This window comes from Xyrauchen texanus, chromosome 10, assembly GCF_025860055.1.
Source record: "Xyrauchen texanus isolate HMW12.3.18 chromosome 10, RBS_HiC_50CHRs, whole genome shotgun sequence".
NCBI lineage: Eukaryota > Metazoa > Chordata > Actinopteri > Cypriniformes > Catostomidae > Xyrauchen > Xyrauchen texanus.
Window position 1 is genome coordinate 39,035,781 of NC_068285.1, and position 144,179 is coordinate 39,179,959.

General features: G+C 39.2%; 5 protein-coding genes across 10 annotated transcripts; 3 read left to right on the forward strand and 2 right to left on the reverse strand.

Annotated features, from left to right (window-relative positions):
• The first annotated feature begins 226 nt into the window (after positions 1 to 226).
• ptp4a3a (protein tyrosine phosphatase 4A3a) lies at positions 227 to 54,328 on the forward strand. 3 transcript variants are annotated; one of them, XM_052136297.1, is made up of 7 exons: positions 239 to 298; positions 29,047 to 29,207; positions 34,310 to 34,834; positions 35,537 to 35,629; positions 46,719 to 46,849; positions 49,528 to 49,602; positions 53,015 to 54,328. In XM_052136297.1, the coding sequence occupies exons 3-7, from the start codon at positions 34,730 to 34,732 to the stop codon at positions 53,130 to 53,132; spliced, it is 522 nt and encodes a 173-aa protein (XP_051992257.1). In that variant the 5' UTR covers positions 239 to 298; positions 29,047 to 29,207; positions 34,310 to 34,729; the 3' UTR covers positions 53,133 to 54,328. The 3 variants fall into 3 exon arrangements, with proteins under 3 accessions (XP_051992258.1, XP_051992257.1, XP_051992256.1); XM_052136298.1 differs by lacking the exon at positions 29,047 to 29,207 and having other exon boundaries at positions 227 to 298; XM_052136296.1 differs by lacking the exons at positions 239 to 298; positions 29,047 to 29,207 and having other exon boundaries at positions 33,207 to 34,834.
• An 11,322-nt stretch (positions 54,329 to 65,650) lies between these two features.
• On the forward strand, positions 65,651 to 76,938 carry LOC127650117 (XK-related protein 8-like). Its single transcript, XM_052135311.1, has 4 exons — positions 65,651 to 65,662; positions 66,123 to 66,308; positions 76,616 to 76,815; positions 76,899 to 76,938. The coding sequence occupies exons 1-4, from the start codon at positions 65,651 to 65,653 to the stop codon at positions 76,936 to 76,938; spliced, it is 438 nt and encodes a 145-aa protein (XP_051991271.1).
• A 3,162-nt stretch (positions 76,939 to 80,100) lies between these two features.
• On the forward strand, positions 80,101 to 84,254 carry LOC127650697 (XK-related protein 8-like). Its single transcript, XM_052136292.1, has 3 exons — positions 80,101 to 80,478; positions 81,515 to 81,708; positions 82,838 to 84,254. Exons 1-3 carry the CDS (start codon positions 80,171 to 80,173, stop codon positions 83,584 to 83,586), a joined length of 1,251 nt encoding a protein of 416 aa, XP_051992252.1. The 5' UTR covers positions 80,101 to 80,170; the 3' UTR covers positions 83,587 to 84,254.
• Positions 84,255 to 90,405: 6,151 nt separating this feature from the next.
• Positions 90,406 to 114,829, reverse strand: LOC127650694 (eyes absent homolog 3-like). 3 transcript variants are annotated; one of them, XM_052136288.1, is made up of 18 exons: positions 114,725 to 114,829; positions 106,077 to 106,202; positions 105,895 to 105,944; positions 105,526 to 105,623; positions 104,814 to 104,877; positions 104,371 to 104,480; positions 104,021 to 104,140; positions 101,300 to 101,379; positions 96,938 to 97,118; positions 96,504 to 96,673; positions 95,947 to 96,030; positions 95,771 to 95,860; positions 95,615 to 95,673; positions 94,341 to 94,501; positions 93,444 to 93,558; positions 93,131 to 93,246; positions 92,738 to 92,838; positions 90,406 to 90,669 (listed from the first exon to the last, which is right to left on the reverse strand). In XM_052136288.1, exons 2-18 carry the CDS (start codon positions 106,107 to 106,109, stop codon positions 90,589 to 90,591), a joined length of 1,713 nt encoding a protein of 570 aa, XP_051992248.1. In that variant the 5' UTR covers positions 106,110 to 106,202; positions 114,725 to 114,829; the 3' UTR covers positions 90,406 to 90,588. The 3 variants fall into 3 exon arrangements, with proteins under 3 accessions (XP_051992248.1, XP_051992247.1, XP_051992249.1); XM_052136287.1 differs by having other exon boundaries at positions 93,131 to 93,252; XM_052136289.1 differs by lacking the exon at positions 104,021 to 104,140 and having other exon boundaries at positions 93,131 to 93,252.
• A 664-nt stretch (positions 114,830 to 115,493) lies between these two features.
• On the reverse strand, positions 115,494 to 136,774 carry LOC127650495 (serine/threonine-protein kinase Sgk1-like). 2 transcript variants are annotated; one of them, XM_052135941.1, is made up of 12 exons: positions 136,495 to 136,774; positions 121,654 to 121,729; positions 119,714 to 119,821; positions 119,529 to 119,586; positions 119,356 to 119,439; positions 119,143 to 119,274; positions 118,913 to 119,025; positions 118,680 to 118,803; positions 118,478 to 118,573; positions 117,617 to 117,772; positions 117,430 to 117,519; positions 115,494 to 117,330 (listed from the first exon to the last, which is right to left on the reverse strand). In XM_052135941.1, exons 1-12 carry the CDS (start codon positions 136,526 to 136,528, stop codon positions 117,163 to 117,165), a joined length of 1,239 nt encoding a protein of 412 aa, XP_051991901.1. In that variant the 5' UTR covers positions 136,529 to 136,774; the 3' UTR covers positions 115,494 to 117,162. The 2 variants fall into 2 exon arrangements, with proteins under 2 accessions (XP_051991901.1, XP_051991900.1); XM_052135940.1 differs by lacking the exon at positions 136,495 to 136,774 and adding an exon at positions 122,480 to 123,144.
• Between the last annotated feature and the right edge of the window lie 7,405 nt (positions 136,775 to 144,179).

Consider the following 144,179-nt stretch of genomic DNA (forward strand, 5'->3'; position numbering starts at 1 on the left):
AAAAGGCTAATTTTCACTTCAGTGCAGCAACAAATTCATTTATTTTTGTTTGCTCTTTGACCTTTATTAACAGTAATTTTATCGCCCAGTTGTAGTCTGCAAATTCTTGTTAAATGCTTTTTCTGAGTTTTGACTGCTGATTTGATTATTGATCTTCATCTCTTGAATCATTTGGGCATACGAATCGGTTCTTCGAAAAGAATCTTTCGAAAAGAACGACTCGCTTGCGACTCGGACATCACTACGATCGCATGGCGAGCCTTGTGATACGTTGTAGGTTATTTGCTGGAACCTTTCGGTAAGTAGACTGAACGCGCAATCTTTCGCTATCATCATACATTTGTATTAGATTTTCAAAACTGATGAAAATAGACTTGAAGGATGATCAGAGGTTTGTGTGTGATGAGAATTAAAGGGGATTGTGTGACAGAGGGTGTTGCCCAAACCGGCTTTCTGTCGGAAACCGTGGTTGTCTATCTTAAGTGTAGTTATTGCTTATTCTACTCGGTTAAGTGAGGTATGTTTTGCATAAACAGCCGTCTCTGGTGTGAATGTGTTTATAGTGCCGTTTTGTGGGTTATGTTGAGGCTAATAATGGCCGTAGTGAGGGAGCATCATAAACTTAATGTAAGAAAACTAACATTTTTAGTCAGATAACACAGAGAAAACGTGATTTTCAACATAAAATGAGGTTAAACGATGTGGTAATGTGTTTGTGTAGCCCAGTTTCAACGGTTTACTTCGACATTCTGTCATTTATCTGTCCACGTCTGTGATGTCAAGAAATCTCCAGATGTGAAGCTTCTGTGTGAGGTATTTCTGGTGAAAAAAATCAGTCTCATTAGATCTTTCCTCATAATAGTATTTTCACACGACTGTCTCTACAACATTCACTAAGTAGTCATGGAGATTAACCTTGTATTCATGTCTAGTCTGTGTCCAGTGTGTATACCAGCATCTGGCAAGAAACATGTAAGTCTGGGTGTCATCATAGATTCATATTTTTAGTCAGTAGATGACAGTTACATAAGACTTTTTGTTTTCAGAGGTAAGTTTAACAAGCTTATTCCTTCCATTTTTTTAAATGTGTGATGGCCTTTTGATTGCCTGGAATGCCTGAATGGGTGTTTGTGTTGGGTGAACCTGGCATGATTGATAAAGTGAACATCAGTGAGCCACCCACACAACAGGCCATGCACAATTTAGATGACCAGACAGTTAGTTATAAATTGTTATCTAGAATCTTGCAGATCTGACTTCCATTCATATGGAAACACTTTCATTTCAATAAGCAGGGACATAACTACAGGGACAGCAAGGTTGACAGCCCGGGGTGAAAACAGGTGATAAAAAATGAAGAGGTCCCCCTAGGACAGTCACCATGGAAAATTATCAAATTCCATAAAAAAAATAAATGCATGAAAACTCCTCACCTTTCGGAGAAATTCACCATTTTGAAACCATCACTTTTGTGATTGTGAAGAGCAATGATTAATGTGCAAAAGCGAGTGATATTTATACACGTTAACGGTCTTTCACATGACTTGCGTCAGCGCTGCAGAATCTTGAAGTCTATGAAGTGACGTCACATCAAAGTGTTTTTCACACGCACATTTTTCCTTCATCAATAATGTCTTTGAGAGTATGAAGCAACAATAAATATTAAAAAACTGTCCAAATTTGTGAAGTGACATTGAATGTCTCCAAATTTCCTTTTATTAAATGTTACCTTGTCGTTTACGAATATCAGAGACCCCAGTTATTGAACTAATTTAAATTCACCAAGAAAACGCTTCGACCTAAACATAAACAAGTCCTTTTATTACTTTCTGCTATCAAAGCAACTGCAAGCTTTTGTTCTCTCATCCAAATTCATGTTTTCAATGTTTATTGTGCACACCTCCAACTTTTTTATGTGGCAAACTTGTAAAATCGCCCCTCTTTGATGCTTTCTGCAACTCTTGTCACGTGGAGGGCAATGTGGCGCTTGACGTGGGGTTCAGCCTCCAGAACCAAATTAAAACTGCCACGAGAAGTCGGCTGTCTGAGGCAAAGCTGCAAAATCTAATGACAATTGCTTCAGCATCAGTCTCCCTTGATGTGTTTACGCACAGGTGAGTTTAAGTCGATAAGGACCAGGCAGAAGGCCTGAGTTGTCGAGTGAGTTCTGTTCAGTTCATATTTTAATCATATATGTTTATTGTAATGTTGCGTTATTCATATTTTAGTGGCCTCCGTTGTCACTGCTAGGGAAAAAACATTCATCTGCTTTGTGTGGTGTCTCTGTTGTTCATCTGTTCTCTTCATAAATAAGGATCTTTGCACTGAGGCCCAAAAGATCCAAGTTACACCACTATCAATATGGTTTGGAGATTTCAACTTGAGGTGGTGCGGGGACTTCATTATGAAATATAGATCATAATATTGGCAGTTTGATGTTTTGAAGGGCGATTTGTCGGGATCTATGCCTGTGGCTATGTTGTCAACTTTGTTTGCTAAGTTATTAAGAATTTTCTCAATGCTGTAGAGTTTCCTTAGTGTATGATGCTACTATTGCTCATTCTTATGGTTATGGATTTGTAACCTCATATTAAATTTGGATGCATAATTCATCCCACACCGTTTGTGCTGTGAACATTAATGACACCTCAAATTGTGTGACTTGTTGATGAAAGATACTTTTACATTTACATTTACATTTACATTTATTCATTTGGCAGACGCTTTTATCCAAAGCGACTTACAAAAGAGGAAGAACATCAGCGAACCAGTGGAGAGAGACAAATAGTGGTGTAACATGTGCTCTCTTAGGTTCATTAATGACCAGACGTGCTGCTGCATTCTGGATCATTTGGAGAGGTCTAATAGCACATGAAGGAAGGCCTGCAATGAGAGCGTTACAGTAGTCCAGTCTAGTTATGACAAGGGACTGAACGAGCAGTTGTGTGGCATGTACAGATAGGAAGGGTCTTATCTTCCTGATATTGTAGAGTGTAAATCTACAAGATCTTGCAGTTTTTGAAATGTGGTCTCATGAAATTTAGCTCATCATCAATGGTTACCCCTAGATTTCTGACCGCTTTGGAAGGCTGAAACTGTAGTTGGACCCAGCTGCACGGTGATGTTGTGTTCAACAGCAGGGTTGGCTGGAAAGACAAGGAGTTCGGTCTTGGCAGGGTTGAGTTGAAGGTGGTGTTCCTTCATCCAGGCCGAGATGTCTGCCAGACAGGCAGCGATTCGAACGGTCACTGTGGTGTCGTTGGGCTGGAAAGACAAGTAGAGTTAGCGTGTCATCAGCGTAGCAGTGGTAAGAGAAACCATGTGACTGGATGATGGGTCCCAGTGATGTTGTGTATATGGAGAAGAGAAGTGGCCCAAGCACTGATCCCTGAGGTACCCCAGTAAGTAACTTGTGTGGCTTGGATACTTCCCCTCCATGCTACCTCAAAGGACCTTTCTGAGAGATAAGAGTTGAACCAGTCAAGCACAGTTCCAGTGATACCCAGTTTAGAGAGGGTGGAGAGTAGGATCTGATGGTTGACTGTGTCAAAGGCAGCAGAAAGGTCCAGCAAAATCAGAACGGATGATCTTGATTCAGCTCTCGCCTGTCTCAGCGACTCGATGACAGACAGCAGGGCAGTCTCAGTGGAGTGTCCACTTTTGAAGCCCGACTGATTGTCATCCAGCAGCTTGTTCTGTGAGAGATAGGTGGAGATCTGATTGAAAACTGCCCTTTCAAGTGTTTTTGCCATAAATGGGATGAGAGAGAGTGGTCTGTAGTGTTCTATCTGTGTGGGGTTAAGTGCAGGTTTTTTCAGCAGTGGGGTTACTCGAGCCTGCTTAAATGTAGTGGGAAAAGTGCCTGCAAGAAGGGATGTGTTAATTATGTGTGTAAGTGCCGGTAGGATGGACGGAGAGATGGCCTGGAGAAGGTGTGATGGAATGGGGTCAAGGGAACAGGTTGTGGGGTGGTTGGAGAGGAGGAGTTTAGAGACCTCAGTGTCAGTTAAAGGAGAGAACATAGGGAAAGAAGGGTTGCATACAGGAGCCAGGTGTTTGACAGGGTGTGGTGCTGTGAATGTATTGCTGATGGCTGTAACCTTATCAGTAAAAAATGTGGCGAATATATCTGCTGTCAGTGATGTGTCAGGTGGTGGAGGGGAGGGCAGAGAAGTGTGTTAAATGTTCTAAACAAGCTACGAGTGTCTGTGGTGCTGTTGATCTTGGTCTGGTAATATAAAGTTTTTGCAGTTTTAACGTTATTTGAAAAAGTTGCGAGCAGAAGCTGATATTTACCTAGATCAGCTGGATCTTTAGATTTCCGCCATCTCCTCTCAGCTGCCCTGAGATCAGTCCGATGTTCACGAAGGACGCCAGACAGCCAGGGGCTGGGTGGTGTAGTCCGTGCTGGTCTAGAGGAGAGAGGACAGATGTTGTCTAGACAGGTTGTTAAAGTAGAGCTAAGTGTGTCTGTGGCAGTGTTCACATCAAGCATGGAAAATACATTTATTGTGGGAAGAGAGGCAGAGACATCAGTGGAAAGGCGAGAGGGTGAGAGGGAACGGAGGTTACGGCGAAAGGAAACCAAAGGTGGGGTCGGTTTTACAATGGATGGGAGAATCATGTTGAATTGAACAAAGTAGTGATCAGAAACATGTAAAGGTGTAACAAGAATATTAGAGGTGGTACAGTTACGTGTAAAACTGAGGTCCAGCTGGTTGCCCGACCTGTGAGTTGCTGTGGTGTGTAGTCTTTCCAAGTCAAATGAGGCCAGAAGAGTATTCAGTTCAATGGCCTGGGGTTTGTCCTGGTGTATGTTGAAATCACCAAGAACCACAAGTGGCCTGCCATCCTCTGGCAAGGAGGACAGCAGGACATCCAATTCCTCAAGAAAGCTTGTCAGCTGACCTGGGGGCGATAGATGACAACAACATGTAATTTTGTGGGTTGCATTGTAGTAATGGCATGGAATTCAAAAGATGTATTGTTACATAGTGAAGCATGTGGTGAAAAAGTCCAGTTATTATGAATGAGCAAACCTGTTCCCCATCCCTACCAGTATGTCGAGGGGTGTGGGAGAAGGAGAAGTTGTTAGAGAGAGCAGCAGGTGTTGCTGTATCCTCAGGACGTATCCATGTCTCTGTCAGTGCCAGGATACTGAGGGTGGACTGCGTGGCGAAAGCTGGAATGAAGGCAGCTTTGTTCACAGCAGACTGGCAGTTCCAGAGTCCCACTGAGAACGAGAGTGGAGCAGGTGTTGAAGTGCAAAGCGGCCGTAGGTTGTGTGGGTTGCGTTTTGTCTTGCATCTGTATCTTGTGAACGGTCTACAACAGATAACAGGGATGTGCTTGAAGGCATGTGTTATTAGTGAACTAGACATGTTAATATGTATGTATAAGTAAAATAATAAAAGAGATAGAATAGAAAAATACTTAAGTGCTTTGGTGAGTGGCGCCTTGTCAGTGTCCTTGCTCGGTGGACTCGCACAGGTAGACTCGCTGGTCTTTACCCAAGTAGGTCTTCACACGAGGAGGGCTTCACACGAGGGCCACCACTTCGCTGCCGCTTCGGCGTCAGCATTAAGTCCAATAAATAACAACTTTTACAACCGCTCAGTGGAAAAAGCAGCCACGCCTTAATGCTACTTATCACAACAAAGCTAGTCACGTGGTCACCCGAAACCGAAACTCAGGGTTGCGCGGAACAAACGCAACTTCTGTACAGCGCAAATAAATTATGCTGCACTTAGCAATAAATAATACTCTGAAACCAGTGAAGCACTGTTTGCAGACACTAAAACGACGAAAGTTTTACACACACACAGGATAACCAACCCGAAGTCTAAGCAAATCTAGCAACGAATCCTAGGTGACAAGTTTAAACAAGTCTAGCAATTCTATCAGCGAATACTATGGGACAAGTCAACACAAATATAGCGCGCACACACACCAAACACACGTCTAAGCGACCCGCGTTCAAGACAGTAAACAAACAGCACCTGATCTAGCAATGAATTCCACTATAACAACGTTAAAAACAATGAAATAAACACACTTACATACAACTGCAGACTCCTGTAGATAGATCGCTTCTCCTGAATGACTATGATTCTAACAGTTTAAATAGTTTACCTGGCGCTGGCCACGCCTTAATGCTACTTATCACAACAAAGCTAGTCACGTGGTCACCCGAAACCGAAACTCAGGGTTGCGCGGGAACAAACGCAACTTCTGTACAGCGCAAATAAATTATGCTGCACTTAGCAATAAATAATACTCTGAAACCAGTGAAGCACTGTTTGCAGACACTAAAACGACGAAAGTTTTACACACCCGAAGTCTAAGCAAATCTAGCAACGAATCCTACGTGACAAGTTTAAACAAGTCTAGCAATTCTATCAGCGAATACTATGGGACAAGTCAACACAAATATAGCGCGCACACACACCAAACACACGTCTAAGCGACCCGCGTTCAAGACAGTAAACAAACAGCACCTGATCTAGCAATGAATACCACTATAACAACGTTAAAAACAATGAAATAAACACACTTACATCCAACTGCAGACTCCTGTAGATAGATCGCTTCTCCTGAATGACTATGTTTCTAACAGTTTAAATAGTTTACCTGGTGCTGGCCACGCCTTAATGCTACTTATCGCAACAAAGCTAGTCACGTGGTCACCCGAAACCGAAACTCAGGGTTGCGCGGGAACAAACGCAACTTCTGTACAGCGCAAATAAATTATGCTGCACTTAGCAATAAATAATACTCTGAAACCAGTGAAGCACTGTTTGCAGACACTAAAACGACGAAAGTTTTACACACACACAGGATAACCAACCCGAAGTCTAAGCAAATCTAGCAACGAATCCTACGTGACAAGTTTAAACAAGTCTAGCAATTCTATCAGCGAATACTATGGGACAAGTCAACACAAATATAGCGCGCACACACACCAAACACACGTCTAAGCGACCCGCGTTCAAGACAGTAAACAAACAGCACCTGATCTAGCAATGAATACCACTATAACAACATTAAAAACAATGAAATAAACACACTTACATACAACTGCAGACTTTTACATTTCTGAGAAATCAGACTTGCTGTTTTCACCTGGTAGATGATACAATGGGCAAACATGATGAAACAGGAAGTCGATATGCTGTTTCTGAGACATTCAGAACCCTAGGATCACCCACACTATGCAGAGTCACTGACAAGTGGCATCTTCTATCAGGCGTCTGCGTACAGGACGTGTGACACAAATTTAATGACAAGCGCAATCTCCTATCATCTATTTCATCCTCAGCCGAGTGCTCGAACAGAGTGCTTTGCACCTGGAATTATTTCCACTAACTAGTTGGTCCACAAGGTGGCAACACTGTTGAGTCATTGCTCTGACGACAAAGAGCTTGAAGATGTAGTCACTGCTAAACAACGGGAAACAACGATGAATATGCACGTTAAGAGTGCTTGTGTGAGGAGGTCAAGAGATACCTGTGTTTGTATAACTCGGGTCTGATGGAATAGAAGTGATGTTTATGGGTTTAAACTCCTAAAGAGAAATAGTCCAGTACCTCAAAGAAGTCTTGGTTCGCATGCGCTAAATACCTGTGTATGCACAGTCAAATTAATTACCTTGAGAGATTAGTACTTGGATGCTAAACATTCACGTTCACGAGTTCCGCACAGGCAAGCACCACTGACATTTTCTTAAGAAAGTGTAAAAATCAAGTTTTTTTGTATTAGCTTCTCAACTCACACAATGATAAATCATTATCGTAGAGGTTGCTTCATTTTTAGATATCTTATTGTATTCAACTACCATTTGCATGTCTACACTTTCATTTCAAGACTTTGTTTGCCAGTGTTGCAAGTTAAAGTGACTCTTAATTAAATTTTTGGTGTTCGAGAGGTCCTTTTCTTTCGCACCATTCTCATATGCTTTACCTAATGGGTGCTTAAAGGCTGGAGGCATCTTGGTAAATCAGCTGCAAGCTTGTGAGTGCAATACACGTGGTATTTCTTTCAGCTTTGCACATTGTGTTTTTTATCCTCCAAAATGATTCCATCTCTGCAGAGGATCTCTTATGTGGTAAGAGAAAGACCAGCAGATTCTCAGGACCGATAATTCTGCAGAACTTTCCCCAAGAGGGTCCCAAGCCTCAAATAAATACTTCCATATGACCTTCAGTCTGTGTGCCAGAAAGAGCTGTTTCTGCACTCTCAGTGACATTCAGGATTCCTGGAGATGTCAACCGACTGCTTTTTGCAATGTGGTTTTAGCTATATGGGGCTCAAGTAACTTATCTAGACATTTTGTTGATTCTGAGGTGCTACTCAGAGATTTGATGAAAATGTATTGTAGTTTAGATGTGCACAGTTATTTACTCAGCAGAGTGGAAATATTGGATCGCTCCTGTTATAATCAAAGAAGCCGTACAATAAAGCTGTTTGTGTGACCTGCGGACAAGGTAAGGATTTGTTTATTGTTTTTAATTATAAAAATATTTTTCTTGTCTCATGCAGCTTCTATACTGCTCCAGTTACTCTGACAACTTGGCAGTGCAAAACTGCAGATATTGTTGACTTTTGTGTGACAAATTGCTTGTTATATTCCTCATTTGTGAGTCGCTTTGGATAAAAGCATCTGCTAAATGACAATGTAAATCAAAATGACTTGCGCAGCTTCATTCATTATAATGAGAGTGAGCTATAGTCACTTATAGAGCCCTATAAGAAATACTCTGACTTAACTAGCCAGCTGAACTCTACCTATCAAACTTATTATTAGTTGGCAAAAATGTTGTTCACTTACCAGAGATAAGATATGTTATACAATTTTTACTGCACATATCTAGCACACTTAACTGCTGCGGTTCATATGTCCATTTGTGGTTGCTTTTTGTGAGATCTAAACACTTTAATTTCCGTTAGATCCAGTCATCAAAGGAGCATCCAGCCACTGAACAACATGGTCCACATTTCCGTAATGAAATTCTATTACAATCCTATTACTGTAGTAATGTTAATCATGTTAAAGTCTCTATGAATGATGCGCCTCCCACTGTTGTTTTGAATGAGTTTCACAACTAGCCGGATATGTTCAAGGGACAAAGACGTCACTTCCTTAAACCGTCGAATAGTCCTTGAAATTATCTATAATCAATATTTCAGGGGCCTGGGTAGCTCAGAAAGTAAAGACGCTGACTACCACACCTGCAGTCACAAATGACTCCAGTCAGGCTTCCTAAGCAACCAGCTGGCCCAGTTGCTAGGGTGGGTAGAGTCACGTTGGGCTAGCCTCCTCATGGTCGCTATAATGTGGTTCTAGATTGGAGAATAGAGTAAAGCCTCCACACGTGCTATGTCTCTGAGGTAACTTGCTCAACAAGCCACGTGATAAGATGAGAAAAAGAGGTTTATTATACATTATTAAAAAAAAAGATATAATAAATCAGGAAAATGCAACAAACCATAATCTTGATTTACCTGAATGCATTGTTCCAAATATTTGACTTTGCAACCTAGAGGACTATTCTCATAATTACCCAGACTCTCAGATTAAACTCATTTACGATGTCTCAAGAGGTTACTCTGGGTTGTTAGGGTGAGTGACGAGATGGAGAGTTAATTTATTGCTTATTCTGTAAAGATAAATCGTTCTGGACTAGATTGTCAATAGTTGTCAGTACTGCCAGGATTTCAGCTCTCTCTTGTATTCGATAATCATTATATTTTAGTATTAGTGTTAATGGGGGAAGACATGTGCCAAGGGAACAGTTTGCATTTAGAATCAACCTGTAATATGGTGTCAAAGTCAGAACTTGAAATCACTCGCTCTCATTATAAATTCTTCTTTAAGCAAGTATTGTTGCAATATGCTGTATTTTATGTAAACACTGTAGGCAGCATTTTTAACATGGCACAGCAGACACTCAGCACAATATAGATGAAGGAAAAAAACAATGACTTACTGTTTGCTTGAAATTTAGCTTGGTGCAGAACAATCTGGAATCATGTGTAACAGTTTAACAGTCACATGAAGTCTTCTATACAACTTAAACTTCAGAACATTGAATCTTTGTGACACCTGCACTAAAAACAAGCTACATTTGTTTCGCCCAGGTTGGGTTGCATACCTCTGTTTTGGATGGATCACCATGTCTACACACTTTAACTTTATCAGTTGTTTCATTTCTAACGTACTTGCCCTTAAATGTCAAAACATGAAAAAATAACTGTAGCGGACGTGTAACATTCAAGTCAGACAGCCCCTTTTTTTGGTAAATGAGCGGTTTTTAGTGAGAATAAGCTAATTTTATGCCAAAAGTCTGGCTATGTTAGACTACTTGAAATCTGTGTAAGCCTAAACTAAAATGTACAAAAAATTGCTAAAAGTTATATAATGTTATTATTTGAAAACCTTTAATCTTAACAGGATGTTATACAACATTGAATGTAACCATGGGTTATGAAAATGCCTTGCATCCATTAACTTGAAAAGCTGGGGAAAGCAATCACTGTGCCTTAATAGATCTACCTCTGAATGTTGGATTGCTCTTTTGTGGGTTATTGTTCTCATCCCATAAAGTGATTATAATAGAAATGCTTTTAATTAATCCAGTGCAGGGCCATGTGTGTCTGCCTGAGCTCACTGTGACGCAAGTCTGGGGTTTGAACACGAGGAGACCGGGTGGGAAAAGAGGGAAATCTCACTTCCCCATGACAGGCTGTTGAAAGAGGCTGCGCTTTTTCTATTCGGCCAGAGAGCTGTTCGCAAATCATAGTATAAGGTTAAACGTTCTACTTTAGCACAAACTTGACAGCTCAACATAGGCATTATAGAGCTATTATGGAGTCCATACAATAATGTGAAATGGACCCTCTGAGGCCTGTGCTTAAAGTCTGTACTTTTTATGTTAAAATAGCTTCTCCCATCCCAGCTTAATTTGCTAAGACAACTGCAAGTAATCATTAGTAGGTAGATTTTTACGGTCTATGTGGCACTTTAAAATGCAATTATTATTTTGATTTTGTTTTTGAGGCCATCATATCAACATTTGTCTTAACTAATTTTGTGAGTTTGGGGCAGGACTTCCTGTTTTACGAACAATCGCAGACGGGGTGGACCAAATGGTCTTTAGGAAACTTGTTTGGAAATAAGGCAAGCATCACTATTAAGGCTCCAGCATACTCGCAATGTTATTTTTCGCTCAGAGCCAAGAAAGACATTCGAACAGCTGAGCAACGACATACTGTCTTTTAGAGGAGCTTTTAGAGGAGCATTTCAATTTGAGGATGCACAAGACAACATGTAAAACAGCAACTAATATGGCATTAAAATGTGTTATCATTGACTCCATTCCTCATTCTGTGCAGTATATAAAGGGTGGGTCTCAATCAGCTCCCTAGTTCACTGATCAGTGAGTCGGCCATTTGTAGAACTTAGAACTGTCTCATTAAAAAAATAAATCATTCCAGTGCACTGAAACATTCGCTCTCTTAAAAATCCCAAAATGCACCGTAAAAACCAGGGAGCATTGTTGCTCAATATGTTCCCTTACTCGGAAATGTCTTCTGAAGTCTCAAGTCATTAGAAGATGAGCACAAGTGTAAAACTATGAAGTCCAAGCCTTATTTTCTCTTTAAAAGAGATGTTGAATGTCTTTCATTCATAATTACCATGAAAGTAAAACCATCTTTTAAATATTTGAGTTCATGGTATACCATGGTTTAAAAAACTGTTGACATTTAACTGTTGACATTTATATTTCACGGTATTGCATTCATTGTATTATTCGATTTTCTTTCTTCTAAAATACAAATAAAGAAATGGACATTTCCATTGTAAATATCAGTTAAATTAAGAGAGAATCCGCTACATTTACACAACATCAAATAAACTTGATCAAATAAATCTCTAACTTGCAACATCCCTGTTTCTCCCAACCGTCAATTCCTTTTAAATGCCACTCGCGTGAACTGCATGAAAGTTATCAGAAATATCCACAAATAGACAGTCTCTAATGTTCGTGAAAGAATAGAATACAAAAGCCATACTGTTTTACCACAGACTAAAAGCTGTTTATTTGTATACAGCATAGAGTTACAAAGCATAGACATCTGTATTTCCTTAGGTAATTTATTCTTCATAAAGGAGCTTGTCAGACTTTTGAGCAGATGAAGGGAAGTCAGGACTCAGTCCCGGGTCCTAGTGTCTGCCGGATTTAACCTCTGACTTATCTGTGCTGTTTTTTTCTCTGATCAACGTGATTTTGACCAGGTGTGAGTTATATTCAGGTGTGATTTTATTTCTGGAAAATATGGTGTATCATAAATAAATATTAAACTGCTAGTAATTTTAGGCATTTTAATACCGTGATACCGTTATTGTGAAGGTTATCATACCATGAACATTTCATACTGTTACACCCCTAATTTGACTTGTTAAAAGAAGGTTTACACCTTCAAGTTGTTGATTTAATAACAGCTGTGCTTCCATGAGCAAGCTCGTTAACGTGTCACAGGTGATTTAGTCATAAGTGTCCCAATGTTCAGTGGATGAACACACTTGCCAGTGCCCGTATTTGTGTTCACAATATACTGATTCACAACATAGGGAGCTAGGGAACTGATTGAGAGACAGGGAATGTGTTATTTGTCATGTTTACATTCTACATTCATGGTGCTAAAGCACTCTGTTATTTTATTTTATGATGATACTGATACCACAACAAATATGGGTGTATAAAAGTGTGTAAATGGGTAAAATACAGACAAAAAAAAATATGATTAGCATATCTTTCATTGGTCAGATGTGTGAATGGCTTTCGGCTGCAGACGACAGATGAAGTATCATATCGAACAAAACAATCGCATGACATGTTCTTGGGAAAATGTCTCTATGCGAATGATCGTAGAGATGCACAACCCATGGAAAAAAATTATGGAATCACCACACTTAGAGGATGTTCTCCCAGCTTATTTACTTCGTAGCAGATAAACAAATCACAGATATGACACAAAAAAAAATGTTATGGCTGAACATTCTGGCTTCATGCAACATCCCTCAAACTAATTAAATTACATTATTTTAATTAATGGCATGTTTTTTTCCAGATCAAGTAGAGGAAAAAGTGATGGAATCACTCAATGCTGAGAAACAAATGATGGAATCATCAACAAAAAAATTCACAATTAGTACTTTTATTTTCTATATTTTTTTTTATTTTATTTTGGAATTCCCAATGCACTTTAAGTCCTCATGGTGGCGTAGTGACTCGCTTCAATCCGGGTGGCAGAGGACGAATCTCAGTTGCCTCCGCATCTGAGACTGTCAACCCCTGCATCTTATCACGTGGCTTGTTGAGCGCTTTACCATTGAGACATAGCGCTTGTGGAGGCTTCAACCCATCGGCATCCACACACAACTCGCCACGCACCGCACTGAGGGCGAACACTTTGACATCTTCCTTGGTCTACCTGTATGTTTTCCTTTTTTGTAACCTTCCCATTTTGTTTATACTTGCACCAAATTTTAGGCACAGCTGACTGGGTACAACCAACTTCTTTTGCCACACACTTTGTTGGATTTCCTTCTTGAAGGAGTTTTATAATCCTTTCCATTGTTTAAATGTACAACTCTCATGTTGGGGCCATGTTTCCTTTCAATTAGCCAACAGCTCCAACAAAAATCCAACAGCTTGTTAAGGTCTGTAAGCACTCTCTTTTAACTGCAGACTAATTTGCATTTTTAGACTTGTGCCAGTATTTGTTTTAGAAATGCAAATTACAAGGTGATTCCATAATTTTTTCCTCAACATTGAGTGATTCCATTATTTTTATATATGTATATATGTGTATATATATGTATGTATGTATACGTATGTATGTATACGTACACTCACCTAAAGGATTATTAGGAACACCATACTAATACTGTGTTTGACCCCCTTTCGCCTTCAGAACTGCCTTAATTCTACGTGGCATTGATTCAAGAAGGTGCTGAAAGCATTCTTTAGAAATGTTGGCCCATATTGATAGGATAGCATCTTGCAGTTGATGGAGATTTGTGGGATGCACATCCAGGGCACAAAGCTCCCGTTCCACCACATCCCAAAGATGCTCTATTGGGTTGAGATCTGGTGACTGTGGGGGCCATTTTAGTGCAGTGAACTCATTGTCATGTTCAAGAAACCAATTTGAAATGATTCGAGCTTTGTGACATGGTGCATTATTCTGCTGGAAGTAGCCATCAGAGGATGGGTACATGGTGGCCATAAAGGGATGGACATGGTCAGAAACAATGCTCAGGTAGGCCGTGGCATTTAAACTATGCCAAATTGGCACTAAGGGGGCTAAAGTGTGCCAAGAAAACATCCCCCACACCATTACACCACCACCACCAGCCTGCACAGTGGTAACAAGGCATGATGGATCCATGTTCTCATTCTGTTTACGCCAAATTCTGACTCTACCATCTGAATGTCTCAACAGAAATCGAGACTCATCAGACCAGGCAACATTTTTCCAGTCTTCAACTGTCCAATTTTGGTGAGCTCTTGCAAATTGTAGCCTCTTTTTCCTATTTGTAGTGGAGATGAGTATTACCCGGTGGGGTCTTCTATGTTGTAGCCCATCCGCCTCAAGGTTGTGCGTGTTGTGGCTTCACAAATGCTTTGCTGCATACCTCGGTTGTAACGAGTGGTTATCTCAGGCAAAATTGCTCTTCTGTCAGCTTGAATCAGTCGGCCCATTCTCCTCTGACCTCTAGCATCAACAAGGCATTTTCGCCCACAGGACTGCCGCATACTGGATGTTTTTCCCTTTTCACACCATTCTTTGTAAACCCTAGAAATGGTTGTGCGTGAAAATCCCAGTAACTGAGCAGATTGTGAAATACTCAGACCAGACCGTTTGGCACCAACAACCATGCCACACTCAAAATTGCTTAAATCACCTTTCTTTCCCATTCTGACATTCAGCTTGGAGTTCAGGAGATTGTCTTGACCAGGACCACACCCCTAAATGCATTGAAGCAACTGCCATGTGATTGGTTGATTAGATAATTGCATTAATGAGAAATTTAACAGGTGTTCCTAATAATCCTTTAGGTGAGTGTATGTGTGTGTGTATATATATATATATATATATATATACACACAGGTGCTTGTCATATAATTAGAATATCATCAAAAAGTTGATTTATTTCAGTAATTCCATTCAAAAAGTGAAACTTGGAAAATGTATACATTCATTCCACACAGACTGATATATTTCAAGTGTTCATTCCTTTTAATTTTGATGATTATAACTGACAACTAATGAAAAACCCCAAAATCAGTATCTCAGAAAATTAGAATATTGTGAAAAGGTTCAATATTGAAGACACCGGGTGCCACCAAATCATGTCCAATCAACTGAATTTACCACAGGTAGACTCCAATCAAGTTGTAGAAACAGCTCAAGGATGATCAGTGGAAACAGGATGCATCTGAGCTCAATTTTTAGTGCATGGCAAAGGCTGTGAATATTTATGTACATGTGATTTATTTCGTTTTTTTTTTAGGACAATAATAAATTTAATCCATTTTGGAATAAGGCTGTAACATAACGAAACGTTTTTTTTTTTTCCCCAGAATAATATGTACTGATGAATTGTGCAAAATACCACCACAGGCATTTATTTGGGAAATAAATGGGAATAATGTTGTTTTAGGATTCTGAATACTGAGGTCAGGCTTAGATGAGTTTAGGGAGAGCTCATCAGTGTTTTTGCCCAACTTGGTGATTCCTTAAATCATTTATTCACAAGACTGAGATTCCAGCTGCTGTTCTCAGACAGGAAACCCTCTGACATCAGAATCATGTCTGTGTTGTTTGAAAACTCACTGCTGGAATATAATATATATTTAAATTTTCATAGCTATTTGTATTTACAGTGCATTGTTTATTCAGACCATTAATTTTTTTCAGATTTTGTTTTGTTGCAGCCTTATGCTAAATTATATGTATTTTTCACATCAATCTACACTCCATACCCTATAATGGCTAAGCAATTTTTAATAACTTTGCAAATTTATTAAAAAGGAAAAACTGAATTATTACATTGACATAAGTATTCAGACCCTTTGCTATGATTTCTTGAAGTTAGGTGCAGGTGAATCCCATTTCTCTGGATCATCTTTCATGTGTCTCTACACATTGATTGGAGTCCACCTGTGGCAAATTAAATTGATTGGACATGATTTGGAAAGGCACACACCTGTCTATATAAGGTCTCACAGCTGAAAATGTATATCAGAGCATTAACCAAGTCATGAGGTCAAAGGAACTTCCTGCAGAGCTCAGAGATAGGATTGTGTCAAGGCAATGATCTGGAGAAGGCTACAAAAAATGTTGGTTGCATTGAAAGTTCCCAAGATCACATTGGCCTCCATAATTCTTAAATGAAAGAAGTTTGGAACAACCAGGACTCTTCCTAGAGCTGGCCACCTGGCCAAACTGAGCAATCGGGGGAGAAAGGCCTTGGTAAGAGAGGTGACCAAGAACCAGATAGTCACACTGATTGAGCTCCAGAGATCATGTATGGAGATGAGAGAAATGTGCAGTAGGACAACCATCACAGCAACACTCCACCAATCTGGATTTTATGGCAGAGTAGCCAGACAGAAGCCTCTCCTCAGTGCAAGACACATGAAAGCCTGCTTGGAATTTGCAAAAAAGCACTCCTTTCAGACTGTCATAACTAGACTGGACTACTGTAACGCTCTCATTGTAGGCCTCCCTGCATTCACAATTATACACCTGCAAATGATCCATAATGCACCAGCACGTCTGGTCTTCAATGAACCAAATGTTACTGACTCCTTGTCTGTCTTCACTGGCTGCCGGATGATGCACTTATCAAATTCAAGGCTCTGATGCTGGCATACAGAACAGTCACTGGGTCTGCTTCAGCATTCCTAAAATAATTTCTGCAGACCTACATGCCCACTAGAAGCCTGTGGTCTGCTAAGGAATGGCACCTTGTACCAACACAAAGAGGCACCAAAACACTTTCCCGGATTTCTGTTTCATCATACCACATTGGTGGAATGACCTTCCCAACACCATCCGTGAAGCTGACTCACTTTGTCTTCAAAAAATGACTAAAATCATATCTTTTCCTTGAGCACTTAACCAGTCACTAAATAAAAAAACAAACAAAAACTTTCATTTGTCTTGAATACTACTATTCTGAAGCTTTTGTATCACTGTCTCCTTAAGACGATTTGCTTATAATGTAATCCTGTTTTGTAAGTCGCTTTGGATAAAAGCGTCTGCCAAATGAATAAATGTAAATGAGAAACAAGATTCTCTGGTCTGATGAAATGTAAATTGAACTGTTTGGCCTCAATTCCAAGCGTAATGTCTGGGGGAAACCAGGCACCGCTCATCACCAGCGCAAAACCATCCCAATGTACAGCGATATCCTTAATAAAAATCTGATCAAGATTGCTCAGGAACTCCGACTGGGCTGAAGGTTCACCTTCCAACAGGTCATTGACCCTAAGCACTCAGCCAAGACAACGCAAGAGTAGATTAGGTGAATGTGAATGTCCTTGAATGGCCCAGCTAGAGCCTGGACTTGAATTTCTGGAGAGACTTGTAAATGGCTGTCTACCGATGGTCCCCATCCCACCTGACAGCTTGTGAGGATCTGCAGAGAAGAATGACAGAAAATCCCCAAATCCAGGTGTGCAAAGCTTGTCGCATCATATCCAATAAGACTTTAGGCTGTAATCGCTGATATCAATGTGGTATTTCAGTTTTTTCTTTTTAATACATTTATAGTTATAAAAAATCTGGGTTTTGCTTTGTTATTATGGGGAATGGAGTGTAGATTGTAGGGCTGGGCGATAAAACAATATTAATATTTATCACGATAAAAAAACTCAACGATATCAATGGTAAGCTTTTGAGTAATTTTCGATATTTAGCCTGTGTTCTAAATCTAGACATCTGTGTTGATAAAAACACTAGCAGTTTGGCTTTCTTATCGTATGTTTCCACTGGCGTGTGGTGAGCGAATGTGAAGGAGCGCTTTCAATTCCTTCCTATGGAAGCTGAGCGTCAAGCTCGCGAGGTGGATTGTAAAATTGTAAAATGTGCAGATTTCTTCCGCTTCAGTGGAAACGCAGCGTCGGACTGAATGAAGTTGCTATTGCCCCCGCTACGGATTCAGACCCCAGATTGATTCCATCTTGACTGCAAGATATCATGACTATGGTTACGCCCTCTCGTCTCTAGTGAGCAGCGTGTGCCGGTTACATCATATCTGATCTTTCTGCACTGTATTCCTGAATATTTTTCTCTAGCATTGAAACACGCTTCACTGATGCCCTATCCCGGGCCGCACCCGCTTCCTTTTTTCCCCACATGTGCGGAAACACAGGCGTGTTTCCAGAGCGCCTTTAGACCATAACGTTTTTTCTTTCTAAATTTAGTTTTATTAATCAGCATGTTCCAAGCCTTTAATAATGAACAAATAGATTTCTGTTCTAATTTTGTGAAATTATTCAGATTTTTTCATCTCTGACAAGGATGAAAGACAAAACAATTAATAGTTTGTAGCCTAGTCTTTCTCACTTTAATGGAAATAGAAAAATTTCTCCATTCAGACTTTTACATTTTCAAAGGTTTCTCTCTGGAGATACCCCTGAACCCCCATACAGTATCATTCCTCAGTCACAAGGGCACATATATATATATATATATATACTGTCATTATGGTCCAAAATGAACAAATCATCTTTTAACATTCATATCCAACTGCACTCAATTGATAAGCTCTATAAAATATTGTAATTTCTTCATAGAAGATCCCTCAGACACCACTGCATTGGCTGTGTCTGGGCCCCCAATGCAGTTTTGTAAAGACTATTTAGGATTTTGTTTTCTCTTCTTTTTTTGGAAATTAAAAAAATGTGCAATGTGCAAATGTGATTCAATATCGCGATAAATATCGATATCAAATTATATGAAAAAGACTATCGTCATTATTTATTTTGCCATATCGCCCAGCCCTAGTAGATTGATGTGAAATAAATAAATAACTGAAAGCATTTTAGCATAAGGCTGCAACATGGCAAAATGTGAAAAAATTAAGGATTCTGAATACTTTCTGAATGCAGTGTATTATTATTATTATTATTATTATTATTAATTTATAAAGGAGATGAGTAGTTCATAAAGCATTTGTGTTTTTTTTATCAAAAAGACCCAGCCTGCTCGCAGCAGGTGTTTGCTTCTTGTATATTCAGTAGAAAACAATCTCTACCTTGTTTTGTATAGCCTTAGTGTTAAAAGAGTGTAAACAAAATGATTGCTAATGTCTAGGTTGGGCATGTGGGTAATGAATGAGATGATAACAGTTGTTTTGTTGATGGCTATTTATCTTATGGAAAACCCATCTTATACACATTTTGTTATGCTCAAAGGCACCTGGAAATCAGAAGTATCTTAAAGGAATATTCCGGGTTAAATACAATTCAAGTTTAACCAATAATATTTATTTTTTTATTTTTAATTGATTGCTTGTAGAGGGACTGATAATTGGTTTGACAAATATTTTTTACTGATATTCTAAATTTTTCACTTAATCAGTCATTGGTTCTTTTATATCAATTTAACTGATAAATACCAGCTGGTGGGTCTCTATAGAATACCACCCAACAATGGTATTGTACAACTGAAAGTCTGTGTACAGCGGCGTGAAATAGGTATTGAACACGTCAATTTTTTTCTGTGAATATATTTCCAAAGGTAACATGAAATTTTCACCAGATGTTGTAACAACCCAAGTAATCCATACATACAAAGAAACCAAAACAAATGAGCTCAGCAAATTAAGTTGCATGTAATAATGTGAAATGACAGGGAAAAAGTATTGAACATGCTTACTGATATTTATTTAATACTTTGTACAAAAGCCTTTGTTGGTAATGACAGCTTCAAGACGCCTCCTGTATGGAGAAACTAGTCGCATGCATTGCTCTGGTTTGATTTTGGCCCTTCTTCCACACAAACAGTCTTCAAATCTTGAAGGTTCCGTGGGCCTCTTCTATGAATCTTGATCTTCAGTTCTTTCCATAGATTTTCAATGGGATTTAAGTCAGGTGATTGGCTGGGCCATTCTAGCAGCTTTATTTTCTTTCTTTGAAACCAATTGATAGTTTCCTTGGCTGTGTGTTTGGGATCATTGTCTTGCTGAAATGTCCACCCTTGTTTCATCTTCTTCATCCTAGTAGATGGCAGCAGATTTTTGTCAAGAATGTCTTGGTAAATTTGCCCATTCATCCTTCCATCAATTATGTGAAGTTTGCCAATACCATTTGCTAAAAAGCAGCCCCACACCATGATGTTCCCACCTCCAAACTTCACTGTTGGTATGGTGTTTATAGGGTGATGTGCAGTGCCATTTCTCCTCCAAACATGGTGTGTATTATGGCATCCAAACAGTTGAATTTTGCTCTCATCTGACCACACTATATTCTCCCAGTATTTCACTGGCTTTTCCAAATGTTGTGCAGCAAACTTTAAATGACCTTCAACATGCTTTTCTTTCAGCAATGGAGTCTTGCGTGTTGAGCATGCATACAGGCCATGGCGGTGGAGTGTATTACTTACTGTTTTCTTTGAGACAACAGTACCTGCTAATTGCAGGTCTTTTTGAAGCTCTCCACAAGTGGTCCTTGGCTCTTGAACAACTCTTCTGATTATTCTTTTCACTCCTCTGTCAGAAATCTTGCAAGGAGCACCTGGTCAAGGCAAATTTATGGTGAAATTATTGTCTTTCCACTTCCGTATTATGGCCCCAACAGTGCTCATTGGTACATTCAGAAGCTTAGAAATGCTCATATAACCAATGCCATCGTTATGTTTTGCAACAATTGGGTTGTGAAGGTCTTGAGACAGCTCTTTGCTTTTACCCATCACGAGATGTGTCTTGTGTGACACCTTGGCAATGAGACCTTTTTATAGGCCATCATTTGTGACTGAACCAGCTGATATTAATATACACTGACAAGAGGCTGGATTGCTTTTTATTTACTGATAGGTTTCAGCTGTTGTCTTGTCTTTCCATGCCTTTTTGCACCTCCCTTTCTTCATGTGTTCAATACTTTTCCCTGTGTCATTTCACATTATTACACGTAACTTAATTCTCTGAGCTCATTTGTTTTGGTTTCTTTGTATGTATGGATTACTTGGATTGTTACCAACATCTGGTGAAAATTTCATGTCTATAGCACCTTTGGAAATATATTTACAGAAAACAATGTTGACGTGTTCAATACTTATTTCACCTGCTGTATATTACCGTAATTTCCGGACTATTGAGCGCACCTGAATATAAGCTGCACCCACTGATTTTTAAATAAAATATTATTTTGAACATAAATAAGCCGCACCTGTCTATAAGCCGCAGGTGCCTACCGGTACATTTGAAACAAATTAACTTTACTCAGGCTTTAACGAAACACGGCTTGTAACAAAAATAAATAGGCTTTAACGAAACACGGTGTGGCAGCGGGCGTGGTCAAGCGCCCGTCCGGAGAGAAAGCGGTAAGAGCTTACACCTGAGCTAAATTATGTCTAACACCGGTGTCTAATTTCAGTAAGCATGGGGAGAGCGGCATAAAAAGGCAGCAGCCACAGAGCTGAGAGAGTGACACACGTCAGTCTAGTGTTGGCGCATAGAAGAATTGAGAAACTTTATAAAATTGATTGTAAACATTGCTGTGGCCTTAAGCCTTACCTGGAACATCATGTGTCCTGCTGAAAACTGTCACACTGGTGCCCGTGTGACAGTTTTCCCAAGAAGGACACGTGAAGCAGGGCACTTGAAATTAGACACCGGTGTTAGACATAATTTAGCGCAGGTGTAAGCGCCCTTACAGCTTTTCTCTCCTGGACAGGCGCTTGACCACGCCCCCGCTGCCACACACGGCTTGTAATAAAACATTTGCAGTAAACAGTAGCCTACCAAGAAAGTCATTGGTCACTATCTTCCTCGTCCTGTGCACTGAAACCACTGAAGTCATCTCCTTCGGTGTCGGAGTTGAATAGCCTCAGATTTAGTTGTCTTTTTGCACTGAGTCAATTCCTCACGCTGCTGTTTCCAACGTCTTATCATCGACTCATTAAGACCAAGCTCCCGTGCAGCAGCTCTATTTACTTTTCCAACAGACAGATCAATCGCCTTCAACTTGAAAGCAGCATCATATGCGTTTCTCCATGTCTTTGCCATGGTGAGGGTGACAAAATTACTACCGTAATCAGAATGATGGGAAGTTTGAGCGCGCGATTTAATCTAAACAGTATACAAAAAAAGTTGTTTTGACCTTAACCCGTTCGGCAATTTCAATTGGTCTAATGAAAGCTTCACGCCGCCAAAAAACTGAGCACGTCACAGAATGTTTTTTTAATTTTTTTTTATATATATATATAAAATTTGAAAGCGGGAAAAATCCATATATTAGCCGCGTCATTGTATAAGCCGCGAGGTTCAAAGCGTGGGAAAAAAGTTGCGGCTTATAGTCCGGAAATTACGGTATATATTAACTTGATATATTGTGATGTTTGCAATAGTTATTTGATGTTTTAAGTTACAGCTGTTCAGGTCAAGTGAGAGATGTGTTACAACAAGGGTTGATTGAGCATTTAAAGATTTATAATTATTTTTAATATTATTACAATAATTAAGTTATCTTTGTGTCTAAAAAAGAAATTAAGACAATTAAAAATGTGTCCTGTATATTTGCTATTGGGCACTTAAATATACTTAGAAGTTATCCTCATCGTATCCTGTCATAAAAAACAATCATCCAATTTGAAATTGCTAGTGAATTATGTAAATATGATTAATGCAAATAAATCAATTTATTAATACATTAAAAAATTATGCCATTACAATTTGGAATTGAATTGAATTTTTTTTAATTATACAACTGAATTTTACTAGAATCTCAAGATTATATCAACAAAAAAATTTAAAATAATATTGTCAATTTATTATCTTAATATATCAATATAAAATATTTTGCCTTTATATATTTTGGCAAATCTACAACTTAGAATTAAGCTAAATATTTTTGAATTAATTTATAGAATAATTGTACTAGCAGAATCACAAAATTCTATCGACCGAGAATATAATATAATATAATGATTTATTAAAATATAACAAAAAGTGTCACTTTATAATATTACAACAACACCAAGTGTAAAATATTTTGCCTTTATAATTTGGACTTGATACCAAATAAATCACAATTCGAAGTCTATTATGTTAAATGACCATTTATCAATAATATACTTTCTGAAATGTATACGTTCAGAAACCTATTTATGAAAGAGTGAAAGGTACTGAAAGGAACTACGTGCTCTTTGAAGTCATTATGAAAATCCCACATCACTTAATGCATGTGTTAAATGAAGATGCCTGCTGCTTTGCGGGTCAGGTTTGGGGTTAAAGGCTAATTTACCTAAAGTTTCATCTAGTAGTGGAATCTGATCTTAAAGCTGACATGACAAAATGCAAGCTAATATTCCCAAGTGATATACATCACTGTATAATGGCTTTAAGTGAAGGGGCCTCCTGCTTTCATGGCACCAGTCATGACAACTCGCACGTAGCTGGACAAATTCCTGCCATGGTGAACCATGCTTTTGAGATTATTGGAGGCCAATTGCATTATCCCCATGGGAAGTACATGGTTGTGTTTGGGCATAAAGGTGCAGATTTGCCCCTATGGACCATCAGCTGCTGGGACACAAGCACACAATGCCAACTCCAAATGTCATTTGTTTATCACATGTATGGGATTCTTACCATGCAACCATGGAGCTCCATGGATATGCTATGACTTCATGACTGTTATAAACTCCAGTGCTGTAAATTTGTGGATGCAAAAATGGGGTTTTCAATGGCTGACAGTGATGAACATATATGCTGTGATATATACTGCATCTTATATATGCTGATATACAGTATACATAATATTTAGGGGTGCACTGATCGTGCCTAGATTTAGTGGCAATCTTTTTTGCAGCATGCATACACTGCTACTCTAATAAATTAGCGCTTGCTCAGCCCTTGATGCATACAGTGTGGCCACTGGAGGGTGAGTTGGTTACAATTCTAAGCATTCACAAATTTAAACCTTCAGATATGCTGTAGCTTCGATAAATATTCTGGTTTGTTTTAAAATGTGTCCGAATATAAAATTTTCTATAGTCAATACGGTAGTTATTCTGATTTGCTGCACAGAGAGGATAAAGAGCAGGGGTGGAAAGATTACTGAAAAATAATACTCAATTAAAAGTACTGTTACTTCTTAAAATATGTAGTTTGAGTAGAGTAAAAATACCTGTCCTAAAAACTGCTCAAGTAAGAGTAAAAGAGTAGCGTAAAGAAAGAGTAAATTTAAAAGTACTCATGAGTAGTATGTGTATGTATGTGTATATGTGTGTGTGTGTATGTGTATATATATATATGTATATATATATACACACACACACACACACACACACTAGGGCTGCACAATTAATCGAAATAAAATTGAAACCACGATAATTGTTCTCTGTACGGAAATATACATATAAATGGAGAGAGAGAGAGAGTGACATTTTTTGGATGGACTAGATTGACAAATGCTTATCAATAATACTCTTATGGCAAAGAAAAAAAAATTACAGTGTTCAGTGACTAAATGTTACTAAAATGTCAAAAGTTTTCATTGACTAAAACTACATTAAAATGCCCAGACTTTGTCTACTTTGTCCAAAAGTGTGGTTTGTGAACAAACGATTTAAGGAAACACAAAGTTGAAACACTCAAACAAATCAGAAAAACACTGACGAGCTCTCCCTAAACTCATCTAAGCCTGACCTCAGTATTCAGAATCCTAAAGCAACATTAATCCAATTTTCCTAAATAAATGCCTGTGATGGTATTGTGCATGATTCATCAGTACACCAATGTGCAGCTTTAGGACGCTCTGATCACTGTCTGGCTCATCTTCTGACTTACGAGCAGAAACTAAAATCAGCCAAGCCTGCAGTAAGGACTGTAAAGAGATGAACTAATGAGGCGAAGCTGGAACTACAAGCCTGCTTTGACTGCACTAATTGGAGTGTTTTTGAAGCTGCAGCCACAGACCTGGACGAACTCACTGATAATGTGACATCATATATTAGTTTCTGTAAGGAATTGTGCATCCCTAGTAAAACATTTTTATCATTCAATAAAGATAAACCATGGTTTACAGGAAAACTCAAGACAGCTTTGTCATGCCAAAAAGGATGCTTACAGAAGTGGGGATAAAATCTTGTACAACCAGGCCAGAAACACACTGACTAAGGAAATCAGAGTGGATAAAAGAAGCTACACTGAAAAGCTGAAAAAACTGTTTTTAGCCAACAATCCTGAATCTGTGTAGAAAGGCCTGAAAAGCATTACTAAGTATAAGACACTTCCCCCTCGCTCTGTAAAGAATCAACAAATGTATGATTAACTGAATGTGTTTTACTGCAGGTTTGAAAAGCCCAGTCTCACACCCCTCCCCCACTCTGATCTTTACTTCACACAAACTAACACCTTCTGGAACCCCCTTCCTCCCCCTCCTGCTACTCAACTTGCGCTTATGGTCTGTGAGGTGGATGTGTGCCGGGTCTTCTGGAAACTAGAAGACCCGGCACTAGGAAAAGCTTCAGGCCCAGACAGTGTCTCACCTGCCTGTCTGAATATCTGTGCTGACCAACTGGCCCCCATCTTTTCACAGATCACTGGAGAAATGTGAAGTTCCCTGTTTTGCTTCAAACGCTCCACCATCATTCTGGTCCCGAAAAACCCAAAATCAAACGACTTAATGACTACAGACATGTGGCCCTTACATCTGTGGTCATGCAGTTATTTGAGAGACTGGCTTTGGCCTACCTGAAGGACATCACTGGATCCCTTGCTAGACCGCCTTGAGTTTGCTTATTGAGCAAACAGGTCTGTGGATGATGCTGTCAACATGGGACTGCATTATATCTTGCAACACCTCAACAGACCTGGGACTATGCAAGAATCCTATTTGTGGAATTCAGTTCAGCCTTCAATACCATCATGCATGATCTTCTCTCAACCAAACTGACCCAGCTCACTGCAAAGAACACCCCTCTTGAAAAGCACTGTTGCAGCAGTGGAGTCATTCAGGTTCCTGGGCTCTACCATCACTCAGAACCTGAAGTGGGACACCAACATAGACTCCATTGTGAAGAAGGCTCAGCAGAGATTATATTTCCTTCGCCAGCAGAGAGCGTTCAACATGCCACTGGAGCTGCTGACTCAGTTCTACTCAGCCATCATTGAGTCTGACCTGTGTACATCAATAAATGTCAGGTTTGGTTCAGCCACCAAATCAGACAGAAGGAACCTACAACGGACAATCAGGACCGCTGAGAGGATTACTGGTGTCCCCCCTGCCCACGCTCCAAGACCGGTACATCTCCAGAGTGAGGGAAAGTGCTGGTAGAATCATTCTGGACCACACACAACCTAACCCACACCCGTTGCCCTCTGGCTTGCGCTACAGAGCACTCAGCACCAGGACATCCAGGCAAAAGAACAGTATTTACCCTCAGGCCATTTACCACATGAACAATTAAACTGCCTTCAGGAATCCCATAGTGCAATAATGTATAAATATGTCATGTACATATATAAATTAACTCCTATTTAATTAAAAAACTGTGCACACCCCTACCTTGCACTTATAGTACCACTTGCACATGTACATATGCCATTCTACGTCCTATGTTTTTGCATGTCTATTTACACTCTATCCTTGTTTTATATTCTGTCTCACTGTAATATTCAGTGTGCACTTGCTTGTTTCTCCTATCACCAAAAACAAAACAAAAATCCTGTACGTTAGCACACTTGGCATTAAAGCTCATTCTGATTCTGTTTCAAAAGTGTGCCTTAATAATAATATTATAAATAATTTTATTTTGAGTGCACTAAATTGTTAAAAGTCACAAAACTCCAGTTTTTATATTATTGAGGACTTCAATTTAAATGTGCATTAAATCGCTTAAATGAAGACTAAATATTTTACTTAATATTTACTCAAAGTTCTAGAATTAACAACAGAAAATAAAGCTATCAGAGATTTTATAACTGACACACGGGAGAACTACCACTCCGGCTAATCTGCCAAGTCAACACGTTTATCTAATGATGTTGATAAAATGGACACTTATCGGCAAGTGAATTGGTCTGGCTATTGGCCTATCATTTCTGTATATCTTATAAAATCAATATGAGCTGGAGACATTCCAAAACATGTTATGGATTAAATATATGTTGTGCTGTTTGCCAGTTCTAGATGACTAGAGCCACGAAGTGCTCAACCTTTAGTTTAGTTTGCAATGTTTGACACAATCTCTAAAGCCAGCTTGTCAACATTCAGTACTGATCTCACACTTCCTGGTTAACTTAATCTTGTTCTTTCCACCACAACAACTTTATGATGCCCTTTTTTCCAGATCAACAGCACAATAAATAAATTTTTTATGACAGATTTTCCATCTCTCAGGATGACAGTTGGTCTCTCATACAAACCTCACAAATCCAGACTGTTGAAAATAAACACCCACCCGCTGTTATCTCATATCCACTGCCACAGTCCAGCCAGGGCTAAATCAGAAAGCAGCATCAGAAAGCAGCTGCCGGGCCTATTTTTAACATGCAGGTGACACGTAGCACATGGGCCAGTCACATCATCACTCTTTGCTGTTTGTCAGATACAGTTCAGTTAGCATGGCTTGCATGTCTGGAGGTTAAAATCTTAGGGTTGACTCTTTGACACATTTCTGGCAGTGGCAGTCACGTGCTGCTTTGAAAAAGTAAATGTTTTTTTTGTTTTCTAAAGTGGTAATATCATAAGGGATTTTTTATTTTATATATTTACATTAAAAAGCTTACATTAAAACATAGTATAACTTTTAAAACCCAAAACCCATCCCAATAACACCATTCATTGAAACTAAGCTGCAAAAACTGCATATTACAAAACCTTGGGATTTCTGATGTGATGTTCCCAAATTCATTAACTTTTAACTGCCCACATTTCATGTCCAAGATGCCTATTTGGTATTCAGAAACTTGGCCTGCCCAATCACGATGAGAAGTTGTTTTATAGATACTATTATTCCTAAACACCAGAGGAACTAATGAAAATAATGTGCTATAGTTCTTGTGCTGTTTCTTGCTGTGTATAGCACCAGCCAATCTGCATCTTTCTGATGGATCCCAGAATAAGGACAATGCCTCTGGTAATTTCAGTCTGTTACAGCAGTTTCAGTGGCACATTACAGTGCAGATTTGTGACCCATCAAAGTGTAATGCAGGCTTTCCAAAGAGGATGTTATTGAAGGATGAAACAGTGCAAACTACTTAAGACTCAGCAGTCTAATGAGAGCACCATTTCTGATTTCAAAGGTGAAGAGGCAGAATTAAAGACCGTTAGAACTTTTAAGGGTCAGAGAAAAGGTGGAAAATGGTGTTGAAAACTAAACTATGAGTGTTGAAAATATAAACTTATATAAAATATAATAATAAAAAAAATGTATGCCTTGTCCAATGATATCAGCCCCATTTTCACTAATATTTGCTTTATAATGCATCAACTTTTGGTGTTTCCACCAGGTCAATTAAAGTTATCCTCCAGATAGTCCCCATCTTCAAAATGTGTCGTTCATATAAGACTATTTCTTGATGCTGCCCAAAGACTTGGGGATTGAAAATAGTAACGTGACCTATTGAAGTTCAAGAAGCTTCTGAGCTGCCAAGGTTTAGGTGACAGATGCAGAGCACCATGGTGCTTGTTTATTGGCAGAAATTAATATCAAGGTAGTTGTTGTGTTCTTCTAATGGGTCCCCAATGTAACCAGGGACCACATGTAAAGGGTGCGTGTGTGTGTGTGTCTGTGTGTTTGCAGGTAAACCCAGTGGGCCTCTGTTCCATTTCCATCCCATATCACCTTGTTTTGGTGCCAGCACACAGAAGCTCACACAATGTCATGGAACATTGCAAAACCATTGATTTCAATTGGTATGGTGTGTCACACATCGTAACTACATAGAGGAAAAATGCGTGTTTGTGAGTATGCTGTTCCATCATGTGACCAAAGGTTGAGGAAAGTAAGAAATGTGAATTCTCAGAACCTTTGCTGTAGTGTACTTTGACGTAGTCATACGTTGACCAAGGACAATTTCAGGGAGGTGGGTCCAGTTGGGCTTTTATTAACTCTGCGAGATAAGAGTACTGTGCAAAAGTCTTTGGCACATAAGATGTTTCACAAAAGCATTTGTCTGAAGATGGTTATTTATATCTTCAGCTTTAGTGTGTCAATAGGAAATATAAATGTTAGACTCCCAAACATTACTTTTGCCAATAGAAAAGTTTACAGGGAACTCTGCAACTGATATCATGTCCCCCTCTGAACATCGTGTCTGTCTGAGATTGCATATAGAGACAGAAGCAATTGAGACTAAATATATAGAAGAACTGGTGAGCTTGGAACATCCTATCTGCCAACAACCACTGTGTCCAGATGTATCTAGGAGAATTGGGGCTGTTTTAAAGGCAAAGGTGGTCACACCGAATATTGATTTAGCTTTTTTAAGTTTATTGGACTTTGCATGACATTAAGTCATAAATGAAAACTATTTCTGTCATTATTTTGAAGACATCCTCACTTTGCAAAATTTGTCATAAATGCCTTTCCTATTCGTCAAATGCTCTGTCAGAGCTTACCCATGCACACGCTTGGAAGAGATCTGCTCAGTAATGCTCAAAATGCCAGAGATCTGCAGCTTTGTGGATGTGTTTATAAAATGTGTAGTGTCACTGCATTTACTTCACAGTGATTCGCTGCGGCTCCACGTTTTTTGTCCACTCATGTGCTTAAAGTTAAATGTTTCTCAAAATTTTTGACGTTCTCACGGCTTGCTCCACTGTCAATCCCTCAACCATGCAACCCTGTTGCACAGCTCCCATAGACAATAAATTGAAAACACAAACACAGTCACATTACAGCTCATAATAATCTGTCTGAGATGGCAAAATCATCAGAAATGGTATGACTTGGCTTGTACAAAAAGGTATAACTTATTCCATAGAGACCAACAATCAACAAACATTGAGCCGGGTTACATGCATACCAATACACTGACTACTACCAATAATCAGCTTATTTACAAAGTAAGAAATTCGTGTTGACATGCCCTTTGATATAATTGCATTATTTTCTGCTTTTGTCATGAAACTGTGAAGAGGCATGCACACAACATGTGCGCACATTGGATATGCCGGTAAAAACACTGCTTATGTATTTATATGCAATGCGAAATCAGTGTAGTGGGCAAAAATCTAACCATGTCGATCGGTTTATGCTTCGTGTTTATGATCTTACACCGATAAAGGTGTAATATTGAATGTGTTTACATGACCACACACATAGTCAGTTTATTAAGCATAATCAGTCTAGCATGTAAACCTGCTCATTATTTAAAATCGATACAATGTAGGCATCAAGTTTTAGGTAGCCTCCTTTCCAACACTTTTATTTTAAGAAAGGATTCTGTGGAGAACAAATGGTTACTTATTCCATATTTATGCATTACAAATGACTGACGTATTTCAATAATCTATAATACGCTTCCCTCTTCTCATTCTAAACCCCCAAGTTGTCTATCTTACATGGTACACAATTTATTTTCCTATTAAAGTCATGGTTTGGTTTAGGTTTGGGTCAGGGCTTAAACTTTGTAAAATCGCAATAACATCGTTCATTGGCTTATTCATTTTTTCTATGGAGTTAAAGTATGTTTTTGTTTGAGCCAACTCATGGGTTGCTTTGGTAATGACATAGGTGTACCCACGTGACAATGCTTTTCCAAACAGATGCTGGAAAATTAAGCACCCTGTCCATGTATTTTTTTGCTAACCAAACTATCAAAAACTCATCTGGATGCAATCAGTATATGCAAAAGAAATCTGATTTTTAGAGGCAGTCTGAACAAGGCCTTAGTGGTCTTATAGGACTAAGGGATAAGGGGCAAGGCTTGGTAATTGGTCTGTGGATACAAGTGCAACAACACTGTCATGGTTACCCTCAGCACTGAAGTTCATGGTAATGCTGTAAGTTTACTAGTAATCTCATGCTGGTGGTGTTGTTGCCTCAACAGAGATTGTTTACAGATATTCGCAGTACTCTGTGTGTATCTGTGAATGTGTGTGACCCCTGTGTCATGTTGACATAGCACAGAATCACTCAATTAACCTTACTCTGCATGAAATAAGCAAGTACAGTACCTCTGGGTCGAACCCCTGTGGATCTGTATTCCTCTTGTTGCTTGTTTCACATGTTGATTTTGTGTCCAACAACTGAAGTTTATAGATAAGTACTATACAATGATTTTATATATACCCAGGTCGGCATATTTTGTGCTGATTATTCAAAAGTATTTGACCACAGAATGCCACGATTGACCATCCAGAATCAAGTAATCCAGAAAGCCATGTAGCATGACTAAAAATAATATATATATTTACATAATATACAGTATAGGGATGCACTGAATATATTTTTTGGCCGAAAGAGAAAATATGAGCCGAAAATATATACCTCCTCGCCCCGCACCTCAGTGCTCAGATTTCACTCTGGATCGATCTAGCCCTTATCACGGCGCTACCAAACAAAGGCCGATCATGTCAGCGGTGTGGAAATTCTTCAAAGTTTCTGATAAGGAGATCACATTTGCGATCTGCAGTGTTTGTTCAGCAGAACTTTCAAGAGAGGTTTTTATCTGCCCAAGCACCAGCACAGAGAGTGAGAGTCTGTTCAGTGCAGCATCTCATGTTTTTGATGAGCTTTCTGACAGGAGAGACTGTCAGAAAGTTTAGCAACTTTTGTTCTTGAAGAGAAACCTGTCACTTGTAGTTAAATAGAAAGCGGTCCAATATGATGTGTATAGCAATTACATTACACTTGTTCTTCACTTGAGGATACATCTGTCGTTTACAGTTGAGGTTGGATTTAGTTCAATTACTGCTGTTTTGCACAATCATTTTCACTTAAAGTGTACATACGTTTACATAAACAGAATAGAGCACTGATCTATATATATAATTATATATTATAGTTTTATATAGATCAGTGGAATAGAGGCCCTCTGCCATTCTGTGTTCTGCCTGTTGTTTTAATAAAAATTACTGTTGCATATTTAAACTATATATTGTTTTGCATATAATAGTTTTCTAAAACTTTACATTATTTGGATAATTGTTAATAAAATCTGTAAAATTAGATTTTTACAGAACTGAATGAAGAATAATATTTAATATATGTTTTAATATATTTTTTGTCCAATTTTGGTGTGCTACTTTCAATAAAAGTGTGATTTATTTTATTGGTTTGTAGTTTTTCAATTCAGATTCATTAAATTCATGAAATTAATGAAAAAGTATAATATTAATACAATTATACACAAAAACAAAATGGGTAAAAAAAAAAAAAAGTATGTTTCAGTTTTCGGCCAAGTGCATCCTGGATTTTCGGTTTCGGTTTCAGCCCAGAATTATAATTTCGGTGCATCCCTAATACGGTACTGTGCAAAAGTTTTAGGCACTTGTGAAAAATGTTGCATATTGAGGATGTCTTCAAAAAATGATTACATAAATTGTTTTCATTTATCACTTAATGTCATACAAAGTCCAGTAATCATAAAAAAGCTGAATCAACATTCGGTGTGACCACCTTTGCCTTTAAAACAGCCCCAATTCTCCTAGATACACCTGGACATAGTTCTTCAATCTGTTTAGGCTGTCTCAATTGCTTCTGTCTCTTTATGTAATCTCAGACTGACTCAATGTTCAGTGGGGGCTCTGTGGGGGCCATGACATCTGTTGCAGAGCACCCCTTTCTTCTACTCTGATCATTTCTATTTGCAAAAGTAAGTTTAGGCATCTAACATTTATATATTCAGTTGACACACTAAAGCTTAAGATATAAATAGCCATCTTAAGACAAATGCTTTTTTGAAACATTTTATGTGCCGAAGACTTTTGCACAGTACTGTATAAAATATTATTATTATTAGTTGTTTGGGCAGCGACTTGCGATTATTTTGATAATGAATTAGTCTTTCCATTTTTTTCTTTGATAATGTACTGTAGATTAAAGCATAAAAAAAGAATAGTGTGGGATTAGTAGTGCTTGAATATTTTGGCACCCATTCATTTGTATTATATGGACCAATAGATACATTCTTCTAAAAAACTAAAAAAGTCATATACATCTTGGATGACATGAGGGTGAGTAAATGATAAGATAATTCTCATTTTTGGTTGAACTATCCCTTTAAGTCAAATTATGCATTTATTGTGTTGTCTTGATCGATCATTGCTGTCACTTCAAAGTATTCAAGTACTCGTTCCCATTCTTTGTTCAGTGAGTCTCTGCATCTTTAAGTTCTGTGCCATAGACAACACTGCTGAAGCCACCTGCATTGGTCCCTGCAGTTACAGATCTGCGGGGAATGCACAGACTAGAACACATGGGAGCGGCATTCATACTTAAGAATCTCCTGCTGTTTGTGCATGTCTCTCAATGCATCTGTGCCAGTTCACATTGTACTCTACTGTAATCCTGAACTCTATAAATATTGCTTAAATATACACTGTTAAACCAGCATTGGTTAATAAGACCTTTTGATCTGAAATATTCTAATGCTGTGTTGGATGATGATTTAAATAAAGAGTGAGGCTATTTCTTTAACATTTTAAAGATTACAGAGCCTGTGAATGTAGAAACCCACGTGTAACCATATTTATAATATATTTTATTAATAGTTCATCCAAAAATTTTAATTCTGCCTTTATTGTTGTCTGAATTAGTTTTGACACTGAAATTATCTTGAAAAAGCCCTGAGAAAAAAGGGCCTAGTTAATGTCAAGCCTAGGAGGTTGTATTTACTTTCTTGTTTTCTGCTTTCTGCTGTTATGTTGCGCAATATTTTGAGTTTGTGTGAACAGTGGCATTGTGTGGGTGGGTTCAGGGACACTGTAATCTGCCCTCTCTCACTCATAGTTACTATGCGCTGTCACTGTCTGCGTCATGTTTGTCTTAAATGGACTGTCCCTGTTCTGCTTGTTGGTCTTTAATTTTACAATCATAAACTCACTTGTGTCTTTTTCAGATCACTTTTTGACAGCTCAACACTTCGGTAGCAGCTTTATCTATGGCATTCTTGCAGAGAACTGGAGACTACTGCCATGCTCAACATCCAAGCATTTAAACAAGGGGAGAATTCTTGACATGCTACCCGCTGACCTGCACTGATCTGTGGATGCACTGAGAAGCTGTTACCTCTGCTGCCTGTGGTTCCACCACCCAAAACTCCTCACAAATCTAATGGGTTGATCTTGCCTCTCTGGCTACAGTAAGCCATTAAAGGGAGTTTACAAGACTTTGGGACTTTGAACATTAAGGAGTCATACAGTGTTTTATTCACATAGAAATATCTGAGACTGAACACGACAGTGAAGAAGACCCTTTGGGTGATTTTGGTTGTAAACGGTTTCTTTCAAAGTTTGGACACTGAGTTGGAGGTTGCACAATGGCTCGAATGAACCGGCCGGCTCCAGTGGAGGTATGTTACAAGAACATGCGGTTCTTGATAACACACAACCCGACAAACTCCACTCTGAATAGCTTCAAAGAGGTAAGAACTTTTTAGAGATGGACCGGTAATGATTTTTACCAGTACTCTCACTTACTGTGTTAGCCATTCTATCAAATCAGATCTACTGATAAAAACCTACTGATGGGTCTCTAAAGGAAAAACTGAGGAACTGAGGAAAGTCAAACGTTTAATGGTTATATGACACATAAACATAGAAATTATCGGTAATTGGTATTGCATTGGCTTTTAAATAAAACAATATCGGTTGATCTCTTCACGCTACTCTGTATGTCCCATTTTCTCTGTGTCTATTTGTGTTATCTATTCCCTCCCATCCTCCGCTTCTGTATTCATACCTCGCTTTAATGCACACACATTTTAATGGCACATCCCGTTTTGGCTCACATGGTCTATCGTAAGACAATTCCACTGTCACATGGCCCACTCACTGTTATCTTGCTGGGAAAGTGTGCATGAACCATAGAAGCTCTAATGATAACAGCACATCCACAAAGCCTCCGTTGCCATGGAAACCCATCCCAGTGCTCCCATCACATGGCAGGGATGAGGGACAGAGCATGTTCACGGGTGGCTTACCTTACCTCTTTTCCATTAACATAATTGTGTTTGTGTTTTAATATATTTTTAAAAAGTTATGTAAGAGCAAATGATGATTGCTGCCCTTGTTTCATAAAGTCGGTTGTGCCGTGTTGAAATTGCCTGTCTTTCATCATGCTTTAGGATCTTAAGAAGTATGGTGCCACAACGGTGGTCAGAGTTTGTGAGGTAACCTATGACAAAACCCCACTGGAGAAAGATGGAATCACAGTTGTGGTGAGTGCAAGATGTCTTGATGACTATGTTTGAGATAATATACAGTCACCAGGGTAGTGATAGACTGATTTGTTAATCAGCCGATATTTGTAAATTTATCAAAAGATTATCGTCAATAAATATGCCCTTTTGGCCGATTAACAGAAATTGTCATTGCCACACCTAGTGTTGTCTAAAGGACCGACTTCGGTACCAAGTCCATACTGAAATTTAAAAAATGTGACGCTTTGAGTGCTGTTGAGCGGAATCATAAACACCTCTGATTGGCCATTGTGTTCACGCGCTCATCGGATATGTCTGTGATTTGCTAAAATGATCAGCGCTTCAAAAACATGTTGTAAATATACATCAATGACGCTCTTCACCGAGCGCTTGCACAGATACACACGGGAGCATTTGAAAGCAGGACCGCTCTGCTGATAGACGGCTGCTTTGCTTTCAAAACTCCCATTTTTAAAAAAACTTTCAAACACTTCCGTGTACTCTCAAACGCTCCCGTGCGTTGATCATTGTAGCAAATCACAGACATATCGGATGAGCACATGAACACAATGGCCAATCAGAGGTGTTTACGATTCCGCTCAACAGCGCTCAAAGCGTCACATTTTTTAAATTTCAGTACCGACTTGATAACGAAGTCGGTACTTTTGACAACACTAGCCACACCTGACGTCCTTGTAAATGGATAACAAGCATTTTGCATTTTAAAAACTGCCAAATAAATAAATGCGCATGAAATATGAATTTGATTTTAAATTGTTTTATTATGTGAGAAGTGAGAGGTTGCAGAGTGTTATGAAAGACATGGAACTATGTAAGAAATCAGTTTGCTGGGACAATGGTCAATTCTAAAGTTAGGTGGTCATTATACAAAAATATTTAGTATTTTTGAGTGTGTCATTTCTGTACTACTAGTAGCACCAAACAGAATTACAAAAATAAAATATGTTTTCAAACAACCTTTGCCAAAACCCTTTAGACTCATCACACCCTTTCGCACTCTCTGATTTCCTATGGAATACGGAAACAAATAGGCCATACTAAATCAAATGTAATAAATGTTTAACGTCATAATAAACAAGACCACTATAACAAACACACCGGACAGAAAGTGTTCCAGTGGAATCGGCTCGTCCGATTACATCGATAGATTGAACAGCAGCTGGTGTGCAGGGGATCCAGAAGTAGGATGGGTTTTGGGAACTAGTAAGCATAACAATACATATTCCGAGTATCTTACGAATTTATCTGAAACTTGACAGTAATGAGCTAACTTTTGTGGCACAACCAGAGTGTAGCGTAGCTGTTCAGAAGCAAACAGCAAGACCGAACCCCAAAAAGTAATCCACCTTGTAAACGTCCACTCTGGTTTTACTACTTCTGTCTTCATGTCTTTTAGCAAGTCTTCAACTTTTGGCAAAGCTAAGTTTGTTTCCTCTCTAACACGTCTGCCATGGACGTTCATATTCTCCCTGTTGAACAGTTTGCTACAAGTAGCCATGCCCCAAACTCACGCTATAGGTTTAGATGGACAGGGATGTGTAGAGCTGAGTGGGCCACTCAAAATATAGGCATCATTGTTTTGGGGGAAGTAAACCCATGAATGGCTTACTTATAATTGTCAATGAATAATAAACTGGGATATTAGAACCTTTAACTGCAGAATGCTGCAATTAAGTAATCAGCATCAGGTATTCCAGTGAGCAGTATCCAAAATCATGCTTATTTCACATTTAAAGACTGGAATGGTGAAAAGAAGGTGAAAAGTTTCACAAAGACAGTATTTGAAAGTCTTCTGCAAAAAGTATGACAGATCCCCACAGTCCCCCTTGACCCTATATACTCTCTCTCACACACACACACACACACACACACACACACACACACACACACACACACACACACACACACACACACACACACACACACACACTATCTTTATTATAGAGAACGTTCTCTTCCAAGCAGCCACACATGTTTCTTATTACCAACGTCAACGTTTCACTGTTGCTATGGTAGCTGCAGAGCCTGGTCTCTCCGTGTGGCCTCCGTTTCAGTCCCCGCCCACCTTCCCCCACCACCCAACCTTTCTTTTATACTTTTTCCTCTTGACTTTCTCACAGCAAGTCTGTGAAGAAGAAAGACAGCGCAAGCTGTTGCATAAGTCTCAACTTCACTGACTGCTGTGAATTTGTAGGACACACTCAGCAAACCTCTCCAGTCTCACAGCCAAGTTCTCCTATGTTCTGCTATTTGCCATAACCAAACCATCATCTTTTTTTTTTTTGTCCTTCAGACAAGTTGGTTGCCTCTAACCCACAGTGAATAGGATGTCTGTATTAAGATACAAGGGCAAAACAAAGTCTGCAACATGTATGATGTATTGGATAACATTTTCTTGCATACATGTATTACGCCAAGGCTAATTCGAACCAGTCCTGGAGGGCTACCATCCTGCAGAGTTTAGCTCTAACCCAAATCAAATGCACCCGAACAAGCTAATAGGGTCTTCAGGAATTCAGTATTTTCAGAAATATTAGTCAAATTTCTTTTCATATCCTGAAAAGACCTGTGACTTATTTACATAATTTAGCCATAATTGATGTCGGCCGGTCAAACACGCGTACTAAAACACATATTGTATGTTTACACTCAAACATATGAAAACATCAGTCAGAGATGGTAGTAGCGTTTTTTATGTTCCCTATTCAGAGTATTTTGTGTTTACAAAGTACTTTATGCAACCAGATTAAATATTCTGTCCATCATAACATTATTGTCCTAACAAACACTACACTGCTGTCAAACGCAACTCTCCACATGCCCACAAAATGAAGTTTCATCACACTGGTAGTAAAAACATTCAGTCAGTGAACCGGATAGTTAGTGCTGAGCAAAGAGGGTTGCAAATATCAGAAATATCAACAGATAGAAAGTCACTAACATTAATGAATGGATAGAATACAACCGGCATACTGGTTTACTCACGGACTAAAAGCTGTTTGCTAGTATACAACATAGAGTTGCATATGTTTTAACATAATTCTGTGGCTGCTGTCAAATAGTTTTTTTTCATGAAATAAACAGAATATGAAACACTTTAACACACTATTACATAAAGCAAATTGTCCCGATTAAAACAAGGCCTAATATTGCATGATACAACCGAGATGGAAACTCGAGACTTCGACTGTGACTTTTCGCACTTAAGTTGCAAAAAAAAATGACTCGGGACTCGTCTCGGACTTGTAAACAATTGACAAAAAAATGTTTTATATCCCTTGAACAGGAAAAATGTCTGTGAGTTAAGAGACACGACTTACTCTCCCTGTAAGAGCTGTCTGACTTATTCCCGCAAGAATGTGGTCATTATAATTTGATTTTTGGCGCACACTCTATTTTTTCCTAATATGTCAAAATGTCATATGTTAATGTGAGGTGATATCATGACGCATATCAACGTCAGTTACTTGCGTTGTGTTTTACGAATAGTTTTTTTCATGACTCATTGAACATCAGTTACTTTAATACATGTTTTTTGCCATGTTTTTTTTTTTTTGTTTTATGGTTTGTTTTATAGATTGTCTTCTGTTGTGTAATTCTTTCTCACAAAATTTGCACCGGACTTGAGCAATTTGATGGCAAAGTTGTCTCTGGGGCTCTCATAGGCATACATGGACTGTTTGAGTTTAGAGGGATAGACGCAGTTGGCACTGTTGTGTGCGGGGTTAATGCGCACGTTTTTCAGTTTTTGGTTTTTGTTTGGGGTTTGATTGCTGCACTAATGTTGGAATGTGGTCGGTATAATTTTATTTTTGGCAATCTATTTTTTCTAATATGTCAAAATGTAAAATGTTTATATGAGCGGATTGTCTCTCCACGTGGAATCTGAATGGGTTGGGGCACCCTATAAAAAGAAGGAAGGTTATTTATTTTCTTAAATGTAAGAAATATGATATAGTGTTTCTTCAAGAAATGCATCTTTCCCCACTGGAAATGAAAAATGTGGGAAGAAATGGGTAGACATGTTTTCTTTAGTGCTGGCTCAAGTAAGAGCAGGGGAGTCATTACATTGATAAGTAAGCATCTACAATACAAATGTCACAAACAGATTAAAGTTAAATTAGGAAGAGTCATTATTGTTTTGGCTAATATTTATGCACCTAACGCTGATGATCAGGACTTTTTTTATAGATCTTGAAGGGATGTTGCAAGCCACTGGTACCCCTCATGATATAATATTGGGAGGAGACTTTAATTTGTTGATTGACTCAGTCCTTGATCATAGTGTAGCTAAATGTGCAACAGTGACACTTCCCAGGATGTGTAAAAATGTTGGTCTTACAGATATTTGGAGACTTTTGAACCCATATGGGTTCATCAGTCCATAAGATTTAATCTAGAATAGTTTTTTTATATATATATATATATATATATATATATATATATATATATATATATATCTAAGTCCCTCATTTCATATGTTATTGATTGCTCAATTGGAAACATCTTAGTCTCAGATCACCCCCTGGTGAGTTTAGAGGTGTTGCCACATACAGAGAAAAAGAAATCATATTGTTGGCGCTTTAATTTATTCCTTTAGAAAAATCCTGAATTTCAATAACACTATTTTGTCATGGAAGGTGTAGTTTTGGCTATTCAGGGCAAGACAGTTATACGTTGAGGGAGAACTTCTGACTAGACAGGGTTTTTCCTGGCTCAAAATGAGGCGGAGGTGAATATATCGGATTTAGGGTGGGGTTTGTGTTTGGTAGTTCGTTGAACAGACTCTTTGTGTTATCTAGGTGATGCAGTCTCTATGTTGTTCATGTGACCTGTGTGAAGTCTTGAGGCAGCTAGAAGATGTTTGGATTAGCCAGTTTGTCTGCTTCCTGACCTGGGCCCCAGTCAGTCAAATACTATCACTATTAAGACTTTGAGCCAAATTACTAGAGAGGAGAGTGACACCTTTCCTGGAGCGATAGAGTCAGTCTCTCTTTAGCAAGCCAGGTCTTCCTCAAAAACTCTTCCAAATTGTCTATATATTGTCTATGCTATTCTCCGGACACCACTCAGACATCCAGCCATTCAGTAACACTTCTCTACTATAAACCTCATAACCACAACGAGCAGGGAGGGGGCCAGAGCATATTACAGTGTCTGACATTGTTTTTGCAAGTCCATGAATAACAATTTTAGAAAATCTATGTTTAGCATTAGCCAGCACTTGTACATTTTATCTGATGTCAGATGCTCTGGTATGGAGTGCTGGAGTCTCTATTTCCACATTCCTTACAATAGAATCTCCTAAAACCAAGTCTCTTTCAAGATAATTCTCAGTGGGTGCATTACTGAGTGGGGAGAATCGATTGGAAACCCTAACAGGAACAGGAGAGTGGTGTCGCTTTGCTGAGTGAGTATGCCAACGAGACATCAACCAAACGCCCTGCTGTGGGGGCGCTACAGCCGGAACCAAATTGTGTGTGTTGATCATTGTCTGCCCGCATCCAAAAGTATCTATCTGCTTCTCTTTCTCACTGACCTCCACTAGCATTTTGGATGTGTGTCTCTATCTCATTAACCTTCTTCATCACCCTGACTAATTCTTTACATTTATCACATGTAAACCCCTCACTGCTGACAGAAGAAGCTATAGTAAACATGTGGCATGCAATGCAGGAAGCAATAATATGAGTGGATGCCATGACTTATCGCAATTGTTTGTTGTTGTTATAGTTGTTCTTGAGCGACAATGGTTTGAGATCGATGTGAATCCCTCAAGCAATTGTTTGCTGTTGTTGTGTTTGTTCCTGATCAGCAAATGTTTCAGATTGATGCAATAATCCATGTAAAACACAGAGGAGAAAAATAATGTACACAGTCGAAATGTGAGATGTAGACAAGCGTAAAAAATTTAATAAATAAAATGGTTGTGCACGGTAATATACACGCAGTTAAAAAACTAAAAAACCTAATAACGCTGTAAAATAAAAAGACGAGCATAGAGGAATAAGCAATGCTAAGCAGGCTAGCAAGCTAGCAAGCTGCAAAAAAACAGACTCCTGCAGTGTGCCGGCAGCAACCAGAATAGGAAATGGCATGTCTAGAATATTGATCACCGCTTTCAAAGGCCAACATTTAATCCAAAAAACCCTATACACCTAAGGTGCTTTCCACGCCATTTAGGGCTCAAGCAGTTCACCTACAAGCTTTCTCTCCCCCACCATTTAAGTTGGGTGAGGAGCAGGTAATGCATTCATTATGCCCTTTGCGGGCATTACACTTATGTGGAGCGCACCCACAAATTTGGGCTGTTAGATCAGCTCTTTGTTTGTTATGGACACAAAAGGCATGTCCATATCTAAGCAAAGGCTCTCACACTGTATCGTTAACGCGATCGCCCTAGCCTATAATTCACAGGGTGTGAAATGCCCAATTGGTGTGAAATTGCATTCAACTAGATGCATGGCCTCTTCATGGGCATGGACAAACGGTGTGACCCTGCAGGACATACAGTTGAACTTAGAAGTTTACATACACTTAGGTTGAAATCACTAAAACTAATTTTTTAACCACTCCACAGATTTAATATTTGCAAGCTATAGTTTTGGCAAGTTGTTTAGGACATCTACTTTGTGCATAACACAAGTCATTTTTCCAACAACTGTTTACAGACAAATTATTTCACTTTTAATTGACTACATCACAATTCCAGTGGGTCAGAAGTTTACATACACTAAGTTAACTGTGCCTTTAAGCAGCTTGAAAAATTCCAGAAAATGATGTCAATCCTTTAGGCAATTAGCTTATTAGCTTCAGATAGTTGGTGTACTGAATTGGAGGTGTACCTGTGCATGTATTTTAAGGCCTACCTTCAAACTCTTTTCTTGACATTATGGGAAAATCAAAAGAAATCAGCCAAGACCTCAGAAAAGAAATTGTGGAACTCCACAAGCCTTGTTCATCCTTGTAAACACCATGGGACCACGGAGCCATCATACCGCTCAGGAAGGAGTCCTAGAGATGAATGTAGTTTGGTGCGATAAGTGCAAATCAATCCCAGAACAACAGCAAAGGACTTTGTGAAGATGCTCGAGGAATCTGGTAGACAAGTATCTGTAGCCATTGTAAAACGAGTCCTATATCGACATAGGTCACAAAGGTTTCGAAGAAGCCAGACTACTGTTTGCAAGTGCACAGGGGGATAAAGATCGTACTTTTTGGAGAAATTTCCTCTTGTCTGATGAAACAAAAATTGAACTTTTTGGCCATAATGACCATTATTATGTTTGGAGGGAAAAGGGTGAGGCTTTCAAGGTGAAGAACACTATCCCAACCTTAAAGCATGGGGTGGCGGCATGTTGTGTGGGTGCTTTGCTGCAGGAGGGACTGGTGCACTTCACGAAATAGATGCCATCATGAGGAAGGACAATTATGTGGATATATTGAAGCAACATCTCAAGACATCAGCCAGGAAGTTAAAGCTTGGTCTCAAATGGACGTTTCAAATGGACAATGACCCCAAGTATACCTCCAAAGTCGTGGCAAAATGGCTTAAGGACAACAAAGTCAAGGTATTGGAGTGGCCATCACAAAGCCCTGACCTCAATCTGATAGAACATTTGTGGGAAGAACTGAAACAGTGTGTGTGAGAAAGGAGTCCTACAAACCTGACTTAGTTACACCAGTTCTGTCTGGAGAAATGGGACAAAATTCCAACAACGTATTGTGAAAATCTTATTGCTACCCAAAACGTTTGTCCCAAGTTAAACTATATAAATGCAATGCTACCAAATACTAACAAATTGTTTGTAAACTTTGGACCCACTGGAAATGTGATGAAAGAAATAAAAGCTGAAATAAATCGTTCTCTCTACTATTATTCGAACATTTCACATTCTTAAAATAAAGTAGTGATCCTAGCTGACCTAAGACAGGTAATGTTTTCAATGATTAAATGTCAGGAATTGTGAAAAACTGAGTTTAAATGTATTTGGCTAAGGTGTATGTAAACTTCTGACTTCAACTGTATGCCTTGTAGCAGGATGGTCTTCGCAAAACAAGTTCTTCAAGGTTTTATAATCTAGATGTGGCATCCATCTCTTCCCAAGTCCTCTCTGTCTAGTGATCTTACTATCCTAAGACCCAGCGGATGAGCCCAAGCTCCTTTATTATGGGCAGGTTACCTGTTATAATTTTAATATAACCACCCATATAAGCTGTAATCCAAATTACTCTTTCTAAAGTCACAAGCACTTCCAATAAGAATAAAACCTCCCTCCCAACCTCTGGTTATGAAAGGGTAAAATTTGGTGTGTATTATATGACTCATATATCCCCAGCATAAGATTAACTTCATGTCTTGTTGTCACCATGTGGGGTTAGTCATTATTCTATACGTTTGAAATATATTGTAATAATTCACAGAATAGTGGGCATGTGACACCATATATATATATATATATATATATATATATATATATATATATATATATATATATATATATATCCATCCTTTTACAAGTGTTTATACCCTGGTGTATCTCTCGGGGTATAACGTCATGTTGTGCAGTGTGTGATGGGATTTCCCCAAAAGTGTTTACGACAATGTCGAGTGAACCGTAATCGAAAGGGAACGTCTCCGGTTACACATGTAACCTCGGTTCCCTGAGATGAAGGGAACAAGACATTGCAAAAGCTGGCCGCACTACTGCTTCAGCGTTTCGAGTGATGATCTCTTCTCCTTAAGTCAGAAAATTCTGAAGAAATAGTGATTGAGCGCCCGTTTAAATATATGTCATGTGTTTTACGCCATGGTTTTATGAAGATGCATTCGCCGTCAGTTACTTTTGTTTGTGTTTTACGCCATGGTTTTATCATGACGCATTTGGCGTCAGTTACTTGTGTTCGTGTTTTACCTAATAGTTTTTTCATGACACATTCAACATCAATTACTTGCATTCGTCTTTTTCCGCATGGTTTTATCATGACGCATTTGGCATCAGTTAATTCCATTAATCTTTTACACAATTTATTTAACTATAATACATGTTTGTTGTTTTTGTTCAGCACCATGGTGAGCTCAGGAAATGTCAGTGTTTTGCCTGACTTCTAGGTTACAACAAACTTTAGATGTATGTTGCATTGGAGTTACTATTAATTTCCTTGCATTCAACTTTTACGCCATTGTTTTATCTAAAACCCATGTTTGTTGTTTTTCTCCGCATCTCCATGGTGAGCTCATGAAATATCAGTCATCTGGCACATGAGTTGCTGTGAAACTTTGCGAGGCAAAAATCCCCACTAGGAACAATCAGCAGTGTTATGCGTGTTGTTTGGTGTGCGTATTTGTGCCAGCAAAAAGAGAGTAAAAGTTGTGCACGTGACATGCAGCATCCTTCCAGATCAGACCATCTGTACAGAGATCCATGCAAGCTTGTGTGTTTGAGCAAGTGACCCCTCTGCCTAATGCTGGAGTCCCAATGTAGGCCAGGTCTGTTTACCCAACCTACGTTACATCAGCGGCCCTCCATCCGCTCTAATGCAAAAGGTTTCTTGATGAGCTTTGTTTGCACAGGAAATCAATAGGATGGACTGGAGGGAAGTAGAGGAAGCATTTGTGGCATGTCATTCGTGCTTCAAAGGCTTCTCTCCAAAGCCAAACTCTTGAAGGCTTTGCCTTTTCGACTTGTTTACTTGAAGCAACTCACACCTACAGATGTTGAGTGTCCTGTCCCTGGGGCTGTTGTGTGACTGTGCATCACTTATCAGTCCCATTTTATAGAAATCTTGTTATAATTAAAGCTTGCTCGCCAAGCTTCTCTGGATTACATGAGTGCGTGTTTATGTGGGCATCCATGCCTGTGAAGACATGCCAGTTAGTGTGCTGGTCTACACAGCAGCTGAGCCACATCTAAGTACATCAGTGGTGGTTTGGACAGGCAACAGGACAGGAAGGGTGGAATTTTCTGTACCCCCTGTTAAGAGGGGCTGTGATTCACCCTTTACCTTTAGATCATGGGAGCACAGGATAGAAACACATGCAAAAATGAATGCTGTTCCACCTGCCTCCCAGGCCTCACTCTTCACCCTACTAACAAAGAAGCATGTTGGATCGTAGAGGAGATGGATGTGTTATGCTCTCTTTCCCATTGAAACTTTTGTGGTATTGCTCAGTTTTTGGCAATACCCCAGGGGTAAAACAGAAATTGTAACTTTAAAATATTAGGGCTGTCAAAGATTAAAACTGGAACAAATGGGGGCCTGGGTAGATCAGTAATTAAAGACACTGACTACCACCCCTGGAGTCACAATTTCGAATCCAGGGCATGCTGAGTGACTCCAGCCAGGTCTGCTAAGCAACCAAATTGGCCTGGTTGCTAGGGAAGGTAGAGTCACATGGAGTAACCTCCTTGTGGTCGCTATAATGTGGTTCTCGCTTTCGGTGGGGCACGTGGTGAGTTGTGTGAGGATACCGCGGAGAATAGCGTGAAGCCTCCACACGTGCTATGACACAAGCCACATGATAAGATGCATGGATTGATGGTTTCAGATGTGGAGGCAACTGAGATTTGTCCTCCACCACCTGAATTGAGTCACTGCGACACCACGAGGACTTAGAGCGCATTGGGAATTGGGCATTCCAAATTGGGGAGAAAAAGGGGAGAGAGAAAAGAAAACTGGGACAACTTATTTAACTACTTCCAAAACTATTAATGCTTACAATGACAACAAGATTTGGAAAGAAACCAAAATGTGTGCAAGTTTAATAAATTAGTTTTGATGATACTTGCAGAATTTGTTCATTGTTGAGTCTGTTTTTCACCCACAGTATCAATTGGGAATTAAAAATAGTGTAAAATAGCATGAATGTATTGTTGTATAATGAAAATAATGGTGTTTTTTTTAATTGGTAAAAATGCCTATTGAGCGAGCAAATAAAATCAATTTGAAAACCGAGCAAATTTTCACACCCCAGCTTGAAGAAGTCTGTAAGAAATGTATTGTTTCGATTTAAAGACTTGTCATTCATTGTAAATAAGCCTTTATGTTGCAGATTGGAAGGATTAACGCATTGTTCTCTTTCCAGGACTGGCCGTTTGATGATGGCGCTCCCCCACCGTCTAAAATCGTAGAGGACTGGCTCAGTCTACTGAAGAGACGCTTTATGGAAGAGCCCGGCTGCTGCGTGGCTGTGCACTGTGTGGCTGGTCTTGGAAGGTCAGTTAATGTGCTTGCAGAAACAGAATCCCATGTCCTGAAAATGTCAACATGCCTGTTACCTGGTTTATACCAACATTGAGAACTCAGAGGGAAATGGGTTCATTTCTCATCTGGTGACCCATAAGTAAGCCCACCTCTGGTGCCCTGTTCAAGACGTTAATCTAGAGAAGAATGTGGGCTGTGTGCGATATAGCACATTATGCACCTCTGGTTTCTCAGGAGACTCGTCTGCTCTATTAACCATGGATAAAGTTGATAGTCCTCTATGGACTAAAATTGTGCTTTTGCCTTCATAGCAAGCAAGAGTTGCTGTCCAGAGCCTTTAAAGGGGACAGATTGCTCTGCCAAATTCAACAGTCTCAGTGCACTTACTCAGCTGCAAATCCCGCTATGTTTTTAGGGCCATCGGGGTGAGGGCCAAAGATAAAACAGGAAGTTTTTTTACGAGCATTTGTTTTTACTGTCCTTCTCAAACGTGTGTTCTTTCCATGACCTTTATGTCAGACTGTCTGTCCCACATGACAAAGATTCTTTAACCATAAAGAATGCTCATGGTTATAAAAAAAGCTCATGGTTACCTCAGGGTCTTATTTTATTCAGTAACATTATTTAGCAAATGGCAACTCATTTAGATTGGTATACAGAGTTATTATAGCTTTAACACATAAATGCCAAAACTGACAGGCAAAAAATAAGTGATTTTCTCAAAACCAACATAGAGTATAATACACTTTAACAGTTGAATATTTAGTATGAAAGCAGTTCACTTTTGTTGCTGCCAATGTTGATAAAAAAGCTAAAACTAAAATTATATTTAACAATCTCCTTTATTTAAAAGTTTTATATATATATATATATATATATATATATATATATGATAGATAGATAGATAGATAGATAGATAGATAGATAGATAGATAGATAGATAGATAGATAGATAGATAGATAGATAGATAGATATATCTCAATGTATTAAATTCAAACAATGGCTTGTAGCCTTTTTGGGCTGAGATTTTTCACACTCAATACAATTCACAAAATATTTTTACCTTTTTTTCCCTTCCATCACAATATGCAGATCTGAAATGTAGGTGGTGCTCCAATGCATCTCAGCCCTCAAAGATGCACTCGTCCACAATCATTCAGTCTAATTTTCAGTTCATCCACCATCCCTACTGTTGCATCGAATGTATCAACCTCTGAGTGGACTAGAAGCTCAGTCTAGTTGGTCCTCCCCTTTGCGATGAAATAAATATATATAATGTTATCATCATTAATCAATAACATATTTTTCTGATGATTTGTTTAGCACAAATTTCCTGCTGGACTGCATATTTTGTCCTGGACATCTGAGATGTAATATTGGATTATTAGCACAAGCAAGTTCACAGAAAAGTACAGAATGGTATGAGAAGATGTAATGTTTGTAGCTTTGGGGCTTACAACAGCAGTGGATGTTGCATAAAAGAGACGTTTGTATTTGAAATCATATTTCACCTAGAGATTCTTTTGAAAATCTTACGAACTGTGGTATTAGGGTAACAAATAAACTTAAAAATACGTGTATATTTAAGTGCTATGCGAAAGACTTTTAAATTCATATTAGTATTTTTACACATAACCTCCAGGTGGTGCTTATTTGTGACACTGATGTTTTCAGGCCTGATTTTGTTATTTTATGTAACTTGAATGTAAAAGTTGTGTTCTGTTAAAAGTTCAGATTTTAAGCTTTCAAATGATACCACATATTCTTGACTTATTTATCCAGGTACTTTAACGTTTTAAGCATATTATTATTTCGCATCATAGAGCCCAGTCCACAGAGTTTAAGAGGTTTAAAGTAAAAGTATTTTACTCACCCTCATATCATTCCCATAAATTAGGACACATCCACACTAATCTGTATTTGTAAATGACAGAACTTTCATTTTTGGGTGAATTATTCTTTAAGTATTTATCAATTAAATAAACATTACGTATAGTTTTTCCAAGTAATTATTTATAAATAAGCAGTCAGTAATAATGAACAAATTAAACAGGTTTGGTTTCTCCCATGGATTCCTTTCAGCACCACCACAGAACTGACAAAGAAAAATTAAGTCTTGTTCACAAAACCACTACTCCACAACATAGCACACTAATGCAGTTATAAATATGGATAGTATGTGTCTTATAAGGAGCTCCAGTACATGATGTATTTATGCTTTTTATTGGCGCACGTACAGGCGAAACAAAATACCACATACGACAGCTATAAAACAGCGAGTGACGTTGGGAGGAGGAGGTAGTCTGGCCTTGCTGCTCTTGTCTTTTGGGCAGTAAAACTCTGTCTCTGACGCACTTCATCCACTTCCAAAGGGAATCGGCTTCAACTCTTGAAAGAGTGCCAGAGTTTTTTTGGCCTGAGTTGTTTATTTTCATCCAATTCAGATGGTAAATACTGTTCAGAACTGGGGTTACACCATATGATTGAGCATTCTTGCCAGTAAAGTGTCTTAAAGTAAAGGTTTTATAATTAGTGGTGTGTGCTAAGGCAAGCCTCACTATCACTATTGCTTATACGGTGGGTTATGGATTTTAACAAACTCCTAAGTATTAAACTTTTGCTTCTAATTCATCTGTGCAGACTTTGTGTTGTAGTGTCTAAAGTGTTTTTATATATATGTTTTATGCAGAGCTCCAGTACTTGTGGCCGTGGCACTGATTGAGAGTGGGATGAAGTATGAAGATGCCATCCAGTTCATCAGACAGTACGTTTAGCTCTCTCTTGACTTCATTCAAGGATGACAAACCTTGAGCTCTTGACGTCAACTCTTTCATTTATACAATTGTATTTATAACAATAGTTCTCAGTCTGCAGAAATTTACACAAGCTTTACAAAATGTCTGATAGGAATGAATCCGAGATTTCCACAGCGTAAAAGTTTTAAATAAAATGCATTCGTACGTAGTCTGAAATGAAAAGAGACATTGTAAAGCACATTTGTCTGCTGTTTTTCTTAAAAGAAATCCTTTAATTACATAGTAAATCTCAGAATCAAAACAAACTCATCAAAACAATCATAATCAAAACATGCAGCTAAGAAGAAAAAAGTTATATTAAATAATAAAAAATTTGGGAAATGATACATGATTTATTCACTGGTTACTCTTCTCAAGGAAAAAGTATGATGTGTATAGCCACTCTATTTACTATTTTAAGTGACACAGCAACAAGAGCTAGGTGAAATATATCAATCATTCACAATATGTTTGTGAAGATTACGCTTTTGCTTTGATATAAATTTAAGCAATGTTGTGATAAGATAAGCAATGGGTGTGAGTGCGACGGGACGGTAGTCGTTGAGGCAGGACACTGAAGACTTCTTTGGCATGAGGACGATGGTGGTGGCCTTGAAGGACGTTGGAACGATGGCGCTGAACGATGGAGTCGTCATGTTGAAGATGTTGGGAAGAACATCTGCCAGCTGGTCTGTACATCCTCTGAGCACTCTGCCAGGAATGTTGTCTGGTTCAGCAGCCTTCCGTGGGTTGACTCTACGTAGAGTTTTCCTCACATCAGCCATGGTAAGACAGAGCACCTGGTCGTTGGGAGGAGGGGTGGTCTTCTTCGCCACCACGTAGTTCTGTGCTTCAAACCGAGCGTAGAAGTTGTTCAGTGCATCTGGAAGGGAGGCATCTTTGTCACAGGCAACTGATGTTGTCCTGTAGTTGGTGATGGCCTGGATGCCCTGCCACATGTGCCGCGTGTCGCCGCTGTCCTGGAAGTGACTGTGGATTCTCTGGCCGTGTGCGCGCTTCCTCGCTGTTCTTTGGGCAGCCTTGTCGCCTGCTTTGAAGGTGGAGTCTTGGGTCCTCAGCAGCGCACACACCTCTGCAGTCATCCACGGCTTCTGGTTGGAGCGTGTGGTGATGGTCTTGGAGAAGGTGACATCATCAATGCACTTGCTGGTGTAGCTGGTCACTGATGCTGTGTATTCCTCCAAGTTGGTAGAGTCGCCATATGTTGCAGCCTCCCTGAACATGTGCCAGTCAGTACACTCAAAACAGTCCTGAAGAGCAGAGATGCTACTGCTGGCCAGGTTTTCACCTGCTTCTGGAGCGGTTTTGTGCGTCTGACGAGCGGTCTGTATGCTGGAATTAGCATAACAGAGATGTGGTCTGAGAAGCCGAGGTTGGGGCGGGGCCCCGGTACGCGCCTGGGATGTTTGTGTAAACAAGATCAAGCGTGTTCGCCCCTCTCGTTGCAAAATCCACATACTGATGGAATTTAGGGAGCACTGTCTTGAGATTCACATGGTTGAAATCTCCGGCGACAATAAATAGTCTGTCAGGTTGAGCGTTCTGCAGTTCGCTCATAGCCCCATGCAGTTCACAGAGCATTTCCTTAGCGTTAGCGCTGGGGGTAATGTAAACTCTGGTTATAATAACAGTGTGTGGTGGTGGTGTAGCGGTCTAAGCACATAACTGGTAATCTGGTAATCAGAAGGATGCTGGTTCGAGCCCCACAGCCACCACCATTGTGTAAGAGCAAGGCACTTAACTCCAGGTTGCTCCGGGGGGATTGTCCCTGTAATAAGGGCTCTGTAAGTTGCTTTGGATAAAAGCGTCTGCCAAATGCATAAATGTAAATGTAAATAACAGTGGTGAATTCCCATGGTAAATCAAAGTTGGCATCTAACAGTCACAAGGTCCACCACCGATGAGCAGTAACTAGAGATTAGCATAGAGTTATTGCACCATTCCGTGTTGATGTAAACACACAAGCCACCACCGCAAGTCCTACTGCACAGAGCGTCTAGCTGAATGGCGGCATCCAGGACTTTGTCGCTGAGCCACATCTCCGTGAAAACAAAGATGCAGCAGTCTTTAAGCTCACACTCCGTACGTAGTCTGCTGGAGTTGGATGTAGTCCGGTTTATTTTCCATGGAACAAATATTTGAGAGCAGGATAGACGGGTGAGCCGGCCGGCTAGGGTTTGTTTTTAGCCTAGCATGGACCCCCGCCCTCTTGCCACGCTTTCGCTTCCTCGCACACCGCTTACGACGTCCCCTCCCCCGGGCACCGGCATCAGGTGACGCCGTGGACTGGAGGCCTGGTCTTCGCAGCAAGCTGAGTTTGCGTAGCGCCTCTAAGGACCCTGATGATCATGTTGTGCTTCCCTAATGCTGCATTCACACCGGACGCGAATAGCTCGTCAAATTTGCGCCTACCGCATCTAGTTATACGCTTGACCACTTCGGAGGCGAAATCCGATGAAACTCCGGAGGCCAAACCCGTTGACGGCCATCTTTTTACAAGATGGCTGATGTTGATCGAGCATTCGTGAAGAGAGTCACTGCTCTGTATTTGCTCTGGAGAGCAGAACAGCGGCGTATGGGTCGTCGTCGCCGTACTTGGGTCCACCAGCGAGGGGCGCGGGACATGCTGGAGAGGAGCCACTGCCAGGTCTGGGTCGGGTTGCGGCCAACAACTCCTCCAGAGAGGCACTCCGTGTGAGGGATGTCTTCATGGCACACTTCTCGGCGGAGGGAGCAGTACCATGGCAGCAGGCAGCTAGGCTCCTGATTGGTTAACGCGGTGCGAATTGACGCCAAAGTTCAGATTTTTCAACTCGGGCGGCAGACGCGAATTCGCGTCAAACGCGTGAATGCACAAAATGCACCATTCGCGCGTAACGCGGCAGATGCTCAATTCGCGCCATTCGCGCGAACTTGACGCGCGAATGAGGCGTATTCGCGTCTACCGCGCCGCGCTCTACGCCTCATTCGCGCCGCAGGAATTTTTTACGCGCGTAACGCATCTTTGCATTGACTTACCATTGAAATCACTCGCGCCTGACGCGCTATTCGCGTCCGGTGTGAATGCAGCATAAGGACTTACCGTGCACTACATCATGGTGAGTCGATATAGCGGCTACATACACCTTCAAGGTGGAGAGGGACAGCCGCCCCTCCAGCCTCTCCTGCAGGAATAAGCGCACTAACCTGACTGCACACCTCTGTGGGTCTTTGCATTAGAAAATAGGGTAACACTTTACAATAAGGTTCAATTTATTAACATTAGTTATTAGTTAACATAATGAACCTTATTGTAAACCATGTAACCATGATATACACGACTATAATTATTATGCTAATGGCTGTTTTTTGCTTTCATAGGAAGCGCAGGGGTGCAATAAACAGCAAGCAGCTTACCTACCTAGAGAAATATCGTCCCAAACAGAGACTGCGCTACAAGCACCCGCACATTTTCAAGAGCAAGTGCTGCATCATGTGACTGCATCCTCACCCCAATCGAGATGAACCGAATGGATTGGGCCACCACTGATGCACTTTGCTGATTTGCTATTCAAATACAAACTGATTCGGTCTGGTTGAAGTTGAAATCCCCACTGGTGCCTAAATCCTCACTCTGTGGAGTGGATACTGCCATGACCTTTTTAAGACGCACCACTTCGTTGGTCACTAGAAGGCTGTGTATCTCCAAGGTCAATGAGATAGGCCAAAGGCAGCCTATGGCCTTTGACCCTGCATCTGGACTGACATGACACCCTAATCATGCCTCAAATGATTTTGATTTGTCTAAAGGAGCCAGCTGGTGTGAAAACAATGTGAATCGTGTAAAAATGTGTGCTTTCTCTCTCTCTTGTTTTTGTTTCTACCACTATTCCCGCTCTCCCCCGCCAGGAGTCAGAGTTTTAGATGACTATGGTCCTTAATACTTTCAGTTTTAAGCACAAATATTTCCACTGCTGACCTTTTTCTTTGATACTTTGATGCTGTGTGAGCAAACAATGGTAGAAGTGGACAGATGAAGGGCTCGTGAACAATATTTCTCTTTCATAAACCAGCACTCTGCTGTTTCCAGTAGAGTTGAGTACCAGACACTAAATGGTTTCTGAAAGCTAGATGAAGGCCTGTCTATGAAGGCTCATGAATGAAATATCAAAAATGCTTTTTATGCGTGTTTTTATGCTTAACTTGTTCTTTCCGAATCAAACTTTTGGTTTATTGGGGTAATTTTAATGTGATAGGACAATTGCAGGTCTGAATTGAAGGGATTGTTAAAAATGTGGTTTCAAGTCTTTATGATTTAAGTACTTCCATGGAACACAAAGAGAGAAACTTTGAAGAAGGTTCAAGGTTCTGTTTTCCATACAATGAAAGTGGAAGGGACACAGGGGCTGTCAAGCCTCAAAAAGAAGAAAAAAGCACCATAAATGTAGTCCATGTGTCTCTTGAACTTTATTCTAGGTCTTCTGAAGCCATATGATAACTTTGTGCGAGGAACCGACTGAAATTTAAGTTATTATTCACTGATAATCTTGCTTCACAGATGTTGTCACCATTCACTTTCATTGTTTGGACAAGAATCTCATGGACATTCTTCCATAAATAAATATTTTTTTGTTCCACAGAAGACAGAAAGTCCACCAGTTGCATAATACAAATAAAGGCTATTGCAATGATGAATCTTCTTGTGTTTTTTCATGAGATGACTACACAATGTGTAAGGAGTTTACAGAACTTCAGAATATTCCCATACTGCCATCTGCAGGATGAGGACTCAAAATGTCCTTACTAAAACAGCAGTCACTAACTGATTGGTGGAGAAAAGTCATCCCAGAGTGAATGTTCTCTCTCATTTCCTCATCCATTTTTGCATTGTCTTTGCATATAGCTTACATATAATAGTATGCATCTAAACTGGAAAGGGGAAAGATTCAGAGCACTTCCTTTGCATAATTTGTATATGCTGTGCACTTACACTCACCTAAAGGATTATTAGGAACACCTGTTCAATTTCTCATTAATGCAATTATCTAATCAACCAATCACATGGCAGTTGCTTCAATGCATTTAGGGGTGTGGTCCTGGTCAAGACAATCTCCTGAACTCCAAACTGAATGTCAGAATGGGAAAGAAAGGTGATTTAAGCAATTTTGAGCGTGGCATGGTTGTTGGTGCCAGACGGGCCGGTCTGAGTATTTCACAAGCTGCTCAGTTACTGGGATTTTCACGCACAACCATTTCTAGGGTTTACAAAGAATGGTGTGAAAAGGAAAAACATCCAGTATCGCGGCAGTCCTGTGGGCAAAAATGCCTTGTTGATGCTAGAGGTCAGAGGAGAATGGGCCGACTGATTCAAGCTGATAGAAGAGCAACTTTGCCTGAAATAACCACTCGTTACTGACCGAGGTATGCAGCAAAGCATTTGTGAAGCCACAACACGCACAACCTTGAGGCGGATGGGCTACAACAGCAGAAGACCCCACCGGTACCACTCATCTCCACTACAAATAGGAAAAAGAGGTTACAATTTGCAAGAGCTCAGCAAAATTGGACAGTTGAAGACTGGAAAAATGTTGCCTGGTCTGATGAGTCTCGATTTCTGTTGAGACATTCAGATGGTAGAGTCAGAATTTGGCGTAAACAGAATGAGAACATGGATCCATCATGCCTTGTTACCACTGTGCAGGCTGGTGGTGGTGGTGGTGTAATGGTGTGGGGGATGTTTTCTTGGCACACTTTAGGCCCCTTAGGCCTACCTGAGCATTGTTTCTGACCATGTCCATCCCTTTATGGCCACCATGTACCCATCCTCTGATGGCTACTTCCAGCAGGATAATGCACCATGTCACAAAGCTCAAATCATTTCAAATTGGTTTCTTGAACATGGCAATGAGTTCACTGAACTAAAATGGCCCCCACAGTCACCAGATCTCAACCCAATAGAGCATCTTTGGGATGTGGTGGAACGGGAGCTTCGTGCCCTGGATGTGCATCCCACAAATCTCCATCAACTGCAAGATGCTATCCTATCAATATGGGCCAACATTTCTAAAGAATGCTTTCAGCACCTTGTTGAATCAATGCCACGTAGAATTAAGGCAGTTCTGAAGGCGAAAGGGGGTCAAACACAGTATTATTATGGTGTTCCTAATAATCCTTTAGGTGAGTGTATATTTCACATGCAAAAAATATGACTGGTTAAATATAGTTTCTTATTGCCTTTAGAGTTTTCTAGGAATGAAATCAAGTAGAAAAAATATATGTAATTAAATAAAAAATTATTTGGAATTAAATTTATTTATTTATTTTTTTTACATTCAACCCTGTTACATTAAAAGTGGTTGAAGGTGAGTTAAAAATGGCCAGTAACACTTATACATTATCATCACAGCACATTTAACAGTCAACAATTTTGTACTTCGTGTCATTGATTGATTGATTATTTGGTGCCAAACAGGAAATAAATTCATAATACATCATGAATATATACTTCTGTCATGACAACTCTCTGAAAGATTTAGCATGTTAATGTTGGTATGTAATTTTGATAGAATTTTAGACTTGGTGGACTAGATCTGCTAATGCTGATGCTGCTAAGACTTGCTAATGCTAGGACATACACATACATATGCTCTGTTTGCATATGGACGTTGCACAATTTGACATTACAAATCTAGACAGATGGAGCTGGGATGGAGGAGGGTTTCAGAGAAACATTCTCGCAGCATGCTGCAGTGAAACTGGCTTACCTGCAAAACTGATCAATTTAAATGTCAAACGAAAAGAAAGTACACAAGTTAATTGGCTACCCAATTACACGGCAAAGAACCAGTCAGCTTACACAATGCAAGCCAGTTTGTTTAACATGTCACGTGTGAGCGAGCCAATTGGCTAACAGATGACAAGTTCAAAGAACCTATCAGCTCATGTCATGTAGAGTTTCATGCCTGAATTTCAGCCATTTATAACTCTGAATATAGTGTATTTATAAATCCTGAATAAATAATTGTAAATCCTAATATGTTTATAAATCTGATTCTGATTATATACTTGTAAATCCGAAATTCCGAATATATAGTTATAATTTCTGAATGGCACTGCTGCGAAACACCCTTTTTGGTTCTTTGTGGCCTTTGTTTTTAAGTAGTCTTAATTCATTTATATCTATTTTTGTATATTATTTTATTATTCATACATATATCATTTTATATAATATTTTTTTTACTCATTTTTCATATTGTTATTTTTCAAATTCCTTAATTTTATGATGTGTGCTATATTGTCTCTCAAGTTAGCGATAAATAGTTTCAATTTCAAGGTCTTCAATGTCATGGGACAGACATCAATGTGCTGGTCAGACTCAGCATTGAGAAAGACACTCATGTTTTCATATTCTAAGCATATTGAATACTGTACATGGCATCACATCTCTGTCTATGGGCTATATACATATGTGGTGGGTGAAAAAATTGCAGGGCAATGGTACATTTAAATAAATAAATAACATTTAAAATACAAATAAAGTTTCCCCATCTGAATCCATACATTAGATTCAAGATTTTCAAATAGCATGTTCTGCCTACTATGCAATGTTCACACTCCATAAAAAACACTCCAAATGAATAAATTGTTGATTATTGTTGCACAGACACAGACAGTTGCACAGACAGTTTTCATATTGATAATTATACATCTCAAATTGATGCCTATTAATCCATTATTCTTTATATATTAAGTCTCTTTAGGGTTGATATGATACCTATCACCATACATACTGTATGTCACAAATCGACTCAGTTACTAACGTAACCTCGGTTCCCTGAGAGGAGGGAACGAGTATTGCGTAAGTAGCTTACGCTATGGGAAAACTCTGTTTCTCGAGAAATATTGAAGTCTTTATGTAAAACGCATTGCAGCTGCACAGCAGACAGCAATGAGCGAAGGCAGCTCGGTCATTGGCTGTGCTGCAGCAACTTGCTCGAACCATGACGGGGCGACTCTGAACGCGCAACCAATGGCGCGCTACGGCCAGGCTCAGAGCCCGCCAAGATGAGCGTGGCTTAGGGCTATATATTAGGCGCCCGTCATGAGAGTTCTTTAAGTTCAATTGACTGAAGCGAAACTGACCAAGCACTAGCACGGCAGCTTACGCTAATACTCGCTCCCTCCTCTCAGGGAACCGAGGTTAGCGTTAGTAACCGAAGTCGCTCCCTATCGAGAGGTCTCTCCTATTGCGTAAGTAGCTTACGCTATGGGAACACCATGTAAAACGCCAGTGCGTGCTGACTTCAGCTCTATAAAGCCAGAGGCAGATGCCTGAGCCTTAAAGCAAAGTGATTATTCCACGAGCCGCCAACGGCGAGCTACATAATGGGATAGTATAGAGCGCCCTTCCAAGGTGGTCCATGGTGGGGCGCTCATAGTACAAACACAAGCACATATCTTATGTACTGAGTTTTCTATGTACTGATATGCATAAAAAATCCTCGGGTAAGTCAGTCAGAGACGGACCTTGTAAGGGAGGAGATAATGCTCAGCATATACATTCTCCAGTCCATTCTACAGTCAGGCTGATAGAATGTTGGAATGCATTTTTCTATGTACTGATATGCATAAAAAATCCTCGGGTAAGTCGGTCAGAGACGGACCTTATAAGGGAGGAGATAATGCTCAGCATATACATACTCAAGTCCATTCTACAGTCAGGCTGATAGAATGTTGGAATGCAATGAGGGGACCTGTAGGTTATAAAACCTGATAAATGTCGAAGGCGAGGCCCAGACCGCCGCCGCACAAATATCTTCAATGGGTATCCCACTGGACCACGCCCACGAGGAGGCCATGCTCCTCGTAGAGTGAGCTCTGATGCCTAAGGGGCATTGAAGGCACTTGGCTTCATAAGCTAGTGCTATAGCATCCACTATCCAACGCGATATTCTTTGCTTTGAGACTGCGAGACCATTAGTGCGGCCGCCAAAGCATACGAATAATTGTTCCGTCTGTCTGAACAGGGCAGAACGTTCCAAATATACTCTGAGCGCCCTGACCGGGCAGAGTAAATTAGCCGCTTCGCCTGCTGGGGACGATAGCACTGCCAGAGATATCACCTGTACTCTGAAGGGTGTGGAGAGCACTTTAGGAATATACCCGTGCTTTGGCCTAAGGACAACTCTGCAGTCGTTAGGTCCAAATTCCAGGCAAGCAGCGCTTGATGACAGCGCTGCAGGTCGCCCACTCTCTTGACTGAGGCGACGCCAGCAAGAGCGCAGTTTTGAGCGAGAGCTGTTTAAGGTGCACGGTTCGGAGAGGTTCGAACGGGCACTCTTGAGTGCGCCCAGGACCGTGGCCAGGTCCCAGATCGGCACCGAGAGGGGCGAGGAGGGTTCATCCTCCTAGCCTCTTAGGAAACGTAATGATTAGGTCGCTTTTCCCTAATGAACTTCCTTTATCAGGATTGTGTGACGCGCTATGGCAGCCACATAGACTTTGAGCGTGGAGGGTGTACGGCCCGCCTCCAGCAGCTCTTGCAAAAAGGCGAGTACACTTGGTATCTCGCGACGATTTGGGGTTCAAGCTCTTGGTATCACACCAGTCACTGAACACTTTCCACTTTTGGGCATATAAGCGCTCGAGAGGGCGCTTACGCCTCAGTGATGGTTCTCAAAACTCCACTGGGGAGGTTCTCGGAACCCGCTGAGGGGCCATGCATGGAGGGCCCACAGATCGGGCGGGATGAAGAATCATCCCGCTGGCCTGCCTGAGGAGGTCTAGCCTCAACGGAATCGACCATGGGGCAGATTGCATCATCTGCATCAGTTCTGGAAACCACGCCTGGTTGTTCCAGAGTGGGGCTACCAGGAGCACTGCACATTTCACTTCCCTGATCCGACTGATGACCTGAGGTAGCATCGCGATCGGGGAAAAGCATACAAGGGGCTGCTCGGCCAGACTTGGGAGAGCGCGTCCGTGCTCTTTGAGAAGAAAAGGGGCAGTGCGTGTTTCTCTGGAGGCTAAGAGGTCGACCTCTGCCTCGCCAAAGGTTTGCCATAACCACTGAACCGCCAGGGGGACCATTCTCCTGGGAGAACCTTGTCTCTGGACAGCATGTCCGCTCCCTGGTTCAGGGCGCCTGGCACATGCGCTGCTCTCAGCGAAGCGCAGGTGGTGTTGTGACCATAAGATGAGCTCCCTGGCCATAGAGTGCAGGAGCTCGACCTGAGTCCACCCTGGCGATTTATATACCGAAACTACCATCATGTTGTCCGCTCGACCAGGACGCGTTCGCTTTTTCAGGTACGGAAGCAGGGCTCTGAGAGCCAAGGCGACCGCTCATTTCCAGACAGTTTATATGTAGGCGCTTTTCCGGTTTGACCAAAAGCCAGAGACAGGCCTGCCCTCGTAAAGGGCCCCCCATCCTATTTTGGAGGCATCTGTCGTGATCATTTTTCTCCGCATATTTACGCCCAGACTCACGCTGGTTTGATACCAGTTGATGGCTTTCCAGGGCGTCAGGGCTTTTATACAGCCGTGATTCGCTCTGATCAAAAAGTGGCCCGAGCGCCACGCGTGAGTGGGGACACGGCTCTTGAGCCAGTGCTGGAGAGGACGCATGTGCAACAATCCTAGCTGGAGTACCGCCGATGCCGAGGCCATGAGACCGAGCATTGAAATCGTTTGACGGGGGCGTGTGCACCCATTTTGAATGATGTTGCAAGGCGTCGAATAGAGAGCGCGCGCTCTGCACTATTCCCAGAAAAGAGATATTCTGGCTGGGGGATAGCACGCTCTTTGCAAAATTGATTCTCAGACCCAGGCATTCTAGATGGCTGATAATCCAAGATCTGTGCGTCGTTAACTGACCCTCTGATTGTGCTATGATTAGCCAATCGTCGAGGTAATTCAGTATTCGCGACTCCCGCTGTCTCAGGGGGAAAGTGCCGCGTCCATACAGTTCGTGGAATGTACGGGGCCAATGATAGGTCGAATGGTAGTACTGTGTACTGGTATGACTGTCCCTCGAAAGCGAATCTCAGAAAAGGCCTGTGATGAGGCGCTATCGGAATGTGAAAGTAAGCATCTTTCAAATCCACTGATAGAAACCAATCCCCAGGGCGAACTTGCGTGAAGATATGTTTGGTTGTTAACATTCTGAACGAGTGAATCATTAAAGCTTTGTTCAGATGTCTGAGATCTAGGATGGGGCGGAGGCCACCGTCCTTTTTCGGGACGAGAAAATAGCGGCTGTAAAAACCTGCCTCGCTCATAGAGGGAGGAACAGTTTCTATAGCACCCTTCTCTATCAGTTTGAGCACCTCGGTGCGTAGAACATGTGACACATTTTTCCTCACTTTCGTCTCGACCACCGCTGAAAAGCGGGGTGGTCTGCGAGCGAATTGAAGTGAGTAACCGTGTTTTATTATGTTCAAAACCCATTTCGGCATGTCGGGGATTTTTTCCCAGGCTTTTGCTCGCACAGATGTGGGCTGAATGCTGGCTGGGGGCATGTCGCAGTGACGTATGGGCCCCACCGCAAATTGCCTTGTGCTAACACTGAGTTTACAGCTCTCAGAGGCGCAGGTGCACGCTGAGCAGCCGTGTTGAGTGCCGAGTGCAGGGGTGCATGTGAGAGTACAGGCACGCTGCTATCTCCTAAATGCTTGCAGCATGAGTCGGAGAAATGCTTGAAACTGTATGGACAGAGTTTTCGGTGGGGGTGCATACATCGTAATAGGCACGCCGCCACATTCATGAAGCTTCCCGCTTTTAGCGGGAGTCTCTTGGCTCGCGCGATCGCATCTGTGATGTTTGCGGCATGAGACAGAGAACTGTTTGAAACTGTATGGGCAGCACTTATGGGTGGGGGTGCATATACTGTAGTAGGCACGCCGCACCACTTTCATAAAGTCTTCCGCCAGGGCGGGGTTTTTGGCTATGCATACAGTGTTTGTGTGTAGGGGTGCATGCAGGACAGCAGGCACGCGAGCTACATTTATAGTATTTCCCGCTTTTACTGGGGAAGTGTTTATAACTGTGGGAACAGTGCTTGTGTGTAGTGGTGCATACATGACAATAGGCACACGATCTACATTTATTGGACGTCCAGCCTGAGCTGGGGAAGTATTTGGCACTGTTTGGACAGTATTGGTATGTGGGAATGCACACTTTAGTGTGGACATGTGAACCCTTAGTGACACAGGCAGAAAATGACTCTTTTCGTGATGTCTGTGTGTCGCCGTTAAAACGGCGCTTGATTGCAGGTGAGCGAAGTTCTGTGACTGGCCCATTGACTGCTGTACAGACATTTCCAACCGCCTGTAAGGGGACTGGGTAATGTTTTACATGTTTTAGAAAGAGTGGTCCGCCTTTGCGAGACACGCATTCTCTCTTTTCTTCCTATTGCTAGGAAGACTTACGAGGCTCCGGTTCAGCACGATCTTGGGCCGAGGACCTCGCTGCTCAGGCGGCTTTCTCGCCAGCGGAACGCGAGCGGCGCCGAAGCGCCCTTTTCAGGTCTGCTCTTTGGCTTTTGGGAGACGGGAGGGGCCGCCCTGGCTCACTGCTGCTGCTGAGGCGGTCTCTGGTGAGACGAGCTGGAGCGCTTGGGCAGGAAGGAACGATAGGCGCATCAAGGAATGGCGCCTTATCCGCGTCCTTCATCTCCGTTAGCGTCAGCCACAGATGGCGCTCAAGGACAGTCAATTTAGCTATGGCCCGGCCAATGGATTGGGCGGTGGCCTTCGTGGCTCGCAGGGCTACGTCAGTGGCGCTGCGCAGGTCCTTGAAAGCCTCAGGTTCAGGTCCAGACTCGTCCATGGTGCGGAGAAGTTTGGCCTGGTAAACTTGTAAAACCGCCATTGAATGAAGCGCTGACGCAGCTTGGCCGGCGGCGGCGTATGCGCGACCGGCGAGAGCTGAGGTGGATCTGCAGGGCTTCGAGGGATGAGAAGCTTTGGCTTTCCATCCGGCGGTGGAGGGTGGGCACAGATGGTTGGCCACAGCCTCCTCGAGGGGCGGAGTTCCCTCGTAGCCTCTTTCTCTTGCGCCGTCCACTGAGGAGAGTGAGGAAGAAAAAGAAGGCTTCAAGTGAGCAGAGTGCGGGGCTTTCCACGACTTTGTGAGTTCGTCGTGCACTTCGGGGAAGAAAGGAGAGGGTCTCTGTCGAGGGGCCTGCCGGCGCCCCTGCAGGAACCACTCGTCCAGCTGGCTGCGGGCGGGTTCTTCCGGAGAAGACCAGTCGAGCCCGAGGTCTTCCACGGCTTTGGACAGGATGCGGACAATCTCAGAGTCCATGCTGGTGCCCGTGCTCGTGTCCGCTGATGTGGATGGCGCGGGGTCGAAACTCGAGCCCGGCCAGTCGTCGGATGCAGCGTCAATAGAGAGGCTGTCATCCTTTTCATCGTCGACCCTGACGTGCCGAACGAGAGGAGACCCACCGCTCTGCTGGAGGGGGTGCTGGTCCGCCTTCATAAAATGGACTGGCGGCGGGGAGATCTCAGGTAGCGGTGAAGCACGCGGGGACTGGGCCGGGCGTGACGCCACCGAGTCTACGTGCTCTGGCAGCCTCTGTGAGCGGGCGCTTTTCTTGCGCTGCTGGAACGGAGGGGCGGCAACACGGTGGAAGCAGGCTTGTTTGGCGGCGAAAGCGGCAAAGCGAAGCGCAGCTCGGCGAGGCCCAGGGAGTCACATTCGGGCATCCGCCCTGAATGAGAGCAGCTTCTGCGTGGTCCGGTCCCAGGCAGCGAAGTGCAAATGATGTGACGATCCCCGTCAGGAAGAGGGCCTCTGCACGAGGCGCAGGCTGAAGGCATTTGCAACAACGCCTTGAAAATTACTCTTTACTAAAAAAGCGCCGCAGAGGCAAGCGCTTGCAGTAAAGGATATAGCGCTAGCGCCGGATGGCGTAGCAGAAGGCTTCGAAGGCAGCTGAAGGCGCCGGCGTCCTCTTTAGCGGTCCTACTTTAGGCTTTTCGACGGTGGGCTAAAGACTCCAACAATCCGGAGGATCCAGCGAAGAACAGGTCTTTGCTGAAGGAGATTAAATCTAAAGAACTCTCATGACGGGCACCTAATATATAGCCCTAAGCCACGCCATCTTGGCGGCTCTGAGCTGCAGTGGCGCTGCGCCATTGGTCGCTGCGCTCAGAGTCGCCCGTCATTGGTTCGAGCAAGTTGCTGCAGCACAGCCAATGACCGAAGCTGCCTCGGCCATTGCTGTCTGCCGTGCAGCTGCAATGCGCTTAAATAAATAAAATAAAGACTTCAATATTTCTCGAGAAACTGAGTTTTCCCATAGCGTAAGCTACTTACGCAATAGGAGAGACCTCTCGATAGGGAACTATATATATATCACGATACATCACAATATCAAGATTAAATTCAGTTATGACTCACAAGCTCTTGATTAAATTCCAATTAATTTGGTTATATTTCAATTATAATGTCCATATTTGGTCAAATGCCACCCTTATTTAGACAATCTGCTTCATCTTTATATAACTGTTAGACATGATGTAAAGACACAAAAAAGTAATTCAAATATTGATACTGGGATCGATACAATAGCAGGAGAAAAAGTATCACGATATATTGATATTTGAGTGTATTGGCACAGCCCTACTCTTTACCCGTCTTTCCAGGAAATCTAGAGAATCTCCAGATGTTGTCGTGTGCAGCTTTAAGAGAACCTTTAGAGCCCTCTTTCACGGTTTATTGGCCAGACAACCTTTCCTTCTCCTGGATCTCTTTCTTCTGATCCTCCAAAGTTTTGCCTGTAAAACGTATTCATACATTCCCCCATTGTCTGTTGTTTATTCATGTTTACTACAAGTTTCCATCATTGGTTACATTTATGTTAAACTTTTCTGTTCTAAGTATATATTTTATATTCTAAAACAGGTATATAAAAAACAGTTTAAAGCATCCCAAACACTGTTTACTGTTTTATCTTTTGGGTTTACACAACAAATGCTGAATGTGGATATACATTGTTTCACCAACAATGTCTCACTTTTCAAGGTTAACAAATTGATGCCATCTTCTGGACACTCAAAGGTACTCCATTATAATAATTTCAAATTAGGTAAACTACTACATTAAATTTGTAAGTCATAAATGGTATAATATTTAGATAAATTACAAGATAAAATATTATAAACTTGTCAGTATATATTTATACATAAGTATATATTTATAAAATGTGTGTGTGTTATATATATATATATATATATATATATATATATATATATATATATATATATATATATATATAATTTACCAAACATATATAAGTACCAAACAACATATAAATGCATATCAAATACATAACTACAAACTAATAAAAAGGTAATAAATCTTAGCATGATCTTTTATTTAATGAGAAATATCGACGCGGAATGAATCTTAATAAAATTTCTAAATGGCATCTTTCACAAATGAACCCAATGAATGCCAAAGTGATAAGGTTTATTAAAAACAACCATTTCTAAGCGTTCCAATGTTACATTTAGGCCTACAATCAGCTGAATCTGATTTCTTTACCTAGAAGAGTGCGCACAGACAGGCTAAACTTTGTAATTCATTAAGATTGCAGTTGTTTTAAAATTTCACATGCTTTAAAAACTCTAAAAGTAAATGTAGAAAAAAATATCCTTAATATTATAAAATATCTTAAATCCTAAATTATGTTAGTCAATTTTCATGTCGGCGACGTACAAGCAATGAATAATTGTTTTTATTTTTTATTGTCAAGGCAAAAAATTGACAGATGTACATTTATAAATTGCATATACAAAAAGGCAATAACAATATAAGAAAAATAAATAAATAAAAAAAAACAGACAAAAACAAAAAAATTAATAATATAATATTTATCCTAGTTCACGGCTCATACAAAAATATTCTCATTGTATCTTAAAAAAGAAGAACATTTCTTATTCGTGAGCAATGAGTAATTATATGCAGGGCACTTTCCTACATGTGATTACGTGTTACTAACATGTGCTTATGACGTGTGATGTGAGGTGTGAGTGACCGATCGACTTCCCAACGTGTTGTCTACGTGTAAATATACATAGTTTTTGTTTGTGTTTTTCTTACCTTCATTTAACTTCGTATGCTTGAATTGTATCCTCCAACTAGTCCACGATTGATAGTGGCTGATTTAACAATTTATGTGTAGTATTATTAAAGATAAAGTGTAATACTGCAGCCGCTTCTTTATTAACAAACATGGGACTGTTTTGACGGCTGATTTGCTCATAAATTAAGTCCTGGCTGGACATTTTTATATATTAAATAACCATATTGTAATGCCTAGTTTTTTGAAAATCCATTCAGTGAATTAAATACTTTCTAAATGAAAACTACATGTATCATTGACATTGAAACATGACAAACAGTCAAAGTAAAAACAAAAACAAATAATTTTTAATTAACCATACTATAATGCTCAATTTCACAATATGCCTCATTTCAGTCTAGATTTACATTTAGCCATTTAGCAATCTGGCAGGGGTTTTGTGTGTGGTGGCAAGGGGGATGTGGGTCTGAGTATGCAGTTTATCTGACCCATGTCCTCAGCATGCTGCATCTCATTGAGACCTTCTGTGAGAGCGCACCCCAGCTCACACACATGATGTACATCATGCTGCACTGCAACCAGGCAAGGATTGCCCAATGTGGGTAATTACTTCAGTTCAAAGCCTATGACTGCACATCACCTCAGGGGATGACGGTCCACATGAGATGCATTCATTCTTAGCTATTACTGTAATTTACACTGAAAACCAGAAACAGTGTAATCCCCAACTTCTGATTTAGTTGATTTCCTCATGTCAGTTTATGGTTCCTCTTAGTTGAAGCCAACATTGTCATGAAGTCTGTTCTAAGAAACTGATCGGCAGTGACACAGGAAATGCAGAAACATGTGGTTATCTGACCTTCTCACATAATATAAAGCAGTAGTTCTCAACTGGTTTAGCTTGAAGACCTAGTGACATGACATTTGACATAATTTACATGAAAGCATTTTACAAGTGCAAACCAAACGCAGTATCAAAATTGCTTGTACAAAAGTAAACAACCATGTCAATCATTTATATTTATTAATATTACCATTAGCTGCACAGGCCCAACAATATGCACAATTTTAGAGGTTGTCACTATTGATTATTTTTGTAATTGAGTAATCTTACAATTAATTTGTCAAACAATCTGGAAAAATAATTTCATAATTGACCATGCATAGTGTCACGTCTGTGGGGCGTGAACTGCACTGCTGGGTGGCTTTAACAGTAGGCTCACATTTAGCTTTGACTGACAACATAACAGAGCTGCGACTCCTGTCATAACTGTCATTAAGTGCTGTTGATTTGCAGAATTGCTGTAATGGTATTTCAGGATATTTTTCAGTTTGGACAGACTACTACATTGATTTTCAAATCTGAAGTGAAGTGCACTTACACTTTTGCCACAACACACTCTGGCATAAGCATCAGTTGATCAATGGCCATGTTTACATGCACTTAAGAAAAGTGTTTGTTTCTGGGCTTTTGCAGAAAGCAGTATTCTGAAACGACATGTAAACACGAACATCGTTTTCCTAGAGAAAAGAGAAAGTGATTTAACACTCCTAGGTTTCTCCCAGAGAACGGCACTTATATGGCCGTGTAAACAGATAAGACATATCGGTCTGCACATGTGGGTGGAAAAGACTGAATAACTAAACTGACATCATAGGATGTAGTGGTACATCACATCAACAAGTCAACATGATGAGGATTCAACATTGCTGGGGAGTACAGTGAGAAAGGAAAAATCACACGCACATATACACACACAATCAACTAAAACACACAATTTAGAATCTCGACTATGTTGCATCAGTATACTGTACGTGCTTAAGTGCCTTGGGCGAATCCCAGATTATGACGTAAGAGGGAAACCCCACTATTGCAGTGAAACTGCTGGTGTGATGGAATGTTAAGGAAACAAGCATAGGAACAACAGAATAATTCTTTTTTTAACAAAGTATTCACAGCGCTTCACTTTTTCTACATTTTGTTATGTTACAGCCTTATTCCAAAATTGATTATATTCATTATTTTCCTCAAAATTCTACAAACAACACCCCATAATGACACCGTGAAAGAAGTTTGTTTGAAATCTTTGCAAATTTATTTAAAAAAAATCACATGTACATAAGTATTCACAGCCTTTGCCATGACACTCAAAATTGAGCTCAGGTGCATCCTGTTTCCACTGATCATCCTTGAGATGTTTCTACAACTTGATTGGAGTCCACCTGTGGTAAATTCAGTTGATTGGACATGATTTTGAAAGGCACACACCTGTCTATATAAGGTCCCACAGTTAACAGTGCATGTCAGAGGCGCTCGGTTGACAGAGAAAGGGGTTTTAACCTGATCGGAGGCGTGTTTGATGGCAAAATATAGGAAAAATCGTAATTGAAATGGACCAGAGACACTAGTTAGTATTGATGAATCAGATGAGGAGGATGATGTTGGTAGGATAGAGGGAAACAGAGATATGAAAGAAGATGCAGGATCAAAGAAAAGAAAGAAAAATCAACAGGAAAGTTAGTTATTGTATGATGAATTATTTAAGTGAAGTTTCAATAAAGGTGATTTTAGCATTGTATAACAGAATATGGAAAGAAGGTATACTTCCTTAAAGTTGGAAGGAAGCATTAATAATACCCATTAAAAAGCCAGGGAAAGACCCAAGTAATCCCATAAATTATCATCCAATAGCTCTTACCTCTTATTTATGCAAGGTTATGGAGAGAATGATAACTGATAGAAAAAGGGAGCTCCTTATCAAAGTGGATTTAGGTGTGGAAGAGGGACTTTGGATCCAATAGTATATTTAGAAGCTGATATAAGGAAGGCATTTATAAATAAGGAAAGTGCCATCGTTGTTTTCTTTGATATAGAAAAGCATATGATATGCTGTGGAAGGTGGGATTATTAATAAAGCTGGGAAAGATGAATATAACAGGAAGAATGTATAATTGGGTTAAAGAATTTTTAATCGGGAGGAGAATTAGGGTGAAGGTTGGCGGGTTTATATCCTCTAGTGATATGGTTGATAATGGAATGCCCCAGGACAGTGTAATAAGTCCACTTTTATTTATCATCATGATTAATGTTTTCTCAAGAATACATACAAGTATGGGGAAATCATTGTTTGCTGATGATGGGGCACTCCGGTTTAAAGGAAAGAATATAGAATATAATATAAAGAAAATGAAATGTGTGTTAAATGAAGTAGAAAAGTGGTCAGGGGATAATGGATTCAAGTTTTCAGTGGAAAAGACAAAAATAATATTTTTTACAAATATGAAGAGGAAGGTTGATGTTAAAATACATTATATAAACAAGAACCGGAACGTGTTAATATAATAAGATTTCTAGGAGTATGGTTTGATGGTAGATTAACCTGGAGAGAACATATAGGAAAGATGGTGGGAAGATGTAAGCAAGTAGTGAATGTAATGAGGTGTATTTCAGGACAGGAATGGGGTGCAGATAGGTTGGCTTTAAAAACTATCTATACATCTATGATAAGATCTATATTGGATTATGGTTGCATAGTGTATGGTTCTGCAACTAAATCTCATTGAATTAAATTGGATAGAATTCAGTCTCAAGCCCTAAGAATTTGTTGTGGAGCATGTTTGACTTCTCCAGTCTCAGCTCTTCAAGTAGAGATGGGTGAAATGCCTCTGCATATAAGAAGACAACAATTAATGGCTTTTTATTATGTAAATCTATAAGAGGTCAGAGTAGGAATCGCCCTACAAAAAAGGTACTGATGCCTAGTTGGGAATATGAGAAGAAAGAGTGTAATAGTTTTGTGTAGAATAGAATACAATGGGGGGAAATTAGTAAATGTTATGAGACTGGAAGAATTCAGATATGCTCCAATAATTCCTTTATCTCCAGTGCCACTGTGGGTTTTGCCTCAACATGAAGTTGATTTTAAATTATTAGAAATAAGGCAAGAGGAAGGTCCATATGATGCTGAGGTATATGATGTAAGGGAGTATGTGGGGTCAAGATATGGGGATTATTTGCACATTTATACAGATGTTTCGAAAGACCCCAAAACAGGTCATGTGGGTGCTTCATTCATAATACCAAAGTTTAAGTGTATAAAAACAACAGGATATCAGATTACCTATCAGTGTATACTGGAGAGATGTTTGCAATAATTATGGCAATAAGGCAGATTAGTGAAGTTAAAATATCTAGAGCAATACTATGTTCAGATTCTAGTTGAGCTCTAATAAGTCTGAATGAGCAGAAGTCAGAAACTAGACAAGATATGATAATAGAGATTTCTCAAGAATTATATTCTCTTCACCAAAATAGTATAAAGGTACAGTTTTTGTTGGTACTGATTGTATGTAGAGTGTCAATGGTCCATTTGGGTTATAGTTGGTGGTAATGCACTTATATGTCTGCGATCCGCTGTAAAACAAGTGCATGTCAGAGCACAAACCAAGCCATGAAGTCCAAGGAATTGTCTGTAGACCTACTAGACAGGATTGTATCGAGTTACAGATCTGGGCAAGGGTACAGAAAAATGTCTGCATCATTTAAGGTTCCAAATGAGCACAGTGACCTCCATCACCCATAAATGGAAGAAGTTTGTAACAACCAGAACTCTTCCTAGAGCTGGCCGCCAGCCAAACTGAGCGATTGGGGGAGAAGGGCCTTAGTCAGGAGGTGACCAAGAACCCGATGGTCACTCTGACAGAGCTCCAGTGTTTCTGTGTGGAGAGAGGAGAAACTTCCAGAAGAACAACCATCTCAGTAGCACTCCACAAATAGGCCTGTATGGTAGAGTGGCCAGACGGAAGCCCCTCATCAGTAAAAGGCACATAACAGCCCACCTGGAGTTTGCTAAAAGGCACCTAAAGGACTCTCAGACCATGAGATACAAAATTCTCTGGTCTGATGAAACAAAGATTGAACTCTTTGGCCTGAATGGCAAGTGTCATGTCTGGAGGGAACCAGGCACTGCTGATCACCTGGCCAATACCATCCCTACAGTGAAGCATGGTGGTGGCAGCATCATGCTGTGGGGATGTTTTTCAGCGGCAGGAACTGGGAGACTAGTCAGGATCAAGGCAAAGATGAAAGCAGCAATGTACAGAGACATCCTTGATGAAAACCTGCTCTAGAGCGCTCTGCACCTCAGACTGGGGCGAAGGTTCATCTTCCAACAGAACAACGACACTAAACACACAGCCAAGATAACAAAGGAGTGGCTACGGGACAACTCTGTGAATGTCCTTGAGTGGCCCAGACTTGAACCCGATTGAACATATCTGGAGAGATCTGAAAAATGGCTGTGCACTGACGCTCCCCATCCAACCTGATGTAGCTTGAGAGGTTCTGCACAGAAGAATGGGACAAACTGCCCAAAAATAGGTGTGCCAAGCTTGTAGCATCATACTCAAAAAGACTTGAGGCTGTAATTGGTGCCAAAGGTGCTTCAACAAAGTATTGAGCAAAGGCTGTGAATATTTATGTACATGTGATTTTTTTTATTTTTTTTATTTCTAATACATTTTTAAGATTTCAAACAAACTTCTTTCATGTTGTCATTATAGGGTATTTGTAGAATTGAGGAAAATAATGAATTTAATCCATTTTGGAATAAGGCTGTAACATAACACAATGTGGAAAAAGTGAAGCACTTGTGAATACTTTCCGGATGCACTGTATATATATATGTGTGTATATATATGGAAATAATTAGCAAAGTCTTCCTTTGATATCATGTTTGTTATATATGTCAGCGTCGCAGGGAAATTATGTTGAATTTAGGGCTGTCAATAGATAATTTTTAAATCAAATTAATTACATGATGTGTTGACAATTTAATTGCATATCAGTATTTACAGAGAAAGGCCCACAAATAAAGATAATTTAGTACGTTATAATTAAAAGAAATTGAAATATATAATAAATATTATAATTCAGATTTAATACATATATTGTGGCAACAGACATGCATTTAGACAATACAAAAAGTGGCTTTAAATGTCAAAATATTGAGTGCATTTACATGCACTTTAAAAGTATGATTTCAGACGGATTAAAGCAATAATTCGTCTTTTAGTATGGTAAATGGTCTGCACTTATATAGCGCCTTTTTTTACCTTAGCGGTTACCAAAGCACTATACACTGTGTCCCAATCACCCTTTCACACTCACACTCCACTCATACACCAATGAGAGCAGAGCTGCCATGCAAGGTGCTAGCCTGCCATTGGAAGCAACTTGGGGTTCAGTGTCTTGCCCAAGGATACTTCGGCATGTGGAGTCATGTGGGTAAACCCTGCGATTAGTGGCCGACCCGCTCTACCACCTGAGCCACAACCGCCCTTTTAAAACTTAAACTTTTAAAAATGTTATGTTAACACGTTAGTTATCGAACTAACAGACCTAGATAATGCGAATGTAGATCAGTTCCATCTAGCATTTAAACACATCTGTCGGTCCACAATAGGCCTCTGCATCATGTGTAGGACTATTCTCTGAAAAACAGAGGTGCATCGCAACATGTGTTTAACCAGGAAGTCAAACACAACACAAAGGAGAGAAAAAGAGCAACAACAACACTGGGTGCATTTCATTCAGAAGTGATCATCCCCATGTCCTATTCCTTTCGAAGACTTTTCCATCCACTGGGCTCAAACATTATTTTTATTCAGAACTCAAGTCATTTTATTGTCATTTGTTTCATTTAATATTTAATCCTTTCAGATGGAAAACATTTATACATATAAATGATGCAATCCAAAGTGCATTTGAACAGCAGTGAAAGACTTTCTTATGATGTGTTACATTCATACGAGCAGACAGAGAAGTAAGTTTGAAGTAAGTTTGGAGCAGAAGAAATAGAAATAAACCTTGTGTAAATTGTTAGCTTTATGCTAAGCTAAAATGCTATTTATAACCATTTTACATGCACATGTTACCAGACACCATCATATTTTTATCAAGAAAATTCATGTTGGAACAGAATTTCTTTTTTTTTAGTAAGACCTTTGATATTAGGGCAAAAATCATATTCTTGATAATAATTTTTGTATTGCTTTCCTGCAAAAGTATGATCAAGGTTAGCATACTTTGTCAGAGAGATTAAAACTGTAGCTCGACAACTTAAAAAACCTACGGTAGTTTGATTAAAACTGCCTATGTAAATGAACTCATTGCTTGCTATATTTTCCATATCATCACCATACCATGAACATCAAGCATCAGACAGACACTTTTGTGTAACGCAACCAAAGCGATGAGTCTTACTAGTTTCAGCTTCGCTTGTCATAAGCACTGTGTTTTTAGGATGCTGTCAAGTTAAATGTAGTCTGAAACACATCTTGAGAGCCCTGCTTTGTTTTGCTCAATCCAGCTGTTTAAGCATGAAAGCGTGTCAGTGGAAGGCTGTGTTGCCTGTTTGATGGTTTAATGAGGTGTGTTGCCTGTCCAGCTGGAGTTGCGCTGACTGTTTTTTGACTTTGTTTCTGTTTTTGAGAGTGAGGGTGTGTCAAGTGACTAATTAATTTGCGTGATTGAGCATGCATCATGCGGCCTTTGACATCAACAACAAAATAAATTGAAAGCAGTTTCTTCTCCATTTAAAAGTCAATATTCCCATGGATTTTGCTATCCGAACTATGCATGATTATATTGTTAATTGCAGTCACACAATATTGCCCACAATCCACTCAAAACAGACCTGGGCCCATATTCACAAAACATCTTTAGGCTAAAAGTACTCTAGCTCCTAACTCAAAATGTATTAGCAACCTTTAAAAATTAGGGGAGCGTCACAGCTTATTTTTCATCTTTTTTCATCTTCTAAGAACATTTAAAAGCATTTAAAGCCACGACATCTTAGAAGTTGTCCTAAAGATTCCTAAATGGCTGTAACAGTGGATCACACATGATCCAAAGCATGGCTACTGTCGTCAGTCCACATTGATCAAATCAATGCACTCAATATATACACTAACCTAAAGGATTATTAGGAACACCTGTTCAATTTCTCATTAATGCAATTATCTAATCAACCAATCACATGGCAGTTGCTTCAATGCATTTAGGGGTGTGGTCCTGGTCAAGACAATCTACCTACCTGAGCATTGTTTCTGACCATGTCCATCCCTTTATGGCCACCATGTACCCATCCTGTGATGGCTACTTCCAGCAGGATAATGCACCATGTCACAAAGCTCGAATCATTTGAAATTGGTTTCTTGAACATGACAATGAGTTCACTGAACTAAAATGCCCCCACAGTCACCAGATCTCAACCCAATAGAGCATCTTTGGGATGTGGTGGAACGGGAGCTTCGTGCCCTGGATGTGCATCCCACAAATCTCCGTCAACTGCAAGATGCTATCCTATCAATATGGGCCAACATTTCTAAAGAATGCTTTCAGCACCTTGTTGAATCAATGCCACGTAGAATTAAGGCAGTTCTGAAGGCGAAAGGGGGTCAAACACAGTATTAGTATGGTGTTCCTAATAATCCTTTAGGTGAGTGTATATATATAAGTCTATTTTGAAGATTTAGATGTATTTAAATTTCATGACAAAATTATTAAAACTACATTTTATTCATGTAATTTTGTTAAAGGCAACTCAATTCAATTTGAGGGAATTTTGTTATGAAATTGAAATCCATAATTTTTAGAAATAAGATGAAAGATTTTTGTGTGTGTACTAGGATATTATTATGACATTTACCATTTGAAAAGGTATCGCCTGATTCTTAAGGATGTTTCGTATTTGTGAACTTATGCAATTACCTTTCAAACGAACCGAAACATTTACGGTCCAGTTACACCGGAGATAAAGGCTTTGACAACTCCCTGGCCACAGGCAAAATGCAACTGAGTAGCACAGGTGAATTGGGAGTTTCTCACCAGAATCATCCATCAAACTATTAAAGCGACATACTGTAAAGGCATTGGCATGTGGAAGGGCAAACACTGGCACGCCAGCAATGGTGAGAGAGGAGCAGGCTATTTTATTCATAAAGCATTCATTCTGTACCTGCATTCCAATCTAGATCTTGATGTAATCCTTCCTCATGATCATGCAGTGTGTTATCATGAGCTGAATGGGAGACTAAACAACAAGTTAAAATGTGAGGAGACTGCAGTATACCCAACAGACTTGTGCAGCGCGTGCAAGCTATTCGCACATCACGAGCCAGCAGCGCATCAATTTGGGTAAACGCACGAGTAAATGTGCCAGCTTTGCTTTGGTCAGGCTGCGATTCACCGAAAAGGGCTAAATAGTTGATCAGCTTGTGATGAGCGAATGGCTTGCTGTTTTAATACATTTTAATCAAATTAGTTATATGGTGTCCCAATTAATTAATCAAATTAATCACATATATAAATATTTGCTGAGAAAGCCTCTCAAATAACAATAATTCTATATATAATGATGAGATAATTCTAAATAGTTATCTTTAAATATTTACAAATAATGTATATATATGTGTATGTATATGTGTGTGTATATATATATATTTATTTAAGTAATATCACATGAGCAAGAGTGCTATATGGCCCTACATCAGCACTGCTGTGATTCGGCCGCAGGCCGAGTGCCGTAGGTAATTACAGCAGTGTGTGTGTGTGTGAGTGTGAGAGAGACACGGAGCGTGTGTGATAACCTGTGTGAGCATTCTGAAGGTCAGCTTTCTCAGTGGAAAAATAGTGTCCAAGCGGGGGTATTTCTCCCAATTTTAGCCGCACAAGAGTCGATCATTATAGAAACAGCGATGTCCTCCGCCATTTTTAAACAGTGTGTATCCAATATGGAAACTAGGTAAGCACCTCAAGTTCTGTAATCAAACAGTCCTTTATGTCTCTCAGATGCAATGAGCCTTAATCCTCAAATTGTTCATTTAAAGCTGTTTAAAACAATGTCCTAGCTTAAGTAATGTAGTGGTAATACGAGCGATCACTGAGCGCTGTTCTATGTAAACAATGACTAACGGATTCACTTCAGGTCACCAACTGGCTCATATTACACACAAAAAATCTTTTGCCACCACCTGCTGGCTAACATATGTAATTTCAAAAATAAAGACAGTAACTCCTAACAGATATGCACTGCTCTTACGCCTTAGTTTAGAATGGCAGGAACACAAGCGGCGTGATACACACAGTGAAGCGTTTGAGTGCCGATGCTGTCACACCATCAGTGCTCATGGAATGTTTCTCGTCCAATCAGATTTGAGGACCGGAACTAACTGTTATATATATATTAGGGCTGTCAATCGATTAAAATTTTTAATTGAATTAATTACATGGTGTCCCGATTAATTAATTGTGATTAATCGCATATACAAATATTTGCTGAGAAAGCCCCTCATATAACAATAATTCAATATATAAAGATTATACATATTTATATCAATATATATTTTTACATAGTTATCTAAATATTAAAAATTATCTAAAATATTATTTAAAAATGTGTGTGTGTGTATATACATATACTGTATATAAAGTGTGTGTTGCTCATACAGTTGAAATTTCACTTACTGCCCTCAGTAAACAGGTGGTACTACAAGCTTGCATTTCTCTGGAATCTTCCTCATTATGGTGCGATTAATTGCGTGAACTTTTTTAAGGCGTTATTTTTTGTCAAATTAATCGCACTGAATTAACACGTTAAATCGACAGCCCTAATATATATTATTTTTTAAAATGATATAATTCAAATGCATTAAATTATTGTGGCAGAGGGGTTAAACATTAATAAGACAATTCAAAAAGTGTCTTTAGAATCCAATATATTGTTTATTTGCATATTTCTGAACAAAAGCCAGTCATTGCCATACAGTACACAGCAATCCATTTTGCAAGTTAATTTGTGAAGTTTGTCTTCTGGGCCTGGAGGCAGGGCATTGATATCATGGACAGCACTGTGGGGGAGTGGCTCTACCGGGCCACCATGGGCCCTATCTGGTACTTCAACTGGTTTAACATTGCAGAAGGGCACATCAGGAGCAGAAGTGTCATCTACCATGCATTTATGATCACCAACAGTGGAATCCTATTGGTCACATGGTGGTTTTCCCAAGATGTAGTGATGGCTCAATTGTCTACTTTTATTCTAATAATTTCCATCCCTCTTGTGTATGTATGTATGTATGTATGTATGTATGTATGTATTGGGCCTGCAGATTCCTGTTCCGACAGACAGCGCTGCTTTTCAAGTCTTGAATAAGAGGATGGGCAAACATGCTGCTATAACTTTTACACAACCAAGACCTCCTCTGGTGTGAAATCAATTGAAATGTAATCAAATGTAAAGAACATAATGTATCAGTTTGTAAGTCATATGAATTAGATTAATGGTGCTTTTATGGTGGTTTGGAGCTGGACAGCACCTTGTGTCTCTATGCTTTTGTTGAATGATTCCTTTAAGTCTAATGGAATTGGTAAAGAGGAAACAGGTATATAGTACGCACTTGAGGCACAACTTGAGGCACAAATGTGAAACTGAATCCAAAGTCATACTTTAGTGAATGACTCAACTCTATAAATTAGGATAGTATGTGAGCATTTATTATGTAAAAGATAGCAACTTAGTCACGGTGCCAAAACTGTTTACATTGTTGCACAGTGTGTTAGTTATGTGTGTGTGAGCGTGCGTATGGTTCTGACAAGTGTGTGTCATCAGCTTTTCCGATCTATTCTGTCCCTTACTGAAAAGTAACTTAGGCTATGGTATGCTAAAGGAGTTTTCATCATTTAGAACCAATTCTAGTGAGATCAAACAAGAATAAATCTTACTGAAATTCTAAAAAAATTTAATCAACAAGAAGGAATTTCATTCTTAACAGGATTGTTTGATCTCATTTGGAATAATGATTGAAATCAGCAAAATACTTTATGATACTATATCTAAGCAAACTCATTTACCTCTTCTGTAAACACTCAGAATAATTATATTATATCAGTAATATAATATTGTGAAATTATTTCAGAATAAAAGACACTTGAAGAGATTTTAAATTGTGCAAACAGTGTTCACTTTCATGTTATTGAGCTTTTCACTACATTATATGACTCATTATTGTCAGTACAATATGTCTGACACCTATTTTTAAATGTTATCTTAATATTTTGTGGTTATTATTTGTGTTTCTTGAAAGCAACCATTGCGTTTATTTCTTTCAAATTATTTTATATTTATTAATTTCTTTATTTTCTTTTTAAATGCTTGTATGTTGTTTCTTGCTATGCTTTTATGCTGATGTGGTTTAATATTATGTGTGTGCTGTATTGTCTTCCCAAGTTATAGATAAGGATTGCCTCCTTTTCAATAAACTGATCATTTGTTTTACCATCACACCATCTCCAGCTTTTCCCATTCTCTGCATCTGCTTATTGGCTGGTAGAAGAGTTAACATGACATAATGTTGACTGAATGATATTTCCTGAGAGATCTAGTCACAAATAACCTGGATCTCAACATTTGTTTCCAATGGTGAACAGGGAGGGTTAGTTCCTTGTATGTGGTGTTTGTGGCCGTAGCTTCATGAGAACATGACATCTAATTAATGTTTATGGCTTGTCTCATGATCCGGGTGGAAGAGATATTTGCTAGGCCTCTCAAACGTGTTGTCTTGTCATGCTGTATGGAATACATGCCAGCGCATCATGAGGGGCATGACATCTTATGTCACTGTTATAATGCAATTTTTGTAAGTGTATTAAAGTCACTGCTGTCAGATTTTCATGAACGTTATGTGGAAGCATCCATCCATCCATCCATCCATCCATCCGTTAATAAACCAAACAATACAGTATATTGACTTCTAAAGCCACTTTTTGAATAATCAAATCTTTTTGATGCCAAGGACCCCAGACATATAATAAAAAAAGTAAACAAATAAAGACATGTTGTTTGCTAAATTAAATAACTGGGTTTTATTAGTGTCACTGCGCTAAAGCAAAATGAATTATTACAATTTTAAATGGAAAACATTTACTGTAAAGTAATGTAAGATGTTTAAACTCAAAGAGAATCATTTTCAATGAAATGTAAATGTATTTGCATAGTGCTTTTCGCATTAAATATTGTTTCAAAGCAACTTTTCAGAGAAGTTTGAAGTACATTTCTAAAGAAAAGGAAATTATATTACAATATATTTATTTCTAAATGTTTAGAACTATGACTGTCAATAGAATAATTGTATTTATTTTGATTAATATAGGGTTTATTGAATTATATTTATTTGGGTGCCTTAATATTATTAATAGTGTTATTATTATAGTTTGCAATATTAATTCTACTGTTTTCCTTTATATGTAACCATCATGCACTGGGCTGAATAAGCCTTCAGTACAAATATTAGAGCATGTGAAGTTGTTCTTGTTTTTCTTTTCTCCATTTATTGTTTAATTTTCTCATTACCTTGAATGCAAAAGTGATATTCTCAAGGCCAATCCATATGCAATCCCCTTGAGTATTGCAATTGAAACTCTAGTCTTACAGGAATATTCCGGGTTCAATACAAATTAACCTCAATCGACAGCATTTGTGGCATAATGTTGAGCACAACAAAAATTATTGTCCCTCATTTTCTTAAAAAACAAAAAAACAAAATGTGAGGCACTCACAATGGAAGTAAATGTGGCCAATTTTTGGAGGGTTTAAATGCAGAAATTTGAAGCCTATACATTTTCTTTTATTATTAATCTTCTGTTAAAACACATTTTTTATTTCAGCTGTAAATTTGATCAAATTGCATTTACAGTCATTTTAGTGTTTGTTGGCCCTATATTGTCATGGCAACTGAGTTGTAAAATTGGCTATAGCTTACACAGAAAAGGTTAGTAAGTGATTTTATCACACTAAAACCATGTTAACGCGCATATCCTTTATGTCTTGTGGATACATTTTTAATACAATGACTTTTGGATCGGCCCCCATTCACTTCCATTGTAAATGCCTCACTGTAATCTTGTTTTTTTGCTTTTTTTTTTAAAGAAAAGGAGGGATGAGTCAAAATTAATTAATAGCTTGACTCAAAATTAATTATCAGTATTATTTCAAAAATGCTGTCAAATAATCTTAACTTGAATTGAACCATAATATTCCTTTAATTAGCCTTCCCTTAAACTATATGCTTAATTCTATTTATTCTGGTTAACTTAAAAAAAAATAATAAAAAAAAAGAAACAGCACATATTTGTCATTTCCTACAGGGTTTGATCACATGATCAAGTGTCATTCACTGAATTCTCATGGAGATTAGTCACTTATCTCACACATATAGCTTGCCACAGTTTAATAATATTTGGGAGGAGTTTACTTGTGGGTGGAACGTTTTGGTACTTTCTGTTTCAATAGATATCTACAATATATAACCAGCAGAGTACAAAGATCAGCAGTAAGAAAGAGGATCCTGTTGTAAAGTGATCTCTGAATTTTTCGAACTGAGTCATGGAGGAGAGTTTTCCTTTCCACAGTACTTTCACTGATTTCTTATTACATTTGTTGGGGTTGTTATTTTTCCTGCTGGATGTGGGGCTGGATGTTTGGACTGTTGTATCGTTCTATCAAGATGGGGCCTATGGGTATATGGCAGTGATGATCTTTCTACTGCTGGGCTCTTCAATGTTGTTACAGGTGTTCAGCTGGCTCTGGTACTCTGGTAACTTGGATCATCTGGAGTCTCGTGTGGAAAAATTTGTAAACAGGCATAAATTAATCAAACCATTCCATTTCATGCAGCTCGGAGTCTACCTCAGGTCTGTAACTAAAATTTGCTTCATAATTTTCCCTAAATATTGCTGATAATGCTCAAATAAAATTGTGAACGCTTAAGAGTCAACATGAAATCAAAACTGTTACTTTCTAATACACATTTCTGGTCTTATTGTAAATGTTTAAAGGGTAACTAAACACCTGCTCAGAGTCTGACTCCAGCCACTAGAAATATTTTAAAATGCAGGAAAAGTGGGCAGACCCCGGCGGGGATAGAGGGATTGAACCGAGTGCGGGGCTGAGCGGGGGGGGGGGGCACCTGAGACTCGTAGTGACGGATTAATTGACAGCTGCTGTCAGACTCTATGTTATTATTATTCCTCACACGGTCGTAAGACGACATGTACATGAATCTGGCGTGGTGAGCTGGAACCTGCTTACGTCAGCTGTCACCGCTTACGTCACGAAGTACCGCAACAGCCAATAGGAAAATTCAACTGCAGTAGCCACCGTTCAACCTGAAGATGGCAGCACTCAGACGTTTTTACACCATATATTGTAGAATTAAAACACTTTATACACAAATGTCAAAAAAATTACTTGAATCAATGACCAGTACTAATAAAGCCCCATGCTTACAGATCATTAACTAAAAAAAGTTGGTTTAGGGTTTAGTTACCCTTTAAGGAGAAAATCTGTTCATCAAAATGTTGCTCCATTTTTAAAACCATTTTGTTTTTCATCTGATGTCGCTAAGCTCCCTTATTTTTCAACCACTTGTTTCAAACTATCTGTCATATCAACATTTAAATACCTTTTTACAATCCAATAAATTCTAATGGATAAATTCAAGTCTTGCCCTAAATTTTCAACATTGGATATCCTGTTGCACTTTAAAATATGTCACATTATGGAAGTATAATGGGATATAAATATTTTGTGTTGACTTTAGCAAACTATCAAGTGTGCATGTTTATCTAGTATGAAAACAAGTATCAAAATAGTGGCATCACTATTGGCTATTATAGTTTTGTTTTCGATAAGTGTTCATTAATATGCAAAGTGTTGTTGTTGTCACAGGTATGCAGGGGTGGTGGATATATCAACATACCGCTTTTCTCAACAAACGGATTCTTTCTATGAGGGTGTGGCTGTATACCTAAGCCATGATCTTCAGATGCTTCGATTAATAGAGACGTTTTCCGAAAGTGCCCCACAGCTCACTCTTATGATCTCTATAATAGCACACAGTGGAGAGCTGACACCCATTACAGGTCAGTCTCAAATCCACTTAAACATTCATGTATGTTTCAGAATATGATCACTTTATGTTTCTAAATCTTTTAAAGTGAAGGGTTCACCCCCAAAATAGTCACCATTTACTCACCCTTATATCTGCTGATTTAGTTTTTCAATGGCAAACAAAGATGTTTAATAGAATCTTCATGTTTTTCATTTCAATACAATGAAAGATGATCATAACTGGTGCTAAGCTTGAAAAAGGACAATAATGCAACATAAAAATTTGTCCATATGCCTTACCGGTGAAAAGCTTTTAGTTCTCATATATACCAAGAACACACCATGATTGATGTTTAGCAAATAATTACATCAATTTCAGTCTGTTACACATATAGTCTATTGTAGGTTAAGAAGACTTGAAATATTGTGCACAAGTTGTTTGGACTACTTTTATGTTAATTTTAGGAGCCTTACTTTTCCCTATTATTATATGGAAAAGAGCAACATAGATGTTTTGCTAGATACTGTAACTCTGTGACACTTTACAATAAACTTCTATTCATTCAAATTTTTACAGCCTTATGAAAATACAATTGTTCTTTGTTAATGTTAGTTCATAATGCTTTAACTTATGTTAACTTGTTCAACTTTTAATGTTAAAAAACTGTAGACCTATAAGCATATTGAACGTTGATATTAACATTAACCAAGATGAATTAGTGCTGTAAATGTTTCATTGTTAGTTCAAGTTAACTAATGTAGTAAACTACAGTTAAAAAAAGTATTGTTGATAACTCTTATATTGCTTGGAGAAAAAATATGCGGGAGACCTAAAGGTCAATAAATATTGACATTTTTAGGTGAACTGTTCCTTGATCAAAGATGTTTTAATCAAGAAATTTTGATCTGATATTCAGATTGCTTCTTGTAATGCAAATAATGCTCTGCGCATGGAGCCTGAAAGTGAACTCAATTCCTTTGCCGAAACGTTCTTGAATTTTACCTTTTTTTTTAATTTAAAACAAAGATTGTGTATTCCTCAAAAGGTAGTTAATACTTTACCAGGACCTTACAGATAAAGTATAACCTACCATATGTATAGAGCAAGTTTTCTGTTATCTATTATTAGATTGTATTATATAATGATTATTTCCATTTCAGGAATCAAATCCCTGGGATCAGCAGTTGCAATTGCCTATAGTGTTGTCATGTACCACCGCTCCATGCGTGCATTTCTTCCTGACAAACGCCTGATGGGCTTAACCTCCTCTTTTGTCTACTTCCTGTGGAACTTGGTGCTGATCATCACACGTGTAACTGCTCTTGCACTCTTCTCCTCTGTACTGCCCTGCTACATAGTCACCCACTTCATCTCTGTGTGGATGCTGCTGGTTTTGGGGGTTTGGAGCCAAAAAACAAACTATATGGAAAATCGGTATTGGGAATGGCTGTACAGAGCTACAGTTGGACTCATCTGGTACTTCAGCTGGTTTAATGTAGCTGAAGGAAGTACCAAAATAAAGAATATTGTCTATTATGTCATCATGGGGCTGGACACAATGATGCTGCTTGGCTTATGGTGCTGGAAGACAGTGGACCAAGCAGGCTGTTTGAACCACTTTGATCCATATATAGTGATCCCTGTACTGCTAGGTTTGTACGTTTTTGGAATTGGACTGAAAATGACATACCACAGATACCTCCATCCAAACTGTGTTGAATTGGTAATTGCTGAACCACATGAACGACTGGAGATGGGCCGAGAACCAGCATGTTATGAGGAGACGGACTCAGCGAGTTCCGGATTTCAAGTGATTTCCCCTGAAGCTCCACCTCCAGCATCTCCAGCACAACCAATCACTGGAGTTAACAAGAGAATGAGGACTATGGCTGCTAATTTCTACTCATAGTTCCTGGTTTAACTTTTTTTGTGACATTATTTAACACAAGTTTTATTTATTAAACATTATTTATAATTGTAGACTTTTGTACATCTTTTTTGTTTTACAGGATAATATGGCTCATTTCTTTGCATTGTTTCATGCAAAATATGAATCTTTTGCTAAATTGTGTCTTAAATGACCATTATGATATTAATAGACGCAGGTTTTCTTTTGAAGTTTAATATCTGCATGCAATAGATATGCTGTTGCTTTTCAGACATGCTAATATGTGTGGTCGTGATCCAATAATTTGCATTTAAAGGGGCTTCCTCATGACTTGTGTCAGCGTTGCCCAATACATTGACCTCAAGCAGTATTCAATGTCTCATCTGATATTCATAAATATTTATAACATCCAGAGACCTCAGTTCCAGAACTTTGATTCACTGCAGAAAGTAACAAGACTCTTTTATGTTACGGTCTTGGGATGTTCTTGGTGAATTTAGTGTATTAAAGCAAAGGCCAGGACTTTTTTTCTAATTGATGACCAACTGATTCTGTATGGAACAATTTGTAATATTTTGTCAAACAAAAGATTTTGCTAAATTATTCGATATTGTTTTCAGAAATGTTCATTTGTATATTTCAAATCCATTGGGATGCGTTGTGCAGTTCCATTCACACTCATTTTACAGGCATTTTTTGCATTTGTGTAGCAAAGCGCAGACAAGGCACAGCTTAAAAAAGACTTAAGTAACAATTACTTAAAATAATACAATTAAGCCCATTTAAACTCAGTGCAGGCAGCAGATTTACTCTTGCAAATATTAGTGTGGATATACCCAAATTACACCATCCTTAGAAAGGAACCCCCAAGGAATAATAATATGAAATAGTGATATGACAGATTGCAATATTTAATATAAGCATTGACTTTCATGCATAGCAATAAGCTGAAATCATGCACAAGCACTGGAAATTCCATGTTAACATGAAAGCATTAGCAATCAAACATAATAAGACCACACCCAATACTGGTCATAGCACTGATGTCATCATTGAAGGATTGTAAGATCCAGACCACAAAGCGAAAGCAAGACAAAATAATGCAAAAATCCTACTTAGTCACCCGCATATGTCAGGAACATATCTGGAATATATTTTGCTCCAAAATCAGATGAAAAGAAGTTATATTTTGCTTAAAGATAAAAAGCCAATTTTAGGACCATTAAGATTTTTTTTATTGTGACATTTTCATTAGCCCATTCTCATTACCATAATACACATGGAGATAAAATGTTTTTCATTTCGGTTCTGAGCAAAAACAGCATATTTCATTTCGGTTTAGAAGTTTTACAGTCTTCTTTCCGAAAGGTTACCAGTTATAACAAAATAAAAGAATGCTTAATGTTCTTTTTAAAATGACAGTACTCTGTACTAAGGGGTGGGTGATATAACAGTTCCAATGTTGCCAGAAACCTGGTCTGGAAAAACAAGTCCAAAATAAGCAAAAATTAGCAATTAGTTTTTTCCTGTGTGCTGGATTTATCAGCACAGAAATCATAAGCATGCAGTTAATTAACAGTTAAGTATAAGTATTTTAATTACAGATCTGCTTCTAAGTTAAAACCCGGCAGATTCAAATTTGTATTAATGCATCAAATCTAACAATAATATATTGAAGTGAAATTTACATTTTATCTATGTTTTTACTTCTATATTTTCCTTGTATTTGGATTAGCAGTGCATGTGTATGTAGTAATTACTGTATACATCATTTAAAGTCTTCATTCACAGAATACAACATTCACAACAGACAATTAGGTAAAGAAATAGTGATGCAGCAGTTTCCGTTAGAATCAAAGCCCGTTTAATTTTTTCAGGCAACACGAAGTGGTGTAGTTCAAAAAATACACTGCGATGACCCCCCCCACCCCCCTGTGATCTTTCATTAAAAAATAATCAGAACTAAATTCACCAGTTATAACCAGTTACCAGCATTTAAAAATATTGTGTTCACTCCGGAACAATTGAAAATCACTTTATTCTGGTTTTTAGTTACGTTCTGCAAAACCTTTAATACGATTTTTCATTCCTTGAACCATTTTTAGTCCCTGGTAATGCATTTGGATGTTGCAGGCATTTTAATCCAAAATCAAAAGAAATAAAACTAGATTTGGCATACAACATTTTTGAATGAAGCCTATTTTAGGGCGTAAACAAGCCAGTTATGCCCTCCGTAACACTATCAGTACAGCCAAACGCCAGTACAGGCACAAGCTTGAAGGTCAGTTCAACACCACTGACTCTAGAAGTATGTGGCAGGGAATTAACACAATCACGGACTACAAACGAAATAAAGTTTCCGCCATGAACACCGCTGCATCTCTCCCGGACGAACTTAATACATTTTATGCTCGTTTTGAGGACAATAACACCGCCCTCGCGGAGAGAGTATTCGCGGCTGACGCTACAGAGGTTGGTTCACTCTCCGTCTCTGTTGTGGATGTAACCCGATCCTTCCGACGGGTGAACATCCGTAAAGCCGCGGGTCCAGACGGCATTCCGGGCCGCGTCATCAGAGCGTGCGCGAATCAACTGGCTGGTGTTTTTACGGACATTTTCAGTCTGTCCCTCTCCCTGTCTGTAGTCCCCACATGCTTCAAAACATCAACCATTGTGCCTGTTCCGAAGCAAGCCACAATCACTTGCTTAAATGACTGGCGTCCTGTTGCTCTGACCCCCATCATCAGCAAATGCTTCGAGAGGTTAATCAGAGATTACATCTGCTCTGTTCTGCCCCCTCTTTGGACCCATTGCAGTTTGCCTACCGCAACAACCGCTCCACTGATGATGCCATTGCATCTACAATACACACTGCTCTCTCCCATCTGGAAAAAAGGAACACATATGTGAGAATGCTGTTTGTAGACTACAGCTCAGCATTCAACACCATAGTGCCCTCCAAGCTTGATGAGAAACTCCGGGCTCTGGGCTTAAACAGCTAGCTGTGCAGCTGGATCCTGGATTTCCTGTCAGGCAGACGTCAGGTGGTTAGAATGGGCAGCAACACCTCCTCATCACTGACCCTCAACACTGGAGCCCCGCAGGGCTGTGTTCTCAGCCCACTCCTGTATTCCCTGTACACACGACTGTGTGGAAACATATAGCTCCAATGCCATCATTAAGTTTGCTGACGATACGACAGTGGTAGGTCTGATCACTGACAATGATGAAGGAACCTACAGAGAGGAGGTGCACACTCTGACACGCTGGTGTCAGGAGCACAACCTCTCCCTCAACGTCAGTAAAACCAAGGAGCTTGTTGTGGACTTTAGGAAGAAAGACGGAGAACACAGCCCCATCACCATTAATGGAGCACCGGTAGAGAGAGTCAGCAGCTTCAAGTTCCTCTGTGTCCACATCACTGAGGAACTCACATGGTCCGTCCACACTGAGGCCGTTGTGAATAAGGCTCACCAGCGCCTCTTCTTCCTGAGACGGCTGAGGAAGTTTGGAATGAACCACCACATCCTCACACAGTTCTACACCAGCACTGTAGAGAGCATCCTGACTGGCTGCATCACCGCCTGGTACGGCAATAGCACACGCACAACTGCAAAGCCCTGCAAAGGGTGGTGCGAACTGCCAGGAACATCATCGGAGGTGAGCTTCTCTCCCTCCAGGACATATACACTAGGCGGTGTGTGAAAAAAGCTCGGAGGATCATCAGAGACTCCAGCCACCCGAGTCATGGTCTGTTCTCACTGCTACCATCAGGCAGGCGGTATCGCAGCATCAGGACCCGCACCAGCCGACTACATGATAGCTTCTTTCCCCAAGCAATCAGACTGTTGAACACTTGATCTATCAGGATCAATAATTAGCACTGCACTTTATTAATCTATAATCTCACACTGGACTGTCAACATATTCTCCTCAATACTTATATATATTTCATATCCTCTTACTTATTGTATATTGTGTATTCTATATTGTGTGTATTGTTTACTGTACATTGTATATAATTATTGTGTTGTGTAAGTATGTGTACATTTGATTTGTAAATTGTTTTGTGTAAGTATGTTGTTTACTGTAATTGGTATATGTCTAGTCACTGTCATGACTGCTATGTTGCTCGGACCTGCACACAAGAATTTCACCTACTGTTGCACTTGTGTACATGGTAGTGTGACAATAAAGTGATTTGATTTGATTTCAAGATTTTTTACATTGTGACATTACAATTCTCATTAAACAATGTGAAAAACATTAGTAACTCTGATGTTCTCATTACCGGAAAGTGGGGCTAAATTGAATTGTATTATGATGGCAAATATTTTGCAATTTAATAGTAGCATTTCCTTTAATTTTAGTTGTTTTTAATTAAAATATTTAATTTCTTTATGTAAGTAACGGTGAAAAAAAAAAAGACTGTTCCTGTAATGAGAATCATCACTGAAAACAATGGGAATGGCGCACGAGCGCGTTAGTGCTTCATTGTCCTGAAAATAATGTCACAATGCAATCTTAACTATCCTAAAAGTAGGAATAATTTTATTTATGTAAAATATGAATTTTATTATTATTTTAGGATTAAATATACAAAATAAATAATAGTTGTTTTCCCCCCTCATTATGGATTATTTATTTATTTATTTACATTACATTCCTGGGAAGGGGAAAATGTGCTTCGATTTACCCATTATTAGCCAGAGAGAAACAAGTAAATCAGTTGTGCCAGCCTCAAAGTATATTTAATGAAGTTACGCAAAACCAAAAACAAACATTGTAGGTACAAGCATTTGTAGAAATCAACCAGTTTCAGTTTCAATATGCTCCTACTGTTTTAAAAGCTTCACCAAACACGTTCGCTGGCTACAAGAGCTGGTAGATCACCTGATTGTCTATGCATTAGTAATAAATCCCCATGTCTCATGATGATGCAATCATGTGGTAAATAACTGTAGTTAGACAGTATACAGAGACAGGGTCATTGTTCCTGAAAAATGCAGGAAACAAATGATGAAGTAGGACATAGAAAAAAGCACCAGAAGAGTAGAGCCATTTTCATTACTCAAGTGAAAGAATAACTGCATTTGATTGGCAGAAAATGAAAGAGTCTGTGAGGTCACAAGTCATTTATGAAGACACAAGAGAGCCTCAGACGTCAGCATACATGAAAAGCACCAAACTAGAAGTACATATAACAGCACAGGCTATGACTCAGTTAACACTTCACCAGAAAACAAATAAGATGAACACAAGTTTGTATTTTTGTTTGAGTAATTCCCTTTAAGATAATACATTTACTGAATGCTGATTATAGTTAAAAAGGCACAATATAAATATGTACAGGAATGAAATGCACACACACGGACACATACACACTTATGAAAACAAATGAAGAGTATTTGTCAAAGCTGCTTGCGTAAAAATGCTATTTCTTCAGGCTCAGTATTGTTCAGTCAAAATCTCACAGTGGCCAGGAATATTACCCATAATGCTCGCAAATATATCCAAACTCAAGAGACTCATCACTGACCAGAAATGTATTGCACACTATCAAACGGTTTTCTCCCAAATATGTACAAATTAAAGAAAATATCACAGGCTGGGGCCCGTAGCTTCAATTTCACAGCTAATTTTAGTGAAAGCCTCAAAATCCTACTCCGTCATCTATCATTTAACTCAGGGGGGGAAGGGGGAAATGGATGTGGTTAATTCATATGGCTCATATTAGCATTAGAGATAAAATAGATGGAATTCTCATGGGCTGAGGCTTGTTAAACAGCACATGCACAGATACCCAAATGCTTTAAACATTTAAAGTAATAACTAAATGAAAATAATGTCATCTACTCACACTCAAGTCATTTCAAACCTGTTACGACATTTTTTTATTCTGTAAAATAACACAGAGATACTTGGAAGAATGGTCATGCTCATTTGAGCTCCAAAAAGGACAAAAGCACCCAAGGTCTTTTTTCGTAGAATGTTCCTCTCCGCTGTAGCTTTTAAATCTCATTTTCCCATGTGCACATTCAAATATGAAATGTGAAGGCACGTTGTGCAAAGTCAGATCTCACCGGTTCTCACGTCTCGTAACTGACTGCAACACTACATATTTTAATAAGCGGGTGAATGAATGAGATTTGAGCGCTACAGCCGAAGGGACGACTAACAGTGAATAATGAATTTCAGTCTGTTCCTCGCAGAAAGCTATCGTATGGCTTCAGAAGAAGAAAGTTGTACAGGTTTGAAATGACATGAAGGTGAAGGAATTTTGATTTAATTTTTATTTCTGGGCAAACTTTTTTATTATTTATTTTTTTCCAAAGAACTAAAGGGATATAACAAGTAATATGGTTATATCATTGGACACTTTCAGTCTGTAAATTATAACTTTCCCCAATTAAAAAAAAAAAAGTGGTTCATTATGCAGGGAACAAAATTATGTAGTTTAGAAGAATCTATTTATTACAACACTAAAAATGAAGTGGGATTTGCTAAACCCTGCAATACCATTTGAAATCAGGCCACATTTGTGATCCATTTTAATAACAAGTCTCATATCAACTGACCCTTACCTTTGGAATGAGTGCAAATAAATATTTGTCCAACTTGCATTTCAGCCCTTGAAACCAAACATGAAGCGACCATTAACTAAAATTAGAGAATAAAAGTCCAGAATCACTGCCAGGTTTGTTTGCCAGTGCGGACCTTTGGTCATGGGTTGCTCAATTGGTGAATCCAGTTGTTTTGAAGATGGTAAAGCTCCATTGTGAGAGATGCAGTGTGGGAGTGTTCTCCCCATGCCCTGTTGTGTTAATAATGAATGGGGGGGTAGCTGCCATTGAGAGAATGGTGGGCTTGCGAGATCAAAGTTACAATAATTTTCTAGAGTTTTGTCAAGGACCGCAAATGTTCCAGTCCACCTCAGCTGCTGTGGCTGGTAAGAGTTATGGTGCAGCTGAAGTCTTCTCCGCAGGGTTGTTGACCAACTCAAAGTCTTTTCTCCTGCTTCATCTATAAGAAGTCCAGTTCCAGAGCTTGGTGAAGGGAAATCAGGTCTCCGTGAGCAGAGATTCGCCAAAACGGCATGTTGTGCTAAAGAATCAAGTATATACCGATTAGATCATGCTGAGGTAGCTAAAAACAAAAGTAGATTTACAGAATTCATACTTGCAAACTCCGGTGAAAACGTGACATGCCGTACAGGCCGGTGTGCTGGATTATAAATCATTGCATCCTTTTTATTATTTTTATGTCATTATATTTATTATTATCCGTTATAAGTATTTTTTTTATACCATCAGAGCAATTCAAGTTTAAAGTACCACCGATGTTTTTGCGAATCCGCAGTCAACACATCGTTTTCACAGATGATGGTAGGGATGGCACCGGTCCGATACCTGGATCGGTATCGGGTCCGATACTGATGTTTTACCCGGATCAGGTATCAGTCCGCCGAGCCCGATCCAAATCAATTATTGCATGTTGGTTTTTGTTTCTTTACACCCAGTACTCCCAATCAGTTCCACATAGTAAATTATAGATGTTCTAAACTCATTAAAAAAAACACACGGAATTGGACGAAACGGATAGTTCAGGTATCAGATGAGAAAAAATTATATCGTTCCATCCCTACTGGACGGCACACGGTGTACATAGACCAACAATTAAAAATAGCTCAGAAACAGTCCTGTGAAACAAGGGTTTTTAAACTAGGGTCCATGACCACAAGGGGGTGCTAGAGGGTCTGCAAAACATATTAGTGAAAAAGTGTTAAAAAAAAAGCAAAAAGCTAACATTAATAAATTTTAACCTCATTAGGGTTTAATTCATGAGATGAACTGTGATTATTCCATTGACAGTCCTAAACATATCTGCACAAAGTTTTATTAAAAACACATCTTATATTATTTCAATAGTGCAGAAAATACATGTCAACCAAATACAAGTAAATATTTTCCAGATAATATTTTAATAACTTTTCAGTTGTATTACAATAACAATAAAAACAATTATTTAACTTAACATGTCTTTATGAAGTCATGCTTACTATTTTACTCACACATTACAAATAATAATACAGCTCTGGAAATAATTGAGACCACTCCAAATGTTCAGTTTCTCAGGATTTACTATTTAGAGTTTGTGTTTGAGAAAAATGAAAATTTTGGTTTTATTCTATAAAGTTCTGACAATTTTTCCCAAATTCCAAGTAAAAATATTGTCATTTAGAGCATTTATTTGCAGAAAGTAACAACTGGTCATAATAACCAAAAAGATGCAGTGTTTTCAGACCTCAAATAATGCAAAGAAAACAAGTTCATGTTCATTTGTAAACACCACAATATTAATGCTTTAACTTAGGAAGAGTTCAGAAATCAATATTTGGTGGAATATCCCTGATTTTCAATCCCAGCTTTCATGCATCTTGGCATGATCTCTACCAGTCTTTCACATTGCTGTTGGGTGACTTTATGCCACTCCTGGTGTGAAACTTCATGCAGGGATTCAACAGACACTGGAATGTCTTCCATATATGTCGAGATGCAGATTTAAGAAACATTTGGAATGGTCACTTAATTCTTTCCAGAGCTGTACCTCGTGAGATCATAATTTTTAGGGTGGTCCTTGTTAACAAAGTTTGAAAGCCTGGCTGTGAGAGACGGACAAACTCAATTGCAGGCTTATGATCGATTATACGGAAATAAAACAACCAGTATTTTAACTTCTAAAGGCACTTTTTGTATCGTCTTATCAATGCTTTTCTGGTCTTCCATAATAATGTAATGTATTGGATTTATCTGAATTACTATTTTAGTTATACCATTAACTATACTTGTAACTGACATCATTAATCATTATTTTTTTTATTATATTTGTTGTTTTAACAACCCCTCAAAATACAAACCGGCTCAACACAAATAACCTAAATGACAATTTGGATTTAAATTGCCGAATGGCAAGGAGTCTGCAGCTCTGCGAATTGCCTATTAAAACATGTTTTCGATCATTGATGTGGCCAAATACAAATATAAAAAAATGTAATCAGTGGGTTAAAGAATGGAGGTATCGTGAAAAATCTTTTGCCACGAGAGAATAAAAGGGGGTTATGTGAACTTTGGTAGAAGAGTTAAATGTACAAACACTTGCGTTGATGCAGTACCTGCTTTGCAGCAAATTCTTCATCACGGCCATCTCCAATGACAACATAGGTCACTTTCTTCCCAAAGCGAGAGACAATACGCTCAAAGCAGCTCTCTTTTCCTACAAATATAAGGGTCAGTTAGCATTACTCAAATTAATGTCACCCATAGTATGTGTAAATTCACCCCTGTAGCCAAAATGTAATGCAATAATTGTCAAATTGTAAGTTCCAGCTGTGCATTTATTCCTCACATCCAGCACTAATTTTCCTTTTTATCAAATTAAAAATGGTGCCTGTGCACTTCCTAAACCCATGTAAGTTGAAAAATGTGTACTTGCATTTTTACTCATTTAAACTACATATAACAAGGGGAAAAAAAAAATTTCCCCTATAACTTTGTTAGACTGTTACCTATTTTAGTTGCACTGTAGATGTTCTCGATAGGAAAGACATCACCCAGGCCATAAAGAAGAACTTTAGCTAAAGCAGGAACCAGTTGAGTGGTGGTGACCAGAACATTCACACATCTGCCCCTTTGAACAAACACCCAAACAATTAACCCATTGTTAATGTGCATGCTACATTGATTCAGAAGGAACCACATTGAGAAACCTGCTAATTGTGCTGTTCTATTGCATTGTTAAACCCACAAAGGTGGATCTGCTCATTTCTTCATCAGGAATGCTTTGAGATCAGAGTCAAATGCAGGAGGAGTGAATCTCACCTGGACTGAATGAGCAGGAGAGATTTGAGGGCCGTGCTAAGCCAGGCATCAGTGACAGTCTCAATCTCTGAGCGTTGTCTGAGCAGCAGGTCTCTCTTTATTGGACTCAACAGACCTGCAAGATCAAGAGAGTTTTGCAATTGACACGCACACATACAGAAATGTAGTCTCTCTTCCACACTGCATTCTACTGGAGTATATGCATCAATGTTTCTGCATTTTGTAAATAAGTGTACGTTGGTTTCTATACAAACTACAGTATAACGTGCTGGAACATTGCACCAGTATCCCACATATACAGCTCTGGAAAAAATTAAGAGACCACTCTAAATGTTCATTTACTATTTATAGGTATGTGTTTGAGCAAAATTAATATTTCTGTTTATTCTATAAAGTACTGACACCATTTCTCCCAATTTCCAAGTAAAAATATTGTCATTTAGAGCATTTATTTGTAGAAAAATGACAACTGGTCAAAATGACCAAAATGTCTGTTTTCAGACCTCGAATAATGCAAAGAAAACAAGTTCATATTCATTTGTAAACACCACAATACTAATGTTTTAACTTAGGAAGAGTTAATAAATCAATATTTGGTGGAATATTCCTGATTTTCAATCCCAGCTTTCATGCATCTTGGCATGATCTCTACCAGTCTTTCACATTGCTGTTGGGTGACTTTATGCAACTCCTGGAGTGAAACTTCATGCAGTGATTCAACAGGCACTGGAATGTCTGCCATACATGTCGAGATGCTGGTTTAAGAAACACTTGGAGTGATCACTTAATTTTTTTCCAGAGCTGTACATGTTCCTTTGTTGGTTTAATCTGGCAGCACACAAGTATGAAGCGGTCATGAGCTTCATACAGGACAACAGCACCACCCTGTGGACTTACCTCCCACATTCCCTTTGAATCCGTTGTAGATCTCTTTGAGACGCCGATACCTGAAGGCCAGTTTGCGCATCCACTCCACACCACCCTGTACAGCTGCGGTGGATCCTGGACCTCCACCCACACTGGGCCCACTGAAGCCATCGCTAGAGAAGTTGTAGTTACTAAGCCAGAACGATCAGTGTTAGATGATAGTATAGTGAGATCAGGTTGTCTCGCATTATTACACCCAAGACTAACCAAAAGCACATACAAAAAGGGCTTTAGCAGATTTAACAGCAAGTTTTGCATTTAGATATAATGTGTGAATAGGACCTGTTGTCGAAAAGGAGTGAACAAAGACATTGTCGGTTCGAAGACGTACAATGTCATTGTGATACCAAGGCCGTTGTCAAAAAAACTTCTGAAGGAGTTACTCCATGCCGTTTACTTGCTTTAGGTCGCTAGCACCTACACTGTGCATTCAGAACCACTTTTTCTAATAAGCCTTTTAACAGCAGAGATGGTTGATGGTAATATGTGGCAAATTACAAAGTTTTGACAGCATTTTGGAATGGTAACCAAGTATATAATGGGTGAATCCCACAAAAACTGTTGAGAAAATCCAGGTCATATTTAGCCCAAAATCAATAGAGACAGAGTTATGAAGTGATATTCTGCATTAAGAAAATTAAAGGTCTGGAGATACTTTTTTTTTTATTCGAATTGGCTTTTCAAAGAACACTCTTTTCACCATGAGAGAATACAAACCTGTTTGATGCATTGGCACAACGATACTCTTCAAGCACAGTCATCTTACTATAATGTATAAATCATTTATAATTTAAATATTATACAATTACTTCGCATTGCAATAATGAGAACTTCATATTTTGCATTCCTGTAATTAAAATTTGGGAAGTAAAATGCGCAGAACTGTGACACTATTGTCATGGCAATTTAAAATTTATCTTTATGGCTTTAAAAAGAGGCTTCATTTTCTTTATGCATATTAGAACAAATTCTTTGCTTTTTTATGTTGAGCTAAAACAGGATCAGGACATTTTATGGACAGGTTTTGTGAGAATCAGCCATAAAGCATGGGATGTTACTGCTTAAGTGAATAACATTGTTGAAAAACTTGATTTGACTTTAGGAGAATATAAAAGTTTTTATTTGTGACAAGGGCCATTGACTGCAAATGCATCCCCTAACCATAAATGTGCTTATAGGCAAGATACACTACTAATAAGATAAAGTATCTCAATGCTGACATGGATAACACTTTGTTTCATTACCTCAAATCCTGCCCATTGTCATCTGAGGCGACATCATCAACATGGACTTGATCACATTCCTGTGTTCACATGAAAGACAAATGCCATACACATGAACCAAACAGACCGCACTATGGTTCAAAGTCAGAGAATGAGTTTTGCTACACTCCTGTTTACCTCCAGATCATTGAAGAAGAGATGAGTGTCTGCAAGCTCAAAGATCAGCTCTTCCATCTGCAGACCCAGATTAAGAACCGTTGATGGGTCCTGTGTTAAAAACAAAATCAGCCCACAAAACAGTGAGGACATTTTTTTATTGTCATCTATGAGTCTGTGAAAGGAATTTGCCGTACCTTGCCAAACTTCTGTGCAAACGAGCCAGTAAGAAGAGAGTGGAAAATAATGATGGTTTCATCCAGATCCCACAAGAAGACACGCTACAAAAAGAAAACTGAAGTTCAGAAGTGTACTTGAAAGTACTTGTACTTTTGTCATTTCTGTTGTCCAGTCCATTATGTTCCTCTCTGGACTAATTTCTCTACTCTCAACTTGGAACAAAGCAAAAGTATGAAATAATTGTGCAGCTATCAAACAACAAAAGTGATGCTTGAAGTCAAGTCTGTAGTCAGCACTCAAGAGCGTGAACACAAATGCTTCCATCTACAAAAACTTCATGGTCCGAAATTTTACAGTTGCAACCGTTTAGTAAATATAATAGCGCATATTCCTCAACTGTCAATTGGTTAAAACTGTAGCTACCATTTACAGTTTGAAGATCACAGACATTTGAACGTAACTGTACAAACCTTGTGAGTACTGAGGTTTCTTACCATCACCGTAATGCAAGAAAGCACCTTGAAGAAATATGTAAGTGTATTTCAGGTCTAAGGCTGTGCAACTGCTGCATTACCTCAAGATCATTGTCTGTAGATTGTGAGCCTTCTGATTTTTTGGCTTTGCCTTTAGCTTTGCCAGGAGGGTTTTTGCGGTTGGGCTCATCCTGGTCTTGTGCTCCAGTTGGGAGGGCCATCCCAGCGGGCAGAGCCACACCTGTGGGGAGTGTCACTCCTGGAGAAGCATCTGATTGAAAGAGAATGACTGTATGAACTGTACAGAGTTCACATTGACAACAATGGAAATAATCCAGGACTGTTCTGCTTGCAGTTGCGAACTCATTGAGACACATAATAATTTTCTTTGCTAGTACTGGACAAGGCCAGGTCTAAGGTGGAGCTAGGAGGCTTTGCTAAGAACAGTTTCAATCTGATTGGCTGACTACTACACAGCTTATGAGAGTCATGGTAAAGCAACAACCTGAGATGTTAGAGAGGAAAGACAACACACCTGTTGTGTTGGGCAGGTCTGCTGAGGCACTGCCTTCTGTTTTAATGGCTGGATATCCAGGTGCCACCACACCTGCTCCATCTCTATCACTACTGGGCAACCCAGCAGGCAGGTAACTGGGAGGCGGAACATAGTACTGAGAGAACTGACTCTGGCTAAGAGAGTTGTAACTTGAAAACTCCTAAAGTGAGAGTAGAAAAAGGAGGCGGCCATTAGAAATGAGACCATGTTCATGAATTGTTAATTTAATGTTTCATATCACACAACGGTTAGTTTCACAGATTCAAGCATCATGTTGACGTATGATTTTGTGCAATTTATACTGTAGAACAAAATGTGAAAGTCTTGTTGACCACAGACGTTATTTTTCTCAAAATAATAATAATAAAATAAATAAATAAAAAAAAAGAACTCCAGTGGGAATCCAGGGCATATCAGCCCTACTGGTTGGCCTACAAATTGACATGAACAGAAAAGCTCTATTCAGTCCAAATATATTGCTATGTGGCAAGATTATGACCAATGAAGTTATCATAAAGAGAAACCACACTGGTTCAAGCAAAGGCAGCAGCCTCACACTAGAGGTCAATTGATATCTCAGTTTTACAGATTAATACAGCCGTGGTCAAAAGTATTGGCAGTGAAATAAACCGTTTTGCAAAGTTTTCTCCAAACAAAGGTAAAGTTGTTGTAGTGTTGATTCAAACTGTTTCTAGGATATTGTGCAGAATGATCAGATTCATTTTAAATAATTGCAAAAAGCTTCATTGGGCAAACAAAGGAACTTTATCACTGTGGCAGCGGGGAAGTGGTCAAGCGCCCGTCTGGGTAGAGAAAGCGGTAAGGGCACTTGCACCTGAGCTAAATACACGTCTAACACATGTTTCTAATTTCAGTGAGCATGGGGAGGGCGGCATGAACACAGCCACAGAACCTCCAGACGGGGAGAGAGTCAGAGACTGGGAGGGCCCGGCTGTTATGAAGCAGAGTATAATTGTGAAGCTGTAAAGTGCTAAGTTGACGAATTAAAGAGTGTTACCTTTGTTTGGAGCAACCTGCCTCCCGTGTCCTCACTACGTAATTCTCTACAATCACAAAAACCAAAATTTCAATGTTTTTGGCCCTGACACAAAATGACCAGCTAAAATAATTTCACTATTCATATCAGCAGCACCTGGGAAAGTGTGAACGAGTACTAGTGAAATGCACTTGCAGGTGAAATCACTATCATTCTGTTTGGATTATAAGAGCAGACAGATTGCTATAAAAGGAGGGAAGAAGTGCTTCCAATCATTGTGTTCTTGTAAACAATGGTTACCTCTAAACAAAGACATGCAGCCATCATCGCTTTGCATCAAAATGGCCTCACATGCAAGGAAATTGCTGCAAAGAATATTGCACCAGAAAGAACCATTTACCGGATCATCAAGAACTTCAAGCAGAGAGGTTCAACTGCAGTGAAGAAGGCTTCAGGAAGTTACAGAGTGTCCAGCAAGTGCCAGGACCGTCTCCTGGCAGCAGGTTGGTGAGAGTGCATCTGCAAGCACAGTGAGGCGAAGACTTTTGGACAATGACCTGGTGTCAAGAAGGGCAGCAAAGAAGCCACTTCTCTCCAAGAAAAACATCAAGGACAGACTGAAATTCTGCAGGAAGTACAAGGATTGGACAGTAGAAGATTGGTGCAAAGATATTTTCTCTGATGAAGCCCCCTTTAGACTGTTTGGGACATCTGGAAAATCAATAGTCTGGAGAAGAAAAGGTGAACGCTACCATGAGTCCTGTGTCGTGCCAACAGTGAATTCATCCATGTGTGGGGTTGCTTTTTATCCAAGGGAGTGGGCTCTCACAAAATTCTGCCCAAAAACACTGCCATGAATAAAGAATGGTATCAAAACGTCCTGCAAGAACAACTTCTCTCAATGACCCAGGAGCAATTTGGTGATGATCTGTGCATTTTCAGCATGATGGAGCACCATGTCACAAGGCAAGAGTGATAATGAAGTGGTTCAGAGATCATTACATAAAATTTTTTGATCTGTTGCCAGGCAACTCCCCGGATCTTAATCCCATAGAAAACCTGTGGTCAATCCTCAAAAGGCGAGTGGACAAGCAGAAGCCCACAAACTGTGATCAACTCCGAGAATGGATCGCCATCAGTCAGGATTTGGCCCAGAAGTTGATATCCAGCATGCCAGAGTGAATTGCAGAGGTTATGAAGAACAAGGGTCAACACTGTAAATATTGACTCGTTGCATATATTGAGTGTTTTTGCCAATAAAAGCCATTAAAACTTATGAAACACTTATCATTGTTTTCCAGTATACCATAGAAACATGTGAAAAAAATAACCTACAAATACTGAAGCAGCACACTTTGCAAAACACAATTTATGTCACTGCCAATACATTTTTGGAGGATTTCAATTCTTGACAAACAGATGTTGATGTACACAAAACTACTAAAATTGAGTGCAGAAGTAATGAAATTGAGAACTTTTAAGTCTATTTAGCCTTTAAGCTTCATTTAAGATTTCTCACACATGTTCTGTTATTCTGCCATTTATTGAAACAATTGAATGAACAGTGCAGGACCAATAAGAACAAACCTAATAACATATTCTAAACAAAATTTACCCAGTAAACGTAACCTAACACATTATTGGCAAACAGTCAAGACTGAAAATAATTAACATAAGTCTATAAATAAAATGGGCAGATACCTCGCGCATGTTTTGCATTAGATATACTACAAAATATTACAGCTGTTCATCACTCAAGAAAGTTGGCCAATAACAGTTATGATTAAAAAACAATAGCTAGGATAGAGGCCTTTGATAAACGTAAACCTAATATATTGTCCTAAAACATGACATCCACTCACAGAATCAGCACTTAAACATTTGGCATTTCTCTGAAAAAGAGCCTACTTGAACAGGAAGTGTAAAAGATTTATGTTAAAAACAATTGGCATACAAAACTCAAGTAGTGAGTAACTCGTTACTTTCACAATTGACAATAGATTTACTCCCCTATATTCCATTACATAATACACATTTAACATGTATTACAGAATTATTTTTATTTTATTAATGGAAATTCGGTCATCATTCACCATCATGTTGTTCCAAACCCATATGACCTTTTTCTTCCAAGCAACACAATAAGGAGATAGGGAGTCACTATTTACTTTCAGCAAATGTTTTTTTTCCTCCATATTTTGAAAGTGAATGGTGACTGACACTGCCAGTCCCTAACATTCTGTCCAGCATCTTTTGGGTTCCAGAGAATACAGAAAGTCACAACATGAGGGTAGGGAAATTATGACAGAAATTTAGAGCTGTCACTTTAAAGGTAGAGTTCACCCAAAAATGTAAATTCTCTCATTATTTACTCCCCCTCATGCCATCCCAGATGTGCATGACTTCTTTTCTTCTGCAGAACACAAATTAATATTTTTAGAAGAATATATCTGCACTGTAGGTCAGTGCAATGCAAGTGAATGGGTGCCAAAATGTTTATGCTCCAAAATGCACAAAGGAGTCATAAAAGTAATCCTTACGATTCCAGTGGTCTAATTAAGGTCTTCTGAAGCACAACACTAGGTGTCAGAAATAAACCAATATTTGAAGAGGAACACTTGAAGAGGGTGGAGTTCAAACTGCCTCAAGCACGTAAGCCTCCTCTGCATAGATATTCATATCTTATTATGATATGGACTGCAATAATGTTACCTTTAAAAAGCCGTTTATGCTGCGGTCAGAGCAAAGAGCTAGGCCTGATCTCCTGTATTCAAACAGCTCTCTTTGTTCATCGTTTCAAGATGGCGCTGCAGTTGATGTATCCAAACCAGCCGAATGAGGCATCCATGTATGAATATATATGCTCCTCTATTGTAAACACTGCACTTCCATATTTATTCAGAATTTACACGTCAGTTCTCGAGTGAACTAGCTACATCACGCAAGATGCAGCATGTATTTGACCCATTTGAATTTTTTATAAAAGAATTTTATATATTGATCCATTTCTTACATTTAGCGTTTCGCTTCAGAACACATGAATTAATCCACTGGAGTCATAAGGACTACTTCTATTTCCTTTATGTGCTTTTTGGAGCTTCGGAGTTCTGGTCACCATTCACTTGCATTATATGTACCAACAGAGCTGAAATATTCTTCATAAAAACCTTTGTGTTCTGCAGATGAATAAGTCATACACACCTAGGATGAAATGAGGGTGAGTAAATGATGGGAGAATTAAAATTTGTGGGTGAACTAATCCTATAATAGTCAAGCAAATACTTAGTTCCTTCATAAAACACCCTGTTCCACTGCTGGTAGATTATTGTTCTATAAACGCTCACCTGATGTGCGGTGGTGGCTGTAGTCACTGCAGTTGCTGAGGGGATGTTGGTGTACACACTGGATGTAGTGAAACATGAACCTGAATGTAGACAATCAACCATTTAACAGGACATCAAACACCCAAAATAATGTGTAGTGAACAGCTTTGAGTTACAAATTCTTAGTGATCATGACTAATATTATTAAATTAAATGATGTATGATTGTTAATGAAAGTGGTGTTGGTGGATAGTTTTGGATGTCTTTCTTCACAATGGTCTAATATTAATAGAGCCCCATTCACACAGACAGTATGTTTTATCAATGGAGGTCACCAGGTCGCTGTACTGTTGGTTGCTAGTAGAACCACCGAATTTCCGAATAATATTCGTGGTTTTGTAAGTAGTGCTGCATAATGCACCATATCAAGAACAAGACTGACTAACCTGTAACACTGATCATTTCTGGGAGCATTAATTTGTTATTTTATTTTGAGATGAAACAATTAATAAAAAAAGTTATATGGTTGACAGTAATATTTACCTACATCTTACATGCACATGATTACAGTATGTCACTGGAGACTGATCAAGTGAGCTACACTGTCTTCACTCCTATTAGTAGTTGCCACATCATGTTGCTGCTCATTTTCATAATATAACACTTTTCTAAACTTTGAGTCCCTGGACCACACCCGATGTCACTGGAAATCTAAATCTAAAATAAATTAATTTTGGTTGCTTTGTCTCTGCAAGTGGTATTATTAGTAACAAAAATGAAAGTTGAATTAAATCATTATCATTAGCCAAGATAAAAAAATCCAAACAATTGGAAAACAATTAAAATTAATGACTCCAAAACAGAGGTTTTGTTTTTTAAACTAAACATTTTGGGGACTGGCCAGTTTTGACACTAACTACCACCCCTCGGGTGTCTCGAGTTTGAATCCAGGGTGTGCTGATTGACTCCAGCAACCAATTTGGCCCAGTTGCTAGGGAGGATAGAGTCACATGTGGTAAGTTGTACGTGGAGAGTAGCACAAGCCTCCATGTGCTGTGAGTCTCCGTGGTGTCATGCACAACGAGCCACGTGATAAGAGGCGCGGATTGACTGTCTCAGAAGCGGAGGCAGCTGAGACTTGTCCTCCACCACCCAGATTGAGGTGAGTAACCGCTTCACCACGAGTACCTAGTAAGTAGTGGGAATTGGGCATTCCAAATTGGAAGAAAAAAAAATATAAAAATAAAAACACAATTTTTAATATTGATAGCATATTATAAATTGAGATACTTTTACAACCCGGCTTCATTAATAAATTAAAGTGCCACCTGATAGCGATAGCAATAGGTGGGCATGAGAAGTTTATGGCTATAATAATACGTTTATTTACAAAATAATAAAACTAACTATAAATCAACTAAATAAAAAGTATAATGTAAAACAAACTAAAAAGACACTAGAAAACATTGAGAACTCCCCCATGAAACCTAACAAAGATTAAAGTAATTTGAAAGGACAAATACATTTTTTTAAATTTAAACCATAATAACCCTGGATGAAAGTCGCTGTCAGTGTGAACAGGGCTTAAAGGGGTCATATAATGCCATTTTTGTACAAGTTAATATGAATCTTTAGGGTCTAAATGAAAACTTTGTAATATACTTTTATTAAAAATTCTCATTAGTATTTTAAGAAAACACAAATTTTACCTGCTCAAAAACAGCTCTGTTTTCAGCACGCCGTTTCAGTGCATATGACTTTAAATGATAATGAGCTTTGGTCACCCCGCCCCTCCGTTCTGGAGTTATTCTCCGTATAACTGTTTTTTGACATTACGTCTTAATCAGTAACATACAAGTAAACCATGTGTAACTTAGTGTTACCATGTTAACTGTATAACCATAACGCGTTGTTCATTATAAACGTGGGATTATGAATTATATTGAGAACGTCGTAACGTTATGGAAAACATGCCGTAATGTACCCTGAGTGTAAACATTAGCCACATTCATTGTGAAGCGTGCAAGCGATTTGCAAAGATTAATATAAAGGTTAATAAAACGTTACACTTACTTCTTCTGGAGGTGCAGAGGGAATATAAATAGTTGGTACCGAATCTTTTTTCAGCAGCAGCTTCTTAGCAAAACCAGCTTTATACTGACCCTCGTTTATAAAGCAGTCTGGTGAAAAATGATTCGCGCAAACATCAACGCATTGACGTTGCTCGTGGGGAATATTCCCATTGTAAACAAAACTCAGCCACTGCGTCTTCAGCGGTTCAGATTTAGGAACATCAAAATGACTGCTGTGTTCATTATTACACCGAAGAACAGAACACCACAATCGCTTAGGCGCCATTCTGCTCCAGTGTATCAACAATGATGACAGACTATGATTGACAGCTCGCTCACGAGCGAGGGCAGGTCTGTGTTGAAACACTGCTGTCAATCAACAATCCTGGGAGGGGCGTCCGACCTTGTGACGTCACACGGTCGAACGGCTCGATTTGAGGCAGGGGAAAATATATAAGGAGATTAAAACAAAAACACTGGATGGATTTTTATCATAATAGGATGGTTGTGTACAGGCACAGCCAAAACACATTTCAGTACAATCAACTTGAAAAAGTGCATGTACCATTATATGACCCCTTTAAGGTTTGACAGAAAGAGCATATGTGGAGCTGTTGGTGGGAAACACAGAGAGAGAGAGAGAGAGAGAGAGCAGCAGCAGCAGGCTTGCCTTGGCTGGGGTAGGAGTAGTGGATCTGGTTGGCTTGGGTGGAGGTATAGGCTGAGCTGAAGCTGAGAAACCCTGTATGGCCAACAGAGGGCGCTTCGGACTCTGCCGGCCACATAGAACCTGAGGCCGTGCATGGATCGATGGAGCGTGAGATGGCAAAGATAGAAGAGAAGTGATGCAGAGAAGAATGAGGTGATTAGAAGGAGGTTACGAACAGGATGTAACTTTGAAATGTGGATTGGTCTGACTGCCAGCATAGAGTGTAAATGAGGGTTTAAGTAGAATGGGTTTGGGTGAAGTGTTCAGATGAAAACAAAAAAGTGCAGACGGCAACTGGGTTAGTCACAGACCAAATGGTGGCAGTCCGTACGTCTGGCCGGACTGAGGAAAGCTGCTGTACACAGTCGACTGGCCCAGGGATGGGAAAGCCACTTGACTGGCATATGCAGTGACAGCAGTGCTGAGGAATATTGGAAGAGTTACTAGCTAAACACTTAACAGTATACTGTAATCCACTTACAATAGAAGTCTATGGGGCAAGGCAATGCAGAGAGTTTTAAAGCAGATTTGTGGAGCTTATATTGTTTGTTAAAGCACTTACATTTAGCCATACAAAAATGTGTGTTAAAGTTGTTGTCTAAATCATGGTTTTAAAAAGTTTCAAAGTTTATCTTGGTACAATGCCTTGCCCCCCAGACTTCCACTGCAAGTGCAACTAAGGGACAACATTATTGTTATGGGTAATCAACATTACAAACCAGATGCGGTCTTCACACCAATATTCAATGCTTACTTGTTTCCTTGATAGATTTGTGAGGTATATTCAGTGGCTGTGGTGAGGTCTTTGCATGCCGCTGCTGTTTAAAACATAACAAAGAAGTTTTGCTTACGGTTTCATACAATTTCAACATTTGTATTTATTTCATTATCATATCAGAGGATCCATTATTTTCACCAAACAGCCAATGTTTCAAAGTAGATTAAAAAACATTTCAATCTAGAAGTACAATACAATTGTAAATAATTATATTTCTTAAATAATTTTTATTTCTATGCACCAAAATATTAAAACATGGTAATAATCAAAACTAACAAATCAACATTTACCAGCATATTTTAATTCAACATTTAAAGCATGTAAAATGCGTTTCCATGTAGAAGTTTTGAACCAATTCACTGAATCAGCCGGTTTAAAACAACTAATTCGGGAAAAGAAACGAACTTCTCAACTCTATCTGCATATTTCAATCAGTGACATTTATAACAAAATACTTCAGTCTTCCCTCATACTCGTAAGTCGTGACACAAGGGTGCAAAAGTAGCTTTTTCTGGCATGATCTTTGGAAAACTTAATGTTAAAATCCTTGCAGTATTCACAACAATATACATTTATATTGTCAACAAAAATATCAACTAAACACCGGCATTATAGCCCTACATACACATTATTGTACGGCCCTAAAATGCATTTCTGAGGCTAAGAATGAAAACAGAATGCTACTTACGTGTGTGTAAATGAGCAACAGACGATGGTGAATAAGAATTGACCTCTGACTGAACTGTTGATTCGCCTCGGTCAGGAGAGTCCTTAGCAACCATCGGCCTGCAAAAAAACTACTTTACAACATCCTGTTTTCCCTCTTATAAATCATAATACAACAGGTTCATGTTGTTCTTTTGATCAACAAATCAAGTAAAGAAAACACGACTTTAACAATATCATAAGAGGACCCTCTAAGACGGAAATCCCTGAAGTTTCCAAATTTCTTTAGATTTTGATGCCAACTATTTTTTATTTTATATGAAAAACAGCCTACATGAAAATATAGGCTAAATGTACCACAACCTTGTAATTAATATGCACATGAACTTACCTTGAATCACTCTCTTGACCAACTTCTGGATCATGCCGAGCTTTCTTCGTCTATTAAATCAAACCAAAATTTTGTATAATCATCATACATGGCGTTTTAATAACCATGTAAATTTCAATTTCATCTATCAACACATGAACGTTTCTTCATTCCTGACTGGTCAGTATTTGCAGTGTACTCACGGGTAGCTCAGGCACCTCTTGTGATTTGTCCATGGCTGTGAGAGAGAGGACTTCTTCACAGTAAGCACAGGTAAACCCCCACTCTCAGTTTCTGCAGTTGCCGCTGCTGTTTCTTTGGCCAAGGCCCTGTGTAAAACACGCAAGCCACCAGACTGAGACATCTTTATATTTGCTCTTCCAGCCCCTACCTCTCCACCTCACAGGGCTTGATCCTTGTCAGGAGTGTGTACAATCAATGAGCACTGAGCTGGGAAATTCAGGGGAGAAAGTGACTGTATTAATCCCACTCTCACCCCACTGACAGGTGAGCTCAGGCCCGGCAGGTGAGGCACGTGAGGCTCCCCCACAAAAGCACCAGATGTTCCCCTGTACCCACCCACTCTACAGCGCACATGTCTGGATTATGGCCACGTCTCCTTACACGTACACTAACCTACATTTAGTGAAAAATAAGGAAGCCTGTATTCTTTCCTGATTATATCAATGACATTAGGCGTTTCTGCGCAAGCTGTCACGTCCAAAGGGTGAGCCAGGATAAGATCTAAACAAATGTTATTCACCCTATGCCTTCTATTACTAAATTTATTTATAATTGGAATATGAAGGAAACCGAGAAAGCAGGACAGATGCTCTCTTACACTTGATAATTTAGCAGATATTCATGTAAATGTGAGGTTTTGTAAATCACGTGCGGCCCTGAACGATGCTTATGCAATGCCCAGCTCAATGTCCTACAAACGTGATCTGAAATATAAAAAAAAAAAACCGACATGAAATACAACAGATTAAACCTAACTGATTTTTTTTTTTTAAAGCCCATAGTAAAGAACTTACAGTGCATCCGGAAAGTATTCACAGCGCTTCACTTTTTCCTCATTTTGTTGTTACAGCCTTATTCCAAAATTTATTAAATTCATTATTTTCCTAAAAATTCTACAAACAATACCCCATAATGACAACATGAAAGAAGTTTGTTTGAAATCTTTGCAAATTTATAAAAAATAAAAAAATAAAATAAATCACATGTACACTGAGCTCAGGTGCTTCCTGTTTCCACTGATCATCCTTGAGCTGTTTCTACAACTTGATTGGAGTCCACCTGTGGTAAATTCAGTTGATTGGACATGATTTGGAAAGGCACACACCTGTCTATATAAGGTCCCACAGTTAACAGTGCATGTTAGAGCACAAACTAAGCCATGAAGTAAAAGGAATTGTCTGTGGACCTCCGAGACAGGATTGTATCGAGGCACAGAAAACTTTCTGCAGCATTGAAGTTCCCAATGAGCACAGTGACCTCCATCATCCGTAAATGGAAGTTTGGAACCACCAGGACACTTACTAGAGCTGGCCGCCTGGCCAAACTGAGCGATCGGCAGAGAAGGGCCTTAGTCAGGGAGGTGACCAAGAACCCGATGGTCACTCTGACAGATCTCCAGCATTTCTCTGTGGAGAGAGGAGAACCTTCCAGAAGAACAACCATCTCTGCAGCACTCCACCAATCAGGTCTGTATGGTAGAGTGGCCAGATGGAAGCCACTCAGTAAAAGGCACATGACAGCCCACCTGGAGTTTCTTAAAAGGCACCAGAAGGACTCTCAGACCATGAGAAACAATTTCTGAATTCTTTGGCCTGAATGGCAAGCGTCATGTCTGGAGGAAACCAGGCACCGCTGATCACCTGGCCAATACCATCCCTACAGTGAAGCATGGTGGTAGCAGCATTATGCTGTGGGGATGTTTTTCAGCGGCAGGAACAGGGAGACTAGTCAGGATCAGGGCAAAGATGAAAGCAGCAATGTACAGAGACATCCTTGATGAAAACCTGCTCCAGAGCGCCCTGGATCTCAGACTGGGGTGAAGGTTCATCTTCCAACAGAACAATGACACTTAAGCACATAGCCAAGATAACAAAGGAGTGGCTACGGGACAACTCTGTTAATGTCCTTGAGTGGCCCAGCCAGAGCCCAGACTTGAACCCGATTGAACATATCTGGAGAGATCTGAAAAATGGCTGTGCACTGACGCTCCCCATCCAACCTGATGTAGCTTGAGAGGTTCTGCACAGAAGAATGGGAGAAACTGCCCAAAAATAGGTGTGCCAAGCTTGTAGCATCATACACAAAAAGACTTGAGGCTGTAATTGATGCCAAAGGTGCTTCAACAAAGTATTGAGCAAAGGCTGTGAATATTTATGTACATGTGATTTTTTTCGAGGACAATAATGAATTTTATCCATTTTGGAATAAGGCTGTAACATAACAAAATGTGGAAAAAGTAAAGCGCTGTGACTACTTGCCTGATGCACTGTATGTTCATATTCTGAAGTAATTAAATTCTCAAATTCAAACATTGCCCCCATTGGCCAAAGCAGTAACTGTTGTTTGGATTATGGGCATGTGTGAGCGACATTTTCCGGGTGTAAAGTCCAAAGAGGGGTGCCAAAAGCAAGTTGTGAAGTGAGATTTTAATACTTTAATTATTCAGACAATAATACAGAGAAGAGAAGTGGTAGCACTTTATTTTACAGTGCAGTTCTACATTTACTTACTACACTGTAACTGATTTTTGTAATTTGAACGGTATTTTACTGTAATGCGTACAGCAAGATACTGTAAAATGTGTATACAGTACATTACTGTAAATAGCAAAGGATTATGGGAAAATATATGGTCATTATTGTAATTCTTCTGTACTGTAAATCCATTTACAGTGGTGAACCTGCCCGAAAAAACTGACCAATGGCAAGGGAGATTTCTTCTCAAATATTTTATTTCCATACTGTTTGGTGAAAGTGAGAAAGGACAACTGGGAATGAAATTTTACAGTGGTGATTCATCGTAAAGGTTAGTATATTGTTTGTATTATATTTTATTAAATTAAACAGAGATATTTTCAAATGTTTTAACTTGTAATGTTAACATTACAACTAACGTATGTCACCTGATTAAAGAGTTTTATTAACAGTATTTTTTTTTCTTTTGGTTTTCAAGGTTGTGGTCTGGATCGTGTTTGAGTCCCAGACTGGAGGTGTCTTGTCTTTTCTGGTGTTTCCATCGTAACGGTAAGTTAAGCAGGCAAACAAAAGATAAAGAAACTGCCGCTTAAACCAATGTTATTTGACTTTAATGTTAAAACGTTGCAATTAAATCAGCAGCCTCTCATAACATTATGCTTCATGGTTGACATTTATCGAGCAACTGATTAGTGATTACTGTAAAAATGGCCGTGTGATTTGTGTGAAAACAATGTAATTTATCGGTGTGAACGCTTTCCAGGTTTTACCACCATATCAAAATAGGAAACTAGATAATTCTAGATTTGCCAACTTGACCTTGCAGTTTTCATCTATGATTAACACAATGACGTACTTCAGAAAGAAGGAGTATTCATTCACTCTTTCTTCTGGCTGATGCAAGTATTAATGTTAATTTGAACAGCTGTTTCTAGAGAATATTGATTGTAAATTAGGATCATAGTTTGGCATTTCAAATACTATTCCTGTTTTGTATACATGTGTCATGCATTTGAGGGTCCATTTTATTTGCATCATTCAAAAATCAATTAGTTACTACAATTAGATTCTTACAGGTAGAACATTTTAATACACATAAATTCAAATGAAATCTTAACTAAATAAATTATAAATGAAAATACAGTAATATTACTGTAAATGTAGATACAATAATCATACTGTAAATAATTTTACAGTAACTTACTGGCATACAGTGGCCATTAGGTTACTGTAAAACTTACAGCAAACTTTTTACAGTGTATATAATTACAACAACTACAGTAACTACTAGGTACTAACCCTAAACCGAACCCCAACCCATATTGAGTACATGTAGTTACCCAATATTACGGAGTAATTTCTTGGGTAAGTACACAGGAAGTATACTGAAAGTACACATACTCTAAAATAAAGTGCAACCATGTTTACTATACTACACCCCCAAACCTGAACCTAGCCATCAGTGGATTAAAAATGTAATGTTAAGGCCCCTGCACATTTCCTAGGAAATAAAGAATGAACTAGTGTGATTTCATTTAGAACAAAATCTGTCCCAAACAGAAGGTGTTTTGAGTTTGTTTCGGTGGTTCTTAACAGCTTGCCCAGGCAAACTTTCAGGAAAACATCTTACCGGCTGCTTAACACATTGCAACCTCCGAATCGTGCGCATCACTGATTATGTGAATGCGATTACTTCCTGGTTTTGACGAGGAATCTGAATCCCGGGTCTCCCACACTACTGATGCACCAATATTCTGGTCACACCACAAGGAAAGGTAAACAAGTTGTATCCGATGCAAACAAGTCTGATGGGAGATGCTGGTTGTCAGTGAGTCAGCATAATGTGGCCAATCCAAAGGCACAGGAAGTATCGGAAACAACATGCCGACCTCCCGTGTGATCATGTTGGAATTTGACAGTGTTCTACGAGCATCTTCGGAAAGTAAGTTGGCCTTCCAGAACCGTTAAATGAACTGAACATCATATCACTGTTTCGATATGTTTCTAAAAAAATGTATTGTTCTGAATAGGAACCTGATCTCCCTTCCCAATTGTGCTGAAAGCCCTAAACTGATCAAATTACGTTTTTAATTCATAGTGCAAAATAAATAAATACTACCCTGGGTCATATACAGGTGAAACTCGAAAAATTAGAATATCGTGCAAAAGTTCATTAATTTCAGTAATTCTAATCATAGGTGAAACTAATATATTATATAGACTCATTACAAGCAAAATAAGATATTTCAAGCCTTTATTTGATATAATTTTGATGATTATGGCTTACAGCTTATGAAAACCCCAAATTCAGAATCTCAGAAAATTAGAATATTGTGAAAAGGTTCAGTATTGTAGGCTCAAAGTGTCACACTCTAATCAGCTAAACACCTGCAAAGGGTTCCTGAGCCTTTAAATGGTCTCTCAGTCTGGTTCAGTTGAATTCACAATCATGGGGAAGACTGCTGACCTGACAGTTGTGCAGAAAACCATCATTGACACCCTCCACAAGGAGGGAAAGCCTCAAAAGGTAATTGCAAAAGAAGTTGGATGTTCTCAAAGTGCTGTATCAAAGCACATTAATAGAAAGTTAAGTGGAAGGGAAAAGTGTGGAAGAAAAAGGTGCACAAGCAGCAGGGATGACCGTAGCCTGGAGAGGATTGTCAGGAAAAGGCCATTCAAATGTGTGGGGAGCTTCACAAGGAGTGGACTGAGGCTGGAGTTACTGCATCAAGAGCCACCACACACAGACGGGTCCTGGACATGGGCTTCAAATGTCAGAAGCGCCTTACCTGGGCTAAAGAAAAGAAGAACTGGTCTGTTGCTCAGTGGTCCAAAGTCCTCTTTTCTGATGAGAGCAAATTTTGCATCTCATTTGGAAACCAAGGTCCCAGAGTCTGGAGGAAGAATGGAGAGGCACACAATCCAAGATGCTTGAAGTCCAGTGTGAAGTTTCCACAGTCTGTGTTGGTTTGGGGAGCCATGTCATCGGCTGGTGTTGGTCCACTGTGCTTTATTAAGTCCAGAGTCAACGCAGCCGTCTACCGGGACATTTTAGAGCACTTCATGCTTCCTTCAGCAAGCTTTATGGAGATTCTGACTTCATTTTCCAGCAGGAATTGGCACCTGCCCACACTGCCAAAAGTACCAAAACCTGGTTCAATGACCATGGTATTACTGTGCTTGATTGGCCAGCAAACTCGCCTGACCTGAACCCCATAGAGAATCTATGGGGCATTGCCAAGAGAAAGATGAGAGACATGAGACCAAACAATGCAGAAGAGCTGAAGGCCGCTATTGAAGCATCTTGGTCTTCCATAACACCTCAGCAGTGCCACAGGCTGATAGCATCCATGCCACGCGCATTGAGGCAGTAATTAATGCAAAAGGGGCCCAAACCAAGTACTGAGTACATATGCATGATTATACTTTTCAGAGGGCCGACATTTCTGTATTTAAAATCCTTTTTTTTTATTGATTTCATGTAATATTCTAATTTTCTGAGATTCTGAATTTGGGGTTTTCATAAGCTGTAAGCCATAATCATCAAAATTATATCAAATAAAGGCTTGAAATATCTTATTTTGCTTGTAATGAGTCTATATAATATATTAGTTTCACCTTTTAAGTTGAATTACTGAAATTAATGAACTTTTGCACAATATTCTAATTTTTTGAGTTTCACCTGTATTATATTATAAATAGTGTTCAATCCAGGATTACATGATACAGGTTTTTAATTCAATGCAATTCTATAATGCAGTTATTTATTTGTGAAACCAGTGCTTTCTCAGCCAATGTTATGTTGGGTTTACACCAAATGAACTGTGTTTGAACCCAGACAAACTAGAGGTCATGAACAAACTCCTCCCATGCTTCCATAGTTAGACAGCTGGTGTGGGGTTAGGTTTTCTGAGTGCCTTCAGAATAACTATGGCACATACTTATCTTAATCAACTGCATTTTCATAAACCTATATAATAAATTATCAATGTGCTATAAAGTTAAATATTCCAGGTTCAATACAAGTTAAGGTCAATTGACAGCATTGGAGCATAATGTTGATTAACACACAAAAAAAATTATATCCTTTTCTTTCAACAAAAGAAGCAAAAATGAAGGTCACTTACAATGGAAGAGAAAGGGGGCAATTTTTGGATGTTTAAAGGCAGAAATGTAAAACTTATAATTTTATAAAAGCACTTGCATTAATTCTTCTGTTAACATTTAATTAAAACTGCTTAAATTGTTGTATTTACAGTCATTTTAGGGTTTAACTGTTGCGTCATCTTGGTAAAATTGGCTATAATTTTACACAGTAAAGGTTAGTAAGTGATTTTATCACACTAAAATCATGTTTGCATGCATATTGTTAGTTTTCTGTATATACTTTTGAAACATTGAGTATTTTTTTACAGATTGGCCCCGTTTACTTTAAGTGTCTCACTGTAAAGGCACGGTCACACATACCTTCTCACGGCAAAATTCTGAGGGCGAATGTTGAGTGCACGTGAAACCAGCAAAAATATAACTGTCAAACAGCCTTTTCTAATGCTGCACTTTATACTTGGTGAGACTTAAGCTGAAAACAGTACAGTTAAAACTCACCACTAAAATGATATCCTCACCCACACAGGGGTCACCGCTAAACCAAACAACTTCCTATTGGTCAACACGGATATTTCGCCAGTCAAAGTTCACCAAACTTGAACTCTAGGCGAAATCATTGTGAGGCGTAGTGACTTGCCTCAATCCGGGTGGATCTCAGTTGCCTCCGCACATGAGTCAATCCACACGTTTTATGACATGGCTTGAGCGCATTACCGTGGAGACCTAGCACGCGTGGAGGCTTCACGCTATTCTCCGCTAACTGACCACGCACCCCACCGAGAACCACATTATAGCAACCACGAGGAGGTTACCCCATGTGACTCTACCCTCACTAGCAACCAGGCTAATTTGGTAGTTTAGGAGGCCTGACTGGAGTCACTCAGCGAGCCCTGGATTCAAACTCGCAACTCCAGGTGTGGTAGTCAGCGTCTTTACTTGCGGAGCGATGCAGGCCGCTTTTTCTTTTAAGAAAAGGAGGGACAAGTCCAAATTAATTTCAGTTCAAGTTATTGATCTTATAATTTACTGTACCAGTCAAAAGTTTTTTGGTCAAGGCATAATTACCAAACGTCAATGTGTTATTTAACAGTTTTGATGACTTTAATAGTAATTTTAAAATGAAAGCAATAACAAAGAACTAGTGTGTGTCCAAACATTTCACTGGCACTACAGCATAATCAAATGCACCAGGTATGACAGCAATGTCCAGATCCACTTTAACTATGACCTCAAAGTTAATTGACTTTAACATATGACTAGGAGGATGAATGCAATAAGATTGAAACAAGAAAGCAATTGCGAATTCTTTTAAAAAGGAGAAAACAGCGTCTGTCCCGAGATAACAGTTTAAACTAATGTGACGGAAAATGAAGCTCTCAGTATGCTTGAACAATACATTACGTTTAAAGTGATAATCATGTCAGAAATAGATTTATAAGTCAACTCAGCTAAAATCTTTATGCATCTCAAGTGTGTGTGTGCGCGCGCGCAGAGCAACACAAACATTATGATGATCATAAGGGCAGAAGCTAAAGTCACGCAAGTGTTAAGACACGCTCAACATGTTTGATTAAAGGGCTGGTAGAAGTGACTCAAGGACGGGTGACCAGTGGAGATGAAGACAAACAGACATCCTCTCTCTCCTTTCCTAAATACGTTTTTGCGCCGCCGATGATGCCTAAAAATACTGTCTAGGTAGGCAACCCACTTGGATTGGAGACACAGCCAGTGCTTTTGTCCAACACTGTGGCTAGTTAACCTGAGATATTCACGCTTTCATACAAGTTAAATGTAAAAATATACGCAGAATATAGCACTCGCATTTCGCTGTTGGTGTACTGGATACATAAAGAGTAGAACACAATGTGTTTTCTAGTGCACACTGTTGAAGTGTTATTGTAGCAGTTAGCACAGCGTGCGTGTGTATGTAGCTCGTAGTTCACTGACCTTACTATTGCACACGAAAGCACTCATTAAAGCGTTTAAATATTCAATGTACTGCACAAAAAGGGAAAAGAGAATCTTACCATGTCACCAAGTGCTACTTTTGTGGAAACTTTGTTTCCTTGGGCTGAAATTCCCTCGGTGGGGCGCCGTGTGTTATTAGGGCAGTAGGGACTACTATTTGGCAGGAAGTCGCTTTAGTTCACAAAGCGCATGCGCGCAAAACAAGTTGTACGTTGACTATGTTAGATACTTTTTTCTTATTCAGTAAAAAAAAAATGCGTGGGTTTTTTTTTCTCCTTATTTTTACCTTCCCTTGGCTCTTTTTTTTCTCCCTGCTGTGTAATGTTTACTATTTGTAATGACACAAATCGTGCGATATTGCATATACACTTTTTAATATTTTTCTAATGGAAAAAGTGGTAAAAAAAAAAAAATGTATTTATTCAAAGGATACAGTCTTTTTGCTTTGTATTGTGTTCTCCAATAAACAAACAAAAAAACTGTAGAATGCCTGGAAACGCGTTCAGTTTACAATACGTTTCATTAACATCAGTTCATGCATTACAGCATTAGGTGCCATGAACTAATAATGAACTGTCATTTTTACGGCATTTAACATAAACGTACTAAAGTTGAAGTGTGTATTGCATTAATGTTATTGTAGACAACTTTTGATGTTGAATATTTATTTATAAATGTACAAGTACTTGATTAGATATGTAATAAAGTACATACAGCATATAATACAGTACATAAATAAATGTTTAACATTATTTAATATTGGCAAACTAATTTAATATGACAACAAATATAAGGAATAAATACACTGAAACACATATGGATTCATTTTAACATATTTATTAAGCATTCACATAGATCATTCTCCAACATTTCATCATTCTAAGAATTGAATACTCTGATCATTAGAGGTAAAATATGTGACATGGAAATAAATATTCATGGAAAAATATAAAACTATACATGAGTAGCTTCCAAAAATGGAAGAAAAAAAACTTTATCTTTATTGCCTTCTTTGTAGTTATCTAAAGAACAATGTAAAGAACATTATTGGTCCTAAGATATGAAATATATTACAATTATAATAGGGATGACTTTCATGAGGGCAATCCCTCTTCTTCACTAAGTCGTTCCCACTCAATTGTCCCAACAATGTCTTGCATGACAATTTGTTCACATAGGTTAAGTCACCACGTCTATTGCACAGCATTCCATATCCCTGTCCAGCCCAGAACATGCAGACAGGAATGATAGATACGCATGGAAATGTATCGCAACGTACATAAAATAGCTGAACAGGCACAATTTGAACAAAAACGACACTGTTCTTTCTGGGCTAGTACATGTAACTTCTATACATGATGCTTGTAATTTTAATAAAATCTAATAGACATGTTGTGTTTTCAATGGACTGCAATCACAGAGAACTGTGATAAAATAATTACAATCTGTTTGATAACTGTTATCTGTGGCACAAAACATAAATCAATCTTGCTAAATGTGATACAATGTACCTTGTGTTTAATGTACCTAGTTTACTACTAAAATTGTCTAGAAACACAGTCTGGCATATCGTGTTAAAGTGCTGGCATTGGAGAAAACAAGGAAAGAAAGCATGCTTAAGACACAACATTCCTTTATGGAAGAACACAGGAAGTCTTCTACACGTTTAGATAAAAGTATCAACGCAAGCAGCTTTGTGGGTGGGGAAATTAACCTATTTTTGTTCTAATGTGTTGCCTAAATCTACAGCTGTTCACATAGTTTGGTATGTTTTGAATAGGACTGAAGGACTGGCTTTTGTCAAGCCATACTAAAACAATAATGCAATTATTAAATTAACATTTGCCATTAGGTAGATGATAATCGTATCTGTAAAAAGGTCTATTGATATTTGAGTCGGACAGCCTGTACTCTTGTACAAGTTGGGGTTGATTTATAATAATCCCCATTCAGACCATCCATGTATTTTGTACTTCTCTGATCCTTTACCTCCACTGTGCAATGATGCATGAAAATACAATTAAATAAAACATCATCAAAAGAACCGTTTCATTAGACATTTGTCTAAAACTTTGATCAAATGTAAAAAGGTCACAGAAGGTATTTCTCCCGGTAGCTGGTGCCATCCTAAAAGTTTGCAATGTCGGCTATTTTACCACAGCCTTGTTGTCATAATTGAACCTCTTAGGCACTTCTAAGCTCACTATGAGCTCAGGTCACCAGCGCATTCTTATCTTGCCACACTTTGCATCTTTTCTGGAAGTTGTTATAGTAGTTTGTGTCCTACGAGGCTCTAAACGTCCCATACTCCTCTTAGACATGCACAGGTGTCTGGAGTGTATCCAGGTCTTACATGAGGTCGAAATCTTTGGAAGCGCTTATTGTCCCACACTCTGGTCCTTCGTCTGGATTGACTCTGTCTCCGCTGTCTATCCCGTTGGTTTTAGTGATGCTGGAATGGACGTTCTTGGAGTTTGTGAGTGCATCTCGGAAGTCCTTACTGGAAGGCGAGATCAGCCGGGGGACCATAAGAAAAACCCGGGAACGCTCCGGCCGCCTCCCGCACGCTGCTGGTGACGTGCAGGTAATCGGTGTTGCAAAGGGAGGTAGACACGGGCAAGTGGGTAAACTCGGGATCGAAGTGCCGAAGGTCAGTGGGACCAGACTGAAGATTCAATAGACACAACATGTTATTTACCAGATCAGAAATCTCGAATTATTTGGGTAAGTGTACACAAATCAAGCAAGTATAGGGTTAACTTACCACTGTGGGAATAAAAGGAGGTGTGATCGTCTTAGCCATGAGTTCGTCCCAGTTGATGGGTGAGAAGAAGCAGTGATACTTCAGTTCCAGCTACAAGGAAACAAATGCTGATATAAGAATCACCAATCCCAGGACAAATAAACCATATTTAAGTACAATAGTAGCGTGGGCATGCTGTTTTACTTACAAAATCATCTTTTGACCCCAGTCTGTTGGTTCGATCCTTGTGCAGCAAACCCTCCAGCAGGTCACGGCCAGCATTGGACACATTGGGCTTCAGAACTAGAGGCTTGTGTAGGATGTTGTTGTACATCTCGGCTGTGTTGCGACTGTAGAATGGAGGCTAGATGGAGGCAAAGAATAAGGTTAATTCACACTGTGCAAATGATTTGGCTTCTGCTAAGACCAGAAACAGTCTATGCAATAATGCAAATGCAGACACGAATGCTTTGCTAGCCCTTTGAAGTGCGCTGTCCTGATGTACCAACTTAAAGTGCATCACAGTAACAAAGCTCAGTATTCAAGGTGTGTTGACTGTAATGTGATTTCAAAGTAATTAGTTACTGTAATCTAAATACATTTTAGTCAGTACTGCATTTTATTTCATTCTGATTTTAACTGCATTCAAATAATCTGATTGCAGTTATTGACATACAATTAAAGGAATATTCCGGGTTCAAAACAAGTTAAGCTCAATCGACAGCATTTGAGGCATAATGTTGATTACCACAAAAATTACTTTGATTCGTCCCTCCTTTTCTTTAAAAAAAAAAGCAAAAATCGAGGATACAGTGAGGCACTTACAATGGAAGTGAATGGGGGCCAATCATTGAATGTTAAAATACTCACTGTTTTAAAAGTATAGACACACAACATAATGGATATGTGTGTAAACATAATTTTAGTGAGATATCATGTACTAACCTTTTCTATGTTAAGTTATAGCCAATTTTACAACTTTGTTGCCATGACAATGCAATGTCAACAATCCCTAAAATTACTGTGAAATCTGTTGGAAGATGTTTATAAGACTGAAAATTCTTCTCACCAGTCCATACAGCATCTCAAACAGTACTGATCCCAAGCACCACCAATCTACGGTACGATCATACGCTTGTTTCTGTAGAACCTCTGGTGCCAAGTACTGTGGAAAGAGAAAAATATATATCAAAACAATTCAAAAAGGGATTTCTTGACCTTACTCTGTGCTATCTTGTGTTAGTATTTCAGGAATGAACCAAAAGGCTCACCTCAGGAGTTCCACAGAACGTTGTGGTTGTTCCGCTGGGTTCCAGCCCCTCTTTGCATAGACCGAAATCTGTGAGCACAATGTGGCCCTGAGAGTCCAAGAGGATGTTCTCTGGCTTTAAGTCTCTGTGAAAGAAGACCAAGAAAAAAAAAGTTAGTCCCTGTGATCACCTCTCAGAATTGAGGGAACAGTTCACAACTTCTCCTCTAGGGGATCCCAAAAGCACTCACATACCTGTAAACGATGTGCAGGGAGTGGAGGTACCCGAGTGCACTAGCGATTTCAGCAGTGTAAAACCTTGCTCTGGGCTCCAGAAACACCCTCTCTCGCTGGAGGTGGTAGAATAGCTGCAAATGAAAAACATATCGTGAGTTCATTAATTCAGAGCACTATTTACATCTATTTTGAGATTAGGTGTGGCCTCTTTTGATCTACACAATTGCATGAATGCACTGTTTACTCACCTCGCCTCCATTGACGTAGTCTAGCACAAAGTAAAGTTTGTCTGTGGTTTGGAAAGAGTAGTGCAGCCCCACCAGGAATGGGTGTTTGATGTTCTTCATTAATACACTCCTTTCAGCCATGATATGCTTTTGCTGGAAAACATTTAGAGAGCAATTGTTATAATGATTTTGTAAAGAGCTTTCACTTTGGTGTAAGCATGCATTAGGTCTTACCTCCTTCTTTTTCAGAATGATTTTCTTCTGTAGCACCTTCACTGCATAGTATTGTTCGCTTTCCTTGTGGCGTGCAAGCAGAACCTGTGGAACAAGACATGGTTAGCAATCTAATATTAGATTTTGACATTTTGACAGCATGCCATTAGTTAATTGAACGTCTTTGTGCCCACCTTTCCAAAGCTGCCCTTTCCAATGATCTTCAAGTAGTCAAAATCTGAGGGTTTGATCCTAAGTTAAAAAAAAATAATAATAATTTTATTTTTTTAAATAGTAATGTAAAAAGCATGTGGCCTGACTGAAATGCATTTACAAAGACACTAATTTGTGAATGAAAAAAGCATAATTAAATACATACTGAGTTTCTTCAGCCAAAGAGCTCCTGGGATTGGTCAAACACATGTGTTTCTCTTCCAGCTCCTCATTCTGGTTTTCATCCATTTTTAAGAAGGAACCAACCTCAGTACTGGGGAAAGGAAGATTCATAAAGTGTTATAAATATATATATTTTTTTCAAGACTCAAACTTATAACATTAGACTTGGAATAAAATCAGGTGGCTGACATGAAATGTCAAGCTGTTTCAGCAGTGTGCAATGTTTACATTACTTCTCTAATGATTATGAATGTGATTTTTATTACTGAATATTAATATTAGTCACACACCGCAGAACCATTTAATATAAACTAGTGTAGGCAAGAAGATTATTAAATATGGTGAAAAAAAGCCTTTTTTAAGCCCAAGATCCCTAAGATATACACGTTTGTCAACTACCTGAAAACACAGAATTTAAAGGAATAATCCGGGATCAATACAAGTTAAGCTCAATCAACAGCATTTGTAGCATAATGTTGATTTCCACAAAAATGTATTTCGATTCGTCCCTCCTTTTCTTGAAAAAAAAGCAAAAATGGAGATTACAGTGAGGCACTTACAATGGAAGTGAATGAGGCCAGTTTTTGGAGGGTTTAAACAGAAATTTGAAGTTTATCATTTTATAAAAGCACATGCATTAATTCTTCTGTAATTTTTACAGTCATTTTAGGGTATGTTGACATTACATTGTCATGGCAATGAGGTTATAAAATTGGCTATAACTTTACACAGAAAACTTTAGTAAGAAATTTAATTACGTTAAAATAATTTCTGCACTCATGTCCTTTGTTGCTGTATTCAAAAAAAAAAAAAAAAAATGAATGCAAAAAAATGGGCTCCATTCACTTCCATTGTAAGTGCCTCACTGTAACCAAGATTTATGCTTTTTTATTTTTTAAAGAAAAGGAGGGACGAGTCGATATAAATGTTTGTGGTTATCAACATTATATGCCACAAATGTTGTCGATTGAGCGTAATTTGTATTGAACCTGGAACATTCCTTTAATTATTCAGCTCTGTAGTGCTGTCTGTAATACCACTGTTGACCGATAGATGACAGTGTTGGCCAAATGTGTGAGGAGCAGTTTCATGCAAGTTGGGCACTTCAAAACTTCTGACTTTTTGACTTGGCAATGCACTCAGCTGTTTTCAGTGCAAGAACACAAGATTTCACGAATCTCCTAAATTTTATTGAAACCATTTGCATCCCTCGAATTGGTCCTTCCTGCTCAGTACGACTTGTAACAATAGCAACACAAATTATCATATATGATTTAGTCATATATTTTTGGAGACCACAATATTGGGCTGTTTGAGGCCCGAAGGCTTTAATTCAACCCATAAGACAACCCTAGAATATTCTAAAACAAATGTTATAAATATTGTGGTGTATATGGAGCGTAGATGTGACGCGGAAAGAAATTTTCCACTGGTCCGACCTTAATGACTCCAGGATGGTCAAGACCAAATGTGCCGCACTTAATTGAATAAAACCATTATCCTGGTCTAGGGGACAAGAGGGATTTTCCTAAAGGTGCTTACTGCACCCAAGTGGCCGCCTGAACCAGCTGCTTTTGTGAAGCACCATTATGGGTTACCTTGCCGGGCACAGATTAACCTACACAATTAGCACAATGTACAGCCAAACTCAGTTGATGGGATTACAAACTCTACCATGCCACAGTGCAGTCACCCAAGTTAAGACGTATATAAATAAACTACTCAAGTCACTGTCATGACTTGATGAATGAATGGTGGAAATTTCCAGAACTGTTGTTAATGCATTTAAAGAACAAAATGTGGCTTTTAGCATGATCGTATTTGTTCATAAAGCCTTCTATTAACATATATTCTGCATACAATTTCATGTGCATTGTGTAATTGTTTATTCCCACGCTCACATATTAACAATAGGTTACTTACTGTTGACAAATGGGAGGATTGGAGACCAGTTTCTGGATGAAGTCGTTTAAGCCCATCTTTTTTTCTTTAATGAAAGCTGCAGTGGGGAATAAAATAGGCATTTATGACAGAAGGAAATCCACAGCTGACGTCACTGCATTTGAATTGAATGAAACGTCAACCATATGTGACAAGAAACGCTTACAAATATTAAATGTATCGGTAAATTAATCATTTGCACCTCAAGGCTAGGGCAAAATGTTCAATTTAAATTATTTATTTATTTATTTATTTATTTTTTTTTTTTTTACAAATATTGTGAGTCAGGGTACCCGTGTGAATGTGGGTTTTATGTCACGAACTTGGCTATCTCTGTTACACAACACCCCGCATCGGTCACTGTATCTGTATATATTCACTATTTATTTTGGTTAGGAGTCGACGTTTATCTGCTATATTTCGACAGTTTACTGTATTGAACAACGTCATTTAATTAATTAATTTAAAAAACAATATTGAAATGAAGAAAGTATATTCGGTAGAATAATAAATACAAATAATAAAGTGACGCGTAGACAAAATGCGACCAGCAAAACAAGCCAAAGCTAAAATTACAAGCAATTACATTTCATTTACAAAATAAACATCTAATGGGGGTCATACAGTCGACCATCAATAAACAGATTGAAACAATCTATCATTTCTCTAAAGACATCTTTTTCTCACTACAGCTATTTTATATTTCATGCTAATTATTATTAAAAGAAATATATATATTTTTTGGTTTTGTTCCCAATTTAGCAGAATAACCAAGATCTAAAATATGCACCAGAATGAACTGTCGTACCGGTGAGAACTGACACAATCCCCCTCATCTTGCAGTATGTCAAGTCACATCCAGCCTGGGTAACTGCCATCACTTCGATGCAATTATAAATATAAATCCAAAATAGGAATGTATTCCTCCAGAAGGCTTCTTTAGAAAGCAATAAACCGCTTGTGTTGATGTTAGGCTGTCGATGCTCGGCGCTACTGTCTCCACTCTCCTCGCTGGACTCATCTTTTTATACGGAACATCTGGTCGCGGAGGCGAGGCTCTGACGTCAATCGTGTAGCCAAAGGCGTACTGACGTACAGTGACGTTTACGGGATCCCGCCGCTCCCCATTCGAACGGTAGGGGGCTCTACTCAACTCAAACCAGATTAGACGCTTTCCATCAAAGGACAATCACTACACAGCTGGGCCATAATCTCATCAGAGTGTACAGATTAACTCAACTCAATCCATATCTGACATGGTGAAGAAGAAGGTGAAGCAGTGAAAAATGAGATATGAAATGCATGCAGTGAAAATAGGGCATGGTGGAAAATACATTGCTAATGAGATTAAAATCTTCACAAAATGAATGGAAGACCTGCCTTTGGTGAACAGATGTGCTCAAATATTCACCCTTCTGTTTGCTTAATGTTTTACAATACACTTTTATAGGGTTCCCATGCATTACATTACATTTAGGCAATGGTAGACAAGTGTCAGAAATTAAGCTTTCCATATGATGTGATATTTAACCTGTGGTGCTCATGTCAAGGGGCATTTTTTCATCCTTTAAATGGCAAAATACTTTAATTAAATTAAATAATCAATGAAATTACTTAAATTTGAATAATTTGTTACCTATGAATATAAATGAACTAATTTTATGCAGTAATATGCATAAATAGACTTAGAATTGAATATTAGTAGAAGAAATATCACATTTTACAAATGTAAACAGATTCATTTAATAAAGGGGCATTTTTCCCCCACAACATTTTAAATTTCATGTGCACTTTTGTCACTTTTGATGGCACTCTTGATTGCTCTAAGGTCCCAATTTATTTCAGACACTATTGTAGATGCTTTGCCCCAAAGCAACTGTTATAAGCCTACATTATGTTCATTCCTTGGGAATTGAACCATGATCTTGGTGTTGCCAGCGCCAAGCTCTGCTAGTGAAGCTACAAGTACTAGCAGTTTCACGGCCATGGAATAACTGGGAATGTTCGGATCATGGAAATGTATAAAACCACATATATTTCTATAATTTAAAATGTTTTCCTAGATATGCTCAGGACTACTGATCTTTGTCAATGCAATCTATAAAACAGTTTTTCAAAATCCTTACCACATAAATATGAACATCGGGAAAAGTAATTGGTCAAAAGGTCTGGGAATCATGAAGAATGGGGTATTTGGGGCTTGAAGTATCTGTTAAAGCTTGTTTTATAAAAGATCATCATCTTGAATCTAAACTCAATGATCAAGCCATCTGAGCATGTCAAGGGTGCGAGTGGACTGCGCTATCAAGGCTAACGTAAACTGATACTATGAACTACATAGTACTGCAGCTGCAAATGTGGTCCACTAACCCTGTAAGTTATATAAGTGCGCCATAACACGATTCCATCCTCACTGTCTCTTAGTAAAGCATTTTTAGTGGTCCTGTTTACACCGTTTACACAGTCAGAACAAAAAGGAGACTTCACTTGTTTCCATAATTAAGATGTGTCGACGTTTTGCAGTTCCACTTTTATAGTAACATTTGATATTTTTCTTGTGGAATGCATAACCTGCTTAATCAGTTTAACTGGTCTGAAACAAATGTCCTTGTTAACCTTTCATTTTAAAGAAGGAGGTGGGGTACTTTCAGAGAGCTTATAACTTGTCATGACCAGAGAATTTAAAACAGCTGGTGGTGGGATACTTTAGATAAGGTGTCTTGCCAACGTTCGTTTACACAAGCAGGATCAGGTGGCATGAAATCACCTGACTTTCATGCATCAGGATTTTATCTAACCAAACATGCCATTCTTCAGTAAGCAGTTAAGAGGAACCAATAGGTTTCAAATAACGGGGAAGTGACTTCTATGGAAGTTCATCTGCTGTAGTTCAGTGGAATACTGGATCACGCTTTTCAAAATCCAATATACATATTCATTAAGTTCAGCTTAGTGAAGACCCGATGGATATTAAACAGATGCAAGATTATCTTTTTGGTCCTGCATCAAGAAATGCATAGTTTAAGATTTAGGTAATGCACAAAATGTAAGAAATGCTAAATAAATAAATAAATAAATTAAGGTTTTATTTGTTAACATAGTTAACAATTTTACTTAACATGAACTAAGAATGAACAACAAGTTTTCAGCACTTATAAATCTTGGTTAATGTTAATTTCAATGTAAACTAATACATAAAATATTTTTAAATTTGTATATGTTGAGATTTGAACTAACATGAACCAACAACAAACTATATTGTATTGCTATAAATGTATATTATCCAAAATGAATAAATACTGTAAAAATATATTGCTCACTGTTAGTCCATGATACCTAATGCTTTAACTAATGTTGAAGAATAGAGCATTATTGTAAAGTGTTAACTAATTATTTTTAGTAAACAAGAATTTAGGAAAAGAGCAGTTTTTGCATTATACGCATCCAATGGCCACTAAAAGTATTTGGACACTTAAAGCAAACTTAAAAATGAATGAATGTCGATGCATAGCTAACAAAATATCTGTCACAGAGCGAGAGCTAGACAGAGACCCAAGAGCAGAGCAACAGTTCAAAGGATTTATTTACATTTCAAAATAAATAAACTTCAGCAGAGTTATGAGGAATCCTTCGTGATGAGTGCTCTGGTAGGCGATCGCATGTTGCGTGACGGCGAGGAGCAGAGCCGCGAGGAAACCTCCACTGAAGAGCAGCTGTCACGCAGCAAACTGGAAGGCAACCACACACCCGACACGCGGGCAGAGACAGGCAACCAAAAAGGAAAAACTAGGCAGAGAAAATTACTTCACACCAAACCGCTTTCTATAATGGTAACACACAACAATCACTACCAAATCCAATCAAAAATCCAATGAAGAACATGACACAGGAGGGGATTAAAATAGGCAGGAACAAACAAGGAACAGGTGCCGCTCGCCAGCTGAAAGTTGGCATGATCAGCGTTCTCATGGAAACATTCAAGGTTGCCATGGAAATGCTGATTTTGTGTGCCAGGAGCACCTGAAACACATGAGGGAGAAAACAAACAGAACATGGTGCATGAGTGCCTGGATACTGACACAGACAGAAACCAAACCATACAGGAAGTCAGGATCCAGACACCATGCTCCAGACATGAAACAAGACTGACCGAAGAGTGCACGGTGGTAACTCACAACCAGTCCTGTGTGCTCACAGAAAGAACATACACGAAACACAAGACATGGGATGATGATGTCACGGTCCCGTCAGACAAAACCCTAACCTGCAGAGTGACAGGACTGAAACATTACCGAAGAGAGCACGGCGGTAACTCACACCTGGACCTGAACGCTCAAGACAAAGACAGGACATGAAACACAAGACAGAACATGGACTGATGATGTCACGGTCCCGTGACAGGACTGTGACAGGACTGTGACATTTTCAACCAAGTGGCATTCGTTTTAAAGAAAGATTACAGAAGTACACTTTTTAAGCAAACATTTTACAAAAATAGTTTTGTTAGGTTTGAAATGATAAAACAAATAGATACACTGTTCAAAATTAGACAAAAATACAAAGTATTTGTGCACTCTCTGGTTGTCAAATGTTAGTGGGACATAGTTATTGTATTAGGGCACCTGAGGGGAACAAACTTTATACATCATCTAAAACACCTTGACAAAAACTTTTCTTTTTTTTTAAATTCATAAGTGAAAAGGGCTATTGTCATTTGATTTTTTTTCTTAATGCAATAAAATCTATACATTTAAGTACCACTGTACCAAAAATTTCAAGTATTTTTAGATAATGAACTAAATATTAAAGACAGATACTATTTGCACTCCTAATTAAATACTTGCATACAGTATAGCGGCTTCACTGCTGTGTGTTTATTGTTTTTATTAAGAGTCCTACAAACACCCTACACCAACCCCTAAACCTAACCCTCCCTTTCAAAAATTAACCATGGTTTTACTACAGTAACCATAGGATCACCATTGTATTTTGTAGTAAAATCATAGTATACACAAATAAAACATGGTTACTATAGTATTTTGACATTATATTACTGTAATAACACAATGGTTAATTGCATTTAAACTGTGTCTTCCACCAAAAAACATGGTTAATGCAATATTACTATAGTAAAACCATGGTTAATTTTACCATGATCAAACCTTTCTCTCAACTCCCGGACTGTCACCTTGACCAAATCACTGCGTGACAATCAACTGTTATATTCATTTTTGTTTAATATTATAAGATGTAATAAAGCAAATATTAAGAGTGGAGACAGGAAGCAGGATGGGAAAAAGTGGGACAAAGGAGTGAATCGAACCCGGGTCTGTCTGCACAAAAAAACGAAACGTAAAAAAACACACATCTACACACTGCACTATTTAAGCAACACTTGAGGGTGCAGTTTGTAATAAATGTTTTTGTTTCCACAAAACTATTAGAGAGCAAATACCGGCACTGTGTGGCAGGTGCTATTTACATCTAGTGCAAATACTCAGACCGCAACTCTATACCCTTATCTTTATTTGTCTATATTCCTTTCCCCACTAGACTGTCTTTGCAACAACATAACTATGTTACTGTAACAATATATCATATGGCAAACTAACAGTCTTTCCATTGCACACTGAAAGTCCTGTGACTGACTCATACTTTCATTGTTGTCGGAGGTCCAATTATTACAATTTATTTCCTGTTACTATACTTGTCATGTTTCCGTGGAAACGCTGGTCCCTACAGTTCAACTGAGGGTGCAAGAGTGTGAGAATTTGCATGACAGGCAGAGTGTCATTCGGTCTTATGCTGTCTGCCACTGTCGGGTGGGCAGGAAGAGAGTCATCTGAAGTGAAGCAGAGGAGGATATTCTTGACCTCTGCCACCTCCTCTCAAAGCTCTGGGCAGATTGGACGCCTGTGACCACCTTTAACTCGCCACCGGCTTGCCAAAATGAATTAAGAGCTAACCCCAAGCCCACACACTCTTACAGATTCAACAGATTTTTACCTAGCAGCATTTAGCCTGGCTGGATAATGAGGGTTCTGATGTTATCAGTTCTATGTTTTCATGATTTATGTATGAATTTCGCCCACTTCTTACGTTTTCCTCTTTCTTATCATCATTCATATGTGATGCATCTTTATGTCATTATGTATTGTTCACCATAGTGAGTTTGTATTGTTAAGAGCTCAAGGGACTGTTAATTGGATGTAGAGGCCTGTGCATGTGGATGTTTTATGGGCACTCATCAACTGTCTCTAACTCTATTACAAAGAAGAAGAAAAAAGAAAAAATACATGACTTGACTGTATACACACACACACATACATACATATGTATGTATGTATTATATATATATATATATATATATATATATATATATATATATATATATATATATATAAATACATACATACATACATATATACATACATATGTATGTATGTGTGTGTGTATACAGTCAAGTCAAGTCATTTTTATTTGTATAGCCTTTCACAACACACATCATTACAAAGCAGCTTTACAGAAGATCAGGCATTAACAGACAATAAAACTGCAATGTCTATAATGTCGATGAATCATCATTGTGTAATTAGATAAAATTTGATTGTTAATCGTGTTTAAAAATAACTAATTAAATAATAATTTTATTAATAACCTCAGTGAGCAAACTGAAAGCGACTGTGGCAAGGAACACAAAACTCCATAAGATGTTGATTAACGGAGAAAAATAAGGGGCCAGATCCCCTCTGGCTAACATCATGAATATAATGTAAATATTACTTATGTATAGTTAAAGTCATGGTTTAAAACTAAACTAAAACTAAGTAAGTGTTAAGGGTCAGTGTTTAAACATCGATTTTGTTTGAACTGTAAGATTAATGACCAATGTCTTTGAAGTCCATCCTGGATTAACTACAGAAAATCACATAGTTGTAATTGTCCTTGTTAATTGGCTGATGATGGCTTTTGTTGGCAATTTTTAGTCTATGCATTCCATTTGAAGATTGTAGTCCATCAATAGGCCGAGGTGATGCAGGCAGAGATCAGGGATGTGAAACGCGGTTCATTTCGCCGGTAATTTCGGTGAGGTTCGGTGTGGTCCATCCTAAATCCAATGTTCAGACAATGGCATATGAAGTATCCCATGTCTTATGGTTGGAGTTGTCATCAGTTCATCCTCTGAAGTCCATCATAATAGACTGAAGTGATGTTTGGCTGGCACCGGCTGCATTTAGTCATCATCATTCAGCGACCCATAGCAGTGGAGTCCAACACGAAGCAGGAATGGTGCTGGATCCAGAGAGTTCTGGTGACCTCAGGATAGGAGTCCCGAGGTTGAGACAGGGAAACAAATAAAATAATATAAGCATAGATGCCATTCAATTTATTGCAGAGTTATAAATCATGATCAATGTTTCTGGTTTCGGCAGACCCAACTAAAGCAGCCTAATTGTGGGTTGGAGGATAAATTAGCTGCATGCCTGGCTGAATAGATGAGTCTTTAGTCTAGACTTAAACTGAGGGAGTGTGTCTGCATCTCGAACAGTGTTAGGGAGACTATTCCATAGTTTAGGAGCCAAATATGAAAAGGATCTACCACCTTTTGTGGATTTGTATCTAGGTTCTAGGAACTATTAACAGGCCAGAATTTTGCCATCGTAATGAACGTGATGGACTATAGCATGGTAGAAGGTCACTTAAGTACTGCAGACCTAGACCATTCAAAGCTTTGTACATAGTTAACAGAATTTAAAAATGAATACGGATTTTAACAGGTAGCCTATGTAAAGATGATAAAATGGGCTAATATGATCATATTTCTTGGTTCTCGTTAGCACTCTGGCTGCTGCATTTTGAACCAATTGAAGTTTATTTACTGATCTTTCTGGACATCCTCCCAGTTCACTGTTGAAGATGATACAAATTATATTGTAGTGGCTTATTTTTTTAGTTTTTTTGGTCCAATAATTAGTACCTAATTTTGTCAGAATTGAGTAGAAGGAAATTTCTGGCCATTCAATCATTTATTTCATTGATACACTCTGCTAATTTCGAGAATTGTGAAATCTCATCAGGTTTTGAAGAAATATAATGTAGTGTATCGTCGGCATAGCAGTGGAAACTTGTTCCACGATTCCTGATAATATCTCCCAGGGGAAGCATATACATGGAGAAAAGCAGAGGCCCTAAAACTGATCCCTGTGGCACTCCATATTTTACTTTTGTTTGACAATTCATCATTTACATAGACAAAGTTGTAGCGGTCTGCTAAATATGACCTAAACCATACATAACTCCACAAATGCCAACATAATTCTCTAGCCTATTCAAAAGAATGTCATGATCTATCGTGTCGAATTCAGCACTAAGATCTAAAAGCATTAGAAGAGAAATGCAGCCACGATCAGTTGATAAGAGCAAGTCATTTGTAACTCTGATAAGTGCAGTCTCTGTACTGTGATGAGGCCTAAATCCTGACTGAAATTCTTTGTATATACTATTTCTCTGTAGAAATGAACATATTTGGGAGGATACTACCTTTTCTAGTATTTTTGACATAAACGGGATATTTGAAATCGGTCTATAATTAGCCAGTTCTCCAGGACCAAGTTGTGGCTTCTTAATAAGTGGTTTGATAACTGCCATTTTAAAGTCTCTTGGGACATGTCCTAAGCAAAGCGAGGAGTTAATAATATTAAGAAGAGGTTCTGAAATTACAGGAGATACCTCTTTTAAGAGCTTAGTTGGTACAGGATCTAACAAACATGTTGTGGCTTTTGATGTTTTGATAAGTTTTGTTAGCTCTTCATGGCCTATGACAGAGATAGATTGAAGTTGCACGTGAGAAAAATTATTATACACTGTTTTCTGAGGTGCTATGACAGATGATTGCATAATTCCAATTTTATTTCTGATTATTTCAATTTTTCTGTAAAGAAATTCATGAAGTCATTAGTCTTGTACTGCGACATAATATCTGGTTCTGTTGAGGCTTTATTCCCAACCAATTTAGCCACAGTACTGAATAAACATCTAGGATTGTTGTGGTTATTTTCTATGAGTTTACTAAAATATGCTGACCTGGCAGCTTTTAGTGCCTGTCTGTATCTACAGACACTATCCTTCCATGTACCACAAAATACTTCTAATTTTGTATTTTTCCACATGCGCTCCATTTTCCGAGATGCTCTCTTGAGAACATGAGTGTGATCATTGTAGAGTGCTAGAGAAGACTGCATTTATATTTTTTGTTATTTCATCAAGTTATTCTGGGCTTAGGGGTTTATTGAGTGTATGAGATAGATCTGGAAGATTATTAGTGAAGCTATCTTTAGTGGTCGAAAGAATAGTTCTACAGGAACGAAAACATGGTGTAGATTGAGTAACATTAGCTGATGAGATGTCATCGCTCTGCTGCAGAATTTCTATATTATCAACATCAACACCATATGACAGAATTAAATCTAGCGTATGATTATGGCAATGAGTTGGAGGACTCCAAGAGAGTTGAAAATATGGATAAATGCTAATCCCAATGTATCATTTTCATTATCTATGTGAATGTTTAAGTCACCAACAATTAAAACTCTATCTACAGTAACTACAATATCTGATAACGAATTAGCAAATTCACCAAGGAAATCAGAATAAGGCCCGGGTGATCTTGTAGCAAGGACAAAAGACGACAGAGATTTTTTATTTATATCTGACAGGGTCACATTAAGCATTATTAGTTCAAAAGACATTTATATCCTGTCCTCTGTGTAACACCAAAAACTTCACTGTAAATTGTAGCAACACCTCCTCCTCGACCCTTCAGACGAGGCTCATGTTTATAACAATAACCTGGGGGAGTAGATTAATTTAAACTATTATAGTCATCCGGTTTAAGCCAGGTTTCAGTCAAACAGAGCACATCCAATCTATGATCTGTAATCATTTAATTAACAATTAGTGCTTTGGTAGAAAGAGATCTAATGTTTAGTAGCCCTATTTTTATATGATGTGTATTTTAATTTGTTTGTTTTGTTCAAGTTTAAACTTAATCAAATTTGTTCTAAATTATTTAGTGAGGGTATTGTGTTTGGTAGTTCGGGGAACAGACACAGTCTCTATGAGATATCTAGGTGATACAGTCTCTATGTGTTGTAGTTTATGTAACCTGTGTGACGTCTCAAGGCAGCTAGCAGACGTTCGGATTAACCAGTTTGTCTGCTTCCTGACCTGGGCCCCAGTTAATGAAATACTATAATTATTAAGACTATGAGCCAAATTACTAGAGAGGAGAGCGGCACCTTCCCTGGAGGGATGGAGTCTGTCTCTCTTTAGCAGGTCATGTCTACCCCAAAAACTCTTCCAAATGTCTATAAATCCTATTTTATTCTTCAGACACTACTCAGACATCCAGCCATTCAGTGACACTTATCTACTATAAACCTTGTCTCCACGACGAGCAGGGAGGGGACCAGAGCATATTACAGTGTCTGACATTGTTTTTGCAAATTCGCACACCTCTTTAACATTATCTTTAGTGATCTCGGACTGGCAAAGCCGGACATCGTTAGTGCCGACATGGATAACAATTTTAGAAAATCTACGTTTAGCATTAGACAGCACTTGTAAATTTGATTTGATGTCAGACGCTCTGGCCCCCGAAATGCAATTAACAATAGTGGCAGGAGTCTCTATTTCCACGTTCCTTACAATAGAATCGCCTATAACAAGGGCTCTTTCAACATGATTCTCAGTGGGTGCATCACTGAGTTGGGGAGAATCGATTGGAAATCCTAACAGGAACAGGAGAGTGGTGTCTCTTTGCTGAGTGAGTATGCCTCCGAGACGTCACCCAAATGCCCTGCTGCAGGGGCTTTACAGCCGGAACCAAAGTGTGTATGTTGCTCTCTGTACTACTCGCATCCGAAACAGTATCTACCAGCTTCTCTTTCTCACTGAACTCCACTAGCGTTCGGATGCAAATTTCTGACTCATTAACCTTCTCCATCATCCTGACTAATTCCTTACATTTATCACATGTGAATCCTTCACTGCTGACGGAGGAGGCTATTGTAAACATGTGACATGCAATGCAGGAAGAAATAACATGAGCGGATGCCATGACTTACCGCAAATTGTTTGTTGTTGGTTGCTCCTGAGCGGTGAGGGTAAGGGTTTGAGATTGATGTGAATCCCTCACAAAATTGTTTGTTGTTGTTGGTTGTTCTTGATAAGCGGTGCTTTGAGATCAATGCAATAATCTGTGTAGCGCAGAGGAGAAAAAACAGGTGCGCACTGAAAAAATGCACGAAGTTTAATCGCGATAAAAATAGAACGCGGATGCAGATGGAATATGCGCGCAGTTGAATCGCGATAAGAGAATAATACGAGGGAAAACCCGATGCGTGCAACAGGTGAGATACAAGCAGATGAAACCGTAGAAAAGAGGAAAAACCTGAAACGCGGTAAAATGACAAAGGATATAACGATGAACGATGAATATAACGATGAACGTTTGAGAATAAGAATAAGCAATGCTAAACAGCCTAAGCAGGCTACAAACAAACTCTCGTGCAGCGTGCCGTCAGCAACAGGATGTCCAGTGATGTCAGTGCTTTTGGAAAGATTTACACTGTACACAGTATATTGAGGATTTCTTTACAAAATATGACATAAATAGTTTTCATTAATCACTTAACATCATACAAAGTCCAGTAATTAGAAAAAGAGCTAAATCAATATTTGGTGTGAACACTTTGCCTTCAAAACAGCACCAATTCTCCTACTTTCACCTGGACACAGTTTTTCTTGGTTGTTGGCAGAAAGGATATTCCAAGCTTCTTGGAGAATTCTCCACAGTTCTTCAATCTATTTAGGCTGTCTCAATTGTTTCTGTCACTTTATGTAATCTCAGACTGACATGATGTGCAGTGGGGGACATGACATCTGTTGCAGGGCTACAGTAATGTTTGGGAGTCTAACATTTATATTTCCTATTTTGGACAGTACTGTATATTGTTTGTATTGTTGTTGACTGGAAGCTCCTGTCACCTAGACAAATTCCTTGTATGTGTAAGCATACTTGGCAATAAAGCTGATTCTGATATATATATATATATATATATATATATATATATATATATATATATATATATATATATATATATATATATATACACACTCACCTAAAGGATTATAAGGAACACCATACTAATACTGTGTTTGACCCCTTTCGCCTTCAGAGCTGCCTTAATTCTATGTGGCATTGATTCAACAAGGTGCTGAAAGCATTCTTTAGAAATGTTGGCCCATATTGATAGGATAGCATCTTGCAGTTGATGGAGATTTGTGGGATGCACATCCAGGGCACGAAGCTCCCGTTCCACCACATCCCAAAGATGCTCTATTGGGTTGAGATCTGGTGACTGTGGGGGCCATTTTAGTACAGTGAACTCATTGTCATGTTCAAGAAACCAATTTGAAATGATTCGAGCTTTGTGACATGGTGCATTATCCTGCTGGAAGTAGCCATCAGAGGATGGGTACATGGTGGCCATAAAGGGATGGACATGGTCAGAAATAATGCTCAGGTTGGCCGTGGCATTTAAACGATGCCCAATTGGCACTAAGGGGCCTAAAGTGTGCCAAGAAAACATCCCCCACACCATTACACCACCACCACCAGCCTGCACAGTGGTAACAAGGCATGATGGATCCATGTTCTCATTCTGTTTATGCCAAATTCTGACTCTACCATCTGAATGTCTCAACAGAAATCGAGACTCATCAGACCAGGCAACATTTTTCCAGTCTTCAACTGTCCAATTTTGGTGAGCCCTTGCAAATTGTAGCCTCTTTTTCCTATTTGTAGTGGAGATGAGTGGTACCCGGTGGGGTCTTCTGCTGTTGTAGCCCATCCGCCTCAAGGTTGTGCGTGTTGTGGCTTCACAAATGCTTTGCTGCATACCTCGGTTGTAACGAGTGGTTATTTCAGGCAAAGTTGCTCTTCTATCAGCTTGAATCAGTCGGCCCATTCTCCTCTGACCTCTAGCATCAACAAGGCATTTTCAGCCCACAGGACTGCCGCATACTGGATGTTTTTCCCTTTTCACACCATTCTTTGTAAACCCTAGAAATGGTTGTGCGTGAAAATCCCAGTAACTGAGCAGATTGTGAAATACTCAGATCGGCCCGTCTGGCACCAACAACCATGCCACGCTCAAAATTGCTTAAATCACCTTTCTTTCCCATTCTGACATTCAGTTTGGAGTTCAGGAGATTGTCTTGACCAGGACCACACCCCTAAATGCATTGAAGCAACTGCCATGTGATTGGTTGATTAGATAATTGCATTAATGAGAAATTGAACAGGTGTTCCTAATAATCCTTTAGGTGAGTGTATATATATATTATATATATATATATATATAAATATATAAAAAAAACAATTTCTTTGTAATAGCTTGCATGAAATAATCATTCACAACGAGACCAGGAATGTGTGATAAGTTTCATGTTGACTTTAAGACTTATGTCCCATGTTTAATGTCAAAGTGAAAGAGAGTCAACAATGTCTCAGGTGACAGATGAAACAGAGAGTGAGAGAGATCAAAGCCTAGATGACTGGATCAGACAAAAGTGGATAATGTATTTTGTGATGGATGAATGAATGGACAGGCTGTCAAAGCTGATCTACTGAAGACAATATGTGTCATGTTAATGATTGCCTTTGTACTGTATATTGTTTGTACAGTGAAATACTTATAATATTTATGCATTAACTAATGTTAACGAATGGAACCTTATTGAAAGTGTTGCCATTTTTGTAAAAGAGAAATATATTTTAGTGTCCACCACATATTAAGGTCTTGAGATGGAAGAGTGATGCAAATCCTATATTTCACTCTAAAATAAATGTTTTAAAGACAATACTGTAAATGGTACTCTGTACATACAATTGAAAAGTAAATAGGAAAGTTTAGCATTCAAACTTACATCTAAACTGTAAAACGTGTAGACCTGCAATTGTTAACATAAGGAACTATTTATGCCTGATTTAACCATTAAAGTTGATTTTGTTGGTATAATATTTTATTAACATATATTAAGGCTGATTCAGTGATGTTAAATTATATTTCTGACTTGAATAAAACCAGCTAATTTAGATGCTGTCATGTGAAGCACATTTATTTAGGTTAAAGTTTTTTCAGTGATAGGGTAATGCCAGAAACGAATCCACGCATGGGGCAAAAATGCCAATGAAAATATCTAAAATGTCCCAAATGCTTATAGTGCCTCTGTAGTGGATTTCTCTGTTACATTTGATGCATTTTACATCATAAAATTGTTATGTAGGTCCACGGTTTTAGTGCTTCTGTAGAGACTGTGGTGACCTGTAGCTTTCAAATATCTATTTTCATGGTCTCAGGTGAGTGTTGTTGAATGTTTAGCTAATATGGTTTTTGATGGTAAAAAAAAATCCCTGAAAACACTCACATTAACTCTACCATGACATACAGAATAGAGCTGATCCTAAAATGTAATGTATGTGCTGACCATTTATTTAAAATGTATTTTAGCAGAGCTTTGTGCATCGTTTACAGCAACTTTTGTATTTGATATTAGGTAATAATCATTATATATATATATATATATATATATATATATATATATATATATATATATATATATACAGTATATATGTAAACAATATATACAGTATGAATTGATTTTGTGAACATTCTTTTACTTTATGGGAGCATAAAAATGAAGGGTTAATATACAAATCATAAAAGTCAGATTAGGCTGATTATTAGAAGTTCTTACCTATGAAGGATTTCTTTCCAGACTTCATGCTCATTTAAGTGTGCATCTCTTAGAATTTGAATCCAAAGTTGAATCCTTTATAGTGTGATTTAGTAGAAGTCCTTTAAAAAGCTGGAATGTTCTCTGTATCCTCAGGATTTCATCAGTTTTCATCTGTAGTGTATAAACATGTGTGTGCGTGTGTGTCTAAATGGGTCCCTTTCTCTTCTGCTGCAGTATTATCATAGTCACACTCATCGCTTTAATTTCAAAGATCAGCAAATGATCAGCCTCATCACTCTTCTCTGAGTCTTTCACTTCTCTTCTTTGCTCTTTCCTCATAGATTAATGATAGCTGAAACCGAAGACAATTACACTGCCCTCCCAGCTCCCTTGTTCCCTATACAAAAACAAAGCGACAGGTGTCCAATAGCAGCTCGTCTAACGAGTGTCCTGTCCCACCCTCGGGAAACCTGTTACCAGGTTACGACAGTCACTGAGGCAGTACCTGCACCGACTATACAGTCCTTAATTGAACCAGCTGCTTCTAATGGCTTCTCAAGTCCCTTGCACCTATTCACTGCATTTAGCATAAAAAAGACTGGGGAAAAAACAATGACTTGGCAAGTTTTTGTGGTTTGCTGCTGTGAGGAATTGCGTATTAAGGCAAATCTACACCTGGGCAGCAGGGGTTGTGCATGTGGAATGGCGCAAGAGAAACTATAGAATTACAGCCAGTAGGTAATGTGCTTCTCTCAATTCGTTTTTGCACGGGTAGAGGCATAGGAATCAACTATCAATAAAAGTAATGTTCCAGAAAGAGTTTTTACATCCTAATGCCAAGGAATAAAAGGAGTAAAGAACTTTTTATTTTCTAGTCTTTAGAAAACCATCTATGTAATGGTGCTTTAAAGCAAGGTTTCTCAACCCTTTTGTCTTATGTGCTCCACTAGCCCCATCAGTACAGCTTAAGTGCCCTTTCATCGACACTAAACCAGAAATGTTTTCTTATTAACAGAATCTCATTTAGCATTATGATTAGTATTACTAAAGATAAAATAAATAAACAATACTGTGGATTGAAAAATTCTGCTATGACTGTCAACCCTAACATTTTTTAAACTTGGACACTGTGGAGCGGAGGGGGGCAGGGCCGGGTCGGAATATCATGCGCCCGGTCCCCAATCGGCCTGATGAGGCGTGCGAGGGATAAAGGCGGCCGGTGACGATGGTTCGAGAGAGAGAGAGAGAATTACGGGCATGTCTGTCATGTGTATGTTTGTGTGCTTTTGGTTTAAGTTTGCATTAAATTATGATTTATGTTGACAAGCCGGTTCTCACCTCCTCCTTGCCCATCATTAACCTCCTTACATTGGTGCCGAAACCCGGGAAGGAGGAGGGATGCCCGTCGCAGAGTCCTCGACACTGCCGTCCACCCTGGGGAGCGCCGCTGCTCTCTGAAGGAGTAGCCCGACCACCTGGATGCGGTGAATGGCCGCCGTCTGCAGGGAGAGTGGGGACTGGATTCCCCGACCTCCTGGAGCGATGGAGCCACTACCAGGGGCGGAGGAGTGCCCTGCCGTCCCCCAGAAACGTGGAGGGGTCGAGTGAAGACCGCCGTCCGTGAGGGGAGGAGGGAAGTAACTCCCCGATCGCCTGGAGTGGTAGGGCCGCTGCCAGGGGCGGAGGAATGTCCCCAGGTGCCGCCAGAAAAGCGGAGGGGCGTTCCGTCCGCTGGGGGTCGGAGATTTGACTCCGGTTCGCCCGGAGAGGAGCGGCTGTCGTCCACCAGAGAGTGTGGAGGAGTGTTCAAGAACCACGCAACGGTACATCAGAGAACCGATGAGTGAGCTTTTTCTCTCTCTCCTCTCTCCCTCTCTTTCGCACCGTGGTGGCCTTTTCCCTCACCTATTTAGTTTTTTTGTTGTTGTTGTCTTCCCCTCCTGTCTCCTCCCAGGGCGAGGAAGGTGGGGATGACCACACAGGACGCAAGATACACCCCGCCCCAGAGATGGGGGGGGGTGTATGTCATGCCGGTGGCACCCCGGCCTGAGATAACGGCGGGAGGAGTGTGGAGCGGAGGGGGGCGGGGCCGGGTCGGCGCCCGGTCCCCAATCAGCCTGATGAGGCGCGCGAGGAATAAAGGTGGCCGGTGACGATGGTTCGAGAGAGAGAGAATTACGGGCATGTCCGTCATGTGTATGTTTGTGTGCTTTTGGTTTAAGTTTGCATTAAATTATGATTTATGTTGACAAGCCGGTTGTCGCCTCCTCCTTGCCCATCATTAACCCCCTTACAGACACATTAAACACATTATTTTGTTTCAGTTTTTGAGGTATCTGGTTTAATAATTAGTTTTGTTAATTAATAACTGTATATTTATATTTGTAATTAACATATTAGTATATAGTATTTTTATATATTATATAAATATATTATTGTATATTGTATTATATATAATATAATGTATATACACATTTTATATATAATAAAAATATATGAAAAATGTGATTCTATAAAATAATATTACATTATATTCATTGTTCCCCTTCTGTCACTCACACGACGTTGTGTCGATTGTAGTAATACAAGGGGTCTCTTCTGAGAGCCTCACGTACCTCATGTCAAGTTGGCAGACAGAGTTTGCATGCCCCGCCCCCGGACATACGAGTATAAAGGGGAGCAGGGGAGCGAATGTCAGACAGATTTTTTCTTCAGAGCCAAGCGGTTGTGCAACAGCAAAGCTGAGTTCACGACTGTTCCACTCACTCTCTACTGGCGATAAGCACTGCTGTTGGATCTACGCCGCATGCCAGTGGCTTTTTTTATTTCCTCTAAAAGAGTTTGAGTTTCCACTCATTAAAGAGCAATACACAGCAAACGTTGAGCGTCCTTTTCAGGATGCGTCTTTTTCAATATGCCTTTCCGCCTCTGTGTAGTTCCTGGATACGGTCGATTTCTCTCCACTTCTGATGGTCATAAAAAGCTGCTTCGTGTGCCTGGGCTGCGAACACATGCAGGCTGCATTTTATGAATGGTTCATGTTCTCAGTGCGAGAACATAGCCATGGCAACATTGTGGTCGCGGCTTTCTTTTCTCACAAGAGAAAGCCACTTCAGCCACCCCCCACCCCCGCGTAGTTCCCTCTTCCTACGGGATTTCCACAAACCACCCGCCCCCCAGCACGCTTGCTTGTTTCCCTCCGGGCTCGGGATGATCATCCCGTTAATGGCCCTCACACAGAGCTTGGACGTTGCTATCCAACCCGTCACGTTGGCTGGCCAGGACCATCTGACTCGGCTCTAGATGCACTGAGCAGCTCTTTGTCTGCTTTCTCGGACAGCGGAAAGGGAACGCCGTCTCCAAACAGAGGTTAGCTCATTGGGTTGTTGATGCTATCCCCTAGCCTATCACACCCAGGCCGTGCCCCCCCCTTGCAGGTTCGAGCACACTCTACGAGAAGTGTGGCACCTTGTGGGCACTGGCCCATGGCACCTTCTTAGCAGACATCTGCAGAGCTGTGGGCTGGGCAACACCCAACACCTTTGCTAGATTCTACAACCTCAGGGTTGAGTTGGTCTCATCCTGTGTTTTGTCAGGTCCGAGCCAGTAGAACTCGGTAATACGGAACAGCCGACTGGGTGTTCCACTTGCACCTTGTGCCCTCCACCAAGTTGATCCAGTGCGACTTCTTTCCCAGGTTAGCCACTAAGCTCTCGCTTCCTAGATGCTCTTCCTCCCTAGCACTCTGGCTGGCGAATTCAGTGGAGGAATTCACCGCAAGATCCACCACGAGTCAAGTGCTCTGTGTTGGGCTTGGGCTCCACAGGCATAGTTCCCACTTCAGGCAACTCCCTGTGATGTATTTTTCGCGATACGGTCCCCCTGCTGGCAGAACCCGCGCCTCCCTTGGGCAGTCCTCCCTGCCGCCGGTTGCCATGTCTGTAGCAACTCCTCCCTTGTCAGGCAGAATCTACCACCGCACCATGTCCACGGGTGGCTTGACAACCCCCGTGTGTATTAGCCACAAGTTACCTCCCCCCAGTCTGGGCAGGTTGTGATCTCCGCAGGGCCGAACGGAAAAGGACGCCTTCCCTTACGTGTCTATAGCGTTAAGATAGCCCCAGCCACTTTTAACTCTATGACGAGAAACATAGAGAGAGAAAAGGCATGGCTGGCTGGCTGGCTCCCATAAAAGTCAAGTTGATGGTTCCTGTACGGGTGCTGGGAACCTAAGGTCGGTATATGACATCTTTCATTAGGGGTGTTGGGGAGGGTTACGTGCAGCAGACCCAGCTGATTCTAGCACGCAGCAGCCTGCTTGCACCTAGCTCGGCAGTCACGTAAAACGGGTAGTGCATGGCATTTGAAGTGGGACCCCTGGGTTCCCTGATGGAAGGAACGAGACGTTGTGTTCCCCTTGCCACGTCACTATCCCTACCAATGTAATGTGCCGTAACCTTATTCTCGGCTCCTCAGTGAAAACCTGTCTGACATTCGCTCCACTGCTCCCCTTTATACCCGTATGTCCGGGGGCGGAGCATTCAAATTCTCTCTACCAACTTGACATTGGCCTTTTCTCAAGTTCAGAGGTACACTCGGCTCTCAGAAGAGACCCCTTGTGTCACTACAATCAACACAATGTCTCGTTCCTTCCATCGGCGAACGGAGGTTACAACAGTAACCATGACGTTTTCTTCTCTTAAGATGGGACTAAAAACATGAGATAAATCACTGTTAGTTGTAATATATTTTAATGTTTTATTGTATACCTTTATTGTATATCTTTCTAATAATATTTGCGATTTAAATATTGCTTACAATACATTTCATTTCATAAGGGGACATGGTTATTCTGCGTTCCATTTAAGTTGGATGTGGGTTATTCCTCCTTGATATCTCTGACCATAAATGCATTCCATTCCCCAATATCCGGAACTGCAATGCTCTCGTTAGTTTAGCAGGGGTTTGACTCTCATTAGAGATGTCTCCTAGCAACCCAACTGATAAACAATCCTGCAGCGCTAGCATTTGTGCTACAGGTGTACAATTATCAAAAGAGATTATAATGTTTTATACACCTGTTTCTGCAGCCGTTCGTTAAACAAGCTTTAATATCATGTAATGTGGATCATGTAATTTATCGATATTACTTAATAAAGCAAATGTTTATCAATCTCCATGAGAGTCCTGAGATGAGAATTTCTGCATGAGCCTTGTAGTTGTAATTCTAACTTCAAGATGCATTTCATTGCACTTTTCCTAGTAGGAAGTTGTCAAATCTGATTTTCTGAGTTGAACGGAACGCAGCACTTCTTTTCAAAACTTGATCCGACACTGAATGCTCAAGCAGCCTAATTTTCACTTTTTACAGAAAAATCCTGATGTTGCTATAACAATGCAAAAAGCACTTACCAATTTACTTGAAGTGAAAATCAGTCCTCATTTCCTGATTAATAAATTAATCAATCACATGGTCATGCAGCACATCTCATGTTTTTAAATCCATATGGATCTCTTTCTCAGTGGCAATACCAGTAGTGATGAAGGCTGACTCGTCAGACAGCTTGATCTTACGTTTTTCGCTCTTGAATTATGAGCATCACTTAAAGCATGATTACGTCACTCAAGGCCAGCTAGAAGGCCTCGACCAGGACATATCTTAAAGATCACACCCACCAAGAACAAATAAATCAATCTGATTGGCTGATGAATCTGACAATCTGACTTTAGTTGCTCATTAATTTGCACTGTTGAGGGATTCTGTGGAAATTCTGAAGGCCTGAGGGGGTCTAGCTCAAACTCACGTGCTGCTTCGGGCATGTGATTTGTGAAACAGTTATCACGCTTTACTTGTAAGCATCAAGAAATAAATTCTGACTAGATAAACATTTAGTTTTTCTCTATTTGTTTGTAGATTAATAAAGAGTGGAAAGTGATTAAAAATACATAGGCAAAAAGGTAATTGAGAATGAAAGGATACACATTTTGTATTAATTTGCTATGTTAGGCTAGCAGAGAAGGCTTTGCTGGCCCTGAGAATTTGCCACTGATATATATATATATATATATATATATATATATATATATATATATATATACAGTGCATTCAGAAAGTATTCTGACCAATAATTTTTTTTTTCACATCAGTCTACACTCCATACCCCACAATGACAAAGACAAAAACCAGATCTTTGCAAATGAATTAAAAAGAAAACTAAAATATCACAGTGACATAAGTATTCAGATCCCTTGCTATGACACTTTAAATTTAGCTCAGGTTCATCCCGTTTCTCTGGATCATCTTTCATATGTCTCTACACATTGATTGGAGTCTACCTGTGGCAAATTCAATTGATTGGACATGATTTGGAAAGGCACACATCAGTCTATATAAGGTCTCACAGCTGAAAATGCATATCAGAGCAAAAACCAAGGTGTCCTCTCCTTGTTAAAGATACAATATCATTCCCACGTAGGGATCATTTTTAAAGAGAAAATCTAAAGTGTATTACTTTGCCTCCTGTCCAGTGCACAATCATCTTCCTGTGGAATAGTTTTATGATAATGGCCTGATGGGTAATAGGTAGTGTCTGTAGTGTCTGTAAATGGCATCTGCTAGGCCATGCAAAATAATGTGGTCTTTAAATGGCTAGCTTAATCACACACTGGAAGTTTAATGAAGCCATTATATTCTTATTGCTGCCTATTCCTTTCTATAGGGCACCTTAATATTTATGTCCTCCTACATTCTGCAGACCCATTCAGTTGGCCAAGAATCAAAGCAAGGACTCGAAGGCAATTTCAGTAATAGCACTGCAGTACCTTCTTATCAATTGCAGCAAAAGCGACTTCACACAACTATGAATCAGGATTTGGTTCACTGTGTTGACATAATGTACTAATTCATCTTTTATGGACCGATTATGAGAAATGGGGATGTACAGTTCCTGGGGGTATACTGTATTTATTGACTCCCTCATGATCACTGGGGGTATTACAGCCATATCTATTTTAAAAATGTAATGACAATATTCTCTCTTTAAAATTGAGGCCAGATGTGCAGAGTTATATGGTATGATCTGGTTGTCAAACTGAGTGGGTTTTCCACTTTGCATTGACATTTTCACATCTCAATATCATAGTGTTTCTCAGCCACATTGTACATAGTTAGGGTGTTGCCCTTCTCTTTATTTGGGGAACTGAAAGCGATGGTACATTTTGTCAAGCAATATCATTAGTTTACTATGTTAGTAGCACTTCCTGTGTAACAAAATTTATTTTGATTCAGTGTGAGACTGGAATTTCTTTTCTGGTCTTTTTCCAAGATAGAAGTAAATAATATTTTTTAAGGTTTCATTTGATTATCCTCCCATGATTTTGTGATTATATGTAGTCCTTCAATTACATTTACATTTACAATTACATAACTACATTACTAGATATACTGTATGATAGTTATACAAGCAGTGCTGGGTAGATTAATTCAAATTTTTAATTGGGTACTGATTACAAATTCCAAGACAAAAATTGCAATCAGTAACAATCTGGCAGATTACATGTTTGGGGTAATCTAACACATTTACTTATGGATTATTCCAACCCAACTCTTTTAATTGATGTCACTTGTATTTTTAATGGAAGTTTCTACACTCAACAAAATATTTTAGCCTATTTTCAAGGTTTATCCATTTCAACTGAATAAA

What these genes read in the sequence shown, in the direction of transcription:
- ptp4a3a (XM_052136298.1), top strand. Translation starts at nt 34,730, where the DNA reads ATGGCTCGAATGAACCGGCCGGCTCCAGTGGAGGTATGTTACAAGAAC. An exon ending in TGTGTGGCTGGTCTTGGAAG is followed by an intron (nt 46,850 to 49,527) that starts GTCAGTTAATGT and finishes TGTTTTATGCAG; the next exon opens with AGCTCCAGTACTTGTGGCCG. An exon ending in GCCATCCAGTTCATCAGACA is followed by an intron (nt 49,603 to 53,014) that starts GTACGTTTAGCT and finishes TTGCTTTCATAG; the next exon opens with GAAGCGCAGGGGTGCAATAA.
- LOC127650117 (XM_052135311.1), top strand. An exon ending in TCATGCTGCACTGCAACCAG is followed by an intron (nt 66,309 to 76,615) that starts GCAAGGATTGCC and finishes GCCTGGAGGCAG; the next exon opens with GGCATTGATATCATGGACAG. An exon ending in GATGTAGTGATGGCTCAATT is followed by an intron (nt 76,816 to 76,898) that starts GTCTACTTTTAT and finishes TTGGGCCTGCAG; the next exon opens with ATTCCTGTTCCGACAGACAG.
- LOC127650694 (XM_052136287.1), bottom strand. Translation starts at nt 106,109, where the DNA reads ATGGACAAATCACAAGAGGTGCCTGAGCTACCC. An exon ending in AGACCTGCCCAACACAACAG is followed by an intron (nt 96,674 to 96,937) that starts GTGTGTTGTCTT and finishes TCTTTCAATCAG; the next exon opens with ATGCTTCTCCAGGAGTGACA. An exon ending in GACAATGGGCAGGATTTGAG is followed by an intron (nt 94,502 to 95,614) that starts GTAATGAAACAA and finishes GTTCTGGCTTAG; the next exon opens with TAACTACAACTTCTCTAGCG.
- LOC127650697 (XM_052136292.1), top strand. Translation starts at nt 80,171, where the DNA reads ATGGAGGAGAGTTTTCCTTTCCACAGTACTTTCACTGATTTCTTATTA. An exon ending in CAGCTCGGAGTCTACCTCAG is followed by an intron (nt 80,479 to 81,514) that starts GTCTGTAACTAA and finishes TTGTTGTCACAG; the next exon opens with GTATGCAGGGGTGGTGGATA. An exon ending in AGAGCTGACACCCATTACAG is followed by an intron (nt 81,709 to 82,837) that starts GTCAGTCTCAAA and finishes TTTCCATTTCAG; the next exon opens with GAATCAAATCCCTGGGATCA.
- LOC127650495 (XM_052135940.1), bottom strand. Translation starts at nt 122,549, where the DNA reads ATGGCAGTTACCCAGGCTGGATGTGACTTGACATACTGCAAGATGAGG. An exon ending in GAAAGGGCAGCTTTGGAAAG is followed by an intron (nt 119,440 to 119,528) that starts GTGGGCACAAAG and finishes CTTGTTCCACAG; the next exon opens with GTTCTGCTTGCACGCCACAA. An exon ending in CGTTCTGTGGAACTCCTGAG is followed by an intron (nt 118,574 to 118,679) that starts GTGAGCCTTTTG and finishes CTCTTTCCACAG; the next exon opens with TACTTGGCACCAGAGGTTCT.